The following is a 116,840-nucleotide window of genomic DNA, read 5'->3' on the forward strand; positions in this document are numbered from 1 at the left end:
ATTATCAGCATTATTGCATTATTGTGTAGGGGGGGGGGGCACTCAGTATATAATGCATAGTGGGTATGTGCAGCGGAGGGGACCCCCATTTTTACACTCAAATTTCCGTTCCAAGGCATAGCATTTTTAGCCTATTAAGAAAAAGAACAAAGAAAGCCACTCCAAGGCATATTTTCTTCTCGTGAAAAAGGAAGAAAGAAATCCGCTCCAAAGCTTCGCATATTTTCTGTTATGCCGTTTCGATCGATCTGCTACAATGAGTAGTAATTTTGAAAAAGCAGCCGCTGCAATGAACGCTGTCTGACCATTGCCTCTGTGCTAGCGCACCCGCCGCCCATGCTGCCGGTCTAGCTGCATGCACGTATGCCCGTTCCATAGGGATGCATGAAGGCACTCACATGCAGGCGACTCGTTCCAAGGACCCCAGTTTTCACAAACATTTGTAGTTCTGAAGCCCGTTCCGAGGACCCTCCTTTTTGCAATTAGCCCACTCCAAGGCCCTCGTTTTTTGTCTCGCCCGCAGCACACCCCCACCAATTTTGGGGTCGAGTGCCCCCCCCCCCCCCCCCCCCCCCGGATTGTGTAGCAGTAATGCATTGCAGGAATTTCAAATGGGAACACTGACAAAACTCGAATAACTTTGTACTCAAGGCTTTTAATCAAACTTGGAGAGAAGCATGGTCATATGCAAATTTATTTCAATTTTAACAAACATGAGGGTCACCTCATGGGTCAGGCTGATGATGAGCATGGGTCAAAGTTAAGCCTATTAGGGCAAGTTTTGTATTACAGCTCATAACGTTTGATCCATGTACAGTGTATGCCCATTTTTTTTTACCAAACTTGGATGGTAGATGTCCCCGGGGAGTGGGGGATTGAAGGTCACCTCCAGGTCAAATGTTACAGCAGGGGTTGAAGAACTTTTGGAGCTCATTGTTAGGATTTTTGTTTGTTTGTTTAAATTTCTATCATCACTCATAAATTGTTACCAATCTAAGAGAGACATCTGATTATTCAGAGATTTGAAGGTCACCTCCAGTTCCAAGCTTAAGGTCACAGGCAGGGGTCAACAAGCCTTTTGAATATAAAATGATTTTGTTGTATATTAATGGGTGATACACATTTTGGCTGAAATCACCATGGTGAATCCCTTTATTACCTTCAATCCTTATAATATCTCAATGATATACTTGTACCCATTCCACTTGTAAGATTGAATCTCACTTGCAGGCAAACACATTTAGTTTGAAAATGCTGATATCTCCTCACCTTCATCTTTCTTTCCTATTTTCTTTGCTCCCATTCTTATTTTGTTTTCCCTTCCTTCACCGGACACTTCTTTGCTCAAACCATATTTTCATTAATACAGGTCGACAATGAAGAAAATTTGACTTTCAGTACTTCCTGGGATTTTGATCGGCAGAACGAAAGGGGAATGAGGCAAATTAAATGTGCCGTACTTCAAAGTCTTGAATCTTTCATCAATCTCCAATTAGTAAGTATTGATTATCATCTTAATTTTTCAAAGTTTTCATTTATTTATATATTTATTATTTTTTGGCCAATTTAGGTTAAAGCTCTGATTTTCCTGAACAATATTAGAACGTTACTGTTGGCAATCTTTGAGAGCACTTAGGTTTGAATGTAGCGCATGCTCACTTGACCAAGGCAAGTGAAAATATCAAAGTGCTTAAGTTGCTTACACAAAAAGGTAAAAAAAAATTAATGTGGGCAAGTAAAATTTTGACCCCAACATTGAAATCTGTTTAGGGCAGCTATCTGACTGTATTTGTTCTATCTAATAATCCTGATACTAAATTAAGTATCTCAATTCTGTAGCGCAAATCATAACAACGGAAGAAGTTCACACAATGACTTAGTCAATACCTATTCTGCATGTATGTCATGGTTGTTGAATGTCTATGCAAAACTGCACATCTTGCGAAGACTTGAAATCTCCTTAAATGCAGTTCTCTAAACTCAGAAAAATACCTCCTATGGTTTTACCTCAATAATGTAATGAGATCAACGCTGATTCATGTTATTTATTTTGTGGGGGGGGGGAGCAATAGAAGTCCTTAAAGGGATGGTCCGGGCTGAAAATATTTATAGAGTAGAATTCACTGAGCAAACTGCCAAAAATTTCATCAAATTGGATAACAAAGTTATTGAATTTTAAAGTTTAGCAATATTTTGTGAAAATAGTCGTCATGAATATTCATTAAGTGGGCTAATGACGTCACATCTCCACTTGTTCTTTTGTATTTTATTGTATGAAAATAGGTTTATTCAATTTTTTTCCTCCAAGAACTAGAAAAATTGGATTGACATTTCATTTAGTGCATTAGATATTGATTGCTGCAACTTATTTCATTATAAAGGAGACATATTATTCACACAAGTATGAAATAATGAAAAAATATGGTTTTATGTAATAACATAAGAAAACGGAAAGTGGAGATGTGACATCATCAGCCCACCTAATGAATATTCATGACGACTGTTTTCACAAAATATTGCTAAACTTCAATAACTTTATTATTTGTTATCCGATTTTGATGAAATTTTCGCCATTTTGTTCAGTGAATTCTACTCTATGTATTTAAGACATGAATATTTTCAGCTTTTGACCATCCCTTTAAAGATATTGGCTAACAATACCACAATTAAAAAATCTGAGCCGCATGATTTCCCATGCTGAAAATCTTAAGTTGACCAGATTCACTTGCCCATTTTATTATACATGATGGCCCAAAAAGAATAGAACAATTTAGATCTTTAATTTCAGTGATATAGCCAAAGTGTCATTGTATTGGATATTTCTTTTTTTTTGGTAGAATGATGTAATTGTCATGTTTTGTGAACCCTTGTCATTATGATTTTCGAAATATCATTTACCACCTAGTATTTCCCACTCCTGTATTACCTGTCAACCCTGCTCTTAGTATGTAAGGTATAATACAGATTATCCAACTAGATGTCTGTGTGATTGGTCTTCTACCCCCTTCGATTCTTTGTTTTGCACTTTATTTAGGAAGGAGCATGAAGAAAAAGAAGATGAACAGGAATTGACAATGGCGCGTTCCATACCTGGGAGTGATTGCACAGTGGCACCCTTGGACCTAATTTCACCCTGACATCAAGTTGGTTTTAAGGAGAACCATGAGAGAAATTAATAAATTAAAGTTTGGCGAATATCAAAGAATAACAGAGTTATGAGGCTTCAAAGTTTTAAATTTGTGACATGACATGAATATGATTTACCCATAAATTAATTCATATAAAATAATATCATTTGGAAAATTTTACCATACAGCCTTGTAGATTACATCGCACACTACCAGCGTGCAAATTGCTCGCGTGATCGGCGGGGGGGGGGGCACTTCCATTTACGAGTGGATACCATGCGCGACCATTGGGTCTCGAAAAGCACCCTAAACACGTAATTTCCATATTCGGAACATGCACCCCTTAAGTATTGGCGTGTGAAACCCTACCCTTAACTATTGGAAACAAAACAATACTCTTGGCAAATATTCCCTGAAATGAACCCCTAAACAAGTACAGGATGTTTTATTGTTACGGGTCCTTCGGTTGTCTGCTTTACCTTAGTTGGTTTGGTACGACCCCATCTTCTACTCTACGTGCAAATCAGACTCTAAACACGAAGTGTTAGGGCAAAAAGGACATCTTGTATGAAACATTTTTATTTTGTTTTATCATCCCCGCAAATTTGACCCTAAACACGTGATTTTCCTAGCGAAATAGATACCCTTTTTTCATTATATTTGTGTTTTTTACACCATTATCACGTTACATACGCAACGTGCCATGTCGTTAAAAAGACATCCTTTTTACCTGTTTTTTAGGTCGCGCATGGTATCCTCTCGTCAATGTAAGTGGCTCCCGGGGCACCCCCCCCCCCCCCACAGAGCAGCCAAAAAAGCCTGGTCTAGTTGGGGTTAAGAGGAGTGCTCGTTTCTTATTCTATTGATCACATGTAAATATTTTTAGGTCAAATGGCATTTTTTATGACGGTTGGCTAATTTAAAGAGTTGTTTGAATAATTTCACCTTTTGGTGCAGAAGAACAGTTCTTGTTATCTTTGTTGTAAGAACTTTAAGTCCAGTACACATCATCTTTCCAGATTTCATGCAAATACAAGAAAGAATCTTCTAAGGCATGTCTGAAACATTTAGATGACAATCTTTATTCCAACTTGTTGTGCCAGGATAAATTTGACTCATTTCGATACTTTCTCAATGCTAATTATGAATGTTCCATCGTTAAATTTATTTAAAGGTCAAGTCCACCTCAGAAAAATGTTGATTTGAATCAATAAAGAAAAATCAGACAAGCACAATGCTGAAAATTTCATCAAAATCAGATGTAAAATAGGAAAATTATGACACTTCAAAGTTTCGCTTATTTTCAACAAAATAGTTATATGAACGAGCCAGTAAAATCCAAATGAGAGAGTCGATGATGTCACTCACTATTTCTTTTGTTTTTATTGTTTGAATTATACAATATGTCAATTTTTACGAATTTGGCAATTAGGACCTCCTTGCCTGAAGCACAAAATAATGGAATTCCACGTGTTCGGGGAGGAATGAAACTTCATTTCACATGACAATGATGAGAAAATGAAATATTTCATATGATAAAATACAAAAGAAATAGTGAGTGAGTGATATCATCAACTCTCATTTGGATGCAACTAGCTCGTTCATATAACTATTTTGTTGAAACTTTAAAATGCCATAACTTTCTTATTTTACATCAGATTTTGTTGAAATTTTCAGTGTTATGCTTTTTGAATTTTTCTCTTTTTATTCAAATCAAGTTTTTGTTGGGGTGGACTTGTCCTTTAAATATTCAGCAACTGAACATTTGCTCAATGCATTAAAACCGAAGGATCTTTTGTACCATAATTGGATACCACCCTCTAATTTTTCATCCATTGCACACTTATTTCACTTTGGCCTGCAGTAATGCTGAGCTTGGGTCTGTAATAGGACATATATTTCATATTTGCTTTGCTCACATAGTATTCAGTGGCTACACCCTAAATAGACTGGGCTATTTCGACGCCTAAGAAGACGGGGGGGGGGGGGGGGCTAATTCAGCCCCCCCCCACGATCTCCGCCGTGGATGGCGCGATCGAGACGAAAATTGGCACACGTGTTACCCATGGCATTATCACAAAACTATAACGTCAAATTCTGCAAAAAATTGCATGTCTCATTAATTATGCTAATTTATGCGTAAAATCATAGATTGCTCTAATTAATAAAATAATGCCCCTGAATTGCTAATTTTTGTTCCACATACTCTAGATAGGCATCTGATCAAATTTATTTTTTAAAAATTTCAACATCACATTTATTTTCTTATGTGTTCTATTGTTTTCTAAATTTCTTTTGTTTTTCTTTGTTTATCTACTTTTTTTCAATGGAAATTGTCGGAGACTTTTGACCATAAAAAAGATAAAATTAATAGGTTTTAAGCAGTAAAAGGAAAAATATTGATACATTTATGAATTTTGGCTAAAAACACTATTTGCATTGGATTTGTACACAAATTCACGTTTTTGATTAATTTTGGGTCTGCATGCACTTACGAAATGTTGCGTAATTTCGGAACGGCGTACCCGGGGGTCACAATTTTGGTCTCAAGAGTTGCGCCAGACTTGAAAGTAAAAAGTTAGTGAGCGACATGGTCAAAAAATTTTGAGGGGAGCTGAATTGGTCCCCCCCCCTCGACATTTTTTTCGTAATAAAGCCGCCGTGTAAAGTTTTTTGACCGCGTCGCTCACTGATTCTTTACATTCAAGTCTCGCGCAACTTTTGAGACCAAATTTCCGACCCCCGGATACGCGGTTCCGAAATAACGCATTTCGTAAGTGCATGCAGACCCAAAATTTAACAAAAATGTGAATTTGTGTACAAATCCTATTGCAAATAGAGTTTTTAGGCAAATTTATCATTATTTTTCCTTTTACTGATTGAAATTTATTAATTCCATCTTATTTATGGTCCAAATAAGTCCCTGACAATTTCCATTGAAGAACAATAAAAAATTGAGAAATACATAAGAAATTAAGAAAACAATAAAATACATAAAAAAATTAAATGTGATTTTGAATTTTTTTTTGTACATTTGATCAGATTCATATAAAGTGTCTGTGTACCCCAAATTTGCATTTTAGGGGCATTATTTAGTTAGTTAAAGCAAAATTTTGATTCTACGCATAAATTAGCATAAATAGCAATGAGCTTGTTCGCAGAAAATGATCTTGTAGTTTTGTAGATTATGCGACGGGTAACACTCGTGCCAAGTTTTGTTGCGATCGAGATCATAAGAGGGGCTGTATGAGACTATCAGCCCCCCCCCCCCCGTCTTAGGCATCGAAATAGGTTGAAATAGATTTAATATTTATGAGTCTTGTTATTTGCAATGTTTCATGAAATTGTAATGACATTTTTGTCTAAAGTTATCATGCCAATATTCAATGTTATTTTCATTTATTTATGTATCAAATAGCTATTTGAAATATGAAAAAATGTGAATTCTTCACTGTTGTAAGTTAGTTATCAGAGTACTTCTTAGATATAATGCCTGGATTGAGATTTTCTGCATACTTAAGATCACTACAAGGATCCCCATCTTTTTAGGATAATGTTAATCTTTCGCATTTGTGAAAGCACACAGGTGTCTGATTTTCTTGTAAAAAAAAAGCGGGGGGGGGGGGGGGAATAAAATAAATTACTGTTACTGAAACAAGTAATAAGAAAATTTCTGCTTTTTAAAAATATATATTGATAAGAGGGCAGCAAATACGTCAGTGATAAGTTATGGACATTTCTTCATATTTTGTACACATTTCATGAAAATTTTCTACCTTTCCCTGTGCAGGATTGAATCTACTCGTCCGTGTTCCGATATAGTATGTCATGAGTCTTCCACAGGGTTACATAGTGTTTTTAAGTGATACCTTGTAAAAAAAAGTTTTGGGAGTATTGCCTCCTATGTATGTAATGTAAAACATGCATACTTTACTGTGCAGGTGTGAAATGCAAAAATAAATATCTTGAATGAAACTGAAACCATAAAAGTTTCTCCTTTGCCTTCTTCTTTGCCTCCTTCTTTTATACAACCATTTTTGAACAGTTTTTTTTATACAACCATAGTTTATACAGTTGCACAAAATCTAATCAGTATTGCATAAAAATCTTTTTACAACCCGCTGTATAAAACCAAGTTTTAAACATAATTTGTATAAAAATTTTATACAACCTGCTGTTTAAATTTTGAACAACCGAGGGTTGTATAATTTTCAAACAACAGTTGTAAGGTTCATATAGTAAACAGCGGTTGTATAAAATTTTATACAGGTTGTATAATTTTGTTTTTTCTGTGTAGCTATTTGATAACACACATGCAGCCAATGAGAGAACACACACAGTGATGGTTCGTCCGCCACCTGTAGCTGCTTTTTTTTCTTAAAATGTATTATTCTCAATAATCTGATGTAAGTTATTTATGAACCATTCCTAAAAAAAGTTCTCTATTTCTATTCACATCGAAGCTCAACATTAACATGAAAGTGTATTATAAAATTTATGCAGCATGAAGGGGTTCCATTTTCCCGTAATTGTATAAAGGTCAAAAAGAAAATACCAATATGAATCCCACATCCGAAATGCTAAGCTCAAAGTTGACCTCAAGGAGCACTGAAAACTCACTGCATCTATACGGTAAACAATTAAGCAATAAGCAGTTGATTAAGGAGAATCACGTAAGCTGTCTTCTTGATTTTGTGTAATCAGTGCAATATAATTTTATAGATAACTATCTCCCCTTTCAATCAGAATTTTTGTGAATAAATATTGTAGAATCTATAGGAATGCCTCTTTTACGTAAAGGTATAGTGATCTAAAGGTTTTTTCTCCTATATTCGCTGTACATATAATCTTGCTGCATTATATTTAGATGTAGGGTTCCATATTATCTAAATGTTTGACGAAAAGACAGACATACGTCTCTGATCCCAGACAAAACAAATCCCATCCATTTGCGTCAACTCTTTATCTCTATCAGTCTATGTCGCAAGACATACTTATGCCTAATTCACTTTTAGTTTTACATTCTTTTATCAACTTCATCGCCATTTCTGTCAGAACTTCTGCTACAATTTGGCATGGCGATTTGAGTATTTATTCGAAGGTGTATTGTCAAAATGTCACGATGGAATGAGCGAAATTGACTTAAGGATCCAGGCGAGGTATTTGTTTGGGACCAATGCATTGATGGTACTTTCTCAAATTGATGCAGAACATCTACACAATTTCTTGGGACACTGTCGGAAGTATAAAGGTCGTTTACAAGTTTCCAACCGCGCGGTACAGGATATGGGAAAGTTTTCCATAAATTGGGTTTAGAGGGGGAGTTGCTACTCATTTACACCCGGGGTGGTTCACAAAGATTTAAGCGACTTAGAGTCGCACTTAAAGATCTATTTGCTTGTGGTATAAAAGGCATGACCACATTGGTCAGATCGTTGCATACACGCATCACTCGTCAGCACTTAAGTGCGACTCTAAGTCGCTTCTCAATCTTTGTGAAACACCCCCTGGATATTTCAAAAGAGTTCTAAAACAATCAGTCGAGAATCTTTGATAAATGAAAACCATAAGCTCTCAATAGTGCTGGAGACATATACATGTAGGTATTGTTTTTAATACTTGTTATTACTATTAGTGTACAGGTATATCGACCTTCACTGGAGATAGTTTTATTCACCACCTGTTCTTCGAGCAAGGTTTCCTTTGTATTTGGCGATCACTTCGGCATCTCATTAAATATACCATATGGAAAAACAAGATAATATCGTTTCATTCATATTCTATATCTTCACTATTTTATCGCATTTGAGATGATGCATAGTTGGTGGTGATTGTGCGTGTGGTGGTGTAGGAAATCACAATCAATGAGAACTTTAATGAAATAATCAACGAGTCAATCGGATTGTGTGTTTTTGTTGATTAATTCAGCGTAGTGGAACATCTACAGTAGATGTGAAAATACCGGATTTTTAAAATAAATCTGTTATGCAATATATAGGAACCATAATGATCCACTGCCAGAACAAGACAGCCATGTTGAAGTTATCAATAACAAAATATCACTCCATCTCCAAATAATCTTTGTGAGCATTGGAATATAAACTTTTGCGAATTACATCATGAAAATTGACAAGCCTTAAACATTTCCCCTCAAATTCCGTTCCTTGAAGATACTAATGGGAGATTCCACTGCGGAGATGCAAGAATCTCGGTCAATCATTTGCCATTGGTGTGAAGTCTGTCATGACCCATTGATATACTATGATGTGACCGCCTTGTCCACAATACCATTAAGTCATAGAGAGTTCAAATAAACCGACAGCTGGTGACAGGCTTGTCTTTGGTAGATAATAAATGCATACAATCTCAAGGGGGCCGCATTAGTGGGGTAATATCAAGGGGTCATTTCTACCTCAGCAAAAGTAAAATAAGCCAACGGAATTTGGTTCAGGCCTACATTCCTACTACTTCCTTTGATGTATTTTTTATTACTAGTACTTCTAATTTGATGTTCATGTCTCCTAAAACAATAACTGTTAATAACTGTGTAAATGTTTTTATCTCTCGAAAGAGAACCAGAACAAAACTCTAACCTATTTTCTTTATTCATGCTATACCAAGATTAGCAATATTTTCGAATCTACTGCCCTTTACTTGTAGGCTGTATGTTATAACTTTAATCAAAACGTTGGCCTCATAGCAATCATACAAATTTTCTATTTAACCAATTTCAAATATAGTATTCCAAAGCGAATCGAAGTGTTCTAATTTGATGCAAATGAATCATACCAATATAAAAAATGTATTTCTTTGACAAAGATTTTTTTTGTTTCATCAAGGAAATCGTGAAAGTAATGTAACGCACATGTGATATCATGTAGCAGCTGTAATAAGTCTGGGGATGTTTCCAAATTTGTTATTATTTATGTACGACTTTAAGATGAAAATTATTAAGAAAATTCATTTATTAATAATTTTCATTATCAGCTTCAGTTAAAATATGCACTTATTTTAACTAAATGAAACAAATTTATTAGAGCGAGATTTGTGTTATGATGGAAGTAAGTTGTTACAGTCATATTTTGTTGAAATTTCTGGTAAGTTTGGGGCTTACATTTTGGCTTTTGATAAGTTACTAACGTCGTTTCTAATACTTTGCTTAAAACACATCTTAGTGAACCCGTCATTACCCTCAGCATGCGGTATAACTAATCATTGTGCTACGACATTATTTTAGTTTAATAGAGCATCATCAGATTGAATGTTACATAAATAAAAACAATTTTGCAAGCCACGTGATGTGTGTCTATTGATGACTTGCAATACACCATACATACTTTAGCTTAGGGAGAATTTTTCGAATAGTTCTATACTTTTGGACGGAGATGATGTGCATTAAAAACACCGTAGTTTAGTTCTGCTGTTGTCTTCGACATTTAGAATAGAACATCATTTTTCTTTGATATACTTCTATCAAAATATATTTGATGGAAAAACATGTTAAGAGATAATTCAATATTGAGGAAAGTCCACGTTTAATATCTCCTTAGATTTTTATCCATCTATGTTTTCAATTATTATTTCAATTATTATTGTAATTTGTTTCAATCAGTTAAAAATATATATTTTATGTAATCTGTGTAATACACAACGGCATTAAATAATCTAAGCTGAAGAAATTAAATTTACCTGAAAAGCTACTCATTGTGATTTCTTCAATTTCTTTCCCTTGTGAGAATATCATCCTGAGAAAAAAAGTAATATAAGAACGTACCATGGATTATCTAACATCGAAGGTATTCAAGTATGACATGATAAATTATGATAAGGCTTATTCATTCAATTGAGATAGAATATCTTCATTGATCAGTTGAAACTTTCCAACATTTAGATGAATATAATTTGCTAATGTATCATCATGACGTAATTAACCGAATCATACAATTACTATCTCCCGTTCTTTCCCGCCATACCAGGAATCGAATATGACGATTGGTGGAGCGTTTGCAAACCGAATATACCTTTAATCCGTAAGTTGTTTACAGAATGTCGTTTAAGTGTGCATCCATACGATAGTTAATTCAGGCTATGATAGTTATGTCCAAATATGTTTCAAATTCAGAATAATGAACATCAAGCTTGCTTTTCTGTGTACGTCCAAAGCGAAAATTGTGAATATCAATTTTTCCTCATTACGGAGGTCTTTTTTTATTCAAGTAGTAAAAAAACCCACAACATTTCTGTCGAATTATTACATGTGCGAAAGCGTATGTGATTTTTTTTAATTAAGAAGGCGAAGAAATAAATGTTTACAATATGACGGACATCGATATATTTTGAATTACTGATAGGAAATTGATTTCCCCAAGGGTGGTAGCGAGGAAACATGCACTATTTTCTACCAATACCTGGGTAGAATGAGACCAAATTAATCATTTAAAGATACAAGACTTCGTACGGATGCAAATTTAGACAGACATTCTGAGTGTACGCCTTGTAGCCTGGGGTTATTCGATCCCTCAGGAGTCGGTATGATAGATACCTACATTCCACTTTGTCATACACTCTTATTTCTATGAAATCAAATGTGATTGTCGTCAGCTGGAAAAAAATCTCAAAAATAAATTGATTCCTAACCCACATTATTCTTATTATAATAATGTTTGAATCACCTCTCATTACTTCATCTTTATTTTTGTTCAAATTTTCAAATCGCCATAAAAGCGACGACTATTGGTTTGCATGAGAAGTTGATATCGTTTCTGTTCTTACAATTATTAATGTACATTTCTATACATATTTCATGGTTCACACCTTTGTTTTTCTTTCAGTCGCACGCACCACACCATTGTAAACGTTCTTCGATTTATTCATAAAAAATCGTAGCAGAGTCATGTTAATTGAAAAAACAGATCCCCAATTTGTTCAACCTGAATAGAGCACCATTTTTCTTCGCTTTGTTTTTACATAAAATCCTTTGTTAACCTTATTCTGTTTCAGTGATAATATGTCACCCCCTAGACTCCCTTTGTACCATGTAATTCCGAGCGTACACTGTTGGTAAGAATGCATGGACTAGTCGATGTTACATCTTGAAAAAGAATGTGTTTTATTTCGTTTAACACGGGTGTTAAAAAGGTTGAGTTTAACTTGAGGTTAAAAAGGAGCATGAATATTTGTTGAATTGAACATAATTTCTTTAAAAATATTTCTTTAAAAATATAATGTTGCATCGGTATTCATTTTGACACAACGCACACTTCAGACAGCATGTGGAATCATTCAACCTACCAAAAATATTGATGTTCCCTTTGAAAAATATTTTGTCAATTTTTTTATGTGAATAAAGTATAATGAAAGTTTCAAATTTGTACGATCAATGTTCATGGGTTGTGAATTTATTTCGTCTCCCAATATTATTTGTACGTTTTATGTCATTTTATACATCGTTTATGTAGAAGTAAATTAAAAAGCCGTGCAGTAAGTTGTTACATGTTTTTCTTTGGTAGTTTTTATTGATCTACCAATACTTAAAAATGTATTTGGTGATGTAATGCTCTCTCGATCTCTATATATTTGTTTTCCAAATATTCCTGTGCTTAGTCGTACTTACCCTGTGATACGTAGAACTTGATTAGTTGTTACTTTTTTTAAATCTTTGTTTTTAATTTCAGGCACGTTTGTGATAAAAACTACGTGTACTGTCCGTCTGCGTTTTGTTTAAATATCTTGCGTCTGTCTGTCTGTCTTTCTCTCTGAGGCACAGACATCACGCACACTCACATACATACAAACACACAAATAAACCCCTCACACATACACAGAAATATGCGTATAGATTTTTTTTTTACTACAAACATAAATCGAAAGAGTATCTCTTACATGTCTGATAAATCCAAACATGTCTAGAATATTTATTTTATATTGATAGATAGATGTAGGCCTATATATTAGTCAGAAATGCCTTTCTCTGATCTGTCCTCTTCCTTCTCCTTTTATATATCTATAATTTTCTCATCTGGTATCTCCACCTTTCCCATTGCCCCAACTTTGCATGCCATTTAGCTATTTGTATTCAGTATGTATATTAATGACCGATGTTAGTGTTGTGGACACATGTCATAGCTGATGATATATGCTAGTTACAGTCATTATTCATATACTCTTCTGTACTACTACAAGTATTTGAGAGCTTGGTATCATTTTCCATCCATTTTTTTGTCAATCATTGCCAGTTCTATTTCTTTGTGATAGATATAGTTTCTATATTTTGGTTTGACTCTTAGTTGAGACTCAGAATTTAGGGTAAAGATTCACAAAGGCCTATGATCCGAGACTAGTCCTAATGGCTGGATGGTTTATGGGCTTATGACTTTAATCGTGATCAGGTATCACTGATTAGATGAAGTAAACAGATGACTTTACACACCAACATATATATATGTATATAATATATTCCTCTATGATATAATATATGAAGAAACATGTTCCCTTTGAGTACAAGCCATTATTTTGTATTTTTGTATTTTTGATTGAAAAAAATATGACAAGCCAAAAATGAAAAGGTTTTTCTCCAAAAAGAAGGTGTTTTGGGTCATATTTCAACATTTTAGCATACCATCCTGATTTCAAGGGAGTGTTGCCTATGATGTATAACATACGCACCACCCCAGACGAATTCAGGGGGAGGGGGGGGGGGGATGGAGAAGCTCATTCGCTCATGCTGGGCGGACCCTTTAGAATTTTCTTCCACAAGGTCAACCTTAATGGGGGTGTTTCAAGAAAATTGCAAGTCAAATTTTGGTCCCTAAATCAATCATAAATCTTGCAGTTAATTGCAAATTAGTGATTGATTGCTCATTTGCTCCTCGAAACAAGAAGTTTAATTTGATTTGCTACACCAAAATGATGGATTATCAGTTGTAAATTTGCAACAGAATATTTGCAATTGATCGCAATTATTTTCTTACAACACCCCCTAAGTCATATCCGAGTGAGTAAGATTGCTTTTTTGCCAGAAATCCATCTTTTATTTTTTTTATTACTATTATTTTTTTACTTTTACTCTTCTTTCACTAATTTCTTATGAAGTGAAATGAGCATGTTATTAAGATGGAAATGTTCGCTTCTTAAATTTTATGGATAATCATCATTATTGTTATTATTATACACCCGTCTGGACGGGACGTATCACGCTCGGTGTCCGTCCGTCCGTTAACTTTTCCTTGTAAACGCGATAACTTTAGTTGAACTTAACCTAGGCTCATATAATTTGGTGTGTATGATACATGCATAGATCCTAGCAATGCTTTTTAATTTTGAGGTCAGAAGGTCAAAGGTGAAGTCGCCACCTTCCACTTTTCTTGCTTGACCAATAACTCCATTTTCCGCGTTACAGACGGGCGTATTAGGTGTTTGATTTAGCGACACCCTTGTTCTCTTCTTTCACTAATTTCCTGTGAAGTAGTATGAGTGTGTTATTAAGATGGAAATTTTCGGTTCTTAAATCTTATGGATTATTATCATTATTATTATCATTATTATTAAAATCTTAATACAAAGTGGCGCCGATTCTACGTACTAAGACGGTAGGTGCAAGTATCTAGATGGGAGCACTCTTTTGGGTGCAAACGTCGTTTAACACAAGAGGCCTTGTGCACCTTAAGTGTATAACCTACAAACAGGAACCAAAAACAAATGTTCATTTACGTTCTTTATTTATTTGGGATGATAAGTATAGGGTTCAAACTTGACCCCCTTTTCAGTGTGAAGGAGAGCTCTATCTCTTTTATTGAAGTCGGTTGCTTAGGCGGGTAAGGAGATGTTATATGGAAATTTAATTGTTAAACACGTTCATCATTGGTAGTTCTAACACGTATAAAGCCTTTTATAATTTATTCAATTAATGATAATAAAGCAGTGCATAGAAATAAAAAGGTCAAGGTGATTCGTCATGGAATTGAATCTCGGATTTTTTTAATCAGAAGCCTCAAAAGACATGATGAGTTATCGCATTCGATATCATAGGATGTTGAAAATCAGTCATTTTAGAAAGACCTTCATAATTTCGTAAAAAAACTTTTATGAAAAAGTTTTCCTCATCATGCCAAGTTTACAATCGAATCGAGACTGCTCAGGTGTATGGCTAGGTCAATGCTACTTCCATGCCACCATGAAGATAGTCCGTAATGCCATAGGCTCGCTAATATTTCGATCTGTCACCTTACGTTAAGTTGATCCGAGCCACACTGACAGAAAGAAAGGAGGTATGGTTCATTATGCATCATTTTCTTGATAATCAAATCAAAACTGATTTTTAATCAGTAATAATAAAATTAAATAAAATAAAAATAGAAAAGGTGGAATAAATGAATAAAATGAATAGCCTATTGAAAATACTGGTTATTCAGCTTATGATAATCATGTTCAAAGCCTGGTGTTGTAATTCTAACATGACGATAAGGACTATACTAAACAACTGATGGACATACGGAGAAGGCATTTCTATTCGACTTCGTTTGATTTCTATGAATATGTCTCTTGATTAGGAACAGTTTGTATTGTAATATGAATTAAGTTTGTTTTGATTTCAAATAGACTTTAAACCATTTATCGAATAAGGTTAACGGTTGAATGAAATATTTGTATTTCGGATACTATCATGTTGGCGGCATTTCCAACTTTCATCTCGATCTCGGCTCAATAACAGGTTATGAATTGAACGGTTTTAGTCTCCTACATTTGTTTTTGCTAACATATACCTACCAAGCTACCTCAAAGCATGGTCCTCGTCCCATGCTCAATTCCTGCTACTTTGAATAAACGATCGTTTCATTCGTTCGAAATCTGTAAAACAAATCCTCAAATTAATGGCATATTATCGATAATTTTTCAAATAACCCATCCTTTCATTTACAGGTCGTCGTTATATTTGCTGGAAGTTTTCATATATTCTCGCACTTCTTACCCATAGTGCAGTTTGGCTCAATGAACAACTGCAACCCTTGACCTTTAAACACTCTAGGTATGTTCATTATTCTTGTATTTGTGGACTAGTTCGCAATGACTTCTCGAGGATGCGGCATGGTAAGAAACATGTCACTGATAATTCGCCGAGAACTTTATCTGACATTGGCCGTGCATTTTCGTTCAAAGTCCGGTCTGAAATTAGCTCTCAATCACTGGTGGACTGCGAATCAATTCATTAAGATTATGTCGCCTCTCGTTTGCTCCCTTCAGAAGGCATAATGAGTGGGCGTTCTGGAAAGGAAAACAATTCTAACGACGAACTTGGAATCTTTATACTCAACTTAAAATTTCGAATACCACGAAGGAAAAAAATGAAATGTCTAACTTCAGGCCTCGAGGTAAAGACGTATATAACGTATTATGTTTGATGGATGTAAACTTCTATGCTATTTTAGTATTATACTTTGACATGCTGTACGAGAAAAAATGTGATGTGAATTTTTTTGTTTAATCCTAACCCAATAAAACATTGAGCAAGTTAATTTTCTTTGACAGAGTACAGTCTTGCGAAAATGATTGATCTTTTTCAAAGTGTGTCTTTTACTTTTTTTATCAAGTTATCAGCTCATATATATCTTTATCTTAAGGCCTGAAGTTCGACTGCCTCTTGTGACGTCATCAAATACGACGTAACTTTGCTACTGAGTTCTGAAATAAAAAAAGAAGATTCGGGGTCCACTAACTTGGTTTTAAAACATATCATGTATTTGATTTGTCCCCACATCATTTCAAGCTGCGAGCATATGTTTTCAACAAGTCCTTCATACCAAATTTAGTCCAAGTCTTATTCAATTTATGGCTTTTTATTTACTTTTTTATCAAGTTATTCATCTAATGTATTTATTGTTTCAAATTATTCAATTTATATATCATACGATATCATTTTTATAGATCACCAGCCCCATAATTTGTTCCTTTTCAGTAGCTCTTGAAGTGATTAATGGGTTGTTGTAGTTAAATGACATTTCATTAGGCCCATTTGTTAGAGATGGACAAACAAGAATTATAGGCAAAAGTCATACTCTAATTTCTAGTGAGCTTTCTTAATCATGACGAGAATGACGAATGCGCGCTCTGTATGTTGAATGATATACTGGAATATCCACTGATATTTTTAACGATGATAATAACATAGTTTCCGAGCAATAATGATAGCAATAATAACAATGATGTTGTTGATAGTAATAATATAGAGTCCCGGTATAGAGTGATATTCGGGCATACCATTTGGCAGCAAGTGGACTGTTATTTTACATCTGGTACTTTCAAATTTGCTAGTAGTTGGGTATCTATTGTCATGATTGTACTCTCTTCTGTTTCCGTCAGAAAATGAAAGCGGCTTTATTTACCATTTCCGTGGAGTTAGCTTTGAGACAGCACATTTTGCAGCTAAACAGGCAAGTTAAACTGCCTCTCTGAAAGACGACCCCCTTTTTATTGATTCACCAAACATTCAATATCCTCTTGTCATGGTTGTTGGGAAAGATACGAGGGGATAAACATCACTGGAATAAAGTCTGGTATGGGATGCACCACCTAAATTAACGAGGAAACCTGATGCTCAATTGACAAATGGTTAAGAACTCGATGGGTGGCACTGGTAGGATCATGACAATGGCATTCCAATTTGAAAGTATGGGATCATAATTTTTTTATCCTTCATATGTGAAAACAAACTGTGGGAGGGGCCGGTTACATTTAGATCAACTTTTCGCATCCCAAGCTATGGTATTTTTTTTCAAAAAGAGTAAAAATAGGGAAACCTTTTTACTTCTCATCCAGTATAAATGTCAATTTCAAACGATAATAAATTGATTGATTGATTTATGTGAAAGTACAGCTCCGTACAAAAATGAATAGAATACATTGGCTGGATAACCAGCGAAAGCTGAAATGCCTATTTCTTGGTCCTATTAAATCATAAGAACTAACTACATGTAATATTCATAAAAATGAAAGATATAGCCATCAATCTGATAGTTTTCTACAACCTGTAGCAAATAATTATTATCTACGATATATCAAACAAGATTACCCTATAACTACAATGTCCTGAAATCTTACTTTAGATATTACTAATAATGCTGTCCTCAAGTAGTAAAAGATAAAGTGCTAATTTGGCAGTTACATAGCTTGTATCTATCTGTATTGCACTTCGAGGTGACGATTTTCTCGTTCAAATTTGAATGACTAAATCAGCACTCCCAAGTGCAGTCACTATACAAGCACCTTAAGTGGTAAATTAGCACTTTGTTTTTTGAATGTATTCATTAAATGCAATCTTTAAGTGCGAAAGGTAATGTGTTGCAAAGAAGGTGTCATATATATTCGATACATTATACTAGTTCATTCAGTAATTCAAAAATTCAGTTTACCCTCCCCTTATACATTCTTTGATTTTTTTTTGTCCACTTCACGGCCATCACCATGGCCCGTCGCCTACTACAAATGGAGGTTTACTCCCTTCGATTGCCGCAGTTCATGAAGTCCATTTTGTTATTATAATATTTTGGACTCTGCCAATGCACTGTTTTGAGAAAACATCGTCCAAACGTGTGATTTGAATTTCCAGTAATCATAAAAGAGAAATATCTGGGCCCACATGTACAGTATATGCATTCTCATTTGACTTAAAATAATATTTTGAGCTCTAACAAGAGTAACAATACTGATTGCAAATAGGTAACACAAATTGGTTCATCTGGTAGAAAATCTATTTACATTTAGATCACTTGGTGTATATAGCCCGGGTCTATGACATCTGAGATTGAAGAAGACGAGTCAGACAATTGAGCAGTTAATGGTGTGTTTCTTTACCATGCACGAACAGTAATATCTGTGTTATTACATTACCTACCTGTCGTCTATATCAAGTGTTACTCCTTGGTATATCCAGTTTATGTATATGCATTCAAGACGTGTATAAACACCGGACGATTTGTTTCCGTCATGACCAGAAGTACATGCAGGCTTCATCATGTCATTAGCCATGATCAAAGTTGGATCCAAGATGGGATTTCAAATATGCATAATGAAGAGGGGATGGAATGGAATGGGAAAGGGGAGAGAGGGAGGGGGAATTCAAAACTTATATCGACCTAAACAACAGGGAATCAAAAAGACAATATTGTAAATTAAAATGGACGGGTCTAACAGAAGTCCTATAAAAAACATAGATCTGATACATTCTTGCTATAGAATGGCATTCAGTATATAAATGGATTTTAATAACGATATATTATGTTATAAAAGGCCCGCAGTCTGTTACAGCAGTTCTCCAACTGAAAAATACCCTTGTCAAACCAAATTTCATTCTATTCAGAAAGAGGAAAATAACCAGAAATATATGCAATATCATCGAATTGTAACGATTTTCAGGATAGGTCTACTAATTGGTCCAAACTTGCTGGATAAGGATCTTTTCGAATTTATCCTAGATTATACGTAAAAACAAAATTTTATCATAGTGAAAAAAAAGCTTACATTGCCTTGCTTGCCACATCGTTTTCAAGCCAGCGTGTGAGGGTACGGTTGTGTGTGTGTATGTGTTTGGAGTGCAACAAAAGTCCAAGGGTTATCATTCTATACTTTTGATAATAACGTTCCTAACTAGTTAGAACAGCACTTGTACTTTTCTTAGGAGACCATGGTACAACACCCTGTATTCATGATAATCGAACTTTAAAACTACTGTTCTACAAAAAAATGTTCAAATAAAGATATTTATTACATGCATATGTATACTGACATCTAGTGTGAAGAACTCGAACGCGAAAATATTATTCCCCATGTTAATTTGAAATGGCGACGCTCAACGCGGAAATGGACAAGTAGAAATGAATCTGCGTGGTCGACGATATTCGCAAAAGTCAGAGATAGACCTCTTCCTGTTCATCATCGCATTCTATACTTCTCCATGTTGTTCTCTCTCCTTCTACATTATTTTCCCTTATCGTCCCCGCACTCTCTCGTTTCCTCTTTCTTGTTTTCTCTCCCAATTATTTGCTTTCTGTCCGCGTTACCTCATGTCGGTCTATCTTTTCCTTTCTTCCACCCATTTTAACCCAGTTCTCTCCCTCGGTCCGTTCGGGCCTTCTCTCACACTGTTCTTCTTTAAAAAAAATCATATTGTTTGCCTTCTACCCCGCCCCTCTTTCATATTCTTTCTGATTCTCCTTTTTTAATATTTTGCCCATTTCTATCACTTCTCTCTACAGTAATTCTTTAAGTTTTCCTCTCACCAATCCATCTAAGTTCTCTACTAATTTCAGACATTATTTTTTTATACTCGTTCCAACTAAATGATATTTTACCATGATATACCCAAGTAGTGCGTGCATAATTTCACTTAAAATCGAATGATGATTTTGACGCTATGATTATTGTTTAATATATTTATCATTGCATTTATTCAATGAAGAGGGAATTCTCAGAATCAATCTTGTTGCCACTCTATATACGCCCAATTATTTTGGCTAAACAAGTCCAATTCAAATGAAAGAGGCACTTTTTTTTGGAAGTTAAGAACTTTTGTCACGACTGTTAGGTCAGTGACTTCGACATAATTTTAGTTTGGTGTCAGTGATATCCCTCCGTTGACGAAATTATCCGTTTCCTATTTATCAGTGGTCTGTGACAGATGCGTCTGTCTACCCACGAACGGTTGAAAGACCTCAAGAACTTTTTTTGATGGACACTAGGCATAGATTTGATACTCCTATAATAAGCGGATGGAAATATCATGTAAAGTGGAATAAAGAAAGGATTTTCATATGAATATATAAACGATTATAGACATGGATTTGAGGCTAAAAACAAGGAGATGGTGATAGAATTTCTTACCTTCGTATCAATTCTCTCTACATAGAGAGCGATCAGTATGGCGCACATTTCGGGAAAAGACGAAGATAAGTTTTAAGTTCAACATAACCCAACTCAAGCAAGTTACTTTCGCCATTTGTCCGTTTCCCTTAGTTTATTTTTCCTCAATATTACAAGCTTATTTTTTTATTTAGACGACAAGTTTTCCGAACCGATGCGGCTAAATAGTTAATTGAATGTAAGTTCCAAATATTCGCCCTTGTAAGTAGCTCGGTATACTCAATATTCAAGACTCCTCTCTTAGTTCCTTATACGGAAGTATAACTTTTACTTATGATATAATGCTCAGTAGAATGCATATTCGTAAGTGTTTTGAAGGCCATGTCCAAACTAAAAAAAAATTATCGTAGGCTATCGGATAGGGTTTGTCAATGTGAGTAGAGGTGCCGTGGCCGAGTGGTCTAAGGCGCCTGGCTATACATGGACAGTCCGGGGTTCGATCCCCGGCCGCGGCACCAATGCCCGTGAGCAAAGCATTTAATCTACAAAGCTCTCTTATCTTGCTTTCAAATAAATAGAAATGCTATATGCAGTATTGGTATCTAGGTGTGCACTTGTTTAAAAAAAAAATGTGAATGGTTATATTCAAGGAATTTTGACGAGAACCCATTGTTCGCGGTAACAATACCCGAGTACTGAAGATTAGTCTAACTTCGCAACTGCATATATATTTAGGTTTGCCACTTATTCATAATTACTGCGATAAATCAATACCAACAAAATACATATAAATAAAAATAGTTATAAATTATTGAATCTTTTTATTGATTATTGAATTTTGTTATCATGTAAAAGGCCTATCAATTTCTTATTACATTCTTTTCAACTAATCTATATATAGTTTCATATAGACGTATTATTATGAACTTATACGAAACCCCGTGGATTGTCTGTGAGGGAAATTGAGATATATTACCTACGCTTTGGTGCGTTCTAATCAGAGCATGATAATATTCCCAGTGAGTGTGTGGGTTTATGTTTGATTACTATGTGTGCGTGTACGGGAAACAGGGGGGGGGGGGGGTTAGTGGCGTATGCGGAAATGGGTAAGGTATAGTATATTAACCTAGACACTCGTGGTACAATATAAAAGTTTACTCTAGAAGATGGAAATATCAACAAACCCCCAGATATATACATCTATCTATTCTGACAATGGCCTTACAATTTTAAAATGTTGGGCAATATACTGTCCACACAACAATTGGTTTAAAAATTTATCCAAATCTGGGTAGTTTTCAACCAATGCTGTGTAGTTTTCACCCAAAGCACACATTATTGGTTTAAAACTACCCAGAATTTGACAAAGTTTTAACCAATTGTTGTGTGGACAGTATGTTGCCCAACATTTTTAAGAGTGTATATTTCAGGCAAATACACACTCCTCTGGCAATTCTTTTAACTTTGGTTGCATGGTTGGGAAGGCTTGAAGTAATTTAATTTATTAGTTGCCCCTTCGTGCTTTATTCCACGTGGAATATCAAAAATATAACACGATTATGTTTAATCTTCAATTGGTAAAAAAATAAATTTAGGTCGCCGACAGCAGAAACTTTCTTTTCTTAACTCCGCATCCCTATTTTTCGCGCCTTCATTAAACCGACATGCCCGCAAGAACGCCCCTTACCACCCAACAAACACACGGTTATGCGTACTCTTTCACATATTCCTTTCAACCGTGCCAAATTCACGCACAGAAACACACTCACACTCTTTGCCGCACACCCAAGAACGCGCTCCCGCAATCCTGTAAACTCCCATGTACACACGGCACACCCTACACTCCCGCCACAGATAGCTCAGTAATCCACGCCAGCATCGTCGTAGCCCAAATTACATCCGACGTCCATAAGACCTGACTAGAAACCAACAAAGTACTTGATGCTCACTGAACCACCCAAATTCTTGATGTAATAAACACAGCGGCCTGCATGCATCGCATCCCACGGTGCATGTTACACGCTGCCAATGTTAAGGTTAATGTTTATTAGTTTGATTTAGCAATGAGAGCGAAAGAAGAGAAAGGGAAGAGAAGATGCAGGGTGGATGATACATACACCAATGATTTAATCATCTCGATGAGTGATGAGAGCAAAGGACATCAGATGAAGTACCAGACTGAATGGTCTGTACGATGATGCCTCGATGTCGGATGGTTTAAGCCTCTGATGACAATCCCTTTATAAATCAATGCTCAACCCAACTTCAAAAGTAGGTGATAAAGGCCTGTAAAAGCTGGTGTTATGGACCTATTAATGATCTCAGTTGATAATACCCTATAACTTCACTTGACAAAGAAGAGAGAAAGAAATGGGAAAGAAGAGAAGAAGAAGAAGAAGAAGAGGAAGAAGGAGGGGAATGAGGAGAAGAAAATGGAGAAAAAGGAATGGAAAAATGCAATAAATGCTCAAGAAAATAAAGGCCTTTGTATGTGTGTGTACCATTGACACATTTCTTTATTTTGTCAATTGGTTGGAATCAACATAATGTATAGTATCACACTGTATCACGAAAAGTATTTCCTTATTCCGTATATAGTGATAACAAAGGAAGAGAATTGTATTTCTTTCTGACATGACAAATCTGTCTTCCATGAATGGTTCTTGAAAACTGTTCAAACATTCCGACACAAGTAAATGATCTTGAACTTTACGATAAATGCCCGCCGAGAAGAACGTAATGGCTCCCATATATCATTACCATTACAAAATAAAGCAAAATCATCAACGACCCTACGGCGAAATGAATGTAAAGGAACCCATTTTATACGAGATGATGTTGTATAAAATTAATGTAAGGTATCATATCAAAGATGATTTCATATATGATATTGGAAGGGGGTACAGCTCCGTGAACGTAACGAAAGAAAATAAATGACCCGTCGTACTCCGGTTGACTGCTTAATCTTATTATTGTCAGCCGGAAAGCTACTCGAGACGGACTCCAAAAGCATCATGCATCGGTCATCCCCTTTGTGCGTTAACTCTTATTGCAGTCCTTCATGGGACATTGTATTTGTTTATCTAATTAATGGATTTGATTGATAAGTGAAGGGTAATCATTCCATTTTACATTCTCCGAGAATCTGTGATTTTACAACTATTCAGTCCGGGAAGATTTTGGCAATAAGGACATCAATACCATTGTTGCTTGTATCTGCTAACTTTATCACCGCCCTGTTTACATTCTCTCGACAGGTAATGATAACTGCAGTTCCATGATATATGATCATTCTAAAATTATGTTTCATCCTTTTGCTGCATAGGGCGGATTAAAGTTGCTATATAGATTTTACATTATAAAATTAGAATAATATTTCGTTACTTTAAATAAAACGGTTGAAAAAATCAACTTCAAAGATTTTCACAGAATGTTTAACCTTTTAGCATCCTAAGTTCTACCTGTCTTAAGCATACAATGTGACAATTAATTGATCCTCAATTACGGCTATTGGCATTGAAGACCTTGATGACAGAATAGTAACTTCAAACCACAAACATGACGTCAGGGATAGGTCGAGAGTGAGAACCGTCTTTGATCTCATGCTGAGAGATTAATTGTCTTGAGATGGGATTTCAGTACCGTATATCATATGATATTTGTCAACTGTCACAGTTTAAACATAATTATTATGATTTCTTGTTAGTTGCAACATTTCAAATCAGAAATACAAACATTATTCCTTTGCAAACGATGGGTTTGAGAATGTTTTAATATGTCTGTTTTTTATTTTATCTTATGTCACTAAAATGGGTTGAAAATTCGAGTCATCAAGAGATTACAAACAATATTCAACAAAATGATGTCCTTCTCAATGTGACACCCTAGCCTCACACAAGGTGCATCGAATTGGAATTTGACTTAAAATTCAAAGTCTGTGGGCAGAAAAATCTATATACATGTATGTAGTACTTGTAGGACATCCTTAGGAACATTCAATGTAATGATTAAACTAAATGATTATTCTATACTAAATGGGTAGATAAGGTAAAGCGCTCGCCTCATGAACGAAAGGTAGTGGGTTCGATTCCCGGCCTAGACTTGAATAAATGTGACCTTCTGCCTCCTTGTCAAGCGCTCACACGGAGAAGGGTGATAAAAACTAATTATCCTATGCTATGCAGGAACCAACTTGAAAATCAGCTAATAGTTGGAAGTAGCTACCCTGGGTAAAGTTATTATTATCATTATTAGTAGTAGTAGTAGTAGTAGAAGTAGTATTATTGTAATTATTATTATCAGTAGTAGAAGTACTTCTACTACAGACCTGATAATTATTCTTTTTTGTTGTTGCTGTTTCCAAAATTGTAAATTTCAATTTTTAGTGGCAGAAAATATATTGTCTAGCACTTTTCACTTAAAGAGTCATTTCAGAATTATTACAAGTGTCAGGAAACAAGACATACAGCAAGTTTAAATCAATTTAACCTTTTTCACGCATAGGTCCTACACAATACTCTAACAACTTTTCAAAACTGATATTTTGCATTATTAATGTTTGATATAGAACTTGACTACGTCTGTTGCACCTGTTATTTACATATCTGCGAACTTAAAGATATTAGTTCTGATCGCTCCCATGTAACCTAACAGTGACTTCAAGATCTCACAGGGAGGTCTTCAAAACCAATTAAATAGCAATTACTGGAACCAGGCGCCACGTTTTATTCACTTTCCCCTGATTTAAGATGTTACATAGCATGAAACGAATGTTCCATCCCCTTCCAATTACATGAGTGATTAAATTGTAAGTGTCAAGTGATAACTATGTCGTCTTCCTTGTCGTTTACATTGTGTATTCCTGTAATCTATTATTGAAATATGTTTGTTCATTCACTTGTTGCTTTATTTACTTATTCGTAGAGTAACGAGAAAGTACGCCCCAGTGGCAGGATAACTTGTGGAAGACACCACACCCTTTACATTTGCAGAAACGAATGATATAATAGACTATATAAAAAAGTAACTTCTTTACATAAAATTAGATTTTATCAATATTTTTTTTAACAGTTACATCGTCATGAATATTCATTAGGTGGGCTGATTATGTCACATCCCCACTTTCTTTTTTCTTATGTTATTACATGAAATAATAAATTTTTAATTTTTTCATACATGTGTAAATGATGTGTCTCCATTATGATGAAATAAGTTGCGGCAATAACTAACTAATGCACTCAATCAGTTTTCAATCCGATTGTTTTGGTTTTTGGTAGAAAAATATTGAATAAACCTAATTTCATATAATGAAATACAACAGAACACGTGGGGATACGACATCATCAGTCCACCTAATGAACAATCATACATGCATGCCTAAATCTGATTCACCGGAATAATGCAAATCTTTAAAATTCAATAGCTACGTTATTTTTATCCAATTTTGTTCAAATTTTCAGCATTTTGCTTTGTGAATTTTACTCTATTTATTGAGTTATAGATATCTCCAGCCTGGACCATCCCTTTAATGATCTTATAAGCATGTTTTGGCATTGCAATCGAACTGTTCCTAACGCCAGTCACTAGTGATTTTCGCCTCAAAACACTATCAGCTTTCAAGGGAGTTGGAACTTTCAAACCTATATATTTGCAAGGTTTGGATCGTATTCCAGACTGCAAAATACAAGAAGTGGACCATTTTGATGAACTTTTAAACAGTTATTTATGGTACTAATATCTCACAGTCCTCCAGGCTCTCAAAATCCCATGGCAAGGATGAGAAATCAGACCATTGTTTTGTTACTCATAACTTTGCAGCTTGGGGACGCTGTCGAAAAAAATCTGTATCATGGCTCAAAAGTTTCTCAAAAGCTTTCCCTTTCGAACATTACCATTTATTCCATCGAATTACCCAAACTATGCACAATTTCAAGAAATTAATGGGTCGTTTAATCGGTGGATATATTGGTCTCAAATCTTTTGCCAGCATGCATAAGATTAATCTTAGTTGTATCCGTCAGTCAGTATTTCATCTATTCAGTTATTCATTAGATAATGAATAACTTTCACAGATGATTAGAAAAAGAATAACAAAACAACAACAGCAGTAACGTCTCTTTGAGCTGCAAGTCTTGTATATGATTCAACAACCGACATGTCTGTTCATTTGTGTAAGAAATCAACGGCCTCTTTAAGAAGCCCATTGGCAATGTCACACTGCGAATCACATTCTCATCCTTGAAATAATCAAGTATACATACCTTCGTGGTCGGTACACATGACTACTAGCTAATTAGAAACCCATTGATGCTACCCATATACACCTGTTTAATGGATGGGTAACGATGCCACATGATCAGATGTGTCAGTTGAAAGTAAATATCACTTTAATGTTGCTTAGGTCTATCTTTGACGCGTTCTCTTGTTAGATGGAGAATGTTCATGGTCCCTGTTTTGAACCCCAATTTGACTTAAAATGAGGCGCAAATCTATTGGTAGCCAAATGTTAATCAATCTCTGACGATATAGATGTTTGATTTATTAGATTTTTCTTTTTAATATTTGCTGAGGGCGATACAACTACATCCTCATATGATACAATAATATAGGCCTAAGGGACCAAATCCTCCGGGGAAATACACTGATTTTATCAAAACATTGAATTAATATATTGCTGATATGATTTATTGATTTTTCTTAAGATTATATTCAACACTCAGCATAATGAAATACAATGATTTTAAATGAAATTTGATTCGTTTGAGAATGTACAACGGTTTCATTCAGAATTTAGCAGCATGCATGACAAACAGTAATAAAAGAGATGACTGTAAACTACCGTTCATTTTTTAAAGCTATCAATTCCCCATGGATAGTAGTAAGTGAACAATGGAATTATGAACATAAATTCTTCGATATTAAATAAAATTTTGAATGAAAATTAAATTCAGAATTTGATTGGCACTATCTATAGTCGACCATGATTTACTAAAAATACATTCAATTCAACATCTGCGGAGCTATAAAGTGCCATCGAATTGAGGAGAAGGCGAAATATTTTATCTTGCTTGTCGACGAAGTAACGTTTTAAGGTTTTGTTTTCATATATTCCACTTTCCTTTTATTCCTCTTCTTTGCTTTGATGTAATTTTTTCATTAAAATCTATAATTTCCACCATCAATATTATCATTCCCGTCATCAGCACCATCACCACTAACATCATCATCATCATCATCATCATCATCATCATCATCATCATTATCATCATCATCATCATTATCATTATCATCATCATCATCATCATCATCATCATCATCACCATCATAATCATCATCACCATCATAATCATCATCATCATCATTATCATCATCATTATCATCATCATCATCATTATCATCATCATCATCATCATCATCATCATCATCATTACCATCATCATCATCATCATTATCATCATCATCATTATCATCATCATCATCATCATCATCATCATCATTATCATCATCATCATCACCATCATAATCATCATCACCATCATAATCATCATCATCATCATTATCATCATCATTATCATCATCATCATCATCATCATCATCATTATCATCACCATCATCATCATCATCATCATTATCATCATCATCATCATCATCATCATCATCATCATCATCATCATCATCATTATCATCATCATCATCATCATGATCATTATCATTACCATCATCATCATCAGCGTCGTCACCGTGATTCATCATCATAATTATTATTTTGATACTCTTAAATATAAATATCATTATCTCCATCGTAGTAATCATCACCAAAATCACCGTCATTACTTTCACTACCATAACCACCATTCCCATCCCCACATTTACTTTCTTATTTGCTTAAAATGTTTCTCTATGTGTCTTTGTACATGGTCTCTACAGATATCCTTGCCTCTGATCATGAAGCAAAACTCCACGATGCTCTCTTCAAAGACTACTACATACTACCGTTACCAGTGGTCAATGTAACAGACATACTCAATATTTCATTTGGGCTATCCATATCACAGATCATTGACGTAGTAAGTATGTAATTCAGTACTCTCTCGTTTGGATGATTTGTGTTTACTCCATTTTGAAACCCGAGTGGGATCAGTTATTCAGTGCTATTTTCCAAAGGGATTTCACAAAGCCATTTCCATTTCATTGAATTGGTTAGACTTTAGGCAAGAAAACACGGTAATTATAAAGAATCGCCGCACAAATTCCGACGAATAAACACAAATGTGTCAATCTTCTTCATTGAGAAAAAGAAAATCGTCTGTTTCGTGGTTTTTGGACTTTTTTTATGGGGGGGGGGGGGGAAGGTGAATAAACACCAACACATGTTTTTTTTTATCGTTCTAGAGATCGAGCATATCGTTTTTTTTCTCGAGTTGAAACTCCTGGGGCCTGTTGCATAAAACTTTTTACCTGAGAAAACTTTGGTAAAAACTGAAAACTAAGCCAATCTTATTTCTGCCATTGACTTTAACACAGGGCAAAAACTCCGGTAAAAACAACCTGAGTTTTCTCAGGTAAAAAGTTTTATGCAACGGGCCCCAGATATTATTTTTTGCTTGTGCAGGATATGAAATTGTCACTCTTACAAGGTCTTCAAAAAAATTGATCAGTATTTCCCTATGACAGCGTAGGTGAAATTCACACTTTGGCAGCGCCGCAATCAAGGTTTTCACTTGTATGTTGGTTAAAATTCCAACAGCGTAAACATTGTTAATGTATATCAAAAACTTTAAGAAAGCTGTTCATATAGTTATTTCCTATTCAATTCAAGTCCGAGCTGAGATTGGATTAACACTTACCTCACCTCCATGGGATCTTTTAAGTTCACAGTTTTTTTTAAGAGCAGTGAGGAAAGAACATTACACACATTTGGGTCGAACATTGGTGAGGTGTTGCTTTCGTCACCAATGAACCTTAAAACCTAGCGTGTCGTGGTACCGGTATCCGATGCAGGGAATGTAAATAAGATCGTGATTGAATTAGTACATGAGGAATTACCGCTCTGACTATCTGTATTACATCTGGGTTCAACATCAGACATTAAGATGTGTCAGAGTTGTCTAATATAGAATAATATATCAGATTTCAGCATTACTTGGGTGATACCAAGAAAGGTATTTACATTACGGAAAGCTTTTAGACATGTTGTTGCATATGTTCATTTTAATGTGTGTTTCTCTCATAAGAGAAAAGTTTATAAGGCAAGTACTATCGTAAGAGACGAGTAATGAGACGATCACTTAAGCTTAAGTTAAAAACGAGGTCATAAATTGTAAATTTAGAAGCGCTGGAGTAATACTATAAAGAACGTATTTTTAGATCTTTCTTTATCGTTGTGTCATTCCAAAGAAAACAGCTCTTTAAAAAATAGAAATCCTAAACTTCGATAACCAACAAAGAGATACAGATAGCTTACTCCCTAAATTCATTGAACTGCTCGTAAAATTATTCCTGACATTTTTAACAAAATGATATTTAAAAGACATAAACTTTACCGAGAGAGAGAGAGAGAGAGAGAGAGAGAGAGAGAGGTGGAGACAGAGTCTCTGATTTTCACAAGGGGTTTCCATTCAAAAGGATCAATTTTAATCAAGATTTAACATAATAATAATAATAATCCGCTTTTATATAGCGCTTAATCAATCGGAACGACGTTTCTAAGCGCTTTACAGATATAGTATTACCCCGGTCATCGGATTCAATCAGTCATTCCCGCACACAATGTGTGCACATCCTCCACTCCCTGGGGAGTATTCCAGTCAGTCGCCTGTGAGGCGCACACAATAATGGACAAGCTACAATGACTTTCACACCCTACCGGGTACCCATTTAGCACCTGGGTCGAGAGTGGCAAAGTGTGGATTAACGCCTTGCCAAAGGACGCCAGACCGCGGTGGGATTCGAACACACGACCCTCTGTTTACAAGGCGAGAGTCAGAACCACTACACCACGGCTCCTCCACATAACATAATTACAATCAGCATCTGTTTCTACCAAGAGGAAGTAAAAGAAGATACATCCATATTATTAAAAAAAAATCGAAATTGTAAGGATGTAGGAGTGAGACTCAAATATACATTATTACTTTTACATCTTAGGTAGATAGCAATGCGTTTCTGTATTTGAATATACGATAATTTACCTACCATTCAAGGCATGCAAATAAAGGATAAATGAAAAGAAACCCATATTGGTAGAATCGGAGATTATTATCACATGAGTGACAAGGGTAACCTGAATGAATCGAAATAACTCCACATCTACTTAAGATCAAATGAATTTCAAATTGTTTTTAAATTGATTCATGAGGGTTTCAAGAGAATATCGGAAAAATAGAGATTTTTTGACTGAGAATGAGACTTAGAATCCAGAATTCAATCCAAAAATTACTTTACAAAACGGTATATTTACTTCAAAAACGAGTTATGAACCATGAACACAAACAACAATGGCCATAGGTAGTGAATCGACGATTTTACACAAAAAACTTTGTATTTTAGGGTTTTTGATATATCGGCGGAGCACGATTCAAAGCATCGACAGCCCAGACTTGGTAGGAATCCGTCCACGAAGCCTCAAGATGTGGTCATTTACCTAGCCTCATTGGAATTAGTCTCAATTGGACTGATTAAAACAGGAAAAAGGCCAATTATCATGAATCCTTTCAGGCTTAGGCTTAAAGGATATCATTGGTGCCACCACGAACCGATTCACTTTAACTTTGGTGTGTGTAGTTTTACCATTTTCCTCTACCGAAATGTGGGGTAAACCCCACTGAAATACTAAAAAACACCAACCATTTTATTAGTTTAACAGTGAAAATGTCCTTAGAAAAATCGACCTTCTTCCTTCGATGTGCTAAATTGGTGTTAACTTCGAGACAGGGGCGGTAAGGTCCACCATTGAGAACTCACACCACATAAAGGAGGTAATAATTAAATGAATAGCGTTTATTATTGGCAGCGCGCGTGTACTCAGCATGTGTATTGATCCTCCTCTCTTATCGAAGTCAAGAGGTACGGCACGGACCGTTTCTCACAATCCTGCAAACATGCTGGATTAACAGGGTGTGGTATCTTCGAACTTCTGAAAATGCAATGCATATTATGTACAGTATTCATTTCAGTATGAACCCTAAGGAGAATTTGATTAGAGTACATCAGGCATGATATATCTAGGATCACTGACGTACTGATGTGGCGGGGGGTTTAGGTCCCAACATTTTCACGACCAAAAAAAAAGGAGATAGGAAAGAAAAGGAAGAGAAAAGATATTAATATGGTATTTTTTAACATTATATTCAATTTACAACACTGTTTTTTGTATCAAATATGTTAAAAGTTTTGCCCGCTCTTTTCGCGTGCTCGGCTTTTTAAAAGTAGAAACTTTGCTCGATAACAACCTCTTAGGATATGCTTAGATAAAGTTGGCAGTGAAGGGGTCCCTAAGGGCCATTAACAGTATGGTCTACATTGAAATATATACTTCACTTGAAATTTCATATTCCTGAAAAATTCACGTCATTTCTTAAATTTATTACTAAATTATATGTATCAATTATTTTACCCTAAAACGGAAATGATGAAAGGAAAAGCATGAAGAGTAAAGAATATTTAATAATGTAAGTATTTTCTTTGATGAAATTATCGATTTCATATAAAAATTAGTTCGATCAGATGCCAGAAAAAAATATCTGCATATTTCTGTCTTTGAAAAAAATATATATATATCTCAAGCATGAGATGGACTGAGAATTTCAGGATTTTGCTTTATAATATAGAAATATTTATCTGTAAAGGGGGTGTTCAAAATGATATTTGAAATGGAAGTATGAATATTATGCAAATTTAAAGTCTAAAAGCTGAAAATTTACATCATTAAATTAAAAAAAAGTAATACCTTTCTTCTTTCATCCGATTATGATGAAATTTTCAGCGTTAAGCTTGCAAGTTGTTTCTCTTTCATTTGGCTATTTGTTTGGTGTTAGTATTCCCTGGAGAAATGTTCAAACTGCAGCATAATGTTAATAATTATGAGCACGTCTCACGAGCATTGAACAAAATATGTACGACCCAAACGCAATTGGTATGATAGACATGACAGATACATGATAGATAATTTTGTTTAAAAAATCAAATGAAATGAGAGTCGTTGTACCACAAAGAGCGCATCAGGAAGAGATTGCAGAACATGTCCATTATTTTGCTAAATTAGCGCTCAAAGCTGGTCCATGGCGCCTATACCAGCTGTAGCTGTGTGACGTGAGTTGACAATGGTCACTTAGAAAGTCCGTCTAAATACCTTAATCAGATTTTAAAACAGCCGTCGTGATCGGTGAAGCTGCTAACAAACTTGACCATATCTACATTTTATCTTTATTGGTCGGTCATACATGTGTTTAGTAGACTTATTGAGAGTAGGGTATGGCAAGAGAGATTACGTTTAACGGTTAATTTAATTTGCGAATTCGAAATGGTAAAACGCGTTTTGAGAGGTTCCATTATATTTGATACATACAAGTGACATAGTAATTATTATGTGATGATGTTGATGATAATAATAATAACAATAGTAATAATAACAATAATAGTAATGATAAGGTGATATTACTTTGTGCATACACTCGAGTGCGCTTGATACTGAGTCTCCCTATAGGCGCTCAAAGCGTTCAAGGAATAAATTCTTCCGGGTATGCATTTACTTTACCTGGGTCGAGTGCAGCACAATGTGGATCAAATTCTTGATGAAGGAAAATACGTTATAGTTGGGATTCGAACCTACGGCACTTTTTTTTAATGTCTGCAGACTAATCAACTTTACCACAATGCTCTATGCATTTTCATATAAATTCAAGATTTTATCCGTTTTTCATCAAATATGTGCCTACATTGTATAAGTGATAACAAATGATGCAGAATCTTCTGCCATTTTAGCAACTGGAGTGGGAATCGACCTCTCTCATGTAAAATGATGAAAGGAACAATGATACTGCAACAATTACATGCAGAAAAAAATAATCTTAACTGTTAAAAAGGCCTGTATTTCTGTTTATACATGAAGATGGAAAGCACGCTGTATTGGCGAAAATGTTCTTGCATTTTTTCTCTTTGTTTTGCTACAGGATGAAAGAAATCAAGTCCTGACGTCAAAGGTTTGGGTGAAGCAGGTAGGCACACTATACTATAATGCTATAAATCTAATATAAACTCTTACTTCTTAGACTTTTCATTTCATTAGATGTCACTAAAGCCGATAAATACTTTTGTGAACTGATTTTGCATTAGTGGATACAAAAATCGTTACTTCTTAAAATATAATTCATATTCATTAGTTCATAAAAGCAATATGATAAAAATGATAATTCAAAATTCACGTGACTTTATCCCCTCGAACTATAAGTATTCGATAGGAGAAACGATATATCAAGTCTAATGTTTGTCTTACTGTAATCATGAATATGCATGAGAAAAGCAATCTCTGTTTTGTTTTTTTTCGCTTGATTGGAATGTATAAATCAGGTAGCCACCTCTGCCTTGTATTCATACCAAGTGCAGACCTAAGACGCTTATGACCTGTGTTTGATCATCCTCCTTACACGACATTGGATCGTGTATCAAATTCTATACCGTTACATGTATCCCTGATGCCTTCCGCGCATGTGACATTTGAAAATCGCTTATTGTTGTCTGTCAGTAGAAGACTCAGTATGAATTAAAGGAATACAAAAGAGATATCAAGAGAGAGATTCTTAACTTTTGGGCAGACACAAAATATACATGTATGTCGTCAATATATTTTATAGGGCAACACCATGAGATATGTATACGTTTCATTTCTAAGTTTCTGAAGTGATGAAATATCGAATCCACTCAATTTGTTTTCTAATTTAAGAGACGTTTCTAAGATGTATTTATAAAAATACTACGTCACATGCACATTTATCTTTTCCAAGCATATTGGTTTATAAAAATGATTATCACCACCCATTACAATTCTCAGCACAACTAATAAACCACTGCATGAAATCATTTAATACTGTAGAAAAAGGCATTTTTTAATTAGAAAATTAAACTTTTGATATTATCAGATTGTTTATTTCAAGTTGTCATCAGTAAAAGAGATTAATGTCGCTAGCGCTTGGAAAAAAGGTTAATTATTGAGTTCATTTATAACATATGAAAAAAAATGAGGTTCCTATTAATTCCCTTCCGAGGCGAATGTTAGTAGATCATTTTGATTTTATTATGTGACAAGTATTTAACGTTTGAAAAATACATTTTGTCTTTCCGAAGGTTTGCGTCTCTCGATTTGGATCTTTAATCTCAATATTATATCGTGTATCATTATGAACACACATCATGCACGCGTGCCATTGTAATGCAGTTATGCAGAACATTTATTGGCCAACCGTAATAAGGATATTGAACACCACACCGTACCATGGAAAATGAAGTGACGATGTATTAAGCGTCAATCCCTGGAAATAAGTCTGAGCATTTACATCACGCTCCGTTTGCTAAGATTCACGTTTTAAATAATAAAATACCTGAAATATGACAATGTTACGAACACGAACGTAGCATGTTGCACTTTCTTGTAATACTATGATAATGAACATGACTGTGTTGTATTTTCATTTTCCTATTATACAGTCGTTATATACACTACAAATGATAAGATATACAAGAGGCACGGATGTTTTTGGTGTAGATTTTGAAATGTTTAACAAGTGTTGTTTTAATGACTACGGGTTTTTCATTAGTCATTGAACAAAATAAATTACACAGGAGTCAGCTGGACCGAGAACTTAAATTACTTCCAATTATAAGGCGACTGCTATGTAGCATTGATTGTACGTGTGCAAGTGTTTTTCATAATAGTAATTTAACTCCCTAACATGATCCATATGCTTTCCAGAAAAGGGAAACAAATAATATGCTATGTAAAAGTCATCCTTACAGCAGTTTCTAAAACCATAGCGAACCAAAAATACAATATGATCAACTATAATTTCAATACAACGCCCCTCCCCACAACATTATCTGTGATGAAGGTGTGTAGATGCACGCAGACACGTAGACCCTCACACAAACACACCCCCACGCACACATCCACACACGCACACTCAGACTACGCCCCCGGCCCACAAGCGCTAGTCAAATAACGATTGAATGTTAAGTTTAAAATAGCTGTACCATTTAACACGTCTTATCTTTTGCCATGATCTTATTTCGGAAAAGATAGTCCTTCTTGTAAAATGGGATAATGGGAAAACTTTTGTGTCTACATGAGGTCACCCAAATAAACCTCAAGTCTATGCGTTGATACAGTCTTTGGAGTGCTCTGTGTAGAGATGATAGTAGGTATGCTGACAATCCAGTGCCTCGAGGCTTCCAAGGCTCAAGACCACACCGTTCAAATTATATTTAGCTTTCTAGCTTCATAGTGCATGTCTATCATTGGAATAATCAGTAACCAAAAAACATTTCTAAGAGGTATCATAAAGGGAAATTATGAAAGAGTGAATATATTATGTTATTTTAGTAATGTCCCGGGTTTTATTCGATCTCAATAATATTATGGAGTCAAGTTATAACCTCCTTAAGATGATTTCGCTAGCATTTAAAGAAATGCAGGTTTTCAGGTTTTTGGTCATAGAAAGCATCTCTTCTGTGTTGACAAGTACACAAATTCTAATAAAGATGATTTTATTTTTTTGTAAAATGAAATAAAGTAATGATATTGTCATGAAGATTCTCATTATTTTGTATAAAATATGTCGTAGACAAAGTCATTAACTTGTGTTTAATAATTATTTTCTACATATCTAACAGCAATGGAATGATTATCGTCTTCAATGGGATCCTGCAGAATACGGAGGAATCACAAAAATTAAAGTTCCAAACGAATGCTTATGGATTCCTGACATACTGCTTTATAACAAGTAAGTTTCATTTCATCTGGAATATGCTTTCAGAAGGCTGGATGTTAAGAAATAATATCACATTAAAGAATCTCATCAGAGTACACTGGATTTTATTTGAGTGATGAGAAAAAGGTCTGAAATTTCTTGAACTTAATGTAGCAATAATAAATGACCATTTAAATTTGAATTCAACTTCAACAATGTTTTACGTAAAAGCATATTCAGACAAAACAGTACTAGCCAATTCCATTATTAGACCTTTGCAGGGGCGACATATCTTTTCCACTAAACAAAACCCAGCTAACAAATTGGATATTTAGAAATGAATAAAGAGTCGGACTGGTGGTCTTGTAAGTTTTTACTCCCTCAGTTTTCCATGCTAATTACGTTTCTAACATAGGGCCTTTAATTGTGATAAGGCGGGTATATACAGTGCGTATCAAAAAAAAGTTTACACTTTGAAAAAATCCTGTAAAATCATACATTTGTAATATCCTGAAGATTTTTCCACATTTTAACATTGGTACAGATCCATTTAAGCAATGACGATATAACTGTCGAAAAATATTTCCGCTTGAGTGAGCACCACTTACTTTTGAAAAGTTAGTGAAAAATGATTTGCGCGGAACTTTGAAATAGTTATGCGAATACAAGTAGACCTTAATCATGAAGAAAACCTGGAATTTAGCTAGTAAAATTGATTTGAAGATACCTTTCACCTTTTTAACTTGTTTCCTTGCCCCAAAACTTCGAAGAGTGCATTGCGCCCAACCCCACTCTCCCACACACCGAGGCCATCGAGACGATATTTGATTTACACTGAGCTGTGATTTACATGAAATGGCTAAGGCTTGATTTTAATTTTGTAAATCATCGTCAATCTTGGGAAAAGTGTGGAGGAACAAGTATAAAATGAAAAATGAAATTTAAACCCTCTTAAATGATAAAACTCAGTGAAAAAAATGCTGGAGATGTCTGATATAAACTTTTGTTCAGATTCAGTTATGTCCGCAGATCCAGCCGACACAAAAAGAGTAAAGGTTGTGCTTAACAAATGTTGAAATTTCAATTTCGGTGGCAAAATTGTTACAAAATGCTTGGATGTATCCGTTTTATTTCAATTGAATAAAACTGCAAGGGAAATGTATAAGAAATGCCTCGCAGGATAAGTTTGATTTTGCCCTTTCCCTTGACACAGCGTGAAAACAAGCATTTCTGCGCAAACAGATTTCTGCGAGCTTTACAAAAATGGACAGTGCTCACTCCAGTGTCACATTCTGTCAAAACTCTTACTTTCATTAGATAGATGAGACCCAAACCCAGGATTACATGTAAACATATTACCCACATGTTGTATATTTTTTAATTCCCAGGGCTTTTTCAAAGTGTAAACTTTTTTTTGATACGCACTGTATATCACTTTGTTAAACAACCTCCCCAAAGAAAACCAATATCTCGTATAAAAAGGGAGAAGACCTCCAGTAGTATTTTTATTCTAGTTTTATTGGTGTATTGCCACAATCATGGTCTTCACCCACTTGGTCTAGTTTCCTTGTTTGTCTAATAACCAAATGATCTAACACTACTTGATCGATGTGAATAGATGAACTGTTTATGAAACAATCTTCCATTTGACAAAGTGCAAACAGAAAATCAGTAGACAAAATGGAAATCTAGACCATGGATGACAATGTAGTCTTTGTAGTGGGTATTAGACCAAGTGAAATGTACACTTAATGGAGATTCGACCAAATTGATACTAGACCAAATGGGAATAGTGAATGAGGTATAACCTGCCTGAGAAGTAGACCATCTAACCGATGTGTTGGCTCAGTCGGTAGAGCGTCCGTCTCACAACCGGGATGTCGGGGGTTCAAATTCCGGCTGCGTCAGACCAAAAGACGTTAAAAGATGGGAGTTGCTGCTACCCAGTTTGGCGTTCAACGAAGGGATAGAGCCTCGTTAATCTGGCGCTGCATAGCGGCTGCCGGGCCCACGATCAATTGGGCAAAGCAAATTTTCGGAGTATTTCATTTCATGTCTATTTCGAACAATGAATTATGGATTTTCATTTTTTTTTATCTAACCGCTTGTACACCAAGTAAATCAAGCGTTTTATTAAGTCAACCTGGGTCAATCTTCACCAGATGTCAACGTAGTAGAATACCTATAACTATCAAGTACTTGACAAATATTATAAAATGACTCTCTTGGTAATTAGGATTAACTTCTGACAAGAATCGATACATGGGTATTCCACCTTTAAAGTTTACTGGATATGCACTGTGACCTAAGTCAAGTATGTTTTTTTAACAGGCCTTTTCTCTTTTACTCTTTACCAGTGCCGATGGAGCCTTTGACATCCAATCAGCTTCATGGGCAGGTATTGAATACACAGGACTAGTCACATGGTGGCCACCCGCAGTATACAAAAGTTCGTGTCATATCAATGTAGCCTACTACCCATTCGATGAACAGCACTGCTTGCTGAAGTTTGGATCCTGGACTTACGACGGGGTAGTCATGGACCTGACACCGATCTCGGAAAAGGCCGACATACGGGACTACTGGGACAACGGCGAATGGCAGATTATCCAAACACCTGGAGAACGACACGAGGTCACTTACGAATGCTGCGAAGAAACTTTTATTGACATAACCTACACAATAACGTTACGGAGGAAACCATTGTATTATTTCGCTTACATTTTGGTGCCATGTGGCCTCATCTCGTTTAACACAGTTCTCGTATTTTATCTACCACCCGACATCAGCGAAAAGATGGCACTGTGTATGTCGGTACTGCTTTCTATGACCGTCTTCCTTTTGCTCATTACATCCCAGATCCCAGCCAATGCTAACCACTTCCCACTCATCGTTAAGTATCTTCTTTTCACCATGCTGATTGTATCTTCGTCAATTGTCCTAACAGTATTCGTGCTAAATGTTCGTTTTAGATCTCCGGATGCACACAAAATGCCTCGTTGGGTGCGCCGAATATTTATTGACATAATACCCGGATTTCTTGGCATGAGCCGACCAGTTCAGTATAGTAAACGATTTCGACATGTTGGAATCAATTTAACAAGAGACGCTATGGCAAACGGTGCTCTAGACTCGAATAGACTAGTAATGGAAAATAAAGGAAACAGCTATTCTGTGAGAATGCGAAGGGAGGTGGATGTCCAGATGGACAATGAAGACTCGGATGATGAAGTCGCAGGTAACTACAATTTAAGATGTTTCCCAAAAGCTTTCTCTGCCCGTTAAAAATCCCCAAAATGTAGCTTTCAGTGGGAAACACTGGGGTTTATCCACCCATATAAAAACATTTTTTTTTCATTCATAGCAGCCGATTGAGAATGAATAAATTGAGCAGATACGGCATGTATGAGGACACAGATCTTGTCTGTCGTATTTTAAAACCTCAAGCCGTCAGTTCCAAATATGGAAAGGCGCCAATGGGACTTGAATATACTGTATAACGATCTTTGAGGATACAACATTCATCAAAAATGTTCGAATTACGCGTGGAAAAATACAATAACGTGGTATCGTGACGTGGTATCGTGAGACATTTTTTGTTCATAGAATAGTCACTTTTATTTTACTCACCTATTCTCTCTTTCACACAAATACATACAAACACAATACCCACCCTCCTACACCAATATCAAATCCTATTAAAAATTTATATATAAATCGTGCACTCTTTTTTTCTCCATTGGAGGTACGAGTAAATACAGACGTGGTCAGTATCTTCCGTTGCTGACGTCTGCTGATGAGGAAGAGAGTGAGGCCATGGTCATTCACAAAGCTGTAGAGGAAATTATGTACCTGACATGGAGATGCGCCAGTGAGGAAGACAGTTTAAGGGTATACTTCTTTCATTGTCATGACTTTTTTTCTCAAACTATCATTTAATTTCCTCAAAGAGACAATCAATATCTATGAACAAACATGATATACTGTAACACCAAATGACAAATTGAAATGCAAAACCTGCCTCAATGTTAACACCCTTTTCGCGTGAATGAAATAATGGGATAGAGGAAAAATAAGGAAGGAAAGAAAGAAAGAGCAAGAGACAAAGGTATGGAAAAAACTGAAAGAACGAACTTGAAATTAGTGTACAATAAAATACTAAAAAAGAAGACCGATCCAGAACTTTTTTTCTGCCTCAATTTTTGTCACGTCTGCAATCCCTTTATTTTTCAACCTTAAAAAGTAATCAAATCATTTTGTGATTGTTCTCATTTCTCCCCTTTTCATTGTTTATCTCATTTTCTATACAGGAAAAGGAAGACTGGAAATTTGTGGCCATGGTGATAGACCGTATCTTCCTCATCATTTACATTTGTGGTATCTTCGTCGGAAATGTCGTCATCATCTTTCAAGCTCCCTTGGCTACTGATTTCTTCCGCGAACTTTTCTGTTGCTACGAGGACTGGGCTATGAACGGTCTTCCACTGAATTACACCGCACCTATAGTAATTGAGTAATTTGGATTTCAAACTATCATACCATGTATGAGGAAAACATATTATTCTGGGTATCTGTGTTTCGGTGAAATATGAAGCTTTGCTTCAAAAGCCGTCATCAAAGATAGTCACCATATCTAAATGGCGATAACTGAGGATATTCAGTCTCTGGCAGCAGACTCAATCACCACGAGCAGAAGAGTTTGTGAGTGGACAGGCACAAATTTCAAACATTATCCAATGAAGATCTAACCAACAAACAGACACTACTGTTTTCCATGATGATGAGAAAGATAGACTTGACAACGACCAACTGCACGGTCTGTTGAATTATATGCTGCTGTTATTGTTGTTTTATACGTTATTGTAATAATACAACAATAAAATAAATGCATTGCTATATCACCAACTATTATCAAGTCAACTTGATATCTGATCATGTGAAAGGGATGGTGAAATCAAAATAGCTGGGAGAAACATATTCTTCACGGATTCTAACACAAAAACAAGCAGAACTTCTGTACAACATTAGAACTATTTCATACGACAGTGGGAATTTTCCTCCAGGAAAATGGAGTTCAAACCATTTATTCCGTGTATAATGTTGAACACTGGTGTTTGAGTTAGGGAGAAACTAGCAACAAACAGAACCCCGCTTCAGAAGTAAGGGTAATATTCCAATTTTCGCTGCTAACGATGGTGTGGTTCACATAACTTTGTAAACCCGCATTCGGTGTCGGAGCTAAGTTCTGCCGCTTGCTTCACGCTAAAACAGACATCGAACTCGGGATAATCCATTGATGCAATGAAATTGATTACCTCCCTTATTTTCTCTACAATAAAGTAGATTCAAATATTTGATGCCAACTTTTATTTCATTCGATACCATTTAGGATCTTCTGAATCAGCGATATGGTTTGGGTTGCCATATTAAATGCCTGGGCTGAGATGGGGACTAAATGATGGTAATGCCGTTTGTCGTTTTGAAGTAAAAGTAGGAAAAATGCAATGATTATATATAATATTCTTTTTATTTTTCATGCTGAATAACGTACGCATGTTGAAAAGTAGACAATGACATGCTTACAAAGTTATATTAAATATCATTTAAAAGAACATTTAATATTAAAGGTAAAAAAGTATTTTTACCGACAACATACGATGTCCGAATATTCTCCTTTCTCTATGAACTGTGTCATATTAATTTTAAATCACCCTTTGGACAGACAATGTCCTTCGTTTGTGGTACTCTTAACCTGGTGTCTTTCAGAAACCTTATAGTTTTCTGAGAATTATTATTTGTTAGGATTAGAGTTGTGTGCATTTTTCGAATGATGATAACTTATTATACAACAAGTGTGCTTTCCTTGGTTTTCCTGTTATTCATATCCGTATTCAATAATGTATTCGTAAAACAGATTATCGATGCATAAAAAAGAATGAAGATTTAATCCAAGTAGCGTTTATGAGAAATTGGTAAGATAAGACAAGAGAACTATGGGGAGTTGTACAACTGGATGAATATATGAGTATATAAGTATATTTAATGAGCATGTCTTAAAATATTTTTATGAATAGATGCGCCCGTGATACACAAATGTTCCTGAAAATTGTTAGGTAGACAATAAATCCCCCAAAACGAAAAAAAAAACTATCTAGAAAACGGAACTTTTACGGAAATTTAGTATATGTTACTGACAATACAATCTCAATCGAAATATCTAATGTAAACATGGCACATTCTTATTACATGTGGACTCCTTTTAATTATATCTATGCGACCTTTCATAAGAAGGAAAGACAAAATCTACAGTTCTAAATATGAACCAAATCCTTGAGATTTAAGATATAAATATTTAGAATTCAAGATATATCCAGAATTTGATTTGTCCCCGTAATTGATCTTGATTATTTTCCATGCAATTTAGAGTGTACATTAAAAACATCAATAACGGTAAACGTAGTCCACTCAAATTCAACTTATTGCCTTTATGTATTATGAAAGTAATGTTCATTTAAGATCAACATGCCTCGTTGGCAAAAAAGCATCCAACGATGAAATGATAATTCATTCCCTTGATATATTTCTAATATCTTTCTTCCATCACACCTTGTTTTGTAGGGAATTAATAATTGCAATTAAACAATTTTCTTAGATCTTATATCCATGACTTTTTATCAAAGAAGTGATTTCACGACTGGGTCATGACTATAACATGCAAAAAATGTTTCATGAAATGCGCATTAAGACAAGTAATTATCTTTTTTAAATAGATTTTCTATACATCACTTGGTTCAATCATATTACTTGTGAAAATTTGAAATTTGATAATTTGCAATAAAAAGAGTATTCCTTTTTATCTATCCAAATGTCTAAATGGTATTGTCTGTCGGAGTGATTATCTACCAATTTTAGCAGAAAAGTGTTATTAGTATTATTTTTATAATGAGGAATTGGCATCTTTCAAGAAAAAAAAACGCATCTTGACTTGAAATAAGATTAACCCGGATAATGGATTTATAATACAAGGCCACATTGTAAGATAAGCGCACACTATACGTAATCAGATACGACTAATTTTTTTTTTAAGAAATCACATTATGCATAAAATGTGAAAGTTCCAAAAAGTTACATTATTTTATTTGAAGTTTGGTATAACAGTAGGAATACTAAAATCAGAACCCTATTTTGCTGCAAGCCTTGTGTTTGGATTATAATGATAATAATAATAATATGTCCATTTATATAGCGCAGTTACTATGTGCATATACTCAACTGCGCTTTGATACTTGGTATCATATTATTACCTCGGTTGTAGCTGAGCCGCCATATTAATAGGCGCTAAAGCGTTCAAGGAATAAGTCCTACCGGGTACCCATTCACCTCACCTGGGTCGGGTGCGGCACAATGTGGATAAATTTCTTGCTGAAGGAAATTACGCCATGGCTGGGATTCGAACCCACGACCCTCTGTTTCAAAGTCCGAAGACTAATCCACTGGGCCACAACGCTCCACATTGAAGGATTAAAGTCCAAACTAGTTTCAAGTCGCAGCCGATGAAGACGCCGTTGTGATTGGAATATATTGTTCTTTTATTGCTACAGGGAAGATTTAATTTATACTGGAATTTGTATTTCAGTATTCATACATCTGTTAACATTTGATCGTTATTTCATATTATGATCCGAATGTTCATATCAAACGAAATTATAATTTATTTGAAAATCGGATCGCAAAGGAAGACGTAATGTGCGCAGGGCTTAAAAACTTTTTTAATTTTTTTTTATAATTATTGGTCATCTATCGAGCGAAAATATAAATGAATATTGGTTCATATATAGGAGAGAAAGAAACATTATGCGATAATCATGATAATGGAAAGAGAGAGAGAGAGAGAGAGAGAGATAGAGAGAGAGAGAGAGAAAGGGAAGGGGGTAACAAACAACCCGGGATGATTGTGTGTACGCGAAATTTAATTGTTACTAAGAAAGTAAAGTGCAAATTTCTTTGTTCCCACTTAAAAAGTCATTAAATTAAGACCCTTGTTGGACTTGCAGCCATTTGATTTTTGAAAATAAAAACCGGTCACGCTTTATCAAACGTTCCCGCTTTGATACTGTTCTACTTAAGCCAACGGTTGGTTCCTTTTACCCCTTTTTTTAAATGATATGTTATTACTTCCTCTTCAAACATTAAAGTTATTACAATATATCATAATATTCAATGAAAAAGCTGGATGTCAAATTATACATGCATAATTATGAATGTCTTTTACCATTCAAATACAAACTTTAATCAAATTACCTTACATCAGTCAAATGAAAAATTGAATGAAACTTTCATATTTCTCTCTTTTCTATAAACAATACATTAATTCATTTTCAATTTTCCAAACCAATAAGCAAACAGAAGAAAAAGATTATTAATCTTCTTACATAAACCAAGTCCCCTAATCCTCTTTCAACCACACTCAAACACACGCAGACACATCCTCATACCACAGTCACAAAAGCACCCTTTATAATTCTTTTGTGAGCTAATCCCACTCCTTTTTATCGCTAATTTCTTCGTTTTTCCCCCACAGTTTTAAAGAAAATTTTGTGTTTTTTAATGATGGAATAATCCCCTTGATCTTGCAGGATAATAGTATATTAAAAAGAATAAATAACTGTATTTTTAAAATTCACCGTTGCAGATTCCTCCCTAAACCAATAAATACCCCCTTCCATGACTGTAGTTCCATTTAAGATATCTGACAACTTTTTCCTAGAGTGAATAATATGATTAAATTCTTTCTCCGTAATCATATCTCCCTTCTTAACTACGCACATGCATACACCTCCCACAAACACACACGTACACATACGAACACATACACACAAGGAGAGAATTGAGAAAATACCGATACATTAATAGGAGAGAGACGGAAAGTGAGAAAGTGGAAAAGAAAGAGAGAGAGAGAGGGAGATGAGTGATTGAGGTTTATTCATAGTGATTGCTGTTGCTTGGAAAATATGGGGTATGGAAAATTCCATGGATAACATGGCAAAAGGCAACACACTTGTACAGCACTCTTGACACAATGATGTGATACCTCTATTTGCCTATGCCTTAAGATGGCGCCAAAGGCTGATTAGCCAGTTGCTAACATTGCTTTCAGTCTTGGGTGTATTGAAGCCCTGTATCTTTGCCATCGCAATATTCTGCAATCTGTCGCCCTGTATCCAACTACAAAAACACACTTTTCGTAACAAAAAATATAAGACAACAGTATTCTTACGCAGTGATGTCTATCAAGCTAGGTATCATGAATGAAGTGAACAATAACCTTCATAATAAACATGGTTAGATGAAAGTGGCTGGTAATCAGAGAGATATATTTACATTTAATCTCTATGCTGGTAATATATTTTCATCAATGACTCTTTGCGAAGATAGTGTGCTTACGCCATCTACCGTCGAACATCGTACAGGAATCGGGTTTGATGACAGTATTTCGATGCAACAACCCAAATTTGATCGATGCTACCGATCGTTAAACATACTAATGGGTCATTAAGTAAATAGAATGATCGATTTGTAATTGGCAAGATGATTAAGTAGAAGGCAATCAAGACGTCATGCACACAACAGATTAAAGATTTAAGAATAACACTAGCTTGACCTGAACTTGAATAACCTCTCTTACAGTCAATACATCAATTAGATATTCAAAATTATGAAAAAAGACATTTCATGTTATAATTATTTTTTATCAACTTCTCCTTTGTTTGCTCTTTTCACCCCTATGTAGTTCTCATGAGTATTTTCCAAAGTACAACTTTGATGATAATCATTCAATCTCTTCTGCCTGTATCGTTTTTAGGTAAAAAATGAATATGATAAAATGATTAACTGTGCGTGGGAAGAAGACTTGACTTAAAACTCCTGAGCACTAAAGGTCTTACACTACAAGATTTAAAATATGCAGTAGATAGAGTTATATACAAAATTAAATCCTGAACTCTGTGTAACATGATATACTCAGTCCCATAATAACATTCTGCACTGTAAAAAATGAAGTGCTATTTTACCACTTACAGTACTTGCATAGTGACTGCACTACGAGTGCTGATTTTTTAGTTCAACTTTAAACTAGAAAATCAACACTCGTAATGCAGTCACTATACAAGCATATGAAGTGCTAAATTAGCGCTTCATTTTTACAGTGTGTTTTACAATCTTCTTTTCCTTCAATTAACAGCCCACCCATCCTGCCCCATTCCCTACCCCATACCATGCACTATGTATCTGCCTCTACATAGCAAGATAGAACCTGCTTCATGAAGTTCAACTTTCAAGTGGCATGTACACTGCAGGAGATCTAAAGAAAATCGCGTGTAATAATTAGGTCTCCCTGCATGTCATGTAATTGGCTCTGGCTCCTGCCGAGAAAATAATGAGGCGATAGATATATGGTGTCAAGAATCTCATTATAAGGAGCGCATGGAGAAAGAAAAATAAGTGATGATCCCAGTAAACTACTAGAAGCACTGAAGATTAGTGGGAATTTATTCAGTTTTTTTTTGACATCATTTTAGGTCAAAGAGAAAAGAAAACTTCCATAATTTCACCATTTACCAAAGAAACCTAGGGAAAGGCGGTGAACTGTTTTTCCCCACTTGTGCACACTGTTTTTATTGTCATCAATGATGAACATGAGGCCTATAAATAACAAACTAAAATAAGTTACAATGAAACAAAACATGAATTTGGATGAAAGTTAAAGCGCAATAAAAGAAACTCGCTTGAAAGTGGGCATTAACGGACAATGTGTCTTGAATACACAAAGTGGAACTGCGTTCTTTGAGAGCTGGAAAAAATGTCCCATCATGTTCTTCGAACGGTGGCTAGGTATGGGGGGAAAATCAGTGTAATTTCATATTTTGTCTATTTGTAACTGGATCCTTGGATATGATCACTGTAGTATGATGGGTGTTTAACTTTATTGAACACACATGGGGCGGTTATTTCCTCGTCCTAGGTGTCGTGACCATGTTCTTGAACATTAAAATCCTTTCCATCATTACAATGACACACATCGAAATCTGAACAGGGGCTGGTTAGTCGACTCGGCGGGGATTGTTCAACTGAATGATCTCGTGATGTTCCCTTATTAGAGGAGAATAGATTTCATGCGAAGGAGAGAAACTATGAATGGAAATAGAAACAAGAGAGAAATATAAAGCAAAAGAAGAGATAGCGAGAGAGAGAGGGGGGATAAGGGAGCGAGAGTAGTATTTTTGTCGTCGAAGAGATGCATTTCTTCGCCTTTGTGACTTCGTTCACCAGAGCTTGTTATTCTTTTTTTTTTACTGCAGTCTATTTTACCAAAAGACTTGACAATTTGTTGAAAATAATGTGATTAATGAGAACGGGATAAAAAAAATTACAATTTTAGAAAGTTTGAATCCATACTACGTTCCTATCTCTTTCTTCAGAAGAAACAAAAATTAAATTTTTATCTTGAACAAAAAATTTCCTTCTCTTTCCTTAGATATAATTTATACACGTAACACCTTCATGACTACAGTTACTAGAATTTAAAATTTCTTGGTCCCTCTACCGCCACTCTCTCTCCCCATCTCCCTCCCTGTCTATAATTTACTCATCTATCTATCTACCTACCTATCTATCTATCTATCTATCTATCAGTCTTCTTTCTTCTTCTTTCCTTCTTTCTGTCCCTCTCCAAAGTTTAATTGCATTGGTGGATAATTCAATTAAATAGAATGATTGGTTGATTGCATTTGGGTCGGATTACCAACTAGGAGCAGCATGCACCTGATGGTCAAGGAAGTGGGATGCAAACATTATACAGGGTGTTTCTTAAAAACGTGACCAAAGTTCCTCGATCAGCTTTGTAGGAAACATATGGTCTATTTTTCTGATTTCTGTAACAGAATACATTTTGGAACCTTGCTTGAATCATTATTTCTTGGGTCACAGATGAAGGGTCCTCTGAAGGTGAGGGGTACACAACCCAATGTTCAAAGTGTTGGGTTTGTGAAGTAGAAAACCATCTTTTCCGCAAGGTCTTGGTTCCAGCATTCTTTTTGTGAACACTAAGTTTAAGGAAATATATCCCCTCTGTTATTTTTTTCCGAGAGACTGTAATATACGTAGCCATTGTCTAGATTCAATCTCTTGTGAGATCATTAATCCCTACCGTTTGCTCCAACAACTTTGACGTGTGAACCCTCCTGTCGATACTGCTAGTCTTGCACTGCTCTTAAAATCAAAGTAAAGAACTTAAATACGGAAAACCCGAATGATTTAAAGGAAAGGTGAAACAAATTCGCTGCACAATTGAAATACAGAAGTTATACTTAATGAAGACCATTCTAAATCACTATTTCAGTTACATAGAGATAATAGTCTACGCTGTAATTGAGCGACATGTGTTTTCTGTATAAGCAATTCTCTGAAAGGGTTCCTGAATTGCTCAATATCCTTGAAGCAGAACCAGTTCCATAACCTTTCTCCGACATGTTTATTGCAAAACGGTATTTACAGTCCAATTACGAGTGACCGTCGAATCGAGTTTGCGTCACTGATACCTTAGTAATGACAATGATAGCATCACCAGACGAACTTCAGTGACCGGGGAGTAGAGTTTATGGTAGGCCTTTAACGCCATACATTCTTTAAGTTTAGTTTCTTCTTTCAGTTCGAGAAATGTTCAATGTTTTAACTTACACGCATAGTCAACATCTGTGTAGAATGATACATTTACAGAAGAGACATCAAAATGATGGAGAATAATCCTCTAATTTTACTAAGACTGTCATAAAAAGTTAAACAGACAGATTTATCAACAGCGAACAGACAAAAACAGAGCGTTGTAATTTTGGTTTGATATTGCTTGCCATAAAGAAATTGAGCTTAGGTTTGCAAAATGAAGTGTTGATAATATCATGCTTTGACCTACGAAGCAATGTCCATGACGTGTCAGTAAAGTTAAATACTATTAACTGAAGAAGAAAGCGAACAAAACTTGAAAAAGCGTTATGGCCTACTGTGCATTTTCTTTCAATCACTCTCTATGTTTTATCAGTAACAGCTTCTAAACTTTATTAATGATTCTATTTTCTCCCTTTTCACCTACATAGTTATTTTTTGCATTTTATCTCATCACAACTGTGCCCTAAATAAAAGTCATCGACCCTGAAATATTTCGTGTTTTGAGTCGTGTATTATTATTATTATTGTAATAAGCTTAAATCTGACAATTATTATTATTATTGTAATATTAAAGTTTGTTACCAGAGTGATAATGTTTAGACTCTATTGTAAATATTATATGATTTAGCAATTTATTTTTACTCGAATTAAAAAAAGCGATATAAAGTATTTTATTTTACACTCGTTCGTCTTAGGAAGATGTGAACATATTATCTTAGGCTTTCTTTACTTAGCATTTATTAAAGAAATTTCTTTTGCAGAAAACAGTCATTACTTTGTCTTCACACCCTCTTATCATAGTAATTATTGCATATATCTATATCAAAAATTGAAATAGAAGAAAATAAATATTTATTTGAATTTAATTGATTAAAAAGGAGTCAGATTTGATCACACTCGGGTCCGATCTGTCGGTGTCACATTCATGACAAAGGATTTTATTCTGGGTCACTTTTGGCCTAGCACTGGATGTTGTTTATACAAAGACTTTGCATTAATCTGGTAGTGGATTTTTTAGAGCGTGTACTTAACTGGCTATCATATTGAATGTTGTATGAATATAATCCGGATTAAATAGAAAACAAGCAAATCATGTGTTGCAATTTTGTTATGGAATATGATTTCTTAATATTATGTGTGATCTTTAGCAGAATATTGTTTTTGTCGCTTAAAAGAGTTTATCTAAAAAAACGTAATAACTAGGGTCTATAATAATGTATTATTTTACCGGGATATTTTATCAGTGCATTTGATATTGAAATTGACATCATTTTCAAATTGTTCATTATTGCCATGTTTGTTCTCATCTTTTTTCATTCTCATTCTTTTGCTTGACTTTGTATTTGTTGTTTATATTTTAGTTTTTGCGCAAGTCAAGAAGCATTCGCAAGTCTTTGCTTAGTGTTACTTTCATAATAAGCTAGCTAATTTATATTTGCAACCAAAGTAACCGAAAAGAAAGTAATTAAATGAAAATGAAAATACAAATATTATTGTGAGCCATCCAAACACTGATATATATATAATACATCATTTTGTTTTCTCGTTTAAAAGGAAGGAATAATCTAACCTTTTCTCATACTCCTTGTTTTCAATCCATCTTATTTTTCACTGAATTTCGACCTTGGTTTGTGCCTGCATTCATTGACATACTGTCGTCAGGCCATTACCGATTTTGTATCAAATTCCACACCTGAGACTCGGGACGGACCACATTCTTCATTCTGACTCGATATAAGGTACTTGACATTCCACTCTACCCGAAGGTTCCTCCCTAAACTGGGACATCCACGTCCTCATCTAACTATAAAACTGAATAGGTGGACTGAGCAATGTGCAAGTCTATTGTATTATAATCAATATTTATATTCCATTATATATTACTATATATATCTAATTGTTTAATTATTCAATTAATGAATTTATCATTTTGGGGTATTTAAACTTTTATCTTCGAAAATTCCATTAAAAATAATTTGTGACCAATGATAAAGCAATTGCCCCAGAAAGAATTTTACAAAAAACATTCAAAGTTAAAGCATTAAATGCTTAAAAAAATAACCATCTTAATTTACTTTCCCAAATCTGAATACAAAAGACGCACCTTCCAAGTTTCCTTTTTATAACACCTAGGTGTTGAGTATCTACGTGAGCTTTTATTACGTGATTAGGGAATAAACATAACATAATTTTGCAAAAAAAAGTTTATATATTTAATCGTCCTTATGATATCCTTTTGGGCGAAATAAATGATTTATACCACATTTAAAGGAGTATAGATTAAAAAACAAGAAATATATTTCAAAAAGCTAAGAATATGATTAACATTTCTATAGCGCATGCAAAGACAATGTTTACGTTTCAATATTAGAATAGGTCATAAATAAAATAATTTCGGGATCTTTTATCGATACTAATCACCATCATGTGCCGATTAGATGAAAGAAATTCTAGTGCCGCATACCTTGTCATCAAAGAAAGGTCTGCATCCACTGGTTGGGGAGAAAATTGATTTCTCTGGAACATAAGGAGAGAGAAATTGATGAGCGTGGTTCTTGCCTACGAGCACAATGTACAAGTATACGAGAGAATGCTAATACATTCTGCAGCGTTGGACCGTTCACATCACATTGTGGGATGGGAGGGAGAATGGGGACTTACAAGCTGTCATAATGAATGGAATTTACACATCGTATTCATGGTACCTAAAAATGCACCAACCATTGTGCTCTTTTGTAATGTGTAGGTCTGATATTATTGTTATTCACCACGATATCGCTATGTTTTTTAAAAGCATGATAACATTGTAATCAATACAATAGTGCTATTAGATCTTGTTCACCAAACCTTAAAGAGACTCCTCTTCCGCTGACATATGGTGATGATATTATTTGGTTCAATCTCATATGTCTTTTTATACATGTATTATTATAAATTAATCAACATCACAGTCGTCACCGTCGTCTATCACCATCATCATCATCATCATCATCATTATATCTATCGCATCTGCTTGAATGTACTTCAACATAATTCAAAGAGGCTTTCCGATGAGCAGGTTGATAACCGCAGTAAAATTGAAATATCTGACAAGATGATATTCATGCATGTCCCATGTGGTTAATCCTGAGATAATCAACTAATTGTTACGTCTCACGAATGTTTTTTTTTTGTTGTTATATTTTCCCTTTCTGGTATCGAAATTTGAATAATCATATTAACATCATGAATATAATAAACCCGTAGCCCCGAATTCTGAGGTCAGGTTTAACTTAGACCATGGTGTAACTCTGTGCTAAAATTATGGGAAGCCAAAAGTGTCGAAATTATTATTAAGTTGTATGTTTCTAATGTTTACTGTGCTCTTTCCTGATTCATCGATTATGAAGACAATTATCTATTTATACTTCCTATAGACAATTGTGAATGATTTGAAAGCCAAGTGAGCATAAATATGATATATCTACTGTGATTTATTTAACACTTGGCTATCCATACTTAAACCACAACTTTAAACCCGACTTCAGAATATGGGCCATACCCTTCATCTTTATTTGCAGAGTAATACAATTTCTACACATGCAGCATGTATTGGTATAAAAACCAAGATGGCACTACGTATTTTAGTAATACAGGTAGTCAACTCCAGCGAAAGTTGACCCTATAATTTTGATGTTGTGTAGCAAAACGGACTTAAAAGCGATCAAGATGATTACGCTGTTTCCACTGTCGTCCCTTTAGCTGGTTAAGGATTTGTTTTATTAGTGTTTCTAAGAGATTAAATCGTTTTTTTGTGAACTAATAATGATGCAATTTGCAGAGTCTAATCTTAATGATTATGAACAGAAAAATCATTGCAGATTTGGATGTACTGAAACAAATAAAAAGGATAAAATACATAATAATATACATACATTGTGATTATCAAAGAGAGAAACGTCTAAAAAAATGAACAACCATGGTGATCAAGACAAATTCCAAATCATTGCAAGGAATGTTTATGTAAATATGTGAATTTGCCATGCCTTCACCATTCACCGACACAATTCAGAGGATTCTACAAATCGCAATCAGTACTGTAATTATGAACTGATAAGGATGAAATGTGTGAAATGGACGTCGACATAAATATTATGAAGGCGCAATGCACCCGATCACGGGTGCGAGCGAACAATTTGTACGTCGATAGCAAGAGCACATTGAGACACATTGAAGATTATACACACCAGCATCATCTTGTCGTCGTGTGAAACCCTGGAGCCTTCAGGTTTGCGCGGGAAATTTCTCATGTAGTGGTTGCCTGATCGGTACACGATCTCTCCAAACGGACTCGAAGTGTGGTGAGACGCGGGTAACATTTCCTTAACGTCTAACGAGGGTTTTCAATCTACCTGTTGGCATTTTGTGGGATTAGAGTAACATCTCGTGATCGCGAATGAAAGATGCTGTAGTATTCAGAGTTTACTCATTATCTCAAGACATGTCGTAAGTGTATATATATGCTTATACGGAATCGTGCATCGGTCGAAGAAGAGCGCTTGAATTCTATACGATTTGAGATTTACGTTGAGTTATAGTTAACATCATCGATGAAAGTACTCGGCTATTCTCTCATCTACAGGGCATTGCGGTGAATACGGCCACCCATTTCAAGATTTGGTTTTAGATAGCTTCATGATAGGATCAATACTGATGATAAAATCACTTGCTGGTAATATATTCTCCATTTTGGATATATTTTTTCTTTTGCTGAAAGAGAAGAAATAGCGTATTTACAACGAAACTGAATCACACGCCAGTTGAATCAACATTTAGGGTGATATGGATCCTTTCTACAGAATCACTACGGCCTTGCTTGCCGTTTGTGTTGGTGCAGTTTTCCTCTTGATACAGGGTGAGTCTCAGCAATGACATGTCTTTTCTTTATATTCATAATTGAATGCATTATAAGGAGGATGGGCCTAGAAAAAATATTTATGTGATATTTACTGGCCTTGAGGGGAACATCAAATATATTGCCAGCAAAAGAATAATATTGGCCCGAGTCAATATTCTTATCCCTTCCCGATATTCATAAAATGTCGCGCAATACGGTTTTGTAAATGACCAGCTCAGATGTTTGATACGGGTGATAATAACCTAAGTTATCAAACTATTCACATGATTTTGCGACGAATACTACCCCCTGTAATGTAGGTTTCATACAATATAAAACAAAAATCCAGTCGTTGTTGTTGATTGGTTTTTATTGGGTTCTTTAAAAAAAAGAATATATGCACCAATTAAAATCGTCATATCACAATAATGTTTTTATTTTATTGTTTTGTAGTAAGGCCTTATATTTTAAGATATTTCGAGAAATATAAGGCCTTAATTGGATGGAAGATTTTTTTGCAAGTGCACGCAAGCTTTGTTACACACTGTAAATGATAACGCCTTTTCGCTTAAAAAAAGGCAAAATCTTGCCAGTGCCAAGCTCGGTATATCATAATAACGCATATCGCCATGTCAACATTTGAGTTGTACTCTTAACGTTTCTACTTCATTCTTTGCGTGAAGTAGTGTTTAAAGACTGACTTATGACTTGAACATTAGCACAGTTTTTATTTTGAACGTCCGATCTCATCAAATATTAGTACGAATGGACGAGATACCAGTCTAAAAAGAAAGGAACAACAAAGTATCCACAGGAACGTTAAACATAATGTGATGAAGACGGATGATCTGAACAATCAATTATCTATGTAGGACAACAAGCAAGCAAACATAAATCATACCATAGGATGCTAATATAGTGGAGTAAAGGATAGTCTTCTTCATATGAATGGAAATCAGAAAATCTGATCCATTATATCTAACAATGTATGCAGCAGACCTTGTTAATCAATTCATTTTTTTAAAACGAAAATGAAGCAAAACAAAATACAATATATTCTCTTTTCATTTTTCATTGCGCTAACATTTTTCTTTGTTAACTGTTAACCAGGTCATGATGAACATGGAATCGTTTCTTTATAAACAATGTACAAAATTATACGAATGAAGAAAGTGGACAAGTACACAGTTGCCAGTGGCAAGGGCAAATGTCGTCAGGTTAATGATATCGAATATATTACGATGTTGACATCTCGATCCATATCTCTTTTTAATAAAATTACTAAACCAATACATAAATATATATATATATATATATATATACATATATATATATATATATATATATATATATATATATATACTACCTTTGTTGCCAAAGCCTTTGTACATGTATAATTTCTCACATTTATATATATATATACATAGTCGAGTGACAATGAACTCTTCCTTCAGTAGCAGATATAGCTATACTAAAGCTAATAATTAATTATGTTGGCGTTGTCATTCTTCTCAGGTTAAATCTCTTTTCCGACACGATTGTAATATTTCCCTACACTTGGTAGACATCAATTGTATCTTAGATACATAGTTTATAACAATACAAACTTAAATTATAGAAAAAGTTTAAAGCAATACGAAATAGTGATTTACTCTCTCAAAAATGTTTTTTAATTTTCCTCTCGTAGGATGTGTCATGCATGACACAAACTAAGAAAGAGAGAGAGACACACACACACACAAACCCATATCCCCACTCACATAACTCAAACGCGCACCTTCACCCACACACAATCCCAACACATACACACACATGGATACCACACAAACACTCATGCCAATAGAGACACTCTGCCTCATTACTCCATATGGCTACAGTTAAAAAAATACTTCCCCGACCTCAGAAGGCCAGGCAAGTTCTGAGTTGTCGAAATTATCAGCTCATATATGCATGTATAAACCTTTTTTGTTATTACATATACTTGATAAATCGGTTGTAATATTTCTTACATAATTTTACCTTACCAGTTCAAGTTTAAACTCTAGACGGATAATACGGTGCGATTTATTGTATGTTTTATGTTACAGGACCCATGTAATAGAAACCTCAAATTCGAATAAAAAGCGTTGATCCAATATAAAAGCAGAATAAGTAAATAGAGGATACCAGAGTCCTCATGCTATTATTAAGGTATCATATTATCATGATTTACAAACAAATGCTAACATATGGTTGGCATATTTTTACTGAACAAATATTTAATCATGGAATAATTCTGTTCTGTTTCTTTTTATAAAGTGTTAATTTTTCAATAACCCATTCTGTTACAAATTATTTGAATTATCATTTTACATCAGTGATCTGTCTTGTTCTGCAATGATTATTTCCCAAGTAATCAACTAGTCATGAAAGTAATGGCGCGAAAATTAAAATCGCACATCATTTTGGTGCCCATTGACCCAGAAAATGTAATAAACAGTCATCTCTTTCAACATATAAGGTTTGTAGAAGTATTCGTATACTTTTATGTGAAGATTCAAGTAGAAAATTAATATCAAGGCTATAAACCATCGTATCCACAGAGGCTGAAAGAGATAAAATTGCTTTGTTGCGTGCATTCTGTGTATAAAATATATATTGGAACATAACGACAACAATATGAAGAGCATATAACTGCTGTATTCTTTGTTAATCGGGTATTGATACAACCACATCAATATTATGGTCATTTTCTCGTTTTTGTGAAGCTGGTCCCATGTAGCTCTCTGTTAATGCAGAAAAAATATCCTTTGGGCGTCCGACTGCAGGCAGATCGTTTGACCTAATTTCAGATATATTGGATGCAACCCCCAATGGATGGCAAAGCTCAAGTAGGCTTGACCCCTCTCTCATTCCATTCGTTTTAAGAGGTTGACTGGATATTATCGAAAAGCACTTCGTTACCATGGCAAGCAAGGAGGAGCAGGATGGCATGACAATCCCTCCATTATAACATGTACTTCAATTCATCTGGCTAGATTTTTGTTAGTCTTCATTTAAGTGTTATCCTTATTGTATGAATTTACCTACTTTTAATAAAAATATTAAATTTAATGCTCATTATAAACAGCATATCCTTATTTTTTTCCATGGAATACATTTAATTGGCTAACATATCTTCCTGTACATCGTCTTCTTCTCCTATTCTTTCTTCCTCTCCATTCTCTTCTTCTTGTTTTAATTTTCCTTATCATCATCATCATCATCATCATCATCATCATCATCATCATCATCATCATCATCATCATCATCATCATCATCATCAATCATCATCATCTTCATGTTTTCCTTCTTATTATTGTTCTTCCTCTTATTCTTCTTCATCATCGTCATCTTCTTCTTCTTCTCCTCTTCCAGTTATGTTTGTCTCAGTTTCTTGACGGAACCAAACAATTTGCACCCACAGTTGTATATCTATTTCAAGTACTTTACTGTACAAATTTTGACAGATAAAGATGGTTTTACTCTCTAACAACGTATCTTATTTTCTTTCCTTTGACGCTATCATATCATCCGGAAATGATAGCTGCATATAACGACCCATTAATTATAATCCGTATTACATGCATGATTACATTCAATTACGACATCGTGCCACAGGAGCTGGATATGAGGCAGATTACATCAATTTTCATTAACAATGAATGTATTAGGATAACGCCATAAATTTGAGGCGTAGTGGAATAATTGATAATGATTGAATTTAATGTAATTTTCATGCATCCATGAGAATGGAACACACACACTATATGGTACAATATATACTCGGTACAATATACATGATTATTTCTATTCGCGTTGCATCTAGTTTACTCTCGCGCGTGTGTGTGTGCGTGGTGAGTGATGGGTTTCTGTGAGTGTATCGGTGGGTTGAAAATAGGGTGAGTAAAGAACTAGAATAAACATGTTATTTCATTGTCAATATTTAAGTAAAACTTCAAATCAAATCATGCTACTCCTACCATTTGCGTATTTTAAGCATCAAATCATGAATACTTTTCTTGCAAAATTTTCCTGCAATTGCAGTATATGAAAATCTATAAAGTATTATTTTATAATTTCTTTGGTAACAATTTTAAATACCATCCACATAAAGGCTGTAGCTAAACTACAATATCGTTAATGAACAGATAAGATGAGTATAAAGGATACGTAGGGGTATTTAAAAAGAATATGCAAGAAATCCAATATTTTGATGGGTTTAGACGCGCGGTTGGAAATGCAAAACATGTAGGCCTTTTTGAAAGCTAAAATACAAACAGATGTAGAAGAGAATTTTGACACCATTATATTTCTTACACCAGACATTAGTACGGGGTTAGAATTGATGAAAGCTATCAATAAACAAGCTACGTCCAATCTATCTTCTCGTCGAGTCTTGAGCTTTTCTCCACATTTCTCAAATTAACCAGACACTGTCGTGAGCCAGGTTCGTGTACTGAATTCAAGCTTTGTCAATTTGTATATATTAAAGTCACAATGTGGTGATCCATAATAGACGTTCTTATTCGCACGTTGAAAGATTCAAGCATAATCGCTAAAATTAGATGGTTCTTACCAGAATACTGATATAGCAGCGTGTAATGTGACACCGATAGAAATTATCACAGCTGCGTCCACAGGCATGCCATATTTTATTTCTCTTATCGGACAAAGGTTTATTGCAGATACCTATTCTTCCTTTGGATTTACGATAAATCCAGGCACAGGACTAAATGTAGTTTTTTTTTTACAAAACTAATATGATTAACATATTGTATTCCACCTTCTCTTTGTGAAAAAGTCAGTGGTATTTTGAATGAAAAGATAATTGCTTTAAAAAAAAGATTTCATGAATTTTGCAAATAAATTATTCCACTTAAAATACTTCCACAATGATTGTGAAAAAACGTGATCTTTGTCATGATTTATATGAATAAAATAAGATTTTGAAAAAGTTCCTCTGATATTCTCAAATTGCCCTCTAGTATAATTCGTTAACCATGGGGGAAAAACAGAAACCGGGATCATGTATTGCATGCTAGGTTATGGCATTCTACTTTTTAAGAACAGCGGAAAAGCTTGTAGCATCCTGGATATAAAGTTTTATCAATTTGATTGAAGATGTTGTCAAGAAACATGTCATCTTAATGGCAATTCAATATGCTGAAAAGAATATTGAGAAAATTAATGGCGCTAAGAAGTGTTTTAAAATTGCACAACTTCTCTACTCGTCAAGGGACTATTTGACTTAGATTTTTACGCAACAAGTTGACATGTCAGACATCTGAGGATTAGAAGAGTAGCTTCCTAGTACTTGAACAATCGTATCCTATAAACTTCATCTCTTGCTAATTCAAATATTTTTTCTAACGCAATATTATCAAAACTTAATGATGTTTGCCAAAACATTGTAATCAATAGGTCATAACAATAATTATGGAGATATATTGATAGAACCGAATATTGGCAATGAAATAGACAATTATTGCTTAATGTATTAACTGTAAACTGGTAATACATCATCGAGTGTTATTTGATATCGTTAAGGTTGATAGCGAGAAGTTTCACATGATGAATGTTCCCCTCAAACAGTAAACAAAAAATATACTGTACTATTTTCCTCTATTGATTTAAGTCAAGTGGCAATATCGGCGAAAGCAACGAAGAATTTTCAAGAATATATATATATATATATATATATATATATATATATATATATATATATATATATATATATACACATATATTTCTTTTTCACTGAGAAAACCCCCATTACTAATTTATGCGATCTGACAGCTTTGGCAGCAACAGTACAAACAATGATAAATATCATGCTATTACTCTAAATGCTCCCATGGGACATGACTTCACGGGGATGTGCATGAAAGCCATCATTCAATACAGACTGCCTTGGTTCGAATGAAACCAATTCTCATTGCGATAGTGTAGCATTCATGGACACTGAATTTCTTCTAACCATAATGACATGGTTCCGTCAAGCTTGATGTTTGTGATATAAATGACATTAGATGTAGATGGCAATTTTTAGCATTTTATGCTCTTTTCTTTATCGCCCCTACTGGTCATTCTAACATGTATCTAACTCATGTTTTTTCTCAACTCTCCCGGGAGGTATATTGGTGGGTAATTGAAAGAAACCATGGGGTAATTACTCCCGACAGGGATAGCCAGTGTTCGAATTTGTGGGGTTGGTGTGGGGTAATAGATAAAATCATTGAGGCACCAAAGTGATTAAAGAAACGTAACACATGTATATCCACTCTGCCGAGATCAAATCATTTGTACACAAGACCCAGTCTCTCCTTTCAAATATGTTTATCTTGCTTTAATAGAATACTCTCGACATCCTCTCATTTTCTCTTACTCTTTCTTTAATGATGTTATGTCAAATCACGCCAAATTACAGAAAGTGAAGCGGATAACAACAATCATTACACCTTTCAATTAACAAACAGAATGAAATTCCTTGATCAAAGAAGGCGAAGTTGACCTAGAGTTTAATAGTGATCAACACAGAACAATCAATAATGAATATAATGTCAACAAGGACGATAACAGAAACGAGTTCATGATATTACGTTAGAACTAATGCAGACAATATACGTAGAGATATACATGATTTAAATAATGCTATAGATATATTCTTTAGCCAGTAGTGAATCCTAAAAATTGATGTTGTTCTTCCTAAAATTAGCATAGCTTTTCTTTTGATGTAATATTATCACCGGGATGCTGTGATTCATAGTATATTTTAAAGAGAGATAAGCAAGCACACGTTATACAATTGATTGATTTACTCAAGAGAGGCTTAGCACTTGGTCATTTTGCTTCTTCTCAACACAACACATTTCTTTTTAATGAAAAGGTCAGCATGAAGTCTATTAATCATAGCAGGTCAGAGCGAATTCTTTAAAGGTTTACGTCCTGATAGTGTGTGTGCGCGTGTGGAGGTGAGTGTAACTATGGGTGGCCACAGGACCCCTGTCCTTTGGTTTCCACTTTCTTTAATATTTTCTCATACACACCCCCCCACACACACATATATATTTATGTACATACATAGATATATTTAGTCAAATTTGAATATAAGATGAAATTTTATGTTCAACGAGAACTTTGGGAGGATTTAGAATGTAACGAATGAATTGACATAAACAAGATATAAATCTGCAAAACTGACTTCTGTTAATATTTGATAAATCTTTACACGGTGACGTATTTACACCTATAAGATAAGCAAAGACTCTTGTAACCAAACGATGGCCATGCTCCCGGCATTCCAAAGCGAGCTAGTGTAAACGCAGCTATTCGAAACATGTTTCTGGATAATCATTCGAAATAGCCAGGGGTATAATACCTAATAACTTTATAAACACATCTTCAACTATCAGGGGATTTACACCATAGCGGTTGAAGGTACATCAATCAGAGAAAAGCAAAATGAACATGGTTCGAATTCCAGTGACCCAAATGGAGTCGGAAGTCTATCAGAGTTCATTCTGGTATACCCTGAGATTTGTTTAGAACCCACACACAATTTTCTTTATCCCCATAAAATTGTATGATTCATTTGACGAACTGATCCCTAGAGAGAGAAATGAACATGGTCATAGTAATTATTGATGGTAATACCTGTTACAAGTATTCTGCGCAACCTACAATATCGATCCACTTCTGTTTGGTTCATTCGTTTGTAACAATTTGTACAGATTTTTTAAGAACGGTCAAAACAATTAAGAATAATTCGAAACGAAACACTGGTCTAGATCGACAAACTAACAACTAGGTAAAGCTTAAAGACGATTTCAAGAATGATTCAAATGGCTCGCCCAGTCAATTATGAAGCAATTAACTGACTCATGTCATGTGTATCCTGTAGTAATGCTATACGGCGGTGAGAGAATCAGGAATTCTGTCATTCAGTCAAGGGAACGGGGGGGGGGGCAACGCGTTGAAATTAATCCCACTACTATCTTAGAAATAATGTGTGCATTAATAATACTTTTATCGACGTTATATCATAATTTTCATCATAAAAAATAATATTTATGGTTGTAATTATATTCATCCGAGCGTCACTTTACCTAAAAGAACAAATAAATTGATGAAGTTGTGTTATCCTGATAACATCTGAATCATCTCTGATATAAGATCTGGCATATCCTGCAGGAAGGGGATGGTTAGAGATGAAGTATTTTTTATTTAAAACTTAAGATAGGGGTGCCCCAGCACAAGAGCATTTGCCATTGAATTTGACGTCATGAACACAAGTACTAAAAGTGAGCGATGATGGAAGTATGGTATGGTGTGAATAATTCTCCAGAGATGATACCTCAGGGAAAAAGAACTTGACTTTCGAATAATTCATATTTAATTATCAGGAGTGGAAAATCACTAAAACTTAGAGAGGCCGTGTAAGCAAACATACTAATATTCTTATTACATTGCTCTTTGATGGGGAAATATGAAAACGCATATTTCATTTTTATTAGATTAAATTCCTCGATATACTTTCGTCATTATGTAAATAAAATACAACCGACTTTTATTTTCAAGGTAATAACACGAACATAACATTCCAATGGAAGTGAGAATATCATTATTTGTCGATATTCCTTAAGTAAAATTTTTAAAACAAAACTCTTCTACTGAATTGAAAATTGGAACTTGTGTAAGTAATAATATTTAAAATAAGCAAACACCATAGACTGCCCTCTAGAAAAAAAATCTGGAAAGCCTACAAAATATTCTCGGCATATTCTCATTTCTAATCCATGGGACACCATATGAAATTAATATGATATCAATTTCCGAATCAACTTAGAATGGTGTCTCATGATTACAACAGTTCTAGCTTCAATAAGTCTTTTCAGATTTGTACATACAGAAATATCATCTCGCTTTAACTTTATAATGTTTAACGAATACGTCCTATGCGTTAAAGTTAAAGCGAAATTCCTTTTCGGCAAGTAAATAAAAGTACGCACATGATAAGGTTAACAAAGAAATGAAAAAGCTCGAGATCACTCTACGCAAGCTAAACTATAAATCTGTCAAGATATACACGAAGCTTCCATGACTCTGTCCCATACACCCTATATACTTATGCGATTATCCGTTTCATTGAATTCCTGGTATGCGCAAGCACAATTATTAAGTTGGCGCCTTCATCAATAATATATTCAAAATGGCGACCAGGGTTGAGCCATATACAAGCATTAGCTCATAACGGCTATGCTAATACAAGGTTTCGTGTTGCATCAGTATCGTGTGAAAATAATAATACAATCTTTGAGTGGTATCCTGGTACAACATATTCATGTCTACTTCAATAGTATTGCTTATATTGGCACTATATTTATGCATCGCTCTTGCTGGCAGAAAGCATAAATCTAGTCCCTATCACCATAAACATGATAAAGTCAAGTTTTTCTACTTGACTAATTACGTCAAGGTAATGATTTACGATCTTCTGCACCGACCTACGTTATAAGCATGTCTTTGACACGATTCACGACCTTTCATTCTGGAAACTACCAATCGCTCTTCTTGTAGTCTTGTTCTGTTCAACGCAACAGAACAAAATTCAAAGATATGATGTCCGTTCCCATTTACATTTCGAAAATAATCAATTCTTCATTTACTTACTAAAGAAATCTGATTAAATGTGTATATAACTCTCGATCCCGTTGTATTATATTATTTGGTTCTAAAAGCCTGCATAAATAGAACTAAAATATACTAAATATATTGTAATCAGATTGAGCCAGCATTCGTGTTATAGTAGTCATCACAACATCCAAGTAAACCATGGTCCGGACCAGAAGCGTACCTAGGATTTTCCACGGGGGGGGGGGGGGCAAAATCGTCCGCCAAAAGCAAAAAAAAGGTCTTTAACCACAAATAAATTTCTTACCACAAAAAAACTGACATGCAAAAAAAGGTAAAATATACTAACTATAATCCTTTTGTGCATTTCAAAGTGGATAGGTGTGCTTCAATGTAGTCAAAAGGATAATAATCACTGAAACATGATTTTTATTAACATAAGATATTAACAAAATTCCATTGATTCCAGTCTATAGTAACTAAGTAGAAAAAACAATGTTTATTGGATCTTGGGATGAAAAACGATCATTTACTGAGATTTATCAAATGTGAACTATTGAAAAGGGGATTAAAATTGATTTATTGGCTTACTTCCTTTAGTAAGTCAAAATATGAATGTGATCTTGTGTTAACCATTTCTCATAACAATACATACTGGACATTCAAACATGAAATGATTCAATAGAATAAGCCTAAATATGGCCTACACGTTAACAAATATTTCACAAGAACCTCTTTTGTCCTTAAATGCAACGTAAATCTTATTCATGGATTGCAGAGCAACTATAGATATTCGTAAACAAGAAAATGTCATCCTTGCTGGTGTAGGTTAATTCTAGTATTACAAGTGTGATAATTAAATCGGAGGTGGTCGTGGTCAACGACGGCTATCATGAAACCCTTCGCCAATAAACAGTGCATCTTTATAGGATTCAATTGTTAAGATTTAATCGAATCAACGAGCAGGATAATTTGATAGTTGTCTGTAAATCATTTCAAGCGACGATTAAGTTTAATCTTCACACCGTCTTGGTTGGTCTTTTAATGACCCATTTCTATCCTTTGATTCATAAAATGACAATATTTTCACTCTGAGTTACACCATTTTGCTCTATGCTCAAGGATAATAGTCTCTTACTGTATCTCTTTTTATGTTCAAATTTGACCTTCTAAACCACTTAATAACATATCATGCAAATGAATAAGATCAACGAATTAAACAAATAATTCATCTTTGAAAGCGCGAATTAAGTAAAGTCTTCAGTTATTTCGCTTAAATTATTATTTTTAATTGATCTCATTATTAAGATACCTTTTTGCCCCCTTTTGTAAAGAAATGATAATGCACTTTCTTGTATTGATCTTCCTATCCAATGCAATATTGTTCTACCTATTAGAGAAAATCGTGTGGTTTTTGCTCATGCAGTTTGATCTAAAGGGTCGTATTTCTTCTCCCAACAATTTCGTATATTTGTATTGATGGGCTTCAGAGTGATTTAAATTTGCATCCACTCTCGAAAATTGGAATATGACCATGAATATTGCTTTTCTATTTCTACCATGTTCTGGGTTTATTCAGTTTACCTCCTCTGTATAGAGTTGGTACAATATACAGACCTAGCTTTGATTGGTAGTTTGTCTGCGTGTTTGTTTATTGGGGATGTTTTTTTAGGAAAGGTTAGGAAATCTCGGATTGTGAAGTAACGTTTATCATCGGAAAATTTATAGGTTCTCCTGATCTAATGCATTCAATAATAATGATAATGATAATTATTCGCTGCTCCCAATTTACATTATAATCAAAATATCATTTGACGAGTGCAAATGGGCGAAATATCCTTTTTTCTTATGATTTTGGATTCGAATATTAACGTTAAATTAATTTTGTCAATTTGTCAATTTTAGAGCAGCTTGATGGAGAATTTCTCTCATCGCAAAACAAATATTTCTTTAAGAGCTGTTTACGAGAGATTTGTTTGATTATAGTAGGATAATACAAAGATTGTGATACATTATTTTAAAACAGTTTACCATTTTGGGGGCATCTTTCCTTAATCTTTTAGGACTGTTCTCATACTCATAAAAATGTACACACACACACACGCACACACACCATACCCACCCCACACTTGTTCAGACTCACAAACATGCGCGGTTACACCATAAACAGCCTTAATTTTTCCCCTATGCATGATTTCTTTCCCACCTACACACCATGGGTGTCGATCACGGGGGGGATGGGGGGGATATATCCCCCCCAATATTTCAAGTGGGGGGGATGGCCTGTATTATCATCCCCCCAATAATTTAGGGTAGAAAAATTATAATAATGATGATGAAAAAATGAAAAGTTTGATCATAATGATTATAGTATGCCATCAATCAGTGTGTTTTCCTTGCAGTTTGTGTATGTTGTTATTAAATAAAACATTCCTTTTCAGGACTATTAATCAGATGGGTCAGGTTCAAGATGAAAAATAATGAAATGTTTATGTATATGATATTTTTTAACACAAGACATAAGAGGACCCTAACGAAAAACAACTTTTGTTGATAGGATGTTTCATCCCACCAGTGGTGAATAAATTAATTTTGATAAATCAATTAATTCAAAAGGGTGGAAAAATAAACCGGAGTAAAAGGGTGGCAAGATAAATTGTATAAGGAATTACCATATAGCTATTACAGTAATAGCTCTATGGAATGACGGTAAGCCCGATGGCGCACGAGAAGCCACACAGTTTGTAATTTGTGCTAGTCTTAATTGGTCCGAATCTGCATTTTATCATCATACATTAAGAAGAAAAAAGATATTGCCAGTCGGGTTAGATTTAAGATCAGTTGTATACACAGAGGCGTCGATCGGGGGGGAGGGGGAAAAGATATCGTTTTGCCTCCCCCCCCCCCCCAATAATTCCGCATGTGCAACCAATGAAAATAGAATAAGATTGTAATGCTACACTGAAATCAGCAGGCGAGATTGAGATACCAACTCGATTTTCATTTAAAATCGTGCTCAAAATGTCTTCTTTTCAGATTGGAATATATAAATTTTCAGCTCGCGCTTCGCGCGCGCATGATTTCTGTACCAAAAACCCATACTTTTCATCATTAAATAGGTGAATAGAATGTCCCGTTTTCAGTTCTAAACCTCAAAAGAACTCCCGCTTCGATTTGCAATAATCTTTTGTTGGATATAATATATCTTGTTCTTTAGTAAAAGCGTCCATTAAACTTTCTTTTTTTCCAGATCGAAATATCAAAATTTTCTTCTAGATACTCATCTTAATCATTGATACCAAAAATGCTTAGAATATCAAGCTTTCAGGTCAGAATATAAAGGAATTTCAGCTCGCTCTCTAGTGAGATTCATACTGATCTATACTCCTCATGAGTTACTAAAAACAAACCTAAACAGGTAAATTTTTCCTGTTTTCATGTCATACTTAAAAATTTCAGCTCGCGCTTCGCGCTCGCATTGTTGGTGAGGGTGATATATATAAATAAATATATATATACATATATGTATATGTGTGTATACATCATGCTCAATAAACAGATCACTATGTACATGGTCCAGACAATTTTTTGTCATTTTTTTCTTTCGTATTAGTTTAGATTAGGCTTACTTGTAACACAAATTGAATTTTCAGTACACTACAACAATGAAGGAATTTCCAAGAACTCCATGCATATCAACCACTCTCAAATGTCGTAACTTGTGATTTTAGTGGGGGTAATGTTGAAAGATCCCCATCCAAATGATCATTTGTGTCAATCATCCCCCCCAACCAAGAATACCGATCGACACCCATGCTACACACACAAGTAAATCTCATCCAAACACCTTTCATTCATCATGAAGACATTATTTATCTTGCTTAGATGTGAACACATTACGATACTTCTAGTGGCTAAAGTAGCAAACATTTCGGTATCTTTTCGTATTAAAAACAAGTTTAAGAGGTATTAAAACATATATTTGACGTGTGAATGTCCGCATATTGTAATGATCTGTCCTGAAATATGATATATCACACTTATCTTCTTTAGATGTGGACTTACTTTTCAGATTTAATTGTTTTGTATCGTGTTTAGGGTTATGAAAAAATGAATCTGTATATTTTTTGTCTGCCATAAGATTTCGAAAATATATATAAGAACTTGATACAAGGAAAAAACATACAATAAGACACAATTATAATTTCTACCTCAGGGCATTTAAACCTCTTTCAATTACCAACAATACAATTGGTATTTGATGTTGAGTATACAGTCATAATTATGAATTTTCTTCTACCAACATTCTAATACTTTCAAATAAACAAAGACAAGCGATGATTTTTTTTCTGATGCGGACGATTTTTTAATTATTATTATTATTATTATTTTTTTTTTTTTTTTGGGGGGGGATTATCAAAAGTACCACTTCGAGAATTCTTTTGTATTGGAAGAAGAGCAGAGAATATTGAGATATGACTTTTGTGTTGTTTGAAGGTGCTATCTCTTGTTTGATATAATTGCAGCTGTGCTCAAAATAATTCACAATTCCTATATCACAGCAATAAAAATCAATGTAATACATTTTGTGCACTACAAGACAACATAGGTTCGTTGTGCTGATAGGAAACACACTGAATTGACCGACAAGCACTATGTTCGCGTAAACATCTCTCATTGATGTGAGAGTCAATTATACGACTTGTCGAATTGCGCATCATTTCTCAAAGCATTTAACGGGCGAAACATGTGAATGCAGATTCGTACATTAATACACTGTATGAATTATTCTAATGATATCGAAAGACTTACTTCCACATTAAAGGCAGTACTGATAGATCAATGTATAGTAAACACGCTGTTGAAAATACATTAATAGACTAGCGAAATTTTATTGAATGATTTGGGGAGTGATACATAGAATGGTACCCATCGAAATATAAAGCTTGCTTATTGATTACTATAACTTGCTACACTGTAAAAACTGTGGTGTTAAAACTGACACCAATTGGTGTTAATAGAGGACCACACCCTGAGGTGTTAAAATTACACCCTAGAGATTGAACATAACACCAAAGAGTGTAAATGTAACAACAAAAGGTGTTGTAACAACACCTACAGGTGTAAAACGAACACCACCAATTTAACACCGGTGTGAATTAACTGGTGTGGTCCTCTATGTGCACCGTTTAACACCACAGTTTTTGCTGTGTACATGGGAAAGCATGTTATTTGCAATCTAATATAATACTCTACGTATATCTTGTATCTTCAGAACGCCTACAAGTGCTAGGATATCTAGCATCAGAACTGAATTCGATGTAATAGTTTTATACCAAGCAGCGGGTCGGATCTTGATTTGATCCGCCTGAATGGCTGCGATTATCAAATAAGTGTGTATTCTATCCAAGCAATGGAAATGTACGCTCAGCGTAAAGCGCGATTTTTCCCGCCTCTGATGATGGACTAAGTAACCGTGAAGTCTTATGCCATGTCCGATACAAATGAACACAAATTCAACATTAATTTCTGTACTTTTCTGCTCTGGCGTAAATATGCATTTCAAAATTGTTTTTGTTGCTTTTTAAAGTAAGTTTACTGTTTGATTATCAATGCAACCGATAAAAAATCTTTAATGTAAGCAGAACTGATTTGACAAAGATAAATAGAATGAAGTAAACTGTAACTTTCATTTGCCATGTGGGCTACGAGAATTAAATCTACAGGACGACTGATGCCTTTAAATTGGATATCGAGTATAATATGGGATTTTTCTAGTGTTTAAATAACAACGGTGAATTCTTATTACTCTTCCAGAAAAATTCCTTCTCTTGTATTTTTCATGAAGAGTGCTAACTTTTGTCAACATAATCACGCAAGTAAATGTTTTATTGCATCTTCTTGCTTCAAGATCTAACTGACAAGTTTAGTAGTCTTAACAAAAAAGGGAGTTTGTTATCCATCGTATAATATCATGAACTTGAAGGTCGTGTACTTTCCTCCACTATCATTCATAATCCATCATGAACAGCATGCATAATTACCTGATCACAATAGCCTGACATCACACCGACAACATTTCCCAATTAACGTCACTACAGCGATAAGAGCGGCTATCGCCTTGCAGCAATGGCTCCGTTCATATTTGTCTGGATAAAGTGTCTGTTCCATAACATGATTAACTTAATTTATTAAACAAAAACTCCGGATAATGACTATAATTTCTGTTAGTACAGCTTTGGTCTGATTATATTGGTGATATTTGTCGTTCATTAAATATGTTGCGTATTTCTCCCTCAAAGATTGCCGATCCAATATTGCTAATTCAATAAATACCAAATTTAAACACAAAACAGTAGGCCTGCATTTAAAGTTTTGTCTATTCTATCTGGTATTAATATCAGACAACGCTATTAACACACACACACTCACCCACACACTCACACAATAACAAACATTCATTTTCTCTAGGATATCAGTATAATGACGAGTGTGAACTACCCTGAAGAATGGAGGATTGGTGAATTACCTATCTCAGCATGTATAATGTCAGCCTGATGGCGCACAGCATGTAAGATCATCAGCAAACCTACTAGAAGGCAACTTCATATGAATTTAACATCTCTTCCACAAAAGGGTGTATGGTGAATATAATTTGATGACTACAACACCACCATGATATGATACGACTACAGGCCAATCATGTAGTTCACTATTAATAATGCAAAAAGAAATATGTAGTCCCAAAGGCATTACTGCTTTAAAATTACTGCTGGGCCATTTTAAGGAGGCATCTGGCAACAATGCAGGAAGTAAGTTAATACGTATTGAACGAAACAATGTGAAAAACATAATTATTAGAGTTAAAATAATGATTTTCCAAAAGTTTTCACAATTTTTATTTCCAGTGGATCATAGGCCCACTGCTTCAACATCCAACACTCTTATACCTTTTGAAATAACACATGACAAATACACGAATAACAATGCAAAATGCGTATTAGAGTACTACCATAATTAATGGTGACAATAATGAAAAAAAAAATCGTCACATGAACTGTTTGAGTTTGTTATTCCTCACATAAAACTTTCTGGTCGAATGCAGTGCTTGGATTGTTTCTTCCAACGAAAATATATTTTAGGCAACCTAAACATTCTAAAGTTACTGAAGTATAACGGAGTGACAAGAAAAGCTCAATGATAATTAGCTCAATTGACGTAAAGATTCGGACTTTGTAAAGAGATTCTCAATTTCTAAGAGGAAATTTCTTATTTTACGATAGAAATAAAAAAAACCAGGGCAATAAATTTCGAGAGATTGAAGCGGTGAAGAGAAAATTACATATGTACTCCATCTCTCCTCTGAAATATATACCATCACCCGAAAGTCAAGTCAGCACTTTGAGCGTACACAGAACATAATTACTCAACCCACTTTCGTATATCCACCTTATTTCAAATTCTTCCACCGTTTATTTACTCTTGCCAAATAGATATACTGTCAGAACCCTTTGGAGTTTCGTCAATCTCATTGCTGTGGGTATAAACAGAAAAGGTGAATCGAGATTGGTGTTGACGGCATATTTCAACGCCAATAACACTGTGAGATATTTTTCTCAACATTTTCGCATGAGCCTTGTTTGTTGGCGATGTTCTACCTGACTGAGTGGGAAACGTAGTGTTATATTTGCCAGGTATCACGTAGGCTGTCGGTTTCATCTCTAAAGTGAATGATAATGGTGTAGTGAACACGAAGATAACAAAAACAACAGCAACAATGATGATAATAATGAAAATAATAATAATAGTACTACTACTACTACTACTACTACTACTACTACTACTACTACTACTACTACTACTACTACTACTACTACTACTACTAGTACTACTACTACTACTACTACTACTACTACTACTACTACTACTATTAATACTACTGATACACTTTCCAGATTAGCGACATGATTTATGATTAATATGTTGATGTTCCTACCTGTTATGTTGTTGTTGTTGAATGCTATAGGCTTTGTTACATTAACCATGTGAACCGTAAATGACAATATGAATAGGTACTACTTGTTAATCCTTTAGTTTGATAAAAAAATCCGTTCTATATAGTATCATAACAGTTATGAATAAATCCTTCATGATTGTTGATTAGTGTGCACATGCATGTTTTACGAGACAGATCTCAATTTAAATTGAAATCAAATGCACTAGCGCACCTATGGGGGGGGGCAGTGCAAAGGATGTATTCCTGCCCCCCTTACGAGCTTGAAAGACTTTTTTGCCCCCCCCCCCGGCCGAGCTTGAAGACCTGTATTGCCTCCTCCCCCCCCCCGACGAGCTTGAAGACTTTTTTTTTGCTTGTCAATTTTTTTTCTGGTACGAAATCCTTTATTTGTGATTGAAGGGTCAATTTTTTTTGGCGGACGTTTCTGCCCCCTGTGGAAAATCCTAGGTACGCCACTGATCAAATGTATCTTAATATTGTACAGTTTTATAAGAACATATCGTTGCGCCAGTTTTCATTGTGGGTATTGGAAATTGTACAATTCTTTTCTGAGTTAAAAAAGCACAATCTCTCAAAAACTAATATCTATTCCTACCAGCGTATCTAACTCTTTTTTACTGCAGTATTAAATCTATGACAGGTAAGACAGGTGTTTGAAACTTTCCTAACATTCTTTGTGCGAACAAACTGAATCTCCATACGTATCATTGTATCATGGTTATTGAAAATCTGAATCTTATTATCTAAATCTATATCGCAATACTGACGACCCTTGGGATAGCCTAGGTCCGATAAAGGCCATTTCCCCCTCAACGACATATTTCAATTTGCAATGAGAGATATTCCCCTTTTATTCATGTGCCCTCCATGATAAACATCGGATCGCAAGTATGTTTTGCCCTAAACAAGCATGCACATTTTACAGAGTCCCCCGTGCAAGTCGGGCTTTCATAAATTGAATTCAATTTGTGAATCCAATATTCCATGATTGAATGGGTTTGTTTATAGAGGACGACCGAAGCATGAAAATTTTGTCCGTATGGGGCACTAGCAGAATCCATTTCCGATTGAATTAGCTCCATAGTTCCATTAATACGGACCTTTTATTTCATTTACATATATTCCATTACAGCTACTCCGTCTACTTCAAATATTGCAACCTCGATTCAATCTTGTCCAATTCAATTAATAATTTCACGAACTGACCCTTTTTTAGTTTCCATTAACTTTAAATATTCACATCATACATACACTTTACATTGATTGACATGAATTCTCTAAAATAGACCATGTGAACACGATCCATTGCTCATTTTCGTATCTTTCTTAATTGTGTTTCTTTTAATATCTAAAAAAAGAAGATAGGAAGTAATCCTTTGAATAATATTATTTTTCCCATTTTGAAATATTAATAAGAATTGGATGATTTCTTCAGTTGGATCATCCACCCCTGCCTCGATTTCGACACAAAGTTAAGGTTATGAGACATGGCAATTTCCTGCACCATCGCTTGCACAAACACGCTCACATCACACACGACAAACACCACGATCACAAGAACTCATATATTCCTCACTTTACAATATTCATACAACGTTCCCTACAGGGGCCCATATTCTAGGTTACCCCTGGCAACGGTAGTACCCTTCTCCAAATATCCCATCACTGATTAGACTTCGATGAGTTTCGGCGGGAAAAAGAAGGTCTTATCAGTTTTCGATTTCTGTGTCTGGGGCATTTTGCAGAATGACACATTTAGAATATTTTCTCCTTCTCCTTTACGATTTATACTCGGTCGGAAGAACAGTAACAAAATAATATTTTATTTCTCTTTAAATATGTATCATCTGATATTCGCTTTGTAACAAAAAAAATCACTTGCAAACTGAAATAAGTACTATTAAGGTCTGCGTAAGAATGATGAAGCACCCGAACTAACTACATGTCACACACTGACAATATAGGAGAGCAAGCAAGCAAATACAAAAACAACGATGTCGACGATGACGAGGGTGACAACCTCGACCGGTAGTATCGCATCTACTTTCTATACCTACCCATGCAACATCCAAAGGCTTTTTTTTATTCCGCGTGCCTTCATCCGATCTCTCCAAATCGATACTCGTCAGTTGAGTGAGCGGGTCTACCATGAAATTTCATTACGGACTTCTCTTCAGAGATTTCTAGCAGCGTGATTCTGAAAAGGAGAAGCGAATTTTGTAGAAATGTGTGAATAGTATCGAGTAACGGAGAGAGCTGGATAAAATTCTGCTTACTCCAAAGCTTTTAAAGGGTAATCAAAGAATATGGTAGTCTCACTTTCTAGAAGTTTTTTAAATAATGAAAAAAAAAAATCTTGTAAAACCTATGCTCTTAAACTGCGAAACGGGTTGATGGTAATTTCTGGCCAAAATAATTTTCCTGTAAACACTAAACCATGGTATATAAAAAGACAAATTAGACGGGGAAATTTACAATGTGACTTCCATCCATGAAATTTCACGGGACAAGATTAATCAATTTTTACAACGAAACCTATCATGCCCTATTATTTCTTTGTTGTCAAACTGTGTAGTACATCTCTTTTTTGATTCACTAAAATAAACTTGAACTTAACTTCAAACATAGCTAAACCTTTCAAAGCGTAAAAACAACCGTAATTAAAGTATTCTTTGTAGGTAACAAACAGAAAACTCTCGCAAAAGTGATGCTTAATTCTGTATCTACTAGGTTTTCTGTAACTTTCTCGACAACTAGGCGCAATGTAATTTTCAACATACAGTAATTTTTTTCTTTACCACAACACATCTTTACCATAACCAAGTATTCCTCGTAATTCTTGCGAAAATCAGGTAGGGTCTGACATTGAACGTGAATCAGAGACTCCCTATTTGCTATTTCCAACAGAAATTCACAGGGAAAGTGAATGACCTGTTATGAAGTAGAAGACATATATTTAGAACCGTAATGTAATTAAGAGGCCCCTCACAGCTATTCCTCATGGGTCTTCACATACTCATCGCTGATCTTACGTGAAAATAAAGTATCATGGACACTATCATCATCATCGACAGTAGACAACGTTCTTTTCACTTATTAAAAATTCTCAGTAGTGTCTATTATTTTCCCTCGCCTTTTGCAAGAATAAAAAGGATTCTTTGGCATACTGTGTATATATTGTTGATTTTCTTTATAGGTAATTCTGTTAATATAGAATTTATCATGTTTGACAAAATGAAGCGTCTGAATCGAAAAATAAAAGTTTTCAATATCGGGTTGCTTTTGATTCATTTTGTGAATAGTAGATAGATTAATATATCTGAATGTTTGGTACCTGAAGTAATTATACTAAAATTCAGATGCGGCTTTTTAGTAAGATTTTTGGTCCCTCGAGGAACGGGAAGATCATCTTCCACATCTTCTCCCGAGGTGGGGGGGGGGGCGTGTCAACAATTTCCGCTATCGACGCCAATGCTGAAATTTATTCAGTTACCGAAATGAATTATAATGAATAAGACTTGTATAGCACACTTTCCATCTTTATTTCATTTAAATACCCAAGAAAGTAAATCAATCAACGGAAAACTTAAGGTCTAAAATCAAAACATGTGACAATAAAAAGAAATGGAATGGGTTAAATAATTATGTTTACCTCAGTCATACTTGCTTACGATCATTTAATGTTGGCAATAAAATAAATTGCTTCATATGTGAATCATCATCACAATTCGATATTTCTTTTTATTTGTCTGAAGAGAACTGCCGTGAATGCTTCCAAACTTACCGTGCGAATAAAGGTTATCCCGGGTGACAGCAAAGGAAATAGAAGTTTGCTTATGCGAACATGTTTGTCTTTCAGTCTACTAACTCCATCGTTTATTGATGTATATGTCACACACATACATCACTCATCGCGTAGTATAGCCTCCTTATGATTTACACAGTCACAGCTGAGGTCCATAGATAGCATTAGACTTAAAGTTCTAATATTTCTGAGAATCCAACGTATATACATACTGAACGAAGAATAACTTCGATTATTGCGGTCTCCCAAGATATATGATAAGGGTATTACCTTATTTACGATGATTAATATTTTGGAAGTAGTGCACTGTGTTTGTACCTTAGGCATTAGAAAAATTCAGAGGCACGTTAAGAATAACGGTGTCACGTTTTAAACATGCTTTTGGTTAATGAACGATACTTACCCACTCCTTAGATCAATATCATATGCTATTGATAGACATAGGGAATCATTCTCCGCAAGAAACTTTTAAAAGAATTTCGTATGAATCCATATCAATTTAACGTCATATTTACCACATATTTTTCATTTTTTGAAATAAACTTATAGTTTGGTGAATTGTATAACCACGGCAGTGTTCCAGGTGTCAGGTTGGTTATGTAATTTATGTGCTTGCCATAGTATAGATATGCTTGTAGATTGTCATGCAGCGTCATATGCGTCGAATCATTCAGCTAATAAAAGCGGATGAGTTAATCAAAGGGAATGGAAAGTAGAAATTTTCATGCATAAAGGACGACTACGAGGACGAGGAGTACGATGAGGTGGTGGAGGAGAAGGGAGACGGATTGTGATGACAAGGAAGAGATAATCTGCGTGCTGTCTCATAATCCCCGAAGATACTGACATGATAATTGGATTTCTTGAAAGAGGCGAGGAAGAGTCCGATAGTGGGCATGTCGGGAGAGGTGAATGCGTGATAGTTTCAAGGAAGGAATGAAGGATCAAGAAGATGAAGATGGAAAGGAGAACAAGAAGGAGGAAGAGGAGAAGAGGAGGAGGAGGAAGAAGGAGATCAAGGCTAAGAAAAAGAAAAAGAGAGGGAAGGAAGATTTTTATTAAAGGGAAATTCTGAATAACTGAATAACATCGTGCATGATTACGAACAATCCACTAAAGAAGTTAGAAAGAGGAACTTCCTAGAATCGGCTATTGGGTACCCTGGATTCGCCTCCATGATTAACCCTAAATTTTATGAAATGTAGCTACCTAGATCCATGTTGAACTGTGACATTACAACATGGGATCCACGTCTTGCTAGGAGCTAATTGGAAACGAACTGTCTTTCATCTCTTTATCCATAAGATTTATAGGAGAGAACTTCATTACTGAAGCAATTTTTCTTTCATAAAGATTGACCTTTTTCATGTTTAAGCATGCTGCGATTTCATTTTAAAGAAAGATGTGGAGTGAGTTTAACGTCGAGTCTTGGCTGTGATAATCATTGACATCTCTTATAAGCTACAGGAGTCCATGAATATGATTGATTCAGAGCATCGTGTAAGTAAAATTACTGAGTCAGACATTTACTTCACACAATGCTCCCTGCAGTATCATGGATATAAAGAAAAGGATGAATATTTATGGAAGCTTTAAAGTACCGAACTGATGTTCAGGTAATCATCTCATTTTGTCTACATCCATTTAAAAAGATGATGATACGGAAAATCTTTGATTTTGTCCTGTTTATGTCCTGAAAAACATGGCGAGATCTCAGATCTTGTAATCTGGCAAGAGTTTCATAAAACGACTTGTCTGACGTTTTATCCCACGATCCTGTTATAGTAACATTGCTTCTCAGTCAATCAAAATCAAGGAAAGTTGTCAGAATTGACAACTTGTCAGGTGAAAAAAATGTTGATGAGACGCTCCCCTGTTCATCTCTCCCACGCGATGTAGACTTGACGAGATCATGGCATCTGATCATCTCTTTTACAGGATGCAGACATGAAGAGATCCGAGATCATGGCATCTGACCATATTTTTTTATTTATTTATTTATTCATGTTTTATTTATAACAAATGATAAAATGAGGTGGAGGGTAGTTCGGTTCAGTTATAAAACTGCTTTACAACGAAGCCCTCCGCCTTTACAAACATAAAATAGAACATAAACATGATAATATATATAAATAAATACAAGTGAAAATTAACAGAAAAAGTTATAATCTATGAAATAAACAAAAAAGAAAACAAATAAACAAAAAAGAAAGAATACTAGAAGATACTTTGTTATAATAAATGTTTGGCCAATAGGTAACCTCGTTTAAAAGAATTTGTAGAATTGGTGGATTGAACTGAAAATGGGAGTTTATTAAATAGGGAGCTTGCTTTATAAGAGAATGAAATCTTTTACAGGATGCAAACATGATGAGATCCAAGATCATGGCATCTGATCATCTCTCCCACAGGATGTTAGACATAACTAGATGTGTGATCTTATCATCTAAGCATCTCGTTTACATGATGTAAATAGATATGACGAGATCCGAGATCTCATTATCGGATCACTTTTTCTTATAATCTGATTCTTTAAATACCTCACTAAAATAATTCATATCATGATTATAATCTACTTATAGATGGTTCAAAAGATCGAAGACCATAAGACATTCTGCTTAATAGTGATTTATATTCCCATTTTAAGTAATTCATCAACAAAATAACGTAATGAATAAAATATCCTTCGCTAAATACATTCCTTGTAAAAAGCAAACTGGAAGTTATTTCCTCCTGTAATAACATTAATCCCTTTTTTCGTATCACTTGGCAGAATCGAACCTTTTGATATCTATGCTCATTATGTTGAGTATTCATGTCATCTAACCATGTAGAGAGTCATGTGTGCTCACAAGGAAATGGCAAGAATATCCACAAAGTCTGCAAATCTTCGAATGAATACAAATGATCAAGCGTCCTGTAATATTTTCTACCCTCGGCCAATTTTTTTCTAGTATATGCCACGTTGATTCATTCCTCTAAGAGGTCTTCAAGTGAGAAAGCTTTCAGCACCTTTTGAAAAGAGAATTGCCTTTGCATGGCCTTTAATGGCGGAGTGAAGTGCCGAACTATTACAAAGATGAAGGTATTCTGGAAAAAGGGTTTTTGTTTTATATTTTGCTTTCGCAGTATAGGACCTATGATATTAAAGATCCACTTTTCCAAAAAGGAAATTATAAAAAAAGGTAAGGGGTGAAATTAAAAGAGAATCTCTTGCGTACTCAGGAGAAAATTTCCATGGGTTCAATAGCTTTTTAATTTATTTGTCTCAGGGCACGAACACATCTAACAGTCAATATCTCATTACTTTGATAAAACTAAATGAAAGAGCGATAATGATGTTTTGAGAACTATGCCTTTTTAACCAGTTTTAAAAATTTATTTTGGAACCAATAATAAAAACAAAAATTATATCTCATGAACCGCATTCATTCCAAAAGAGAAATATCTTGATAGGTCATATTGCCTTACTCCAGCTCCAAATCCATGACGATATAATCATCATCAAATGTCTCAATGTCAACAAAGTTACGGGTTTTCCGTTGGCTAAAAGAAAATAAATTCCAAGCCCTAAATAATAATGAATACTCGTGTAACCCCCCTAAAAAAGTTGGACTTTCCCCTCGCCCCGGGCTCTGTTCCCTCTTATTGTTTGAAGAGTATGTTTGAACACCAATAAATGTAAGTAGCTCGTACAGCTCTTAGCGTCCAAAAACTGATGCATTACGATAAATTAGTGTGGGGGATGTGGAAAACATCTCAAACCTCGATGCAAATTGAAAACCTTGCGGGTTTTGATGCAGGCTTCCATGGTTATATCAGAAACCTAGAGCAATGAATTTTATATCAAAAAGACGCAATTGTCTGTTAATTCAGACTGTTAATTGTTAAACCAAGTCATGGTCAATTAGAGAACATTTCAGACTGTCGAAAGAACAAAAAATCAGAGACAAAAAACTTATTGAAGGTCCCACATATCGGACGGACGTACAAATTTTATGGAATTGCCCAAACCCTCGTTTGTAAGGCTTTGAAAAATATGCCTGAACATAAATTATTTCATGGTCATTTGATGCACAAAAGCCTGCAGTATTCAACAAATTCCCCTGTTCCTGGTTTACGACAGATTAACCATTCTATCCCATTCCTTACGAGGCATTTCCAGGTCATATAACGATCATATATTCGCCCCATATTCGTTATGAATTGGCCATTAAGGGATGAAAAGTACACCATGATGAAACCAAATAGGGAACGATAGTGTAATGCCCTCATTTAACTGGCGCGCTTTTCCCATGTGTATCAGATCATATCTTGTACGGACATAACCAACCTGTCCAGATTGTATTCTTACCTGAAATAACACATCAAAACAGACTCAGCTTCGTCAAATAGTACCCACCTGTATGCATCGTATCACATGTAAACGAGAATGATAACTACATGTAGTTCATAAACCTTGGAAATGATATACATGTCGACATACGGTGCACAAGGGAATGCAAGCATTCCAATATATTAAGGCTATGGCAGTATGTTTGGCACACAGGCATGCGCGGGAAATTACTGCTGTGTAACTTAGTCCGATGAGGTTCTCGTGGGTAATTTCCCGGGGCGCTAGGTCATGACGATCAGTTAGAAACCACAACGTTTAGGTCATGTGATCGCTTTCATAAAAATTGACACCCCAGGTTAGAAATGAATTATTACTGGTGGTCAGGGTGTGATAAACGTTGCGAGATTATATCTCCATCTTCTATTTCTCCTCAGCTCATAAAAGCGACTATTGTATTATTGATAAGTACATTTACACCTTGTTATCAGCTTAAATAAGAGGCTCAAATTGTACTGTCGCCGGCCATGCTTTCTACAAATGGCATCATGTAAATTGATTCATTGATTATATTTGCCACGTCAAATATATAGTCTATGGATTTCATTCAACAGAGTAGGCCAATATAATATTCGAAATATAATTGTTTCACAAATGCTGTAAACTTTGAGAAAAATTTAATGGTGATTTGCACTTCAAGCATTTACAGTGACCATGATATATTTATTTTTTGCCATATCATTTCTAATACAGAATTTTTTAATATTTTCTATATTGTAAAGCACTTTTCTCTCATAAAAAGCGCTATATAAGAATAAGTTATGATCATTATTAAGTTTTACATAATCCCTCTTGATGCTGAGTGGAAACGTTCATTAAAGGAAACGTTGGACTATCTTCAGATCTACCGTAGATTGTAAACGAAGCATATTAGAATCTTGTAGCCTCTACTCCGCTTCGCACCATCAATGTGACCGCCCAGCTAAGATCGCAAGCTTCATAATACCTTGCCAAATTAAGACCTATCGTATTTAATGTAACATAGTCTTGAGAGAGTGAAATGATTTAAAACTTCGCAACAGAATGGAACATGAAGAAAGGGAATGGAGATATAATAATGCATTCAACAAAATAATGAGAATGTAGTTATTTTTCTGATCACTGCTAGATGTCAATATTGAAAGCGTGCCAGAAATACCCAGGACAACACGCACGCCATCTTCAGCATTTCAAGAGAAAAGCACGAATTTTGAGGGAAAAGTTTACATTCATCAATTAATATCCCCTCTTCTGGGAATATTGATATTAGTTCGGAAAAGCCTCATTCGGCTTAAGTGGAAGTGGGATGCAGTGGAAAATATTATTGTCCCTTGATTCACATACGATTTTATGCAGACGGGCTTTCTAGTAATGACACGTAATTTGTTTTATAATTGCACATCAGGCGGATATATAGGTGTCTACAATTTCCCTTGAGTCTTGTTTTCTATTGCTGATATGCTCATGGGTACAATGTTACAAAGTTATTAACTTGAATAGTCACTTCGAGATATGAGTGAGTAGTTTATAATTTAGATATTTCCTGGGATTCAGTCGCTTTTCTGACATTATTATCACTCAATGTCACAATTACATAAGACATTGAAAAAGGGGTTTACTATACACATGTATTTACAACATTAACATCAGTTGCGGAAAAAGGGATTCTAGATGCAATTTATTTCAACAGTTCTTGCATCACCCACAAAAAAAACATCGAAGCTTGGGTTAGCTTGCAGATCCAAGATGTTAGTATATACCGTGGTCCACAATTTTGTTCTCGACCTGTCGATATTATAATTGTTTTTTCATAGATACTTTACAGAGATTCCAGGTCATTGGCGGTACTCCTAAATATCTGAATGAAAATTGAATAAGATTCATCATGAATAAAGAGTGAAATTGGAGTCATCTTCATGCATCGCTCATTTTAATTCAACCTTTTCACCGTTAAAACCTCTACCATTTGCTTCTCAAACATCTCCAGCATTAAGGTCCTACTTCATGAAAATACCTGGAATAGAACAAGCGCTCACTTGAAAGCTTTCTCGTTAATTAGATAACCGAATTACAATGCATACGGTCCAATATACTAGCTGGGGATAAAGATACGGAATGGCTCTTTCCATGTGGAGTATTAGAAGTATTGTGCTGTATCAGGCATTCGCCCCCTCTTCTCTATTTCTTGGGTTTTTTTCTAATTTTTCACATTTTCTCCCCCTCCCCATCTCTCTTTCTCACAATCTCAATTTCTGCTTCTTAATTTCCATCCTATATTTTACTCTTTCTTTCTCTCTCGACAAACGGATACGCATTTACAGCCTCTAATGCAAACCATTACATTAACACCTAAACCTTCACACCCCTGCAAAAAAGCTGTCAGGTGTTAAATATAAAAGCACACACCCGTCACCCTCACGCAGAAATTACAGGCGCATTACCTTTGCACATGCGACTCTGTCACACTCTTTCTTTTTATTGGTTGTTGAATATACCCTTCTACTCGATCGGGATGCGTAACCCATATATCAGAAAGCGTGCGTGTGTGTATCTAGCAGGGAACACGATTGTGCGTTGCCGCAATCGTAATTGAAAACGTCAATTGACTTCCAAGGGATACTTGCAATATGTCACAATCATTAATGAGTGTTCAACTTCGAAACCGCCTCTAATTGAAAATGTAAATACGCACCTGCTTGTGTAATAACACAGTTGTTTCTCATGACAGCTAATTGTCCGGATGCGAATTAAAGGTACTGTTTTAACGTGTGAAGTCCGAAACATCTCAACATCTCGTACCTCAGAATACATTGTGATAGATTATTCTCTGAAAGTTGTAATATGATGATTAGAGCAAAATCAATGTACATCAGACATGTGATTTACAGATTAAATAATAAAAAAAAAAACAAGATGCATCATGTATCATTCCATTTCTTTTTATAAAATGATCTCGGTAGAGCGTTTTACGGATATAACGGAGTTGTACATGGGATTTCTGTTCCAGCTTGTAACAAACATTTGAGAGAGAATATTCACTTCTTGTACTTTTATTCATTTTAAAGTGCATGCAATGTGGGGACGCACTGTTTATTCTCTCGTCTATCTAGCGATGCTAGCGAAATCCAATATATTCTTTGGTTTCTAGTACTTAGTTAGAAGACTAAACTTCATGGCAATCAGGGATATAGCTCCTAACATTTCTGAAGATTATCTCTCCTGATTCACTTTCTTGTTTGTCAGTTTCGTTTTTGTATCTCTTCTTAATTATGTGTCGAGAAATGGCGATCGATTCCAATGTCGGTAATGCGCCTTGCCGAAGAGGGTCTGCAGTCCGACATCACCATGTTATCTTTTCAATTAAAGAAGAGGCACTCATAACAGGAGTGTGAGCTCTCTTGTCATCGAGTTAAGATGATGACTAGAACCGATGGCATTGGAGATTGTAAACGTTGGGCCGGGGAAGGAGGGGGGGGGGGGGCAATGAGGAACTTACATGGAGGGAATTTCAAGAGGAGAAAAGGAATAGACTGATATCATATTATGTTAGCAAAAAAATCTTCCTTCAGTGTACAAAGTTTGACAAATAATAATAACGTAATTGGCATATAATAAAAAAGTGAAAGAGGCGTCCAGTTAAGAAAGTGAAATGGAAGAGTGGTGGTAAAACAATGATTCAAAGTAGTATACTCATTTAAATGATTCCATTATTTTCAAAAGTTTAACTAAAACGATGACGCAATGTTTCTGCTTTGTAATAACAGTATAGACGGTGTAGGAGATAAGCCAAAACGTAACAAGTTTCTGGTAGAGATTACGTAGATGGGGATAACAAGAGAAATGTGTGTACTTATGAATACTTATGAACAACGAATCGGATCAACATGAAGAATGGTCCACTTTATACATAGGCAAGATTGTGATATAAAAGAAAACCATTACCACAGTTGACATTAAATAAAAAGCCAGAACAGTGGGCAGGAAATTTCAAAATACATGCGTAGGGATACAAGAGTTGTGCCATGGGATAAACAGAATAGGTATCACACCATTCTGAAAAAAGGATGAGACAAAATGACTTGCATGATGTATTCGAAGTGATATAAACACAAGAATGAGTAAAGTATTTAAAGTGGCAATAAGGCATTGACTATTTACCTCAAAAAAGCCTTCTAACCAGCCCCTGTATGTGATGCAGCATGTATGTATGTAAGGATGCGTGTGTGTGTACGTGTGTATGTGTGTACTTGCTTGATGTCAGGATGTGACCCACCCCCATAGAAAACACAATAACGATAATAACAGCGACAACAAACACAAAAAGGATCCACAGAGTTAATCAAGGCTGTAATTAAAGATACTTTTCAAATTTCTGTCAAAAATACAACACCCTTATAAATTAAACATAAAAATATTACTTGTTTCTGTTTGGATTTGGAAAATTGTAAATTAATTTTGCTAATTCGTTAACATAAACCGAAATTCAATAAATTACCTCAATCTAACGACATCAGGTGTTGTATCAGCCGAAGGATGAAATTAATTTGAGCACAAAACACGAGGGCCCGTCTTGCAAGGCAATAAATCGATATACATCAGTGGGGGAAACATATCGTGGATGGATTAAGTAAATATTCGCTTGCGACGTAATTCTGTAATATTCGTAGTTGCAAAGACCAAGACACCTCAATATATAGATTGAGAGCCTACCAATGGAACGAAATCGGGAAATAAAGGGAGACCGAACTGGCAAACGATATTATATTTCAGTGCTGTTAATAGCTAGACTTAACAAATATACTTTTTGCGATAACTATTGCTACTTGCTAACATTATTATCATTTATTTGTGTTATTAATGAATTGAGTGCGTTATCATTCAAATGTTTTTTTATCTATTATTATTATACAAAATTACAGTGCATAGAATGTTTTCATTATGGGTTAGGAACCTGGACAGATTGGAGCAGTTGAGAACTTGAGGTGTTGCTTAACCAGGCTGTTGGTCCACATTGTCTTTGATATCAACGTATCAAAACATTTGATAACTTTTTGATAACTTTGTCTGTATCACTCGAATATTAGTACTTAGAAAAAATTAAGTTGCAAAACTGTGCTTTTTTAATGTATTTTTTTTTCATTTAAAAAGCTGCTGATATTCAAACCAGTTAGCTACTGAATTATGCAATAGAACAACACAAAGGAGTTTTACAGAGATCATCCGGTCGCAGCAGGGCAATAGTGTCTCTTCTCTTGTATGTGCAGGTGTATTTTGGGAGAGGGTGTGTGTGTGCGGATAATAATAATAATAAAATTTTTGTATAGCGCAAAATACATAAGCAAAGTTGCTAAGCGCTTTTCACAAAAGGAGTGGAGATGGAGGGGAGAGCACTGGATTCTTACATTAATTGTTTACAGAATGGTGAATAAATGTGTTTTCAAGCTATTTCTAAGCTTTTCGTAAGGTTGTTTATTTCTAATTTGTGTTCATATTGATTTTTATTTCCTTCCTTTAACAATTGTTTTCATGCATTTTATTCTTAGAAAATACATAAATATTATCAATCTTCCCTCGCAATGATCAACAGCATATACAATGAATGGCTATATAACTCGACAATCTCCATTTTGAATTCACGTTGTTGAATCATGTCATATAAGACATGCAAGGCCCGCGGAAGAGGTAATAGAGGAATATCTTTTGGGTCCATCTACAAATTTCCACCTGTCCTCTTCTCTGAATGAGATGGATTGGTAGTTAGGCACGTAGATAGAAGACAAACAAGAGCTGTAGCTAGAAAATGGCGGATCACAGAATTTATGGTGGAAGAGAAGGGAACAGGCCTCGGGCATTGGGTTGGGAATTATATCACACATGCATACATGCTTGTGGGAGGTTAGATATTTGATAGGGAGGAGGCGGCAAGGACATATAATGGCATAATATTGAAAGTTATTTTGCTGGAGTCGATGATGGGGGTGTGCTTCACGCTTTGCGTATTGGTTCCTCCATTAACAAATCGTAAACATGAAAAAAGATATAGTGAATCTATTTGAATAAATTTGAAATGGGTAAGATTTGAAATAAAAAACCTTCCTTTTTATGAGGCCGCCTGTCGCACACAAGAAACAACAAAACAATGGAAATAATGGAAGCATCCAACACGCCAACGCAGATTATATCACATGATCGCTGGCTAATATTTTAAAATTAAATCATGCCCGAAAAAATACAGTAGCCGAGTGTTAACTTGTTCGTATGTTGCAAAGCACTACGCAGGGGTATGTTGTGAAATGCAAAGGAACAGAAATGTATGGACGTAGTTTTTTTTCCTCCTCGAAAATCTAATATTCACGTATGCTGCACCTGCTCTGTCTATTGATGTCGAGTGTTGTCAGTAGAGCAGAAAAGATTTAAAGGAATGGATCAACCTGTTTGCTCATGAACTTTCTCCGAATCCATTTTCATAATTGCCAAGTGTGTTACTTGATTTTAGTTTGTGATATGGTTTAAGTATAAATGTATATACTTGGTGGATTTAAAATACCACTAAACCATGTCACAAACTCAATAAACTAAGACAATGGACAAATTTGATCACGAATTCGGATATTTTTACTTGCATTTAATTTCATGCATGAGGAATAATTATTAGTTTTCATCGGAAAAAAAAATCACTCCTGGAATTGCCGCCCATGGATGCTAAAGCAATCAAATATCAATGTCTATAAAGAGATAGTGGAAATTAATTTTGGGGGTCAAATTTTTCAAACTAATATAAATCAGCATAGCATAATTTATACAAATTTAGAGTTTCCCTCTCTTTTCCTCTATCTGCAGGTTGCTGTGCTTCATCCTCAGAAGAACGTCTCCGAGAGCATCTCTTCCCACCAGACTACAACCAATGGGCTCTTCCAAATAAAAATGCTTCTGATGTTCTCTTCATTTGGTTCGGGCTTGCCATCTCTCAAATAGTAGATGTGGTGAGTAGTTGTTTAAAACTATGATTTCACCAGGAACAATAGACGTGAAAGGGAAGATTTCATTAAACCAAACAACCCAACACGATCACTGGAAAATGCAACTAGAAAGATACAACAATATCGAGTAACAAACTTCAGAACTCCGTGAAGAAGAAAAGGGTAATATTTGTTATTCCATGGACCTTCTAGTAGGTCCATGGTTATTCTAATGGGATGGCACATTGGTAGGTCAATTTCAAAAGGTATGCATATAATGTTTGATTTCGTATTCAGTGGTCTTGTACTACCCTAATCTAAATTTATCCTTGAAGCGAAACGACTTCCCAAAACATCTGAACATGTTAATTTTGCCCGGTTTCCCGTGTACATGGTGAATATATCACGGTCGCGATATCAACTCATAATTTTGTATTGTAGGCCTTCGTCACACCATAAAAAAACAGTCTGGATTGTTTGAAAGTACCACTAGTTCTGATCTTTTGTATTTTTATGCAAAAGTAAATTGGATGTCAAAAATTCTACTATATTATGATAGTGATTTTATTTTACAGTGAATTGCCATCCATAATCTTATTTGTTACCATGGTCAAATTCATCTCACAGAATTTTTATTGTATGTCCTTGAAAATAACGACCATATTATTCATTCTTTTCACACACGATAATTGATTTTTCCTTTTTCAACAGGATGAGAAAAAACAGGTTTTAACATCCAAGGTTTGGATGAAACAAGTAAGTAAAAGACGTTTAACCAAATAGAATACAGTAACTAAACATATTGTGTGAATGCTATAAGTGGGTGGGGGGGGGGGGGAATGAAAAACTCACAAACCTGTTTACTTTATCAGTTCATAAACCATCTTCAATTTGTAACATGACAATGATAAAGATATCATCGATTAATGAGCCAATGTGATATCATTTCTTAGTCCGAACCATCGTCAATATTCGCCGGATAATTTTTTTGAAAAGGTTTTTAATCTCTTTCACCCACTTCCGTCGGATTCTTTGTAGAACAATGCACCTCAGTTTAGGAGACAAAATTATGAACATGAATAATAAAAATACTTTAACATTGATCTATTTCGAAGTAGATGAACTTTTATACCTATGCTGACCTTAGATGATTTACATCCTCAGTAAACAGAACATAATTCTGTTTAAGATCTTGCCTTCACGTGATGATTGTGTTCTACCAAATTTGTACATAAATCCATGATGCCATTGAATACATTTTTCCAATCTTTGTAAACATTACAATATCTTCTTCTTTTAATGTCATCAACTGGTATTTTAGGCCATCGCTTCCTCTGCAGTAAATCTATTTACATTAGTATACCTAGGAATACAGTCACATTTCATTCACACACACCCTTACATATACACCCATACACACGATAAAAAGAAATAGTTCCATACCATTTAGATGATATGAAATATGATTAATTAAAACAAAGGTTAATTCAATAGGCTTAACCACTTGGTGAATAAAAATATGTAATTCGTGACTCATTAATTGAATATTGGAAGTTGCATAAGAAATAATAGGATTGTGTCACAGTTTTTGTTTGATTAATGTTTGTGTGTGAAGTTAAACATACATCTGTAACAAAATTTCTTCTTACTCGTCTCTTACAGCTACTTATTATTTAAGAATTATATATGACTGAAGGTTTCAAGGCTATAGTCATACCTGACGAAGAAATAAATATATTTGTTTGCAGATGTGGCATGATTATCATTTCACATGGGATCCAGCAGACTTTGGTAACATCACTAACATCAAGGTCCCAAGCCCTCAAATATGGATTCCAGATATCATGATATATAACAAGTAAGTAAAAACACTGCTAACAGACTCTAAGGAGACCTCAAGTTCTATTCTTTATAAATCACATTGTCTCCTGCACCCAATATGTGACTGAGTGATAGGAAACAAAATTATTGTCACATTGTGTATGTGTTACTGAGTAATTACGGGCATGTTAAGAAACATTCATTGTCTCTATCCAGATGAACAGGGGAGTGTTATGTCAACATGTGACACTTGACTCTCTTTGTAAATTGATTTAGACCGGGAGGCACATGTTTCTGTCTGTTACCATGGTAATATTAAGCCTTTTGTTGATAAAATAGCTCACTGAAAGTAACGCTCTCATTGGCGCGAACCTATGCATCAATTCGTAACTTCCCCTCTGTACTTGGACTGCAGGCACACTCCAAGCATGCCAAAGCGTACAGCTATAGTCTGATACCTAATGATTCGCAGAATATGCATACCCAGAGACATTGGATTTAACAAGTGTTTCACAGACTTCCAGCTCCGCCCGGTCTACTTTCATTATGACAAATCACATGACATGGTCTTAAGGCTTGTCAGCCGTTCTCCGATTCATGATTACCTCTTATGTCAAATTAGTCACAGAGTGTTAATTGGAAAGTGGTGTGTGATCTGGGCTAGGCGGTCTTGTTTGAAAATCGAGCGAGACCTTGGTTCCTAACCCTTTCTAAAAGAACCGCTCATTGAGCTTTGAAAGTACATGTTAAAAAAATACGTGTCAGAAAGAAATAAAACCAAGATTAAAAATATATAAGGTTTTAAGTTCCCCTTGGTCACAAAATTTTCTTTACAATTCCATTGTAGATATGTTTCTTTGCTGAGGGGTTGGGATTTTTATTTATAAATTGTAGTTTCAAATGAATATGTTCTCATAATAAGCAAACATTAAATGCTTTTCATTTTCTCCTTTTCCTAGCGCAAATGGGACGTATGATATGAAATCTCATGCATGGGCGAACATATATTTCAACGGAACAGTGTTTTGGTTCCCTCCTGCTGTTTACAAGAGTGCATGTAAGATCGACGTCCAGTACTTCCCCTTCGACGAGCAGAAGTGCGTGATGAAGTTTGGTTCCTGGTCTTATGACCATCATAAGATAGATCTCATCCCTGTCAGCGAGAGCGCAGAGAAGAAAGATTATTGGGAGAATGGAGAATGGACGATTGTTCAATCTCCTGCGGAGAGACACGCTGTCAAATATCCATGTTGCGAGGACATCTACGTTGATGTGACATATTATTTTGTCTTAAGAAGGAAACCTCTGTTTTACTTTGCTTACTTACTGCTCCCTTGTGGAATTATTTCATTTAATACGGTGCTTGTGTTCTACCTCCCGCCAGACATCACGGGTAAGATGTCCCTTTGTACCTCTGTCCTTCTCTCCATGGTATGGTTCCTCCTCCTCGTCACACAGTGCATACCTTCCAATGCTAATAGCTTCCCTCTCATTGTCAAGTATCTCCTCTTCACCATGACCATCGTAGCTTCCTCAATCGTTCTTACCGTCTTCGTCCTCAACATACGACATCGGTCGCCGTACACGCACATCATGCCACAGTGGGTCAGGACGGTCTTCGTTGACTTGTTACCAAGGTTTGTTGGATTGCAGCGTCCAAATCAGAAGAGGAAAAGAGAATTGCACCATAGCGTGAACCTCTCTGGACGCGACTCGATAGCTGCCTGTAATCACATCGACGCCATGATGACGGAGACTTCTTCACATTCCTCCGAAGCGGACAACGACTTAATGCAAGGTATTGGTATAGTAACACTACAGGTTACAAAAAGTTGGCGCGTATGTTGTATAATCTGAAGACAAGCACTAATGCCCGCATTAAAGCGGTTACGCAGATTTCTCTTGGTAAAGATTGTACGATTTGGTGATCTATTCCAACGTGCTTGTCAAGAAAAGGCACGCTTTTGGCAATATTCGGTGTGTTAATTAAGAAGATTTTTTTTAAAGTAATGCGCCACATGTCATGATAACTTTACAATTTAACTGGACAAGAACGAAATAATGAAATTGCAGCCTTGCAGCATAGAGCAATTTACCACTATAGGCCTATATATTCTGGTATTATATTTTTGTCATGGTTTTAACGAGCAACGCGAAATTTATTTTAGATTGCTGTGTACGTATATGCCAAATGTCCTTGACTTATGACGCTATACACTCTTTTTTTGTTTCTATAATAGCCCACCTATCACATCAATCATCCCACAACTACAGTGTAGAGAAGAACTCAAGACCCAAGGAAAATAACGCCAAGATGAACGCTGGCAACATGAATCCTGCCGTCGAGCCACTCCTCAACTGTATGCTGGCTCAAAAGAATATGAAAGCAGAACGTTTCTTTACACCGTTCAACGAAAAGAACAACGCTATTCCCCATTACATCATCCCCGATGAGTTAACGCAGAACACGCACAGTGGACATGGTCACAGTCATGTGGAGAACAATATTCGGTCAAGTAGTCATACCCCTACTAGCAAGAAGCGGCCACGACCACTACTCCAAGAGGAGCCACCACTCCAGTACATGGTGGCTCAGCAAACAGTAGAAGACATCATGTACCTCACATCACGTAGTATTAACAATGAATATGCAACTAAGGTGAGTCTAAATTAAATTTGCTTTTCTCCCACCCCTCTATTATACAATTCGTGACACAGTACCGATCTAAACGCCCGGGAGGGGGGGGGGGGGCAATTACATTGACGAGTGGATACCATGCGCGACCAAAAAACACGTAAAAAGGATGTCATTTTCAAGAAAGGGCACGTTACGTACGTAACGTGATAAGGGTGTCAAAAGCACAAAAATATTGAAAAAAGGTATCTATTTCGCTCGGAAAAATATACGTGTTTAGGGTCAAATATGCGGGGATGATAAAACAAAAATCAAAATGTTTTATAAAGGATGTCCTTTTTGCCCCAACACTACGTGTTTAGAGTCCGATTTGCGCGAGGTGTGGAAGGTGGGGCCAAAATAATGGTGTCTGAAGGTAAAACCGACGACCGACGGACGCGTGACATAACAACAAAATATCTCTGTACTTGTTTAGGGGATCATTTCAGGGAATACTTGCTATAGGTATCGTTTTGTTTCCAATACTTGTTAAGGGGTGCATTTTCAGAATATGGAATACATCGCTGTACTTGTTTAGGGGCTCAGTTCTGGGAATATTTGCCAATAGTATTTGTTTCCAATACTTGTTAAGGGTAGGGTTTCACGCGCCAATACTTGTTAAGGGGTGCATTTTCAGAATATGGAAAATACGTGTTTAGGGTGCTTTTCAAGACCCCGTGGTCTTCTCTATGTTCTCACTTTCTTCTTTTTTTACTTGGCATAAGTCGTAATTCAACAAAGGAGTCATACCTGAGAACCGTTGTTTTTTTTTTATAAACTCTCAATTGCTCCATTACTGAGTAAAAAAAAATCCGTTAAAATGTCTGCTATTTAAAGATTAAACATTATTTTCTTAATTATATTACATTCTTTCTCCAATTTATGCAGGCAAGAGAAGAATGGAAGATCGTTGCAATGGTGATCGACAGAATATTTCTTATCATATATTTGTGTGCTGTTTTCATCGGGACATTATCCATAGTACTCGAAGCACCACTTGCAAGGGATTTTTTCATGGACATTTTGTTCCGAAATGGGACGACATTTAGCGAGGACAGTGCGGAAATGAACGAAGCGTGTAGTACTTACTTCCCGATGTAGGACAAATTTACCGAACGTAAGGTAATCGCGTTCTTTCAGCAACCTTTTCGGAGGTACTCTCCACCAGGAACAGTGCGGGGATCCAATCCTGTGTATTTTAAAAGACTACGTAGAGGTACTAAAAGGGTACTTTCGAGGAGAAAGGAATATTGCGGTTAAGAAGACCAAGGAGAAACTGGAAATTATTATTGATATAATAGCAGGTGTTCCCGACAACTAATATGAACGAGTTTCGTTTTTCCTTCCTAACTTTTATACTCAGTGTGAAAAATATTTATAAAAAATCCGGAGTGGTGTTGAAGATTTTAATAATATAGGCCTACATGTACAGATATAAAATGCTGATATTTTTTCCCCCCATTGTTGCATGTGCGATGCGAATACTCACAAGAATGTGATATACAGTATAAGCAGAATGGTCTAACTTGAGGAGAATGGCTGTAAATTTCCTGCCATGTAATCAAGAAATAGAATATGTTACCAGCAAGATTCCGCGGCTTGTAAAATTAATTTGACAACTTCAGCTACAAGGTCGTGAAATTAGATGAATGTTTATGTGGACATTTTCCATCTCGGGGAAAGAAAAAAAAATAGGCAAGATACATCTGAACCGACCTCATGAAAAAAGAGAAATGGGGGAAAAGGTGAGGGTGGTGATCGAGACAGATGGAGAAAAAGAATATGTATGCAAGGGTGCGTGTGAACTATGAAAGAAAAGGGTGTGTGCGTGAAAGATCAGGGGGCCGTTGCAGAAAGTGTTGCAATCAATCGCAACTCTAAAAATCACGCGCAACTTGATTTTCAACCAATCAACAGCGCGCATTTGGGACTTGCGATTGATTTTTTGACTTGCGTTTAAACGCAACTCTTTCTGCAACGGGCCCCAGGACTCCGCAACACAAAGGTTTGAGATGGATTGCAAATACGAAAGAACCGCACTGATTGGTCCCTGGTAAGTATACCAAACCAAATGCGCGGTAGCGCATGTATTATTGATATTGATTGGTCAGTTTAGTTAGCGATTGATTGCTATTCTTTGTGTTACGGAGCCCTGTATAAATAACATGTGTGTATGGAATATGTGCGTGATCTATAGCGGGAGAAAGGTGTGTGTGTTTGAGTGACGGGGATGGGGTGTGTGTAAAGCATAAAAGAAAAAGATGTGTATGAGTCTGTGTCAATTTGTAATGACCTATTTCTTACATATCACTCAAACCTGGGACGTTCAGAAAACCATGCCAATCAATTATTCCTCATCCCATTTCAATCGTCTCGCATAGGAAACTTGTTATTTGTTGAAAAGTTCCCTTTCGGACAATTAAACTCAAATTGTGTATGTAGGGAGAAGGAAGCATCCCCGGTTAGCAATCTATGCTCCGGTTTTGTCAGAAAATCAGCCCGGTTAGTGGAATTCCATTTTTTTAGTGTGAGACAAAAAAAACACACAAAAAAACCCTGCACTGGTGATTAATGATAAGGGCGTCCTCAATAGTCAAATTACAAGACAGTGTGTGTGTGCGGGGGGGGGGGCGGTGATTGTAAGAGAGAGATGGAAGGGGGAGGGGAGGACGAGTGCAAGTGGGGGCCAGTATAAATTCACTACTACATTGTTCAATACTGTGTTTATCTAACATGTATTTTTCATATTCAGGCGTCGCAATCATATTTTAGGGCGTCTTCAATTTGGAATTGTGAATATATCCAGCAGATGTTGATGTGTAAATATATCAATTAATAATTTCATATTATGACAAAATATTTGTTTTGAAATGACTCATTAAATGAGACAAAATAGAGAAAAGAACACTTTTGTGTCTGTAATCATTCCTGCTCGTTTCTTTTTTGAAAAAATATTGTGCAACACATTGATTTTACGATAAATTTGCCGGAAATGACCATCACATTTATGGAGCAAATTAGAGCATAGAGATAGAGTGCGAGGAGATGAACAGGCAATTAAACAAAATAGACACTGACAGATTTCACATTCATATTGGGGAAAACAGGAAAGAAAGTGAAAAAAAATCACCCTATAATGGTTACTCTTGTCACAAGAAAACAAAAATAACTTGAACAAAAACTGTGCAAAAATAAAATGATTGCACACAACTTTTGCAATTTTCTATTATTCCAGTCATCTCAATCCCAGTTGCCCCTTCTTCTTGACACACTGTATTTTTCTCCATACATGTCTCCTACTCATGCACACATGAAGTATTAAGTCTCTCTCTTCCTTTCTTTTAAGTTGAGCTGTCAAACTTCTGATATAAATAATTTTGCTCATCACACAAAAACTCTTTAACATACCATAGTTTAGGATTCTTTATTTTGCAGTTAGTATGTATTTTAATTTCATTGGCACATGTAGAATACATTCATTTGGCAAATTTTCTTTTATCAATAATACTCTTTTAAATAATCTCAGGAGTAATGTAGTGATATTGCCTGTGGTGTGGTGTTTTTAATAATATTAATACTATTACTACTAATAATAATAATGGCAATGATAATAACAAATAATAAGAAATAATAATAAAATAAATCAGAATACATAGGATTTATATAGCACGATTACCATTCTTATTAGATGCTTAAGCTGTTTCATATATAACAGAAGAAAATATACATTACATGATCAACCTTTAAATATGAATACACAAATGGTTCTGTCAAAAAAAAAATTCCTTACACAGGTATGAGTTCAGGTTGCCCCTAAAGGTGGCTGCAAACTATGGAAGAGAATTTCCACAAGGTAGCCTCTGCATGTTCCCCCATGAATTCTTTGAAACACGAACTCGCAATATAATAAAGTATCAAATATTTATGTAAACATTAATACTTTCTAATTGAAAAGAACTGGCTTTAATCAAATGAATTTAGCAGACTTGGATATTCACAAGGAAGTGGAGAATGTGCATACATTGTGTGCGGGAATGACTGATTGAATCCGATGACCGGGGTAATAATATATCTGTATAGCGCGTAGATACATCGTTCCGATGTATTAAGTGCTATATAAGAGCGGATCATAATTAGTAGTAGTAGTTCTTTATAACTTTATATAAAAAGTTTGTAACCAAACAAATAACAGCATCTAACAAAAACATTAAAACAGACCTTATGAAATGCGACAGAAAAAAAATTATTGGATCTTTTGTTGGGAAACTTTAATTCTCAACAGAATTTATGAAATAAAAAAGAAGTATCAATGATAACATATTCTTTTTACACCTGTGACAGTGATTTTGTCATTTTCCAGGAAAATGGAAAATATAGAGGTGAAAAGCGATAAAAAAAAGCCAGCTTGTAAAATATTTTCCTGTTATTTATGCCACAATCATCAGAGTAAAATGGTCTGCTAGGAAGGATTACTCTTCAGATACTAATATTTGGATAATGATCAGCATATCAGTATTATCCCTCATAAGTTTGTTGTCCATATATTTGTTTAGGGTGAACAGTAAAATACTATTCTAGGGAATGCAAATAAATTACTTATCAATTAAATCTTCCAAAACTTATATATAATAGTAAGAATAAAAGTGTGACAGACAGCCCATCATTTGGCAGATGCATAGAAATAATTTCAAAATGTGCATATATAATTTCTCTTGTAAAGAAATTGAGAGTATTACATTAAAAATGCCCATACATTAATGAACTACATGTACAATTGAAGAATTAAAAATCTAAATATAGTTCTATATATTGCAACTTCCTTTTTCATTTCCATACATATCATTAAATCTCTTATCAATTCAGATTCATTACAATTCTTTAATTGTAAGAGCAAACTAGCTGGGATCTATAAAACAAATCAAGTACTTGGTATAGTATCATGTATCACACACTTTGGTCGACATTACAGAAAAACATTCTGAGCATACAAGTATTTAAAAAAATAATCAAGAAGTATGATTCTCCATGAAAGTTACAAATCAATGGCAAGGTACATAAATGCATGTAAATTTGATATACTTAGCTTCACAGTGCTGAATCAACTTGGGTAGGTGCTCAGAGTTTTGTAAACACTGTACTGTTAAAAATGGTGTATTGTTTCTTCTAGGATGCTTAGAGCTTTGCAGGAAGTAAGGAACCAACAGCTGGTTTATCCAGGAATTCCTTCCACCAAGAAGGTCTCTCAAGGCAGTTTGGAGTCTGGAGGATGGCATTGTAAAGACGTTTGTAAACCTGAAAACAAAAGACAATAAATCATATGGTTTAGAGCTTTGCAAGAGGGAAGTAACCAATGGCTGGTTTATCCAGGAATTCCTTCCATCAAGAAGGTCTCTCAAGGCAGGTTGGAGTCTGGAGGATGGCGTTGTAAAGACGTTTGTAAACCTAAAAACAAAATACAATATTTATGATTCAGAGCTTTGCAGGAGGGATGGAACCAAAGGCTGGTTTATAAAGATTATAATGATATAAAGATTATTGAGCTAATGTAAATGCACAAATTCCTGACCCACCTGTCCATCTGAAGCACCAATTGGTGAGTTGAGGATGAAGTCTGGAGGGGCTAAGACATCAATTAGGGCTACGGCTTCATCTTTGAGTTCTCTACATAGCTTCAGGATAGAATCTCTGAACAGGCTGGCAGGGTGTGATCCAGATATGTATCCACCTTGAAGGGTTGTAAGAATACAAACAGATTAAATTCCTTTTAGAGTGGATCAGGTGAGTGTTCCATCAACATTAGTTGACTGATAATTCATAACAAGGCAAAAGCGATTTTGTGTCTCGCCCACGTATGAAAATAACCAGGAATATCGTGATTCGTGAGGGCATGCAACAGAATTGTAACGAAACTTCATTGTAATATGACTGGGATGGAATAACACTTGCCTTAACCCTAAAAAGACTGGGGGGGGGGCTGATTCAGCCCCCCCTCGACATTTTTCGCGATAAATCTGCCGCGCAAAATTTTTTTGACCGCGTAGCTCGCTGACTTTTGAGACCACAATTGTGACCCCCGGGTACGCAGTTCCAAAATTACGCAACATTACGTAAGTGCATGCAGACCCAAAATTACTCAAAAACATGAATTTGTGTACAAATCCAATGCAAATAGTGTTCTTAGCCAAAATTCATAAATGTATCATTATTTTCCTTTTACTGCTTAAAATCAATTAATTTTATCTTGTTTATGGTCAAAATAAAGTCCCCGACAATTTCCATTGAAAAACAATAAAAAAAACAAAAAGTCGAAAAACAAAGAAATACATAAGAAATTTAGAAAACAATAGAATCCATAAGAAAATAAATGTGATTTTGAATTTTTTTTTAAATCGATTTGATCAGATGCCTTTCTAAAGTATATGAAAAAAAAATTAGCATTTCAGGGGCATTATTTTATTAATTAGAGCAAACTTATGATTTTATGCATAAATTAGCATAATTAATGAGACATGAGATTTTTTTGCAGAATTTGATGTTAAAGTTTTGTAGATAATGCCATGGGTAACGCGTGTGCCAATTTTCATCGTGATCGCGCGATCGACGGCCGAGATCATAAGGGGGGGGGGGCTGAATCAGCCCCCCCTCTTCTTAGGCGTCGAAATAGCCCAGTCTATTTAGGGTTAAGAGCCTTGCACGTAAATTTGAATGTTGACCTGAAAATGACCTTTGAACTTATCATGTGACCTCCGACTGCAGCATAACATGCAGTTCCCCCAAGTCAATCTACCATCCAAGTTTGGTTGAAAAGCACCTTACGGTTGCGGAGTTAGGTAAGGATGACCTGAAAATGACCTTTGACCTTATCGTGTGACCTCTGACTACAGCATAACATGCAGGTCCCCCAAGTCCATCTACCATCCAAGTTTGGTTGAAAAGCACCTTACGGTTGCGGAGTTAGGTAAGGTTGACCTGAAAATGACCTTTGACCTTATCATGTGACCTCCGACTGCAGCATAACATGCAGGTCCCCCAAGTCCATCTACCATCCAAGTTTGGTTGAAAAGCACCTTACGGTTGCGGAGTTAGGTAAGGTTGACCTGAAAATGACCTTTGACCTTATCATGTGACCTCCGACTGCAGCATAACATGCAGGTCCCCCAAGTCCATCCACCATCCAAGTTTGGTTGAAAAGTGACTTACGGTTGCAGAGTTAGGTGTCATAAGAGAGTCTTGCATGTAAACTTAACGTTGACCTGAAAATGACCTTTGACCTTACCATGTGACCTCCGACTGCAGCCTAACATGCAGGTCCCCAAAGTCCATCTACCATCCAAGTTTGGTTGAAAATTGACCTACGGTTGCGGAGTTAGGTGTCATAAGAGAGTCTTGCATGTAAACTTTAACGTTGACCTGAAAATGACCTTTGACCTTACCATGTGACCTCCAACTGCAGCATAACATGCAGGTCCCCCAAGTCCATCTACCATCCAAGTTTGGTTGAAAAGCGACTTACGGTTGTGGAGTTATGTGTCATTAGATTTGTGACGGACGGACGACATTTGGATCCCCAAGTCTCGCCTTCACCTCTGGTGGGCGAGACAAAAATTTCATGTTAACACTAACGGGAAACAAAGTTGTAGTTTTGTTTGGTTCGTCTATCTACATTATTCAGAGCAATTTCTAATGAAAGTCCTCAGAAAAAGGAGCATTTTTAAACATCCTTTCTGACAAAGGATTTTTCTCTATTTATCATGGTGTTCCTTATCTTTGACCCTAGGGACATCTTCATGCAGTCATCTTACTTGGATCCAACACTACCCTTAACCCTAAATAGACTGGGCTATTTCGACGCCTAAGAAGACTGGGGGGGGGGGCTGATTCAGCCCCCCCTTATGATCTCGGCCGTCGATCGCGCGATCGCGACAAAAATTGGCACACGCGTTACCCATGGCATTATCTACAAAACTATAACATCAAATTCTGCAAAAATCTCATGTTTCATTAATTATGCTAATTTATGCGTAAAATCATAAGTTTGCTGTAATTAATAAAATAATGCCCCTGAAATGCTAATTTTTGTTTCACATACTCTAGATAGGCATCTGATCAAATTTATTGAAAAAAAATTTCAACATCACATTTAATTTCTTATGTATTCTATTGTTTTCTAAATTTCTTATGTATTTCTTTGTTTTTCGACTTTTTGTTTTTTATTGTTTTTTCAATGGAAATTGTCGGGGACTTTATTTGGACCATAAAAAAGATAAAATTAATTGATTTTAAGCAGTAAAAGGAAAAATAATGATACATTTATGAATTTTGGTTCAAAATACTATTTGCATTGGATTTGTACACAAATTCACGTTTTTGAGTAATTTTGGGTGTGCATGCACTTACGAAATGTTGCGTAATTTCCGAACCGCGTACCCTGGGGTCACAATTTTGGTCTCAAAAGTTGCGCGAGACTTGAAAGTAAAAAGTCAGTGAGCGACGCGGTCAAAAAATTTTGCACGGCGGATTTATCGTGAAAAATGTCGAGGGGGGGGCTGAATCAGCCCCCCCCCCAGTCTTTTTAGGGTTAAGTGCATTTTACACATGACACATATTTCCCGCTTGCATTTCAGAATTTCCTTTAATTTCAGGCAAGTCAGCATTGAGTCGACACTTCCCTACTACTGAGAACTGTACATTACAATTCATGCTACTTTCCTTTGAACTGCCTCAAATGTGTGAATCTGATTAACCCTATGAATCTATTGGTGCATGAGCAGGTCTGCAACCTTTCCATTCAGCCAAACAAAGCTCCAAACTAACTCACCTTGATAAAGAGTGGCCATATGTTTCTCAAGAATCCAGAGACTGTACAGACTACAGAGTATTGTGAGGATAGCAGTCTCCCAGGGAAATAGTGATCACGTTTTGAAACCCAAAATGAATCAGACAATTCTCCTACAATAGATATAACTTCACACAAACTCACCTTGATAAAGAGTGGCCATATGTTTTTCAAGGCTCCACAGACCGTAGAGACTACAGAGTTTAGTAAGAACTGCAGTTTGCTCAGGGATCAGGTTGCCAGTCTTGATAAAATCCACAAATTGTGACAAAGCCACATACTGCCAAAGGTAAAAGATAAAAGATTGGGTGAAAAAATGTTCATTGCCATATTCAAACAGACATATACATGCATTATTAAAATTCATCTAAGATCATATATCTATTAAATGTGCTAAACATCTGCTGCACATTTCACAAAGAGATCTGCAAGTTACTATAACTCAGAAATTTTGTCAGTGTTCAGAAGAAGCATGCTATGATTGGCAAATCGGACATTAATCTAATGGTTAACGTATAGATAGCAATCAGACATACATGCCTTGTAAGTGCTCAAAATTGCCTTCATGATATCCCAGGTAAAACTACTTGCAACTAGATTGCAATTAAAAGTTAGTATGTTATGTTTTTAGAGTAATGGTTATTGGTTAACGTATAGTTAGCAATCAGACATACATGCCCTGTAAGTACTCATAATTGCTTCAATGAGATTACATTAGCAACTCGATTGCAATTAAAAGTTAGTATGTTTATGTTTTTAGAGTAATGGTTAATGGTTAACGTATAGTTAGCAATCAGACATACATGCCCTGTAAGTACTCATAATTGCTTCAATGAGATCCCAGGTAAAACTACTTGTAACTAGATTGCAATTAAAAGTTATAATGTTATGTTTTTAGAGTGCCACTTGAATGCCCCCCATTGCTTTGCAGCATTTATATCCTCCCGCATTCATACCTCAATGAATGCGATAGAGAGGGTCCGACAAAAGAAGACCTGGGTCTCATTCCTTGCAGTGAACATGTCATTGCCATCCATCAACTGAGACTGAAACTTCTGACCACTTTCCTGCAGAAGATATACCACCAACCACTGATAGGCATCCAGGAGAACTAAGAGAAAGGAAAAAAAAACAGTACTCAGGTCAGCGTGGATACTAGACTAATGTGATTTTACAGTTCAAATCACATTCTTGGTATTACATTAGAAATTTGGTTTGAGAGATCTAGGTCCCAACTCATGAAGACTTTTGAGAAGGACTAGGTCCTATTGCATACTATTACGGTTATTTTGATTGTCTTCGTAACATATTTTAATACCATATTTCTAGTTATCATTGGATGCTTTATTTATCTCATGGGCCAAACTACTAGAAAAACACTACTTTCCAAAGCTCAGGTGGGTGTTTCATAAAGCTGTTCGTAAGTTAAGAGCGACTTTAAGAACGACTGGTGATCCTTTCTTGTTGTACATGGTATATTCATTGGCGATGGTTTAGCGCGTAAGAAAGGATCACCAGTCGTTCTTAAAGTCGCTCTTAACTTACGAACAGCTTTATGAAACGGCCCCCCTGGTGAGGCTAGTCGCAGAGGCCTTTACAAGTAGTCTGGCTTGGATTTATTTTCATTTTTTCAAAATATTCATAACATCAATTTATAGGCTATCAGTCAATCTTGGGGGAATTATCTCTTTGGAATCATGTACGATTATTGATTATGATTCGTCTGATGAAAATGAAATGAAAAATAAAATAGAAAACCAGTGTAAAGGTAAATTGGGCAAAGATGCAGCTGGATAAAAGATGTTAGATTGTAAAAGAGAATAATTTTTTTGACTTACCAGTTGGTTTCTGAACATCTTCATAACTTGATGATGAGAACTTCTGCTTAGCAATGGAATCAGCTGAATTCAGAAAATCTACTGAACCCAGTGGAGATGAGACCTTTTTGCCTGACAAGATAAACAGTGTTAAATTTTTTCTATACATTCTGTACGTAAAATGTCATTATTTGTTCACCCTAATATCATTACTTCATATCGATCATTTTCATATGATCCAAAAATCCAACTTTGTGATTGTACCGACATTGAGTCCTTGAAATCTTTTCTTGCAACTGTTTGAATAATGTGAGACATATTGGGGAGCCTGCTACCTTTGAATACATATTATTTTTTTTACAGATAAATGACACGAATCAAATGCTGTTCATCACCTTCATCATCATCATCAAACAAAGAACAGAAGATATGAATGTATTATTTTAATGGACTCTCTCAAATGATGCTACAGTACATTGTTCTAAAAAACACCCTAAAAAAAGAGGACACTTTGAACTAAACATTTCCTAGATAGGAACTATTTTCAATTCCAAATTGCATATGTATTAAATAAATTGATAAGGTACAAGGGCTTTTTTGTGACATTTCAGGGATAACCCCTCTCTATAAAATGGTCAGAGTGATACAGATAGGAACAGGGTTCCCACAGAAATTTGAAAACAGAATTCCATGAATTTTCCATGACTTTTCCATGACTAAATTGCTGCTTTCCATGACTTCCCATGACGTCCCGGGGGTTATGTAAAATTTGGGATGTCACAAAACTGGGAAAACGGAAATGATGAACACCATTACAATAGCAAAGTATGATCACAGAGTAAGAAAGTTGCGAGACACAACAAACTGGAAAGCTGCCATAGCCAAGAGGTAAATGCAATTTCATGACTTTTCACAAATTTTCAAAATTCCCTGACTTTCCAAGACCACAAATTTTCCCAGGAATTTCAATGACTGTGCGAACCCTGAGGAAACACATACCTTACTTTGCAGAGTAACACATGAATACATTGCCTTCTCAAACACCTTTGGACATACAATTGGGCTTGAATCATCTCTAGCAAACAAATCTCATTGCTGAACATATTTCAAACTCACCTTTCTGTAACCTGAGAGCCATATGAAGTAAGTAATTACTGGTCTGTTGTAATAACACATTGTTATCACCTTCATAAGTACAGTTAGGGTCATTGTCATCCCTCAATATACCAAATCTGTTCACTGCATAAAGAAAGAAAAAAAAGATAATGGTGTGTATGATTACAAACTAATTGCTTCTCTTATGATTTTTAGTTCAATCTTGCAAAATAAGCAACAATTACAGACTATTGAGAAATGAAATATGAATTTTAATCATATCATTTATATAAATGTATACATTCTTTTATGCATTTTAAAAAGAGCGTCACGGAAAAGGTGGTCCTGAATGTAATGTACGCAGGGGTGGGGCAACAGGAAGGTGGTTTAGGAGTAACCACCCGTCTCTGATTTGTAAGATGTGAAATAAAGAAAAACAGGAGGGAAAAGGGAAAAAAGAAGAATGAAGACTATCCAAAAGGGGACAAAGGGCCATGTTACTTTATAATATCTATAATTTTTTATAGAGAACAAGAGTTTGATCACCTTTACATGTAGGTCATCTTGACCCACCCATCCCCAATCAAAATACCCTGGTGACAACACTTGATAGATGTGGGGCCGTCGCTCTCTGGTGGCTACAAATATTGTCTTTCAATCTGAGGGTTTAAATCCCAGCCATGGCATATTGTCCTTCAGCAAGAAATTTACCTATATTGTGCTGCACTGAACCCATATGAACTGAATGGGTACCCGGCAGGATTAATTTGTTGAATGCACTGAGCACTGGAAAGCGGCTTGAGCTAAAGCCCAGGTAATAATAATAACAATGTGCCTTGGAATTGATTATTTCCAGATGGTTCTATATAAATGCCTATTATTATTATCAGATGGTAAAAAGTTTTTGAAGGATTATCAAGAATGTTGTGCTGCACTCGACCCAGGTGAGGTGAATGGGTACCCGATAGGATTTTTCTTTGAACACTTTAGCGCCTATTAATATGGCGGCTCAGCTACAGCCGGGGTAATAATATGATACCAAGTATCAAAGCGCAGTTGAGTACATGCACATAGTAACTACGCTATATAAATGGACATATTATTATTATTATAAGAATGTTTGTCCAAAAATTGAATAAAATGGCTAAAGAAGAAAACAGATTGGAAAACTACATATGGACAACACTAGAGAGTCCTTCCACTTACCCCACAAGTATCCATGACCTCCACATGCCTCCCTGCACTCTTGTATACAGTCCCTTGCTAACCAGCTACTAAGAGGTTTAGAGGCACTAGACAATACATGTATCTCTTTACCCATCTCCAGCTAATAATAAAAAAGTATAAATATATGTATCGGTTTGTGTAATTTTGCATTGTATCCATGATATAAGTTATCAACCACCATTGAGTGGTTGCATTGGGTCATCAAACTTTTTCTGTAGTAGTTGTATTTTTTTTTGTAAGGAAAGTTTACTTTAGTTTATGAATGTGACTGCCCATCTGAAAACCATCAATATGTTGCCATGGAAGGTTGAATTCTGAACTTCTTTGTAAACATCCAAACCAGCAATTTGGTCTTCAAAGACTGAAAATAAGAAAATTACCTTGTACATGTATAAAAGAAAAAATGTTCTTCTTCATCCTGCCAAAAGTTGAAGCTGTATAGTTAAACGAAACATGAGATCCAATAATTTCTGTGACACCACTTTATCTGAACTCCTTGGAAGTTTCACTAAGATCGCACAGTGTGCACATCATTCACATCTCATCCTTGAATGAACACTCAAATTTTCTTCAAGATTCAAGTAGTTGTGTCAGGTTTTGTTGATCAATTTTGACAAGTATCTCATTTCAAAGCTTAAGAAGTGGTTTTTAAAGCTCAGTAAAATCTCATAACTCAACTCACTTTGGGCAACTTAGCATTGGTTTTAAGGTGGCAGGTCACAAATTTACTTACTGCCTTCCTGAAGTATTCAGCATTTCTTGTTCCAAGTCTATGGGAATCATGGAATAGGCTGAATATAGATAATCATTCAGTTTTCTTTTAAAAATTGTTAAGTAATACATTTTCTCATCTCATAAGGTACAAAAAATAAAATTACATTTTACCTCTATACCTCAGTAACACTAACAATTCATCAAATAATCGACCATAACATCATTCTGTTGAAACAGCTAAATAGACCATCTACATATAATCTTTCTGTAAAGATTCAATCATGTGAACTCACTGCATTGATGGTCTTATCCCCGGTGGAGACTGCTGTTACTAGCCTGGAATATTGAAGATTGATGTTTTCTGCCAGTCGGAATGCAACAAACGCAGCAGCTATGTATGGAATCAATCTCCATTGCTGAGAGAGAAATGATAGGAATCAAAATGTTGAAATTCATAACATGAAATCATTACAAGTAGCACTGGACGATATATTGATATAATGCGATATTGAAAATAATGAATAATCAATAATGGTTTATGATTGGCCTCTCTCATTAGCCTTGGATATTTTTTTTGGTGCCCTATAAAATTATTTGTGCTGAAATAGAAATGAGACCTATTGAAAAGTGGCCTTGAACTTTAAACAGGGGTGTGAGTAGTCACAAATAAAAAGATCTGAAAAAAAGCTGAAGTGTTGAATAGGTCTGAAATAGAAAGAGCTCCCATACATTAGGTACAGAGGAAAGCCAAAATAAAATTTAAGTAAAATAAAATGAAATTAAGCTGAAAAAAAATAAATCTGAAATCAGCTAATAATCTGAACTCTCACACCCTGGTTTAAAGTTAAGGTCTGCAATATCAATTGTATTCCTAAAAGAGAATTGAATTATTGATAGAAACATCATAATTAAAAAAAAAGAAAGCATGATAAACATTAGTTACCTGCATCTGGTATTCTAAGACTGGTAGCTCCTCCTCAGAGGTGGGTCCAAACTGTCTCCTGACTGCAGAGTAGCGGACAGCAATTGAGATAGCTAGTCTAAGGTTACAGACTGCAATGGATGTGATTCCCACCCTTCCTCCTGATAATGCAGCCAAAGTAGCCCCAAATCTCTCCTTTGGATCCTGAAATAGATAATTGTTGTCTTCATTGATCCAAATAAGGGTGAATAGAATTTGATCATATTAGCAGCTTACTACCTCAACATAACATGTTTGAAAATACAGAAAGAGTTTCAATATTACACAAGAAACAAACATACATGAACATAAATTATGATTGCACTTTTCAGTGTATACTACAAAATTGAGAAAGAATGAGCCATAAGAATGGAAGTAGATTCATTGTAAAATAACGCGTCAAAATGTATATCAACGTCCAGCCTTAAGAAGCTCAAGCAAAGGTGAGGTTAAATAATGAACCACATGAGCCACAAACAGCATGTCTATTTGAATGGAAACCATTGCAATCAATGATATGTCACAGCTGAATACAATGCCATCACTCAATAAAACTAGCTTCAGCTTGATAGCTTAACCCTTATTAAACTGGGGGGGGTCAATTTGACCCTCCCTCAACAAATTTAATCACTACGCCATCGCGCAAAGTTTTTTGATCGCGACGCTCACTGACTTTTTACTTTCAAGTCTTGCACATTTTTTAGATCAAAATTGCGAAGCCCGGGGACGCGGTTGTGAAATTACCCAACATTTAGTGCATGTCAGACCCAAAATTGCTCAAAAACATGATTCTGTGTACAAAGTCAATGCAAATTTCTTTTTTTAAACTATAAATCATAGATGTATGATTATTTTTACTTTTGTTGGTTTAAATGGATTTATTTTATGCTTTTTATGATTGCCGAAGGGTCCCCGACAAAGTTCATTGAAAAAAACAATAAAAAAACAAAGGTTTGAAAAACAAAGAAATACATAAGAATTTAAAAAACAATTAAATACATAAGAAATTAATTACATTTTTGCAATTTTTTTTTAGAAATCTGTTAAAAATGTGATAATTGATACTCCAACCAAAAATTAGCATTCTACTAGCTATATATATTGAGGTAAAGGCAAAACATACACAAAAAACAAAATTTAAGGCAAATTTCATATGCTTATTTGCATAATTAATTAATTAAAAATATAAAGAATTAATAAAAAAAAAATTACCATACAGTCTTGTAGTTTACATCTGACTCTACGCACGTGACAATTTTCGCTGCAATCACGTGATCAGCCGCCGAGATCTGAGGGGGGGGGGGTCAAATTATATACTGGTCTGAAATAGACCAGATAAGATAGGGTTAAACTAACCTCAATAGGGGTAACATATTCTCCTTTCTCTGTTACATCACCAAGTCTATTCAATAAATTCTCTCTTGGTATCCTCACATTATGGAAGGCTACAAATCTATACAATCAAGAAATAAAGAAAGAAACCACCATAATAATAATAATAGAAGACAGATAATGCAGTGACCGATACAATAGTCTTGGACCAATAACCTTAGTGGTTTTTCATTAAAGTATTCAAAAGTTGTGCACAACTTACCGCACAACTGATGACCTACTCTTGATAGCAAAATTTTCATCAAGGTGTTTCAACAAAGACTGAATTTCTCTTGACAGTACAACAAATCTATGACATGTAATAGGCTTGGTATACATAGCTTTTTAAAGACAAGAGTTTCAAGCTAATCTGATTTCAAATGAGAATCAATATTATTTAGAACCTGATATCAACAATAAAAGGTTCATATCATTACATGTACCGGTATATCATTCATGCTTGAAACCTCTGGATTGAACCAATAATTCATCTACCTAGGATTACCTTATCAAAGTTACACAAACTAATACAGTTTACAATACTCCTGTATTAAAGACTTACTATCACTAGCAGAACATGATAACTACATCCCTATTTTCAACTTCTCCATGGTGTGTTTAATGAAAGTCTAGCTCTTTCAAATGAGTGATTTTTTATGTACCGGTATTTGTTACCAGATTTAGAAAAAATTGCAAAAAGAAACATTGATTTGGCAGGGACTCATGCTTATTTGTGGTCTGCACATAGATTAGAATATTTCCTCACAAGAAACTGATATGACCTGGCAGGAGGCTGGGAATGTTATGTATGTATGCATTGGTTAAGAAACACTCCTCTATGCTCAATTAAAAAAAAAACACATCAAAAATAGAGTGGGTGGGGCAATGTATTATAATAATGAATTGGAAGGAAAGAGGTATGCTACTTATAACTTGTCTCTTTTTTTGCCACAACCTTTATTTTTGGCCATCTGATTGATATTTCAAAAATACCCATATCTCCATAAAGATACAATTCAAAGGTTACAAACAGAAAGACAAGAGGCCCTGTACCATCCCCTGCTGCCTCTGTCAATGTAGACTCAAATATAACAATATCTACTGATTTCAAAGCAACTTTATATAAATTTCGCAGTCATAAAAAGTAAAATTGAAAACAAAACGCGTTTTCTTTTTTTCAGTGGAACCATATACATGTACTACAGACCTGAAGAATATTAATTTTTTCTCTTTAAAAAAAATCTTTATATATGTTTTACTTTACATTAAGGCAGGTAGAGCCAGTACATACCCATTGTCGAGGCCATTCTGGCCAAGCTTCTCACCCAAGTCACCGACCAAGATACCAGGTAAAGGTAGTAGGGTGTTTGAATCTCTGACAGGTACTACGAAGGAATTTAGGCCATGGCACTGACCATCTGGTGTATAAAGCTGGGCAAAGGCAATGGTATGAGTAGCTGACTTCCCTAGGATACCAACCCACACCTTGGTCGCCTCAAAGTCAGGAGTGTTGAGAACAAACTCCTAAAGGCAAGAATTAAATACATCAAAGGCCACCTCTGGTTATTCGTTTAAACTTGTAATGCATACAGAACTATGAAAGCCACCAAGCAACATGGTCTATGATATTCACAAATTACACACAAGAAAATTTAAATGAATTTATTATAGTTGTCTTTATTATTTATTGGGCAAATGAACATAATACACAGAATTCATAATAATTTAGAGAGCAAATTCATAATCAAGCAATTTTGGGGTAATTCTAAATGAATCATCAGATTTTACGATGTTACTTCCATCTATGAACATAAGTGTATAGGAAGCATGCATGGGATGTCAAGGTATCGTATATTTAAAAAAAAACAACATACAAATCAGTATGTTGCATGTAGGCAATCAAGGTACACAATACCAATATTTGGTGTTCTGGTATATCACTTTGATAGATGAAAAATCTGAAAATGATTTGACAATGGTAGGCCCTATATTCATATCAATGATTTTGAACCTTTACACACACAATTATCACCAAATAAACACAACAGTAGTTTCTTATCTTATTCCTGTTGACATTTTAAGTTCCTTTATCTATCTTTGGCATACATTTCCTTACCAAACACAACTCTTATCCAGCATAAGATGCTTCTCTCACCTTTGTACTTGGATCATAGATAGCTGTAGTACGCATCGCCTTGGTGTTTGTGCCATGGGATAGCTCTGTCAAGGAGAAGCAACCCATTGCCTTGAAAGGTGGTAAAGAAACATACAGATAAGTCAACTCTGTCAACATTAAATACAATGGTTTTCAATTTGGGTCAGTCATTGTCAATGCTACATGCATGTGTCAAAGCATTAACAGCTACAAAAAGTAAAAATAAAGAGGCAACAAAAATGACAGAAATATCACCACTGAGAAGAATTGCTTTGCCACAAAAACCAATACTGTGCATACAATTACAAAGAGTCAACGTTGAATGCTAATATGTTTTAAAGATATTGACTGTTGTGTTTCATATAATTCAATTTTAAAATATTAGAATAATCAGAATGGTTTGAATTTCACGTCAGATGCAAAATGAAGTCATGATTAATGGAAACTTGTAAAGCCTGGCTAACACCATTGTGTTTCAGCTGCATATTACTGTGTGAGCAGAAAGCAGAAATATCAAATATATTACACAGATAAATATTCTGTAGCAATCACACTTCAGCTTAAAACTCACTTGTAACTGACAAAGCGAAGTGATACGAGCTCAAAGGGAAGTCAATGTAAAGCAGAAATAATGCTGCTATAGCAAACTTAAGCTGCTTGCTGTTGCCACTCCTCTTTGATTGTATTTTGAAGCTTTCAGTCGCAGATGTTGGAAAAAATTTGAAAAAATCAAAGCAAGGTAGAATGCAGGGCCTCTACACTAATCTGCAAATTTATTTCAAATTAATTGAGAAGTTTTGGAATGCCTTCAGGCCATAAGCAGCTGAAACGTATGAGAGATAGGCTTATGGGAAATGCAAATTTTACCTCCAGTTTTTGAGACTTTTGTGCCAAGGCTTCATGTCGAGATGATCCAGAGTTTCGAAGTGTTTCACCAAACATCTGAAAGGTGAAATAAAAAGAAAACTGCCTTTAAAAATATGAGGAAAAAATTGTATTGAACTTAATGGTGAGGAAGCACAAAGTACAGAGCTCTAACTGTGTGTACTCACTTTTCAAAAATTGAGTCCATTCAGTTAATCTTTTCAGTTACTTAGTATTTCATGCTAATCCAACATCTATTCTAAATTCAAGAAAATGTCCTTACATTTAACAAGAAAAATCCCTAGAGCCTCACATTCAGCATCATATTGTTACATCAGTGCTTTCCATAATGTGTACACAAACATATTTACCTAAATAAATAACTCTAACATGTGACCTTAACCCTTCATCTGTCTCACAAAACAAAAGAACACACCACTATAATGACTGAACTATGACTTTTGGGTAAAAGATTCCCCTGGATACTTACAATTCTATTGAGGTTGAACTTAGCAAACAATCCCATATCATACATAACCAGAGCCTTTAGCAGCCAAGAATTCCCAAGAAAGTTACTTGACAGGGACTGTGGGAACCCATAAGCCAACAAGCGTTGAGCTCGTAGGAAAGTCACTTCTCTTGCTTTGGTGGTTGGTAATGGCTCCAGGGCATGTTGGAATAGAGGGTCTTTCTCCAGCGTCTTCCATACTTGGTACTGTTTAAAAGGGAAATACAGGGAAACATTCAATAATTACATGGTGGGGGAATTTTCTTTACTTGATTGCTAAGAAAGCATGAATGCTTGTAAGCAAGCAACCAGAGGACCGATGGCTTAAGGTCCCCCCGGAAGGACCTGGTAATGAGGATTAATGCCTTACCAAAGGGCACTAGCGCTAGCGCACCAAGTGGGAATCAAACCCAGTCACCGGAATACGAATCCCCCACTCTACAGACTGAGCTATCGTGCCTCCCATAATCTGATTATTCAATAATAATAATGGTGGATTCTTTTAAAGCACAAACATCCATCAGGCATGACGCTCATGGCGCTACATGTACAATCACAAAAAATTATAAGGACATAGATACAAATTGTCTTACACATTCAAAATACAACAATCAAACTTAATGATAGAGCTAAAATCTGGAGGAAACTTGAGACAGATATAACTTAGTTTGATTAGCATGAAGAAAGCACAAAGAAATGATTAAATTGTAGAGCTTCTCTAAGAAATTAGGATGATTTCTTTTAATTGCAACTATGTCACAACAGGAATTTTCACTTCCTGACATACAAATTAAGCAATAAAAAAGTGTCCTCTCACAAATTTCCAGGTTTACTGAAAGGAATACAATTACAGTTTGATTGTGAAATATAATAAACAACCTTTACTGAAATTTAAAAACAAAAACATGATTTATCTTCAGATATATGCAAACATCCACCGTCGTATATCTATTACCACTGTATTTTGCATGGTATGTGCACCCAAGTCAGAGCAATCCCTGTTCTCTGTGTGTACGCATATCAGCGCGATTCTAAGCACCTATGATACTCTGAATGTCTTCGCCTCCTGAAATTGCCATCATTCATTCACAGACTAAAGAGGTGACATGATTGATGTGTACAAATATCTGCATGGTTACTATGATTCAAGTTCTGAGCTTTTCTATCTGAGACGTGGTGGTAAAACACGTGGTCATTCCTGAAAGCTAGAGAAAAGATATTCGCGTATTGATGTGCATAAGTTTTTCTTTGCTAACCGAGTGATAGATGTGTGGAACAGTCTCCCTGAAGATGTAGTTACATGTACTGCTTGTTCAGTGATTGCTTTATAGAATAGACTGGATAAACATTGGAAGAAGATTGCCTATGACTTTAAATAATTTTTGTTTCTTGTGTGTTTTTTTACCCTAAAACTGCAGGAGATCTTGAAAATGCCCTAGATAAACTGCAGAGATGCATACTTGACATCAAACAGTGGATGACCGTAAACAAATTAAAGCTGAACGACACAAAAACTGAATTTTTCATAGCTACCTCCCCACACAATTTGAAGAAATTACCTGATATTCAACTTGAAATCGGTGATCTTCGCATTACTCCTTCGGAAAAAATTAAGAACCTAGGAGTATATTTTGATTTTTGACTATGAATGATCATATTTCCACTGTATGTTGTATCAGGGTGTTGTATTGTCACATATCATTTGAGGAACATAACTAGAATTCGTAGGTTTATTGATCAGTCAACTGCTAACCATGCCATACGCTCCCTTATCCTTTCTCGTCTTGATTTTTGTAATGGTCTACTGTCTTCAATACCATTGTCTCACATTAATGGTCTCCAGCACCTCCAGAATTGGGCTGCCCGTATCATTTTTGAAGACCGCCGTGACACACCTCCTGAACCCCTGTTATATAATTAACACTGGTTCCCGATTAGACAGCATATTATTTTTAAGTTACTACTCCTTGTACACAATCACTCTATAACCAAGCTCCAAAATACTTTTCTGATTGTTTAGAAATTTATGTCCCAGGTAGAAGAACTAGATCCTCTGAAGACCCACTTAAATTAACATATATATCCAACAAAAAGAAAACAGACTGGAGATAGAACATTCACTGTTGCATCCTCTATGGAATGGAACAAGCTCCCTCTTGCAATAAGACAATCCCCAACAATCAAGTCTTTTAAGAAGTCACTTAAAACTCTCTTGTTCTAGGCAATTGCCTTCATTTAATATGTCATTCTGATTTTGTTTGTATCTTTTATATGTTAATTGAAATTGTGAGCGCTTTGGGCCATTTGGGAAAAGCGCGATATAAATGTTGAGTATTTATTATTATTGAGTATTATTATTTCCTTGGAATTTTTCGCTATGATACCCCTGCCACCCCTCCATGCCAACATAAGTAGCGCATCTAATTTTATCTGAAGGAGAGCAGCAATAGACATTTCTACTTTGATCAATGAACAGGCTTAATCCTACAACATCGTTGGAGTAAACTAAACTAAACTAATATTAAAGAAAAAACTTATACTGGCGCAAACCTTACCTCTGCAAGACAAATGTTCACTAAAAAATCCAAATCAAAAAGGTGACAAAATATCTACTTCAGGTATTTCAGGTAATGATCATATAATGCAGCTTTTCTGGATTCAAAATCCCCAAATCGTGGGTAAAGTGAATAGATGTGCAGACATGTAGGGCACCTATCTTAATTGCAGTTAATCTAAAAATATTAAAAATTGACTGGCAGAGGTTTTCTTCCATGAAAAAAGGAGATTGTTGGGCAGTTTTAACATTATCATATGAAACATCATCAATGGATTTTTCTTGCACAATGGAAGAAAATCATGTTTGATCAGATTCAAATTTTAAGGGTAGGCCTGCAGACATCCCTGCCCACCCCCCCCCATGCAAATTAATAAGACATCGATTATTTTACCTGGAATCTCACAGCTTCCTCACCCTCGACTGCAACTTTCAGTTTTTTCCAATCAAAGGATGCTTTCTGCCTATAATTATCTAGCGGACCTGATGGGAAATCGTGCAAAATGTCCAATAAAGACTTCTTGTTCTCAGACGCGTCTACAACGACACCAGCGGAATGATCCATGTTGCTCGCCCAGACTTCCCCGAGGCCGTGCGTGAGGTATTACGGTACTCGTCCGCCGACTCTTTCAAGCTGTCCACAAGACGAGGTCGAATAATACCCACGCCAAAATCTCACACCCTATTTTATTAGGTTTAATTATCTCTTGTCTTTCCAATGATCACGGTACATGTGTTTAGCGTTATAGTAGACATATATATCATCTGAAACATCTCTCTCTCAACAGTCTCTGACAAGCTGGCGGCTCTCGAACGAAACCGATTGCGCAACACAAGAGCCTGTTTCACCTGGGTACGGTGGCAGTGGTGCATTGGCGTACGTACAGATTGGAAAGGGGAGGGGGGGGGGGGTATTTTCAGGACCAAGAAAAAAAGAGAAGAGGAAATAGAATAGAAAAGGATGAAATATCATAAGTTTTCTGAATATTATTTCAAACTATATCACATAAAATTGATAGTTTGTAATAAAAATGTCAACATTTTCCAGAGGATCCTGATTTGATCCCACTCTTGAAAATTTAAAGACACAATTTTAGTAATGAGTGTCATGATCACATTTTCAAGAGTGTGATCATGACAATTACTAAAATTTTATCTTTAAATTTCTTGTTATGCTTAATGATATTATAAATCTGAACGTTATACCTGAGAAGAGCACTCAGGACTAATGGAGTATTAAAGTTGCGTTATTTTTATTTCAAGATTTTTTCCAGATGTATTGCTCTGAATAACTTACTTTTAAAGAGGAGGGATTCTCCAAACTGCACCATTTGCAATAAAATGGAAGAAACGATAATTCATATATTTTGTGAATGTGAAAAACTCCATTATATAAATATTTGCGGAGTGTAATATAGACATAAGGGCTTGTCTAAATGTGATAAATTCTTGGGGATATGTGATGATTTATATTTATATAGATTTATTTGTTTCTATTATTTAAGTATCATATATACTTCTGTTCATTTCCAAATAACGTACCATCTATTATGAAATTTGATTTTTAGGTATTACTTATATGTACATATACTTGTAAATTTGCAATAACAGGGAAGAAACGATAATTCATATATTTTGTTAATGTGAAAAAGTTACTCCATTGTAGCAATATTTATGTAAAAAAAAAACAAAAAAAAACAACATAGTCCGAGTTACAACTTCTAACTGTGATAAAAATCTTGGGTACACGCACTGATAGATTTATATCTTATTTGTTTCTATTGTTAAAGTATTATATATGCTTATGTAAATATTCAAATAAATAACCCACTATCATATCGATTACTAAATATATTTTTTTTATCCAAATATATATGAAATTAAACAGAATATCATTTGACCCCCCCCAAAAAAAGAGAAGAAAAGTTGCCCCTTCATTTTGCAAAATGGAAATTTGAAATCTAATGTCCCTATGAATTATTACTACATGCACACATACGCGTACACACATGCACGCACACACACAAACATACATATATGTGTGGACATTACCTCAGAATTGGCATTTACGTGCTTAAAAAGAACTTCATTAGCTTTAATAATAAACAGTTTTCTTGTCAACAATGAGCTATGTTAAATTTATATTCAAGTATCCATGCGGTATCCTACACACCAGAGGCGTCGATCCGGGGGGGGGGGGGGGCAGGAGGCGATCGCCCCATCAAGGAAAATATGTGTGTGTGTGTGTGTGTGTGTGTGGGGTAAACATATCGGTTTGCCGCCCCCCCAATAAATTCCGCATGTGCAAACATGAAATAAGATTGTAATGTAAACACAAAATCAGCAAGCAAGATCGAGATACCACTCATTCTTTATTTAAAATGTCCGCTATTCCTTATTGGAAAAAAATTTCAGCTCGCGCTTCACTCTCGCATATAATTTCTGTAGCAAAACCCCTTACTTTTCATGATTGAATATGTGAATAGAATGTCCCGTGTTCAGTTCTACACCTCAAAAAACTCCCGCTTCGATTTGCAATAATCCTTGGTTGGATATAATTATATATATGGTTGGATATAATTATATATATTTATCAAAAGCGTCCATTAAACTCCCTTTTTTCAGATAGAAATATCAAAATTTTCAGCCCGCGCTTCGCGCTCGCATTATTATTGTAGTAAAACCCATACTTTTGATGTTTAAAGAGGTGAATAGAATGTCCGGTTTTCAGTTTTAAACCTCAAAAGAACTCCCGATTCGATTTGCAATAATCTTTTGTTGGATATATATATATATTTATTTTTATTAAAAGTGTCCATTAAACTCATTTTTTTCAGATCGAAATATCAAAATTTTCGGCTCGCGCTTCGCGTTCTTTGACCTTAAAATCATATTTTCATGTTTTA

The 116,840-nt window shown here is 35.3% G+C and overlaps 3 protein-coding genes and 1 long non-coding RNA gene across 6 annotated transcripts in view; 3 read left to right on the forward strand and 1 right to left on the reverse strand.

The window, feature by feature from the left end:
• The window catches only part of LOC121409264, a 6,218-nt gene extending 2,904 nt beyond the window's left edge, over window positions 1–3,314 (forward strand). For both annotated transcript variants that reach the window (XR_005969137.1, XR_005969136.1), the window contains exons 4-5: window positions 1,370–1,495; window positions 3,035–3,314. This is a non-coding gene — a long non-coding RNA (uncharacterized LOC121409264). The remainder of the gene's footprint in view (window positions 1–1,369; window positions 1,496–3,034) is intronic.
• A 4,595-nt stretch (window positions 3,315–7,909) lies between these two features.
• LOC121406982 (neuronal acetylcholine receptor subunit alpha-3-like) lies at window positions 7,910–42,779 on the forward strand. Its single transcript, XM_041597855.1, has 8 exons — window positions 7,910–7,928; window positions 11,105–11,158; window positions 28,905–29,044; window positions 34,148–34,192; window positions 36,861–36,970; window positions 39,295–40,175; window positions 40,683–40,828; window positions 41,248–42,779. Exons 1-8 carry the CDS (start codon window positions 7,910–7,912, stop codon window positions 41,452–41,454), a joined length of 1,602 nt encoding a protein of 533 aa, XP_041453789.1. The 3' UTR covers window positions 41,455–42,779.
• On the forward strand, window positions 41,575–93,674 carry LOC121406983 (neuronal acetylcholine receptor subunit alpha-2-like). Its single transcript, XM_041597856.1, has 7 exons — window positions 41,575–41,638; window positions 87,219–87,361; window positions 88,049–88,093; window positions 89,086–89,195; window positions 90,118–90,956; window positions 91,399–91,817; window positions 92,721–93,674. The coding sequence occupies exons 1-7, from the start codon at window positions 41,575–41,577 to the stop codon at window positions 92,931–92,933; spliced, it is 1,833 nt and encodes a 610-aa protein (XP_041453790.1). The 3' UTR covers window positions 92,934–93,674.
• Window positions 93,675–95,254: 1,580 nt separating this feature from the next.
• Window positions 95,255–114,792, reverse strand: LOC121409265 (peroxisomal acyl-coenzyme A oxidase 3-like). 2 transcript variants are annotated; one of them, XM_041601143.1, is made up of 15 exons: window positions 114,329–114,792; window positions 111,363–111,587; window positions 110,876–110,950; window positions 110,009–110,098; window positions 109,145–109,377; window positions 107,839–107,935; window positions 106,465–106,647; window positions 105,815–105,937; window positions 104,787–104,907; window positions 103,602–103,724; window positions 102,507–102,617; window positions 101,625–101,779; window positions 100,813–100,948; window positions 97,403–97,557; window positions 95,255–97,124 (listed from the first exon to the last, which is right to left on the reverse strand). In XM_041601143.1, exons 1-15 carry the CDS (start codon window positions 114,497–114,499, stop codon window positions 97,005–97,007), a joined length of 2,118 nt encoding a protein of 705 aa, XP_041457077.1. In that variant the 5' UTR covers window positions 114,500–114,792; the 3' UTR covers window positions 95,255–97,004. The 2 variants fall into 2 exon arrangements, with proteins under 2 accessions (XP_041457077.1, XP_041457079.1); XM_041601145.1 differs by lacking the exon at window positions 95,255–97,124 and adding an exon at window positions 97,167–97,274.
• Between the last annotated feature and the right edge of the window lie 2,048 nt (window positions 114,793–116,840).

This window comes from Lytechinus variegatus, chromosome 2 (genome assembly GCF_018143015.1).
Source record: "Lytechinus variegatus isolate NC3 chromosome 2, Lvar_3.0, whole genome shotgun sequence".
Classification (NCBI taxonomy): domain Eukaryota; kingdom Metazoa; phylum Echinodermata; class Echinoidea; order Temnopleuroida; family Toxopneustidae; genus Lytechinus; species Lytechinus variegatus.

What these genes read in the sequence shown, in the direction of transcription:
- LOC121406982 (XM_041597855.1), top strand. An exon ending in ACCGAATATACCTTTAATCC is followed by an intron (nt 11,159 to 28,904) that starts GTAAGTTGTTTA and finishes TGGTCTCTACAG; the next exon opens with ATATCCTTGCCTCTGATCAT. An exon ending in CAAAGGTTTGGGTGAAGCAG is followed by an intron (nt 34,193 to 36,860) that starts GTAGGCACACTA and finishes CATATCTAACAG; the next exon opens with CAATGGAATGATTATCGTCT.
- LOC121406983 (XM_041597856.1), top strand. Translation starts at nt 41,575, where the DNA reads ATGGCGATAACTGAGGATATTCAGTCTCTGGCAGCAGACTCAATCACC. An exon ending in CACCACGAGCAGAAGAGTTT is followed by an intron (nt 41,639 to 87,218) that starts GTGAGTGGACAG and finishes CTCTATCTGCAG; the next exon opens with GTTGCTGTGCTTCATCCTCA. An exon ending in CCAAGGTTTGGATGAAACAA is followed by an intron (nt 88,094 to 89,085) that starts GTAAGTAAAAGA and finishes ATTTGTTTGCAG; the next exon opens with ATGTGGCATGATTATCATTT.
- LOC121409265 (XM_041601143.1), bottom strand. Translation starts at nt 114,499, where the DNA reads ATGGATCATTCCGCTGGTGTCGTTGTAGACGCGTCTGAGAACAAGAAG. An exon ending in TCTATGATCCAAGTACAAAG is followed by an intron (nt 109,378 to 110,008) that starts GTGAGAGAAGCA and finishes TCTTGCCTTTAG; the next exon opens with GAGTTTGTTCTCAACACTCC. An exon ending in CAGAATGGCCTCGACAATGG is followed by an intron (nt 107,936 to 109,144) that starts GTATGTACTGGC and finishes TTGATTGTATAG; the next exon opens with ATTTGTAGCCTTCCATAATG.